Source organism: Hevea brasiliensis, chromosome 17 (genome assembly GCF_030052815.1).
Source record: "Hevea brasiliensis isolate MT/VB/25A 57/8 chromosome 17, ASM3005281v1, whole genome shotgun sequence".
NCBI classification, from domain to species: domain Eukaryota; kingdom Viridiplantae; phylum Streptophyta; class Magnoliopsida; order Malpighiales; family Euphorbiaceae; genus Hevea; species Hevea brasiliensis.
The window spans coordinates 35,649,236-35,793,414 of NC_079509.1; the positions used below are offsets into that span (position 1 = coordinate 35,649,236).

At 34.7% G+C, this 144,179-nt stretch overlaps 1 protein-coding gene across 2 annotated transcripts; it reads right to left on the minus strand.

The window, feature by feature from the left end:
* Nucleotides 1-26,903: 26,903 nt before the first annotated feature.
* On the minus strand, nucleotides 26,904-97,393 carry LOC110632417 (formin-like protein 13). Of its 2 annotated transcripts, XR_002490663.2 has the most exons (18): nucleotides 97,057-97,393; nucleotides 95,774-96,465; nucleotides 93,834-94,055; nucleotides 92,273-93,675; nucleotides 92,060-92,183; nucleotides 79,308-79,379; nucleotides 78,247-78,345; nucleotides 78,046-78,087; nucleotides 77,760-77,840; nucleotides 77,622-77,672; nucleotides 77,438-77,519; nucleotides 74,067-74,161; nucleotides 61,146-61,217; nucleotides 60,946-61,062; nucleotides 31,379-31,447; nucleotides 31,218-31,284; nucleotides 29,368-29,737; nucleotides 26,904-27,269 (listed from the first exon to the last, which is right to left on the minus strand). XR_002490663.2 is itself a non-coding variant. In XM_021780639.2 (17 exons), the coding sequence occupies exons 1-17, from the start codon at nucleotides 97,127-97,129 to the stop codon at nucleotides 29,562-29,564; spliced, it is 3,537 nt and encodes a 1,178-aa protein (XP_021636331.2). In that variant the 5' UTR covers nucleotides 97,130-97,393; the 3' UTR covers nucleotides 29,187-29,561. The 2 variants fall into 2 exon arrangements, 1 of the variants encoding a protein (XP_021636331.2); XM_021780639.2 differs by lacking the exon at nucleotides 26,904-27,269 and having other exon boundaries at nucleotides 29,187-29,737.
* Nucleotides 97,394-144,179: the final 46,786 nt, after the last annotated feature.

A 144,179-nucleotide genomic window follows, 5' to 3' on the forward strand; every position in this document is an offset into this window, starting at 1 on the left:
AACAATCCCCCATTTAGATAGTGAAAAACATAATCAACATGAATTAAGATTTATGCATACAGAAGGTGTCTTTTAACTCACCTGCAATTAGTATAAATATTTCAAAATCTCATCAAAATTATTAGTTATATTTAAATATTAAACCATAATTTCTATATTGACAAGATTAGAAATATCATACACATAAATCTTATTAACTTCTTTAACACATTCACTGTGAGTTTTAGCACTATATTATGGCCTTGTTTTATCTCCTGAATTCGTAAACACTTACCAAGTTTTATTATCCAAATTTTGAAAGGAGCGACACCACTTCTTGTGTTTATATAGGTGAAGTTTAAACAAAGTCACAATTATGGACTTCTTAGTTCTAAACCAAACCCACTATCTTCATTAAGAGCAATAAATACTCACCCTCTTTTATTTTCTTAAGCACTGCCTAATTTTTAGTGCTTACAAACTGTCACAAAATATAACTTGTTATTACCTTTTAAACCTTTAAAATTGCTGAGTAATAAGAAAGGTAAGGTTCCCATTACTAGTGACAAGTCAAAAAAATTTTAGACCCATCGCACATGTTGTGCTACTAATCATATCCCATAGAAGCACTTTGGTTAATGGGTCAGCAAGATTATTCTTTGATCTGATATAGACAATTGTGATGATACCATCAGAAATTAGTTGTCTAACATACTTATCTCTTAAAGCAATATGTCCAGATTTGCCATTATAAAGCTTGCTAAATGTTCTAGACATAATAGCTTCACTATCACAGTGCAAAGAGATTGCTAGCATCAGTTGTGGCCATAACTTTTTATCTAGCAATAAATTTCTCAGCCATTCTGCCTCTTTGCCTGTTATTGCTAAAGCAATAAATTCATATTCCATTGTGGAATGAGTAATACATGTCTGTTTCTTAGAAATCCATGAGATAGCTCCTCCGCCTAAAGTGACTATCCAACCAGATGTAGACTTATTATCATTAACACTGATTATCCAATTGATATCACTATAACCCTCAAGCATTGAAGGAAATTTATTGTAAAATAAGGCAAAAGACTTTGTCCTTTTAAGATAATCGAGAACTCTTCCAACAACTCTCTTTTATTTTCAAATCTTTGAGTCTAGATACTAAAACAAGTAATTCATCTACTTGATTCATAATAGGTTTACTTTCTGACATTTGAACCTCAAAAAACTTTATACTTAAAAATCTATCCATACCTTGTTTTTTATAAGTATACTTATTCTCTAAGGCCTGCCAAATTCATTGTGGAGATTTGATAGGTTGAGATAAATTATACAATTTGTCAGAAAGAGAATTCAAAATAAATCATCTACATCGAACTTCATCTTCTTCATGTTTCTTGTGAGATGCCAATTCAATAAGCAAAAATAATAATTTATCCTTTCAGCTAGTGAAATTGGTTCTATCATAATGCTCCAATTTGAAGGCATCAAGATTGACAATTTTGTTAAAGACAGAATCAGAAACACCAGTACTAGAAAGCCTCCATTGTTGAACAATTCCCCTAAGATTGTTAGAAAAAATAACAATAACAATAGGCTTCAATCTTGTAGTCACTCTCTTTAAGGGAATTATGCCCCCTTTATGTTGCTGTCGGATAGTTTGGGCAGATCCCTCCAGAATAACAAAGTCAAAACAGAATTCTAGATATCAATTCTAGAATTCTCCCAAGAACGAATTAAAAAATAATAATATTGATTATAAGTAGAAGTAAAGAGAAGAGATAGAAGATAAAGACTTAATAGATTTATGTTCAAAATTGCTATTTATAAAACATTTTCACCTCTTTGAATAGATACAACAGCTCACTTTGTATCTATTAGAATAATTACGTCTGTTCACTTGTACCTTTTAGAACAGATACAACAATTTACTTCGTATCTCTTTGAATAATTATATCTGTTCATTTATATCTTTTAGAACAGATACAATTATTGGCAATAAACAGTTCATTTTGATGCCTTTTGAAGAACAAACATAACTCTTTCAATATGTAATAACTTTTCCTAGTAATATAAATAGAGAGACATAAATTTAAATGTTTTCAATCTCTATACCTTAAATTAAAGACTAATCATTATCATTAAAATATAGTTCCTAATTTAACACATTATCATTTAAAAAATAAAATTTTTGTTTTCATTAAATTATAACGTTGTAAATTAGTATGGTTGGGCTATATTTTTCATTAATCCGCCAATGAAATACATTTTAATGCATATAAGAGTATTACATGAACACACCATTAATAATATTAGAAATATTTTAATGTTATAATACCTTTTCATAGTATTTTTGAAAAAAATTCAAATTTTTATAAAAGCATAAAACGACGGAATATTTTTACCCTTGATATTAATTAACTTACAAACATTAATTAACCCTAAAAAATTGCAAGAATAATTAATATTTGGTTTCTTTTATTAATTTTTCAATGATAATTTATAAATAATTAATCTGAAGTCAATGACATTTTTTTATAAGTTATTTTTTTTAATCACTTGATAAACTTGTAAACATCTTTTGTGATCAATTGTTTAAAATTATTATGTTATGTTTAATTAATCAACTAATTAACAGTTTTGTTGTTATATTTAGCTTATTATATAAAAAAGTACATTTTTATGCTCAAATTCTAATAGCTTTTCTTTTTAAAAATTAATGGAGGAAATTAATGATTTAGTTCTAGATTTAGAAAATTAAACTTTTTAAGAATCAAAGATTTTTTAAATATATTTATTATGAATAAAATCTAAAATAAATTAAACATAAAAGAATATCTACATTATAAAAATAGATCAACAAAATTAATGAATTTTAATTTAGTGCAGCATTGAAATCGAGTTATAAAATTTCAAATTCAAATTTTAGTTAGGGTTAATATAAAAAATTCGATGGATGATGTAAATTTATTGAAAAATCAATCAAATGAAATTTTAATTAGACTAGGAAATTGAAAAAAATTAAAAATAAAAATAGACTTTTTTTTAAGGTCAAATGTTATAAAAAATCTAAAACTTTACACGTTTTTATAATTGTAGTCAAAACTTTTTTTTTTTTATCAATTTTAGCTTAATTTAAAAATTGAGTATTTAATATGGTCCGATCAAAATTAGAGATTTAGAAACATTGATATAATAGCTAATGTGATAAAAATATTATTTTTTAATATGTTGTTACTGATATGATGACTGATGTGATAAAAATATTATTATTTTATATGTTGTTACTGCTGACGTGACATAATTTTAATAATTAAAAAAATTCAAAATTTTTTACTTTTATTAATTATGGTCAATTCTATAAGTTTATTTCATTTATAGTCAGTTGACTTATTTTTATCTAATTTGATAAAAAATGAATATTTTATTACTTAATACAATTGTCAAAAATGAATATTTATATTATTTAGTATAACAAAAAAAAAAAATATTCCTCTATCTCTGTAACACCCTTACTTGTATAGCCTGGTATATTTCACTGTTCCGATGATCGGAGTCGGTCCGGATAATTAAGGGGATTAGAACCACACTTAAGATAACTAGATAAGACATAAACACAAATAATTAGTAATTGTCAATTAGTTAAATATAAATAAGAAAAACAGAACATAAGAAGTTAAACGAGCCGATAGACACAGCGATGGGTGACCTTCTCGTGAACGACTGCGAAGTCGATTTAAACTCAAATTTCGAACAGTAAAATGTGATGCCGCGGTCCTTAGGACCATTACAAACACAGTGGAAAAGAAAAAATTATGAAAAAGAATTGTTAAGCCAGTCAAATAATTAGGTCAGGGATCCGGAAGAAATATTGAATTATTTGCAAACCGGGTAGAACCGGCGAGGGGCAATTTGGTCAATTGACCCCGAGATCGGACTCCTGACTTAACTGTCAAATAAAATCAGAGAAACGAAAATTTCGGAGCCGAGAAATTAATTAAAGAACCAAGGAAAAATAAATGGAAAAGAAAAAGAAAAGAAAAGCCTTTAATGACATCATGCCTACCTCATATTATGACATCATAAGTCCAATTTAATTTTTCATGCACATTTTGACCAAGTCAAGATCTATTATTAAAGATAAAATATGAAAATGCAAAAAAAAAAAAAAAAAAAAGTCAAATTTATCTTCTTCCCATTTTGGTTGCCGTCTCTCTCTCCCATATTCTCTCTCAAACCTCCATTGTCACCCCAAACTCCAAGCTTGAAATTGTTTCCTCTCTCCATAAATCTTTCCCTAAACTAGTAGAAAACCTTAATTTAAGTCATTATTTGGAGAGTGGACGGAAGAAAAACAAGAAGGAGAAGAAAGGAAGAAAGAATATCAAGCCTTGAAAAGCATCACATAAGGTTAGTGAGGTTCTTCCCATACCTCTCTTTACATGCATGTTTAAGCACTTCAAATAAGTTAGAAATTGTGTAAAATAAGATAAACATGGCATGTTAGGGAACTAGGGTAAATCCAACAACCATGGGATTTGAGTGGGGATGATATATTTAGTTTAATAGATGATGTATATAAGTGCAATGAAGATGTAAGAGTATGTTAAGATGTATTGAATCAATCAAATGTAACAATTAGTGTGAATTAGGGTTTTGCACTTAGAGTTTAGGAGACAAAATTTGGAGAAATGGTGAAATGATGTGTTTGACCTAGTTTGAAGTGAGAAATGATCATTTGTGACCAAATGAAGTGTGTTAGAAGTGTTTGAATTGAGGTTAAATTCAGATTCAATGTGGTCATGCTGCAGGCAGCAGGACCAAGGTCCCTTTGAGGGACCAAAACTGAAAATTTACAAGTCCAATTGGTATGAGATCAATTGGGAATGAAAATAGACACAAAATGACACAATTTTCATTTAGGAATCATGCCCCAAAAAGTGACTAAAACCTAGTGAACAAATTGACCAAATCCGAAAATTCTCAGTCTGACCTGTACAAACTGACCAAATGAATAGTATTTGTTCATTTGGCCATAACTTGGGCTAGGTAGGTCTAAATGACCTGAAATTTTACCAGTGGATAGTTGAGGTATATACCTAAAACTTTCATGAAGAACAGAAATCCAAATTATACCATTAACCAAGTCATTTGGCCACCCAAAATTAGTAACCTAAAACTGCCAGAACCAGAATTTGCCCAAAAATCTGGGTTAAGTCCAATCCGGCAGCCATGATTCAAATGGCTATAACTTGAGCTAAAAAACTCCAATTGGAGTGATCCAAAAAGGAGAATAAATTTAAGACAATAGAGAACATTTTCTATGAAGGAAGTTTTGCCAAATTCTAACAGAAAAATGACCAATAGAACAGTGCAACTTAAGATACCAAAACTGAAAATTTCCAAATTTGCCTAAAAGACTTAGAATTTGAGTAAACAATCGAAACCAACAAATTTAGTGCTCAAAATGTGGTATGTGAGTGAAGTTGGGATTCTCATACCTATTATGCCTTAGAAAGTCAACAAATTGACTTGAATAGTGTAGTGAATAGTAACCCCGAAACACAAATTTTAAAGAACGTCAAGTTTAGCACATTAGAGCTAGGTAAAAGTGAATTTAAATTTATTTTTGGATTTCTGCTAAGTTATGATACTGAAACACTGTGAAACTGTATGTTTCAGTGGAAAAGAACACCGAGAAAGAACCCGAGGAATCGAGTCAGGGCCAAGAGGCGACTCTCTTAAGGTTTGTGCACAACGTATAATTTTTGTAAATTACCTTCTGCATATTGTTTTGAAGAATTTTGAAATATTGAATTGTGACATTATTATGATGCTTTTGATTTAAATTGTTGAAATTTATTTGTGTATATTTGAAATGGCAATGTTAGAAAATTGTTAAGATAAGTTTTGAAACCACAGTGTTATGACCATATATTTGAACACCTCACTAGCATGATTAGTGGGGGTAATCAGTTTCGAATTTTGATTCCTTCTCTGGCTGAAGTGTTGAGGTGTGTGCCAGTAGAAGAAGAAATTGAATGGATATCCATATATTTGAGCTAGCTAGCCTTGTGATGTGACTTCTCCTTAGCCTTTGGCTATTGAGATTATATTTGTTTCGAATGGCATGATATAACTATGGGTTTTATGAAATGTGATTTGATACTTCGAAATAAAATTGTTTGGATTAAAATCTCATAATTCATGTTTTGTATCTAATTCTCATGTTCAGTCCCATTTTTGAAGAAATGTGATTTAAATTCTGCATAAAGATTATTTTAGTATGTTGTACACCACTGAGTCCTAGTACTCAGCGATAGCTGTTATTGCTGTCGCAGATATAGAGACTAGAAGAGCAGCAGAGTGAGCTGCTGAGGACAGAGGACCTAGCTGCTTGAAGTTATCAAGTATAATTTATACCCTGACTATAAATATTTATTTTGATGTATGTAATGCACGTAATTGTATGGACATGTAAAATTGGGCTTGAGCAGCTTGTACAAAGTTTGTAATAAAATTTAGTTTGAATTTCTTTTAATGTAAATTTTAGTATGATGTATATATAAATTGTTTATCTTTAATGAAATATGAATGAATGAAATTGATTGTCAGTATCTTGATGATTACTGAATTTTTGGAAATTGAGAAATGAGGATTGTTGAATTTTGAAACTTGAGAAATTGGTCGAGATTGATTGTGAATTTGAAGAAGTGGTTGAAATAAATAATTGGGAGTGCTTTTTTTTCAGGTATTTGAAGAACTGTTTTCTCAAAATACAGACGGCACTCTGCCGAAATTTTTATAAAATTTGCGGAAAAATAAAATAGGTAAAAAATTTTAACTAGTTTTTAACTTTAATTAAATGCTTTAATACCTATTAGAAAATGCTCACCACTTATCAAAAGTAAGAAAATTATTTTAAAATTCCTTGTAGGGTACTTAATGAGTTATCGGTAGATGAAGTTCGGTAGTTCATTAGGTATTCTATGGGATTATGTTATGCCTTACAGAGGGGTAAGGTGTGACATGTTTTAGTGGTATCAGAGCCAGGTTTTTGAAGTATGTTTTGACTTGAGAATTTGTGTCTTTTCTTTGTTAAGTACAACTGCTCAATGTCCATATTTGTTACATACAGTGCATTATATCATAAATATGAACTAACAGAGGGAAATCTCCATGTGTTACTTGTTCAGGAGATACCCTAACTTCAGATTGAAATGGAAGAAGGGGATCGCTCAGTCGAGCAATCTGTTGAAGCTGAGGCACAAGGGGAAGCCCCAGCTTTACAGAATGTCAGTGGATCTGTAGCACTAGCCCCATAAATGCCGCAGTTTTCTACACAGTTTGCACAGTAGATGGCTGCGATGTTTCAACAAATGGCTGGGGTTATGCCTGCTCAAGCTCCACCCCAGACACTTGTGGCACAACCACTGCCTCCAGCCAGACAGTATGATAAGTTATTGAAGTATGGGGCTATAGAATTTAAGGGTACAGTAGACCCGCTTGAGGCAGAGCAATGGCTTGAAAGAACGGACAGAGTGTTCAAGAAGCTGCACTGCCAAGATGAATTGAAGTTTGAATACTCTATGTCACTACTGCAAGGGGATGCGTATGATTGGTGGAAGACCATCCCCCACAGCTTGGCTGAACCACCAATACTGACCTGGGATGACTTCATCAGAGAATTCAGACAAAAATACATCCCAGACGCATATGTGGATCAAAAGTTGCAAGAATTTCTGAGTCTGAAGCAAGGGAGTAAATTAGTGGTAGAATATGAGAGGGAGTTCTTCCGCTTAAGCCATTATGCTGGGAGTCTCCTTTCTACCAGCAAGGAATGGTGCAAGAGATTTGAGACTGGTTTGAAGCCCAGTTTGAGAATGCAAGTAGTGGGATTCAGACACAGTAATTTTTCAGAACTAATGTCTCAAGTACTCGAGTTAGAAAGGATTGAATCAGAAGCGACTCCAACAAAAGAAAAATCAAAAAAAGTTGAAAAATCAGAGAAAGACAAAGGGGAAAAATCAGTTGAACAAAGTTCTGGTGGTACTTCTGGGAAGAGAAAGAAATTTGGTGGACCTAGCAGAGGTCGAGGTGGAAGATTTGGAAGGGGTCGATTCTCTGGACAGAGACCCCCTAGGTGCAGTTAGCTGATCGGCAGGGTTCATATCCCGCCTACTGTGAGACTTGTGGCAAGATTCATGGGGGGGAATGCTATTGGGCCACTGGAGCCTGCTTTAACTATGGAGGCAAGGGCCATTTAGCAAAAGACTGCATTAGTGCTCCTAAATATGGTCCAGCTCCTACGACTGCCGAATGATCTATTCAGAGTCCTGCCCCCAGAGGTTCACAATCAGTTGGCAAAGGAAGAGGTAGAGGTAGAGGCACTACTTCAGGCAGTCAGGGTACTGTTGGTCAGTCAGCACAAGGAAGTGCTTCAGCCATAGTTTATATGATGAGACAGCGAGAAGAGGCTGAGACTTCTGATGTTGTAGCTGGTACATTCTCTATCTCTAATCAAGAAGTATTTGTGTTGTTTGATCCGGGTTCAACCCACTCATATGTTAGTGCTAGCATAGTCAGTTCACTTGCTGTTCCATGTGTCCAAATGGGTTTTGAAGTGCTAGTAACTAGTCCATTAGGACAAGAGGTCTGGGTCAACAGAATCTATAGAGACTGTCCTTTGGTGATCCAAGGACATGTTTTTTTGTCAGATTTGATTGAAATGCCCTTCAGAGATTATGATATTATCTTGGGCATGGATTGGTTAGCTAGGCATCACGCCATGATTGACTGTAGACTGAAGACAGTCACTTTTGTTCTCCCTTTGTACGGTGATGTGGTAATACATGGGGAGAGTCATTTACTGCCATCAAACATCATTTCGGTTGCACTAGCCAGAAGGATGATCAGAAAGGGGTGTGAAGCATACTTGGCACATGTGATAGACACCCAAGTGGGGAGTCCAGCACTAAGGGACATCCCTACTATGTGACTTTTCGGATGTATTTCCTGATGAATTGCCAGGATTACCTCCAGAAAGAGAGGTGCAGTTTGAGATTGATGTTATGCCTGGTCTGGATCCAATTTTCATAACACCATATAGAATGGCACCTGCAGAATTGAAAGAATTGAAAGTGCAATTGCAAGAGTTGCTTGACAAGGGCTTTATCCGCCCCAGTGTGTCACCTTGGGGAGTGCCAGTGTTGTTTGTTAAGAAGAAAGATGGCACTCTCCGCTTATGTATTGATTCTCAGCAGTTGAATACGGTGACAATAAAGAATAGATATCCATTGCCCCACATTGATGACTTATTTGATCAGTTGAGGGGTGCAGTTGTGTTCTCCAAAATTAACCTGAGATCAGGTTATTAGCAGCTGAAAGTACAAGAGCAGAGTATTCCTAAAACTGCCTTTAGAACCCGCTATGGCCATTATGAGTTCTTGGTCATGCCATTCGGGTTAACTAATGCTCCGGCTGCTTTTATGGATCTGATGAACACTATCTTCAGACCATACCTCGACCAGTTTGTTATGGTATTCATAGATGATATATTGGTCTATTCGAGGAGTGCAGAAGAGCATGATAGACATTTGCAGATTGTACTACAGACTTTAAGGGAGAAACAGCTATACGTTAAATTGTCGAAGTGTAAATTTTGGCTAAAGGAAATATCTTTCTTGGGGCATGTAGTATCAGAAGAGGGCATCAAGGTAGATCAAAGTAAGATTGAAGCTATCCTTAATTGGAGGCCACCCAGAAATATCACAGAGATTTATAGTTTTTTGGGTTTAGCTGGATACTACCGTCGATTTGTAAAAGGATTCTCCATGTTGGCATCTCTACTGACCAAGCTGCTTAGGAAAGATATAAAATTTCAGTGGACAGATAAATGCCAGCAGAGTTTTGATGAATTGAAGAAATGTTTGACTGAAGCTTCAGTCCGAACTTTACCTACTCTGGGTAAAGAATATACAGTTTATAGTGATGCTTCTCACAATGGGTTAGGCTGTGTATTGATGCAAGATCGAAATGTCATTACCTATGCATCACGCCAGCTAAAACCGCATGAGAGGAATTATTCGACACATGATTTGGAGCTTGCAGCTATTATGTTTGCTCTTAAGATCTGGAGACACTATTTGTATGGGGAGAAATGCTACATCTACACAGATCATAAGAGTTTAAAGTATTTGGGCACCCAGAAAGAGTTGAATTTGAGACAGAGGAGATGGTTAGAGTTGATAAAAGACTATGATTGTCTAATAGATTATCAGCCAGAAAAAGCTAATGTTGTGGCTGACGCCTTAAGTCGCAAGACTATGGCAAGTCTATGGGTTACTCCTTTGTTTATGGTGCATGAGTTAAGATCATTGCATGTTAGCTTAGAAATTAATGATGATGGGCAGACAGTAGTTGCATGGCATGTACAGCCAGTGTTGATTGATCAGATTAGAATGGCTGCTCAAAATGACCAGAAGTATCAGAAATTATTAGAAGAAGTCTGGCAGGGCAAGAAATCAGAATTCTCGATCAGAGATGATGGTCTACTGCTACACCAGGGCAGAATGTGTGTTCCTAATGATGTTGATTTGAGGCAAATCATTTTGAAGGAAGCACATGAGTCTCCTTTTGCCATGCACCCTGGTGGCACAAAAATTTATAGAGGGCTGAAAGAGCATTACTGGTGGATGGGTATGAAAAGAGACGTGGTAGAGTTTGTTTCTAAATGCCTAACTTGTCAGCAAGTAAAGGCAGAGCATCAAGTACCCGCTGGGTTGTTACATCCACTACCAGTACCGGAATGGAAATGGGAGAGAATAACGATGGATTTTGTGATGGGACTTCCGAGGATACAGAAGAGTCATGATGCAGTTTGGGTCATTGTTGACAGACTGACTAAGTCTGCTCATTTTCTGCCAGTTCGGATGGACTACAGTTTAGAAAGATTAGCCAGGTTGTACAGTGATGAAATTGTGAGACTCCATGGAGTGCCAGTATCCATTGTATCAGACAGAGATCCTAGGTTCACTTCTAGATTCTGGGGTAGTTTTCAGAGAGCCCTAGGAACTAGATTGAACTTCAGTACTACATTCCACCCACAGACAGATGGCCAATCTGAGAGGGTAATTCAGATCTTGGAGGACATGCTACGGGCTTGTGTGATTGAGTTTGAGGGCAGTTGGGACACACACTTGCCTTTGATTGAGTTTGCTTACGACAACAGCTATCAATCAAGCATTGGGATGCCTCCATATGAAGCTTTGTATGGCAGAAAATGTAGAACCCCGTTGTGTTGGGATGGCGTGGGTGAAAGAAAGATGATTGGACGCGAAATTGTTCAGCAAACTGAGGAGAAGATCAGGGTGATCAGAGATTGACTTAAGACTGCATCAGACCATCAGAAGTCCTACCTTGATCTGAAGAGAAGGGATATTGAGTATGCAGTGGGTGAGAAAGTATTCCTCAAGGTTTCCCCTTGGAAGAGAATTATGAGATTTAGCAGAAAGGGGAAACTGAGTCTTCGTTTCATTGGGCCATATGAGGTTCTGGAAAGAGTGGGTCCTTTGGCATATCATTTGGAGCTACCTCCAGAGTTGGAGAAGATACATAATGTCTTTCATGTGTCTATGTTGAGGAGGTATCAATCAGACCCATCTCATACACTACCAATAGAAGAAATTGAAGTGAATCCAGACCTCACATATGAAGAAGAACCCATAGAGATTCTGGCTTATGAGGTGAAGCAGCTATGGAACAAGCAAATACTGTTAGTGAAAGTGTTGTGGAACCATCATTCGAACCAGGAGGCTACTTGGGAACGAGAGGAGGACATGAGGAGACAGCACCCACAGCTGTTCAGAGATTAATACCAGGTAAAATTTCGAGACGAAATTTATTTTTTTTTGGGGGGGGGGGGGGAATTGTAACACCCCTACTTGTATAGCCTGATATATTTCACTGTTCCGGTGACCGGAGTTGATCCAGACAATTAAGGGGATTAGAACTACACTTAAGACAACTAGATAAGCCATAAACACAAATAATTATTAATTTTCAATTAGTTAAATATAAATAAGAAAAACAGAACATAAAAAGTTAAATGAGCCAAGAGTCACAGCGATGGATGACCTTCTCAGGAATGACTGTGAAGTCGATTTAAACTCAAATTTCGAACCGTTAAATGTGATGCTGCTGTTCTTAGGACCATTACAAACACAGTGAAAAAGAGAAAATCACGAAAAAGAATTGTTAAGCCAGTCAAATAATTAGGTCAGGGATCCGGAAGAAATATTGAATTATTTGCAAACCGGGTCGAACCGGCGATGGGCAATTTGGTTAATTGACCCCGAGATCGGACTCCTGACTTAACTGTCAAATAAAATCAGAGAAACAAAAATTTCAGAGCCGAGAAATTAATTAAAGAACCAAGGAAAAATAAATGGAAAAGAAAAAGAAAAGAAAAGCCTTTAATGACATCATGCCTACCTCATATTATGACATCATAAGTCCAATTTAATTTTTCATACACATTTTGACCAAGTTAAGATCTATTATTAAAGATAAAATATGAAAATGAAAAAATAAAAAATAAAAGTCAAATTTATCTTCTTCCCATTTTGGTTGTCGTCTCTCTCTCCCAAATTCTCTCTCAAACCTCCATTGTCACCCCAAACTCCAAGCTTGAAATTGTTTCCTCTCTCCATAAATCTTTTCCTAAACTAGTAGAAAAGCTAATTTAAGTCATTATTTGGAGAGTGGACGGAAGAAAAACAAGAAGGAGAAGAAAGGAAGAAAGAATTTCAAGCCTTGAAAAGCATCACATAAGGTTAGTGAGGTTCTTCCCATACCTCTCTTTACATGCATGCTTAAGCACTTCAAATAAGTTAGAAATTGTGTAAAATAAGATAAACATGGCATGTTAGGGAACTAGGGTAAATCCGGAAACCATGGGATTTGAGTGGGGATGATATACTTAGTTTAATAGATGATGAATATAAGTGCAATGGAGATGTAAGAGTATGTTAAGATGTGTTGAATCAATCAAATGTAACAATTAGTGTGAATTAGGGTTTTGCACTTAGGGTTTATGAGACAAAATTTGGAGAAATGGTGAAATGATGTGTTTTGACCTAGTTTGAAGTGAGAAATGGTCATTTGTGATCAAATGAAGTGTGTTAGAAGTGTTTGAATTGAGGTTAAATTCGGATTCAATGTGGTCATGCTGTAGGAAGCAGGACCAAGGTCCCTTTGAGAGACCAAAACTGAAAATTTACAAGTCCAATTGGTATGAGACCAATTGAGAATGAAAATAGACACAAAATGACACAATTTTCATTTAGGAATCATGCCCAAAAAATGACTAAAACCTAGTGAACAAATTGACCAAATCCGAAAATTCTCAGTCTAACTTGTATAAACTGATCAAATGAACAGTGTTTGTTCATTTGGCCATAACTTGGGCTAGGTAGGTCTAAATGACCTGAAATTTTACCAGTAGACAGATGAGGTATAGACCTAAAACTTTTATGAAGAACACAAACCCAAATTATGTCATTAACCAAGTCATTTGGCCACCCAAAGTTGGTGACCTAAAACTGCCAGAACCAGAATTTGACCAGAAATCTGGGTTAAGTCCAATCCGGCAGCCATGATTCAAATAGCTATAACTTGAGCTACAAAACTCCAATTGGAGTGATCCAAAAAGAAGAATAAAGTTAAAACAATAGGAAACATTTTCTATGAAGGAAGTTTTGCCAAATTCTAACAGAAAAATGACCAATGGAACAGTGCAACTTAAGATACCAAAACTAAAAATTTGCAAATTTGCCTAAAAGACTTAGAATTTGAGTAAACAATAAAAACTAACAAATTTAGTGACCAAAATGTGGGATGTGAGTGAAGTTGGGATTTTCATACCGATTAAGCCTTAGAAAGTCAACAAATTGACTTGAATAGTGTAGTAAATAGTAACCCCGAAACACAAATTTTAAAGAACATCGAGTTTAGCACATTAGAGCTAGGTAAAAGTGAATTTAAATTTATTTTTAGATTTATGCTAAGTTATGATACTGAAACATTGTGAAACTGTGTATTTCAGTGGAAAAGAACACCGGGAAAAAACTCGAGAAATCGAGTCAAGGCCAAGAGGTGACTCGCTTAAGGTTTATGCACAACGTATAATTTTTGTAAATTATCTTCTGCATATTGTTTTGAAGCATTTGAAATATTGAATTGTGACATTATTATGATGCTTTTGATTTAAATTGTTGAAATTTATTTGTGTATATTTGAAATGGCAATGTTAGAAAATTGTTAAGATAAGTTTTGAAACTACAGTGTCATGACCATATATTTGAACACCTCACTAGCATGACTAATGGGGGTAATCAGTTTCGAATTTTGATTCCTTCTCTGGCTGAAGTGTTGAGGTGTGTGCCAGTAGAAGAAGAAATTGAATGGATATCCATATATTTGAGCTAGCTAGCCTTGTGATGTGACTTCTCCTTAGCCTCTGGCTATTGAGATTATATTTGTTTCGAATGGCATGATATAACTGTGGGTTTTATGAAATGTGATTTGATACTTCAAAATAAAATTGTTTGGATTAAAATCTCATAATTCATGTTTTGTATCTAATTCTCATGTTCAGTCCCATTTTTGAAGAAATGTGATTTAAATTCTGCATAAAAATTATTTTAGTATGTTGAGCACCACTGAGTCCTAGTACTCAGCGATAGCTGTTATTGCTGTCGCAAATATAGAGACTAGAAGAGCAGCAGAGTGAGCTGCTGAGGACAGAGGACCTAGCTGCTTGAAGTTATAGAGTATAATTTATACCCTGACTATAAATATTTATTTTGATGTATGTAATGCACGTAATTGTATGGACATGTAAAATTGGGCTTGAGCAGCATATACAAAGTTTGTAATAAAATTTAGTTTGAATTTCTTTTAATGTAAATTTTAGTATGATGTATATATAAATTGTTTATCTTTAATGAAATATGAATGAATGAAATTGATTGTCAGTATCTTGATGATTACTGAATTTTTGGAAATTGAGAAATGAGGATTGTTGAATTTTGAAACTTGAGAAATTGGTCGAGATTGATTGTGAATTTGAAGAAGTGGTTAAAATAAATAATTGGAAGTGTTTTTTTTCAGGTATTTGAAGAACTGTTTTCTCAAAATACTGACGGCACTCTACCGAAATTTTTATAAAATTTACGGAAAAATAAAATAGGCCAAAAATTTTAACTGGTTTTCAACTTTAATTAAATGCTTTAATACCTATTAGAAAATGCTCACCACTTATCAAAAGTAAGAAAATTGTTTTAAAATTCCTTGTAGGGTACTTAATGAGTTATCAGTAGGTGAAGTTCGGTAGTTCATTAGGTATTCTACGGGATCATGTTATGCCTTACAGAGGGGTAAGGTGTAACAATCTCTCTCCTTTTTCTTTTTTGGTATTTATGGAACTTATTTATGAAAATAGATAAATTTTTATTTATTTAAAATTAAAAATATCCCTCTATCCATCTCTCTCTCTCTCCTCCTACCCATTGTCATCAAATAATATGTATATATACATTCTCCACCAACCTTTTTCCTTTTAAATAATACCTCTCTCTGTCTCTCTCTAAAAAATATCCTTTATATATATGTGTGTGTGTGTGTGTGTGTGTGTGTATATATATATATATATATATGTATATCCCTCTCCCCCTCTTCCTCCCTCTCTTTCTAAGAAATATCCTTATACCTTTCTCTCTCTCTCTCTCTCTCTCTCTCTCTCTCTTCTCCTCCCATCCAATAATATATAGACATTCAACCATATATTTATTAATATTTACTATTATTGTTTGCTAAAATGATGAATATTGTTATTATTGACATATTTTACATGAATTTTTAATTTTTAAATAAATAAAAAATATGAGGGGAGAGAGAGGGGAAATTTTTTTTTTATCATACTAAGTAACATAAATATTCATTTTTACAATTTTATTAGGTAATAGAATATTACTTTTGTACCAAGTTAGATGAAAATTGTAATACCCTTAATTTTTAAATAATTATTTTATATGTAAATATAAATATTTTAGTCTAACATCTGGTGTTGTGGGTTTTACGTAGGTACTTTCGTTTTATGGCAATTCGGCTGTAACTCGGATCTATAATTTCGAGCCGAGCAGATAAGCTGCCGAAATTACTTCAGAACCGGATCAAAGTTATAAGCTACAGCACTATTTTCAGAAGCCCCAGACGTGTTTCAAGAATTACAATTAGCATAGGTAAACCCAAATTCTGGGTTTCTACAATTTTATAATGCTGGGTTTAGAATAAAATTCCATAAAATATTTGTGGGTAGTTAGAAAATTATAATTCCTTTTGTATTAGCTTAATAATATTGCTAATGACCGCGGGGCAAAATTTTACAATTTTTAGAGCTCATTTTGGTAGTTTTTACAAGAAGGGTTACTTGTAGGGAATAAATCATAAATTTTCAAAATTGTGACTGTTGACTGTTTTGATGGGCCCAGGAGGGGCCATGCGATGTGATTGAGATATGGTTGTGTGACTTGTGGATATAGAAGTGTATTTTTGAGCCCTTTTATAGGTTGGGTAGGTCCAAGGTATAGGAAAAACTCTGCCAGATTTTCGGCACAACTTAAGATGTCTTTGGTTCTTTTTAAGTTTATATTGAGTCAATTATATTAAATAAATATAATGTAATTGTCAGGTGAACCGGGACAGTCTTCCTTCTCCACCCAACCACCACATTGACCTCAGTTTACGTTTATGAGTAAAATATTGATTTTAATTATAATTTCAATATTATTATATGTTCAGGCATGCCCATGCATCACTTACAATATATATCTATGTAGTTAAACACTAAGCACATTTTATATTGCATTCTTAATTGATAATATGCTATGGATATTGTTTTATGGTAACTTGGAGTAGTGTGCGTGTATTGGCGTGCGTGTGATGTGTGGTATTGGATATAGACAGGACTGGCAGATGTGGCTGGAGCTTGACTCGTTGGGACTTGATCCTTTTATAGATAAGTTGGGGAAGGTATGGCTCAAGATGATATCGCTGGCCCCCGCATTTAGTCTATTAAGTGAAAGTTCGACTTGAGATGTACTCGCTGGTAGAGGTTGGATTAAGAGAGCTATATAGGGGATCAGCTCCCATATATGTACGGTTTGAATATTATGTGGGTGTATAAGTGCTCTAAATTACCCTTTTGTTGTTATGATGTGATTTGTATAAAAATTATAAAAGTGTTACATTCTACTTTTTAGGATGCACTAGCTTTAGATAGCTATAGAAATTATGCTTAAAATTGGTATTTTATTCTCTGAGTCGAACTTTGAATCCTGCTCACCTTATTTTTCCAGGATACAGGAGATTTCTTGTTGAGTTCTAACCTGCCTCTCTCCTTCGCAGGGTATCTATTAATATCTGTTAAGTTTTGTATAATTTTACTAACTTTTAGAACTCCGCATGTGTTAGAAGTACTTTATTTGATTTGGGTCTGTATTATAATTATCATGTTAGATCTATAAACCTATTAAATGCTTGTATGATCGGATTGGATGAGGGAGCTGAGCTCCCATTTGATTTTATGACAATATGAGTATGTGGAGGATAAGCTAAGCTCCCCAAGTTGGTATATATTGTGTTTATAGGTCAGGTGAGTCAAAAACTCCCCGTTGGGTGGTCTTAGTTATGGTCGGATTCTGTCGGGTTATTTTCTTGAAATTGGGCTCAATATGGGCCTTGAGATTGGGTTAAGAAATAGTTAGGCTTACTACGGGCCTTGAGAGCTTTAAGCTAGCCTAGATCCTAGTGCCGATCCGGCTTATAGGTTGAGCAGTGACAAAAATTACTCAATTTACTTTAAATGAAACAAATTTATAGAATTGACTATAATTCAAAAGTCGAAAGTTTTTGATTTTTTCACTATTAAGGTTATGCCACATCAGTAACAACATATAAAATAATAATATTTTTGTCACATCAGTAAGAACATAAAAGTTTCAACCACGTTAGCAATAACATATTAAAAAAATAATATTTTCCACGTTAGCTGTCACATTAGCGCTCCCAAATCCCCAATTTTGATTGGACCATAATAAATACTAAACTTTCAAATTAGGCCAAAATTGACAAAAAAAAAGTTTTTGCTATAATTGTAAAAACGCGTAAAGTTTTAGATTTTTTTTTTTTGAATATTAGGCTTTTTTTATCAAAAAATTAATTTCACCCAAATAAAGCGAGAGAGTACAATACTAAAAATCTAACTAAGGCAAATTCAAAATTTCAAATAAACTAGTTTCTAATCTATATACTTGTGCATAGCTTAAGGAAGTACACTCTATATATACACTTAGTGCGTACATAGCTTGAAGAAGAAAAATAAACTAGATTTATGATTAGTGAGCAACCTAAAATAGGCAAAAGAACCATGATAGAGCCGAGATTGAATGCAGATTTGATGAGATCATTGGTGAAGCTCAGAGGGAAGCACACATATGACTTGTTGTTCTTTCAATAGATTAGATCAAACTTTTGAGACCATATGCAAATTAGTGGTTTAAGCCACTTTAATGTTAAAGAATCATTGGTTATATGAAACTAACTTAGATGTCGAGTATCTTAACCAAAAAAAAAAAAAAGACTTGAATGTCAGGTAGATCGGTTCTAAACATTATAAGATTTGACTTTTCTTTACTTTTCAAGTACATAAGGTTAAAAAGGAAGTGATAGAGGAAAGCAAAAAAGTTCCATTGAAAGTGAAAAAGCACATGCTTTAAAAAACTAAAAAATAAGGGGAAAAAAGATGTCAATTGAAGAAAAAAAAGTTCATGAGGAGAAAGAAGAAAAGAAGGAGAAAAGAAGGAGAGCTTCGAACTTAAATCTATTCTATTTTGGGAGAGTTTTGGGAGAAAGAGAGAACTTCTTACTTCTATAAGAATATATGTTGATATAATTCTATATCAATGACCCATATACTTGACTCGGACAATTAATCAATTAGGCACCTATTACGTAAACCATATATATAGTTAGGCTTGGGCGTATGGTTAGTCCATATCTATTGTTATAATATTGCTTTTCTTGATTCCTGCTTATTCTTGAATTTTTCACTAATCTAAGCTTCAGAGTAGTTGTCTGGCCAATTAACCAGCTTTGTTTTGCATAAGATGATTATTCTACTAGTTTAATGTCTGCCCATTGGCCTTGTTCCTGACATGACCATTGTATACTGGGTAGACATACGGATGTCTAACTAGTATACTCCCGAATATCCAGTCTTTATAGTCTATCATAGGTTACTTGGGCACAGTTATGAGAAATAAAATTTTAAATTCAAACAAGTACATGAGAGAACCATTAATATAAATTATATAAGACTTGTAATACCCTAGGCAAATCCCACATCGGCAAAACACGGGAGAGATGCTGGGTTTATAAGTTGGTGGTTCATAACCCCTAGTGACTCGTTTTAAAACCGTGAGGACTTCAGTCCAGAGCGGACAATATCACTATTGGGCCGGGCCATTACATTTGTGGTATCAGAGCGGCTCCGCGTGCAACCTTGAGTGATGGTGGGGCAAACCTCAGCGAGGACGCTGAGTCCCATAAGGGGGGTGGATTGTAACACCCTAGGCAAATCCCACAACGGCAAAACACGGGAGAGATGCTGGGTTTATAAGTTGGTGGTTCGTAACCCCTAGTGACACGTTTTAAAATCGTGAGGGCTTCAGTCCAGAGCGGACTAGTGATATTGTCCGCTCTGGACTAAAGCCCTCACGGTTTTAAAACGCGTCACTAGGGGACCCAACATCTCTCCCGTGTTTTGCCGATGTTGTTCGCTAGTGATATTATCCGCTCTAGACTGAAGCCCTCACGATTTTAAAATGCGTCACTAGGGGTTACGAACCACCAACTTATAAACCCAGCATCTCTTCCGTGTTTTGCCGATGTGGGATTTGCCTTGGGTGTTACAATCCACCCCCCTTATGGGACTCAGCGTCCTCGCTGAGGTTTACCCCACCATCACTCAAGGTTGCACGCGAAGCGGCTCTGATATCACAAATGTAATGGCCCGGCCCACTAGTGATATTGTCCGCTCTGGACTGAAGCCCTCACAGTTTTAAAACGCATCACTAGGGGTTACGAACCACCAACTTATAAACCCAGCATCTCTCCCATGTTTTGCCGATGTGGGATTTGCCTAGGGTGTTACAAGACCGAATATAAATTACATGAATAAAAAGATCCTGATTAATTTAATTGCTTCCAAAGTGATAAACAAGTAAAAAGATTGTAAATTCATATAATTGTATATTACTTTATAAGGTTACACTTAAAATAATTATTTTAAATTGTTTAGTTATTTTTCTTTATTTATGCACCACTAAGCGTTATACTTAGCGCATTGGTTTTTCCATCGCGTAGGTACAGAAGACCCACCGTAGCAGCAGTAGAGCCTAGACAGGACTTGAGCAGATCTGCTACAGTGTAGATTGTCACCTCATCAGTTATTTTTGGTAGGGCTCATGTACATATTAGATTTTGTATTTTGGTATTGCATGTAATTAAATGATGTAAATAATTTTGGATTGTATATAAATTGTAAATATTATACTTGACTCTATATGAATGAAATGAGTTATTTTATTTTCTTGAAAATTATATGAGCATGATAAATGATATGATGAATGAATAGATAAAAAAAATATAAATTATTTTAACAGGCAACAGGAAATCCACCATGCACTAAAAGAACAAAAGAGACTCTACCCGAGTCTCCATAAAAAAATGAAACGGGATAAAGAAAAAAAAATTTCCATATGTAAGATAATATAATTAAATTACTATTGTACACGATAAGACAGGATAGGGTGCTCTGACACCGAATGTAGCACACCTTGCTCGGCTACACTGTAGACGGGTGAGGGGTGTTACACGATGTCGTAGAATAGTGCAACATGCAACCTACCGATTGAATAATTTATATGTTTTTCTATGTATTATTTTTTATATAAATGATTAATTTCATTTATACATAAATTTAATATATTAATTTGTACTTACTTTTATACTTTATTTCTAATTAATGAAATACCTTTCCTATTCTAAAAAAAAAAATTCTTACCTACATCAAATTATATAAATTAATTTATGTATTCACTTAATTAAAATTTAAAAATTATATTCTATAATAAAATTCATTATATTTTATAATAGAATTCATTATCATTTTAATAATATATTAATTATTAATTATGTAAATACATATCATGCTGTCATAGACATATGTTATCTGTTAATGATTATCTCTGTGGGCAGTACTATAATCTGTAGTCCCTAATTGGTATACCAATCGATCCAAGCTGTATAAAGGAATCTAGGTGTACTTTGGGCAGAATAGTATCTATAATTTCATTAATTCGTGTTATTTTTATGCTTAAGAATTTATTCTAATTCATTTCATCTCATATGCCTAGTTATTTTATGGACCTTTCTCAAGGTCTAGATTTAGTGTCTTCCATTCATTTAACCAATTGGCCAAGATGTGGCCACTATTTGGCTATACTTCCTTCATGGAAGTTGTCCCTTTATGTCTTGTCTTTTTTTTTTTTTTTTCCTTTTTGAATCATGTCATTTGAAGTTTTAGAACTTAAGTTATGGTCAAATAACTATAACTAATTCACTGTCTCTTTCTGGGTCCAGAATTAGGCAGATTCTGAAGTCTGTCTTGGTCTAATTAATTAAATATGTTACAGTCATTTTTAGGCCTAATATTCTTCATAAAAGTTATTACCCTATGTCTTATGGTTACTCAAAAATTTTAATTACAATTTTCCAAATTTTATAGAATTAGATATGGCCAAATCACTAGCCTGGACTCAGGTACCCTGTGTCCTCAGGGTCCAGGTTCAGGTCAGTAACTTTAACCTCTATTTTAGGGTTCTTATGTTCATAGTTTGAAGACCATGTCTAAAATTAAGTTGGAGCCCTGTTTCTTAGGGTTCCAGATCAATATGGCTCATTCTAATTGGAGTTTTCTAGTGGTAGATATGACTAAATAAGTGTTATGGGGTCAAATGGTCACTTAGGTAATTTCCAAAATTCATATACTGACTTAACCTAGTAAATTGACCAAGTTTCTTTGATTTCTAGGTTTTGGTCAAATCATCAATGTTGTAGATCTATGTCTTGTGGAAATTTTTCCACTGGTTTCATTGAATTTGGGTTTTTATAGACCAAGTTATGGCCATTTTGCCAAAACTGGTCGGATAGGCTTATGTCTAGAAAATTTTGGGGAGAATAGATTCTGGTCAGTTTGGTGACCTTATTTGGGCCAGCAATTCCTTTTGGTTAGAGGCATTTCTAGGCTTAGTGTTCTCAATGAGAGTTGTAGTCCTATGTCTAAGCTTTCCAATAGTATAAAATTTAGGTCATTTGGACCTGTCTAGAGGGAGTTATGGGTACTGTTCATTTGGTCATTTTTCTGGGTTCACAATATGGTCATTCGGATTTGGGCAGTAATTTGGTCAAGATTTTGACATAATTTGGGCATGGTGTCTTCATGAAAAATGAGCTATTTTGGGTTTAGTTTCACTTCCAATTAGCCTCATACCAATTGGAGTCACACAATTTCAGTTATGGTTCATTAAACATACTGAACTCATAGAGTCCCAAACCTGCAATGAAAAATGCACTCCCAATTTCAAATGTCTCCAACTCCCTTACTTCAATTGGCATACATAGTAATTCTAAAGATCATCAATTCATCTCAACAAGTCAAATTCCAACAATTGCACAAAATCCCCAATTTTCAATCAAAACCCTATTTCAAATTTGCCAAATCAACATACACCCATGAAAATCAAATTCTAACACATTAAACTTTATTAATCCACTTCTCTAACCAATTTAAAACCATCAAAACCATCAAATTCATCTTCTTTTTAGGGCTACCGAAAATCAAGTCTCCCTTTTCTCAAGATTTTCTTTTGATTTTCATGACATTTATACTTAGTTTAGCATGCTTCTTATACTTATAGAAGAAAGAATAGTAGTTAGAGCACTAACCTCTTTGGTGACTTGTTAAACTTCCCTTCTACCTCTTCTTATTACTATCAATAGCTTCCTTATGATGTGAAGAGAAATATTTGTGAAGACGAACTAGGGTTTTGAGGTGGAAAAGCTTAGGAAAATAAGCTTTGAAAGAAAAAAAAATGGAGGGAGTTTGGTGTGGGTGTTTCGGCCATGGGAGCTAAATGAAGAAGAAGACTTTGTTTTTAATTGATTTTTATTTCCTTTAAGTGTCTTCTTATCTTTTAGTGTAGGTTTATTCAATTCCTATTGGTTACAAATTTTAAATGATGTCATATGACATCATAAATATATGTTAATTATTTTTATATATTTTCTCTTCTTTTCCTATTTTCCATTACTTAATTCATAATTTAAACTTATTTTTTTATATTTTTAATCTCTTTTATTTTTAATTGACATTTAGGTCAAATTTCAACTCTGTGATTAAAATGATCAAAATGCCCTCAGTTATGCGTATCGGTCATTTTTTGTCTGTATCGATAATTAAATTTTTCTAAATTTCCTTTAGCATTTCTAATGTCATTTAGACCTCAATAACTATTTATTGGAGTCTCAAAAATTATTTTTCTAGGATTTCTCGTGGGTCTGGGGTTAACAACTGTCTTCACAGTTGCTTCCCCGTACAGTCACCCATTGCTGTGACCCAAGCTCATTTAACTCATTTGCTGTTCATTTCTTTTATTTTTTCTTGATTTTTCTTAATCTTTATTTAGTCAATTTATGCCTCCTCACTCTAGTTTGAGTATAGTTCCAGACATCCTAACTGTTCAAACAGACGTTAGTCGTCAGAACAATAGAATATACTGACTACCTAAAATGAGAGCGTTACACATTGTCTTTTTGCAAGTTCCATTAATAATATCTAAATTTAGATTTCCTATTACATGAATGATTTGTACTTTGAAAAAAACTTTTTTTTGAAAAAATAACTCATTTTTATAAAATAATAATTTAATTAAAAGAAAAAAACACAACAAAATCATATACTCAAGACTTATTAATAAAGACATATTGAATGATTTATTTACTCAATATCTATCACCGGTGATAGATCTAATAAGATATGCTCAAAATTCATTCTAAATAAAAATTTAAGAGTTATTAAAATAATATAAAAACATTTAAAAAATGAAAAAAAAAGGAAACAGATTACTATCAGTAAAAGCACTTACCAATTATATAAACCAGAGATAAAAAAAAAAATAGAGGAGTAAAAATTATGAAGAATATGAATTTCTAGAGAGAGGACAGGGCATGAGTAATTTATAAAAAAAAGAAAAAGAAAAAGAAAAAAGAGTAGAGAGAAAAGCGAAATAAGCAATCATTCAATAATACACAAAAAGCTTTAAGAGCAGCGCCCACTTTTTTTTTTTGGTTTTTTTTTGGGAAGAGCATGTGTCTGAAAGGAAAAAGAGAGCATGTGAAGCCAAATCCAAAAAGGGGTGCCCTCAGATAACGACGACAGCGTGAAGCGGTAGTAATAGTGAAGGTTCTTTCAACTTCCACCGACAAAAATTCCCCACCTCTAGTTCTTCTTCAGCCTGGGAAAACCGGCTAGAAGTTTCCCAACTTTTATAAGATTACCATTTAACTTTTAAAGAATGATAAAATTATAATTTAATTTTTTATTTCTAAAAAACAAATTAATTTTTATTTTTATTTTTATTAATAAAATAATTATTTAATTTAAATTTATTATTAATCAACTGTAATAGAAATAATTAACTCTAACTTAAGGAGTTAAATTATTATAAATACTATTACAAAATGATAAAATAATATATTAAATAAAAAATATTATTTTATAGAAAGATAACATATATCTTACAAAGAATCGAGAAATTACACTATAATTTTTATCATATTTTAGAGGTTAAAATAATGTCTTTTGATTATTTATTTTAAAAATATAAGGGTAAATTATAATTAATTTTTAAAATTTAACATAACTCACAAATTAATTTTTGGTGTAAATTTAATAATAATTTAATCTTTAAATTTTATTTTATTAATAATTTATTATTCACAATAGAAATAAAATATGAGGTATTAATATGCGAAATTTGTTAAATTTTATGAATTTAATTGTAATTTATTCAAAATAATAATAATAATAGACAGTGGGCATTGATAGCAACAAAATCGTGTAAACCACGATCCAATGCACCAAAGACGGGCCACACCCACTGCAGTCTGCACATTTGTAGATTCGATTTGTCTTCTATTTCAAATGAACTTCGTTTTGTTTGTTTCATTTGTTTTTCACTATGGTTAAAATTAATTTTACTAGCTCTAAATCACTATTTAATTAACCTAATCGTAAGTATTTTTATATATTTCATAAAGTTAAGATAATCTTGGTAAATACATTTTATTAAAGAATTTTTTTATATAATTAATTTTAATAAAATTTAAATTTGAAATTTTAAAATTTTAAAAATAACTTTAATATTATTAAATTAAAATTAATAAAAATGAGTTTAACAATTGGGAACACCGAATTATTCTCCACGAACACCAAAGTTTCTTGAAAAATGGAGGGCAAAAGTCAAATTTGTCATAGAAAATGAGGGGCAGATCACATTAACAGATGCGCAGCTACGACAGTTGACCCATGCTACCAAATTTTCATGTCTTATTGTCTATTAAATAAGAGATTTTTACCGTAGAGTAGATGAATATCACATGGGGATTGCAGTATCTGCCAACGCCAAACAACATAAATATATTGATGTTTTATTATCACATATGCCAAAAATTTTCTTAAATACTCGAGTAGTTCTATTAGTCTTTCTTTATTATTAAATAAAGAGAGAATAGGAAGGTCTTAAACTTAATTCTCTTTATTTTATTTATTCTAAGATTTTAAAGATTATTTATTTTTGTAATAAAAAAGAAAGATGACTGCATCTCATTGTTACCGGCTCATTGTGACTTCATAAAATTAAAAAAGAAAATCTAATATAAATTGTAAAAGGTTTTAAAATATAATATGATGCTTCATCCTTAATAAATTGATTTGGTAGAACAAATGTAATTGGCATGAGATCCGCATAATTTGATATAACTAGAAATAAACAGACAAAGGATTTAGTTGCAACTTGCTTGTTAATGTCAACCACTCGAGAATTAGGTTAACTTTGAAAGCATAGAAGGCGCATAAATTTAAAACAATATGTAAATTTTAAGATTTGTTAAAGAAAGCTACAGTTTTATAATCTAGCTCTCAATATTTCTCACTTTCCTGCATGCAAAAAATGGCCATACACAAGAAGGACTAGCCTTGAGAAGGTTGGGTGATGAGATTTTCTCATATGAAAGTCTTCGTTTATTTTACTAAAAATATTTTTCTAAAAATTATTTTTTACATTTTTTATTGTTTAAAATATTAAGAAAATGAATAAAAAAAATAATTTTCTAACTAAAAAAAAATTTATGTCATTTTCTTTGAAAATAATTTTCCCTTTTTAGGTAGTTATTTTTTAAATTTTGATAATCTTATTAAAATATAAAAACACTAATCTATAAATGATATAAACATATACTAATAATTTAACATTAAAATCAAATAATAAAAATAATTTTATGAAAAATATTTTTTTAAAAAATATTTTTTATTAAAATTTTTTCATAATGCATTTTATTTTCACCAAATAAACGAACCCATATTTTTTTGAGAGAAGAGTACTATTTTCATGCCTTTTAAGAGTATTCTATAATTTTTCATATTATATGATCAATTTGACCTCCTAAAGAAAAATATCAGGGAAAATCAAAAGTTTAGAAGTGAAAGCCAAGTGCAAGGAACTCAGAAAGAAACCAATTCAGGAGCTGGCTGCACCACCAAATTGGGAACTTTTAATATAACTTTAGATTAAGGCTTTATTTCTGCAAAACTACACAGTACACCCAAGAGAGGGGGAAAAGTAGAATTGCAGCATGACCTTCACCTATCATAACCATAAATAAAAACTTTTTGAAGGCATTTCAAGATGAAAGAAAAGAAAAATTATCAAAAGTTCAACAGCTCAAATGATATCCCTGAAATGCTAACCCCCAAAAACCATGTTTTCCTTGCTTTTGCCACTTCCTCCAAATAGTGCTTTGCAGCCACTTGCTGCGTGATCGCTTTCCACAGAGCCTCCCTTTAGCCCAAAGCAACGACAAAAAATCAGAGCAAGAAAAGCATATCTCTTTTGTGTATGACTTTATATTTGTTCTACATGCATCAAAGAAAAACTCAAGATGCCTCTTTGGGATAACTTTTTTTTTTTTTAATTATTTTCTTAAATCATATGGTGAGATGTTTGATATATAAAGTACAAGTACACTATATTTTTGAGTTTTTTTTTTACTTTATTATTTTCTTATTCCTGTAATATATGAGAGTTAACATACCCGAAATAGAATCATCCTAGGATGACCTTAACTAGTTACGTTGAGAAGATAATCTTTATAAATCATGACCATGCAATATCTCATCAAGTAATTAACGGCTCATGTTTATGTGATTGGAAGATTCTTAACAAAGTGAAAGGTAAATTCTATAAGACTGTAGTCAAATTAACTATTTCGATTGACCAATGTTGATAGCTATTTCATATGTTGATTGACCAATGTTGATAATTTTGCAATAGTTAACTGATAGAATCGTTTTATAACTATAAAATAAAAACATTTAATAAATACAATGATAAAAATAAATACTTTAATTTTTTTAAAAAAAATTAATTTATCAAAAATTAAAGGAATTGCTATTAGTTAAAAATATAATGAATAATTAATATTATAAATTACTAAAATTAAAATATATTGATGGCCTAATGTAAGTTTATTCAATCTATCTCAATCAAATTTTTTCAAAAAAATTATGAATAGTAAATTCAATAAAAATATAGATTAAATAAAACAAATGACATGATTTAATTTCTAATATCATGAAAGATTTTTTTTTTAATATGATTATTAAGAAATTATGAGAAGAAAACTACTAATTGATGAGAGAATTATATTATACTTTCTTTTGATGATACTATGCAATAATTTAAAATTTATAGAATAGAAATGAGTGATTGTGGATTCGTTATAAAATAAGTTTGATGGAGAATATAAGGCCAAGAGTCAATAGTGATTTGAATTTTTCCTTTTAGTAAGAGGGTTTATATTTTATTATTAGTATCATTCTTTCAATAAAGAATTTAGGTTAAGAGTAAAAATAATTATTAATTTTTTTTGAGAAATTATCATTAAACCCTTGAAAATTTTCAAAATTTCAGAGGAGCCCAATGCCTCCTTGCCCCGAGATGGCTCTATCACTAATATGAAGTGAATATTGGACATCTAAGATTAACATCTCCACAAGATGAGTAGTAAAAATATAGATATTAAGATAGACATCTAGTAATACGATAATGAATGACATTAGAAATGACCACATCTATCCAAGAATGCATATAGCAAGTATTGGAGATAAAATGAGAGAATAGTTTAAAATTATTTGGTCATGCACCACAAAAAGAATCAAATGTCTCAGAGTATGAAAATGTAATGAGTTAATAAGAAAAACGGTGAATAAGAGAAGGGAAATGTCTAAAATGACGTGGATAGAAGTATCAAAGGATTTGCAAGTTTTAGATATTAATGCAAACCTGATACCTAACAAAGTAGAACGAGGTAAAAGGATGCGTAAAAAGATTCATATAGTTGACCGCAACGAATGTAGCATTAAGGCTCAATTGTTGTCGTTCCTACTTATGTTTCGATGCAAATGCAATACGTTTGTCATTTAATGGTGGCCTTTGTTTTATAACAATGACGTGGAGGATTCAAATTACAAGCAACATAGCAGCATATGTCCAAAATTTAATTCAATGTAAAGGATACAATACTCTCTTCAACTATATCTAGTTATAAATTTCACCGTTAGAAGATATTTTTTCAAGTTTATTTTCTTATGTCAAGAGATACATACAATTAAAGAAAATTTGATGCATACAAGCAAATGTTCAAAATAAAATAGTTCATGTAAGGTAAGAAAATGAAACCCAGGAGAAAAGAAAAAATTAACGGGAAGAAAACCATCAAAATCCCCACTCATTTACATGAAGAGATTTATTAGATGGGTATTCTACAAGTTGCCTATCAAAGTTGATGATCATGCAATGCTCCAAAGAGAATAATATTATCATCTAAAAGACAGGTCATGTTGTTCAACAGAAACATAAAATGGGATTAGATGCTCACCTTTTAGAAGAACCAAATGCAACCATGAGGTAACTCCATATTTACATTTCAGGCTTAATCTATAAACCAAATACAGGTTCAACTACCAACATCAACAAGATCCTTATCTGCCCACCAACCCCATTCAGATGCCTGTGTCATGCTGCATTTCTTCCTAGAGGAGAAAAATGTCCATTCAATCTTCAAATGGTAAATTACTTGACACTGCCACTCTTAACTGTTGCACGGGACAAACTTTCAGACTCCTGTAAAACGCCTAGTTTTGACTTCTCATTTTCTGCTGACCTCTTCATTTCTATCTCAAGCTGCTTGCAGTTTTCCTCGTGGGCTTTGTTGAACAATCTCACAAAATTAAGCATGGTTGAAACAACTGCAGAATGATTTTATAACGTATAAGATAGCAAGCAAAAACACTGAAAACAACTGCACATGGTCAATTTTGAAAATTAGGAACTGTTTATTTAGCTATTTGGAACAAAACTGGTGAGCTCTAACATGAAGCAAAGCAGTTTGTTCTTTTTCAGTAAGCAAATCCAATAATGCACAATGTCAGGATCAGTAGAAAGATAATGTAGCTGTTTTAAGAAAGAGGCATCATGCACACATACGAACACACTAAAGTAAAATTAGTTAAAAAAAAAAAAATCCTACTATGATGTCTTAAGGATCAACATTCAACCTCTCATCACACTGCATCAATAATAATGGATTGCGCAAAAACACATACAAGAAGATTTGTGATGTATGCTGTGACCCATTAATTAAGCAAATGCATGTGTGCATGGATATACCTCTATAGATTGCATAATCTATCTTAATTGGATTTGATAGTAGACATAACAAGAGCACCAGATACGAGTTCATTCCACTCTTTCATCCTCTCCAATAATCTCTATAGAAAAAAAAAAAAAAAAAAAAAAAACCTCGCTTCCTTTGACATATACACTCTCACTGTCATGTCATACGCACAGAAAGCTCCAGGTCAATGAAGTAGCCATAAGTGAAGCCCATATCATCACCAAACTCGGCAAATGACTCTCCAACAACATAGAATTCTTCTTTGAACATTCATGTTTCAACTTCCTCTTTCACAACTTAGAATTGCATGGACATTAGAGAAGTTCAAACAGTTATTCCTTCCCACAAATTAATTTAAGCCCTTGAGGATTAATTGGATTACATCACTTTGGATTCCTTCAAACACTGCAGCAAAGATTGCCTAGCAGATAACAAATTTTTCTGAAGGATGGATGTTATGGATTAGTTGAGGTAACTCATGTTTAATGACACCAAACATATATATTGAACAAACGCTCTAGTATCTAGCTGCTTGGCTTGTTTTCGTGCTCCTGTCAACAATGGCATTAACAGTAGCACTAAAATCTCTCATCCCCATCAAACAACCCATCATTTGAAGCTGCTTTGACATTGAATTCCACAAAGACCACAGAACTTCACAATCAATTTTATTATAGTATCTGAACCTGTGATGGTCACTGCTCCCTGATCCACATGTCAATTTAAGGTTTTAGTGATAGAACATATATTTCACTTTGACTACAAAGTAAAATTTGTTACTTGGAAAATAGATGCCATTAACAGATGCCAAAGGGATTCAGAAGCCAAAACATCAAACGGAGGACTAGGTGCCTCCAAAGATTGAACTCCAGCAGATGCCTAAAGGACTAAATCATGAACACTATGTCCAGAAACATAATTGATAGCCAATTTCATATATAATCAAAGAATCATAATGATACCATAACAATTGTCATACAATAAGCTTCAGGTTTTCATGATTAACAACAGAAAGGTTAATAGCACAACAAATTGATGCAACGAACAAATACCTTGTTCAAAGGTACAACGTGCTGGATCTTCTCCAAAATAAAGAATCAATGCATCCACATTTCTACCCTGCAATAGCATCAATGCCCAGGAAAGGTATAGAATCATATGATGGACACTAGAAAAAAGTACTTATCACCCAAAGAAAAATAAAAAGACCTACCACTCCAGAGTACAAAGAAGCCAAAGACCTCACTTCAGCCTCAGCAAAACGAAGGAACTCCTTTAAAATCTGAACAATAGAATATAAAGAGAGGTACATATACATAAGTATGGAAACACCTACATTCATGCATTATATACACCCCACATGAGAGTGTGGGCACATGCACAATATTAGAACTTAACATGTATTTTTAGTAATTGAACTATTATCCAAAACTGGACATAAAAACCTTCATGATCATTGTTAAGAATTTAAGAATTAGAAGTAGAAGGAAGAAGGGAAGGAAGGGAAGAGAAAGAACTCGAAGGCCTACATCTTTTTCTTATCAATTCTGTAAAATAGAATGTTATGGAAAGTCAATCACTATGTTATGGAAAGTCAATCACTATATTATTTTTCTGTATATTTTGTATTCTGTATTCCTATTTAGGATTTCTTATTTAGGATTTCTTCCTAATTAGTAGAACACAATTATAGGAATCAATTGTATATATATACCCATGTACAGATTAATTGAAATCAATAAGAATCATCTCTTTCTACATGGTATCAGAGCAGGTCATCAATATAGGGTGACTATTTGTTCTCACTACCCAACTCAGGAGAGACCTTGGTCGCCGACCGGCCGTTTCAACCCCGATCAACATTGCCGGCGTCGTCTCAACCCCCTCATTCCACCACCGTGTCGTTGTTCGATCCAGTATAACCATTAAAGGACTTCTGAGGTTTGGCTCTCAGATCCTATTTCGGTATTTGCTTGATTTGTGATTTTGGGTTATTTTGCTGCTATAAGCACTTTGGATTAGCGTTTCGGTTAGTTTTCTTTGTCTCAACAAATGGCAGACAATAAGAATATTATTTCTGATGTGATTCCGGTGATGACTAAGATCACGGAACACAAACTTAATGGTTCGAATTACAGGAGTGGAGTAAGATCGTTAGGGTCTATTTGCGTAGCATTGATAAGGATGATCACCTTACTAAAGATCCACCCACCGATGATACACGACAAACTTGGCTAAGGGAGGATGCTCGATTGTTTTCGGCTGGCAATGAACACGATTCATAGTGAGGTAATTAGTTTAATTAATCACCGTGAATTTGTTAAGGAATTGATGGATTACTTAGATTTTCTCGTATTCGTAAAGGAATATCTCCGTATTTATGATGTTTGTAAGGCATTCTACCGTCTTGAGAAAGAGGATAAGTCTCTCACGGCTTATTTTATGGATTTTAAACGTATATGAGGAACTTAATGTATTGTTGCCTTTTAGTCCTCGATGTGAAAGTTCAGCAGCCCAACGGAGCAACCGGGTCATTATGAGTTTTCTTGCGTGCCTTCCTTGAGTATGAGATCGCTAAATCTCGATTCTCTCGATTCTGAGATTTCCTCTTTGCATGAAACGTTCACACGGGTCCTTCGCATGCAGAGTACTCAATCTTCACAACTCGTCAAGAGTGCTCTTATTAGCCGTAATCCAAATGGACAACAGGTAATAGAAGAGGAAGTAGAGGAGGAATTACAGCAAATGTATAATCACAGCGTAATGGAGAGGCTAGTTCTAATCAGGACTCAAGAGGAGTCATTTGTTATTATTGCCATGAGCCTGGCCATACAAAATATAATTGTCCGCAACTTCAGAGAAAAAATCGGCGAACACAGATGGCAAATATGGCAGCAGAGAATTCTGCAGTATCTTCCTCTGAGAAAACTATTTTGGTATCTGCAGAGGATTTTGCACAATTTTCCCAGTATCAGGCATCTCTAAAGCCTACCGTTTCCTGTCACACTACGATCACGAGTCAGTAAATCTACTACATGCCTTGTGTCTTCTTCATCCAAATGGGTTATTGATTCTGGCACGACAGATCACATGACAGGTAATTCTAGTCTTCTATCTGCTTTTCAGTCTAATCTCACTTCCTCTACTGTTACTTTAGCTGATGATTCTACTTCTTGTGTAATGGGTTCTGGAACTGCGAACCCGACTTCGTCAATTTCTTTGTCTTCTGTTTTGTGTCTACCAAAATTCTCTTTTAATCTACTTTCTGTTAGTAAACTTACTCGTACCTTAAATTGTTCTGTTTCCTTTTTTCCTGACCAATGTTTGTTTCAGGATCTTACGATGAAACAGATTATTGGTAGAGGACGCGAGTCAGGTGGTCTCTACATTCTGGAAAATCATGTACCGCGGTCGCTTGTTTGCTCCAGTACCTTAACACCTCTTGAAGCTCATTGTAGATTGGGTCATCCTTCTTTATCTACCATGAATAAGTTGTGTCCTCAATTTCAGTCTTTATCAAGACTAGAATGTGAGTCGTGTCGCTTGCAAAACATCATCGCTTGCCTTCGTGGTTCAGAGTGAATAAACGGGCTTCATCTCCTTTTGAGGTAGTTCATTCGATGTTTGGGGTCCTTGTTCATTACATTTAAAACCGGATTTCGTTATTTTGTTACTTTTGTTGATGATTACTCGTGTTACCCGTTATATTTAATGAAAAATCGCTCGAGTTGTTTTCTATATTTTTTGCCTTTTTTAATGTAATCAAAACTCAATTTAATATTTCTGTGCGCATATTAAAAAGTGACAATGCTAAAGAATACTTTTCAGCACAATTTCAGCCTTATATGACACAAAATGGCATTCTTCATCAGTCTTCCTGTGTGGAACCCCATCCCAAAATGGCGTGGCCGAAAGAAAAAATCGTCATCTTCTTGAGGTAACTCGTGCTCTTCTTTTCGATGAAAGTACCTAAACACTTTTGGGCGGATGCAGTTTCCACGGCATGTTTTTTTATCAATCGTATGCCGTCTTCTGTCCTTAATGGGAATATTCCTTATACTACTTTGTTTCCTACAAAATATTTGTTCCCTATTGAACCCCGTATTTTTTGTTGTACCTGTTTTGTGCGTGATGTTTGTCCACAAGTTACTAAATTGGATCCAAAATCTCTCAAATGTGTCTTCCTTAGGTACTCCTACCCAAAAAGGGTACCGTTGGTTCTCTCATACTCTTAATCGTTATCTTGTTTCTGCAGATGTCACATTTTTTGAGTCCACTCCATTTTTTCCTCCATCATCTGTGTATGAGAGTCAGGGGGAGGAGGATGATCTCTTAATATATACTGTCCAACCAGTGTCTAGTACTCTCCCACAGCCTGTTCCTTCTGTCTCTAGACCTACTCGACCTCCCGTTGTTCATGTTTATTCTAGGAGATTGGAGATTCCTGACTCAGATCCTCCACCAGCTACTTCGTTGGGAGATCCTGTACTCACACCGATCATGATTCCGATCTAGACTTACCCATTGCTCTTCGTAAAGGTAAACGCTCATGTACTTACCCTATCTCTTCTTTTGTTTCTTATAATCAATTGTCTTCTTGTTCTCGTGTTTTGTTACTTCTTTAGACTCACATTATCCCTAATACTGTTAATGAGGCAATGTCTCATCCTGGCTGGTGTGATGCTATGAAAGAGGAAATGGAGGCTTTAGATGCTAATGGTACATGGGAACTATTGCCTTTACCCACTGGTAAGAAAGTTATTGGTTGTAAATGGGTATATACAGTAAAGGTAAATCCTGATGGTTCTGTGGCTAGGTTAAAAGCACGCCTTGTAGCAAAAGGATATGCTCAGACATATGGGGTTGATTACTCTGATACTTTTTCTCCTATAGCTAAACTTACTTCTATTCGCTTGTTTATCTCTTTAGCAGCTACATATGATTGGCCCCTGCATCAATTGGATATCAAGAATGCTTTCCTTCATGGTGATCTTCAGGAGGAGGTGTATATGGAGCAACCACCTGGGTTTGTTGCTCAGGGGGAGTTGGGTAAAGTTTGTAGGCTTCGAAAGTCTCTTTATGGCTTGAAACAAAGTCCTAGGGCATGGTTTGGGAGATTCAGTGAAGCAGTACAGGAATTTGGTATGCAAAAGAGTAAGTGTGATCACTCAGTATTTTATAGGCAATCTGAGGCTGGTCTAATTCTCTTGGTAGTCCATGTGGATGACATTATCATCACTGGGAGTGACTCTGCAGGTATTTCATATCTTAAAACCTTCCTCCAAACTCAATTTCAAACCAAAGACTTGGGATTGTTAAAGTATTTCTTGGGTATCCAAGTTATGAGAAGTAAGAAGGGTATTTTATTGTCTCAAAGAAAATATGTCCTCGATCTATTGACAGAGACAGGAAAATTAGGTGCTAAGCCTTGTAGCGCACCAATGACTCCAACTTTACAACGGTTAGCAGGGGATAATGAGTTGTTTGAAGATCCAGAGAGATACAGGAGATTGGTAGGAAAATTGAACTACCTTACAGTCACTCGTCCTGACATTGCTTATGCCGTTAGTGTGGTAAGTCAGTTTATGTCTTCCCCAACTGTTGCTCATTGGGAAGCCTTGGAACAAATCTTGTGTTATCTGAAGGGCGCCCAGAAGAGGTTTGCTATATGGTAATCATGGGCATTTGAATGTTGAATGTTTTTCAGATGCCGACTGGGCTGGATCTAAGGTTGACAGGAGGTCAACTACTGGATATTGCGTTTTTATTGGAGGAAATTTGGTGTCTTGGAGAAGCAAGAAGCAGAGTGTAGTTTCTCGATCTAGTGCTGAATCCGAATATAGACCCATGGCACAATTAGTATGTGAGGTAATGTGGATACTTCAATTACTAGATGAGATAGGTTTTAAGACCTCCCTGCCTGTGAAATTGTGGTGTGATAATCAAGCTGCTCTTCATATTGCTTCTAATCCGGTGTTTCATGAGCGAACCAAACATATTGAGATTGATTGTCACTTTATTCGTGAAAAGATTCAACAACAGATCATCTCAACAGGACACATCAAAACTGGAGAGCAGTTAGGAGATATTTTCACAAAAGCTCTGAATGGAGCTAGGATTGACTACATTTGTAACAAGTTGGGCATGATTAACATCTATGCTCCAACTTGAGGGGGAGTGTTATGGAAAGTCAATCACTATGTTATGGAAAGTCAATCACTATATTATTTTTCTGTATATTTTGTATTCTGTATTCCTATTTAGGATTTCTTATTTAGGATTTCTTCCTAATTAGTAGAACACAATTATAGGAATCAATTGTATATATATATACCCATGTACATATTAATTAAAATCAATAAGAATCATCTCTTTCTACAATGGCAAAATTTACAGGCTTAAAACTTGGTTAGTTGCTAAAGGGTACACACAGATATATGGGCTTGATTACAGTGATACCTTCCCTTCAGTAGCCAAGATTGCATTTGTTCATCTTCTCATTTCCTTAACATTGGACCCCCTCACCAGTTAGACATTAAGAATGCTTTCTTACATGGTGAACTAGCCAAAGAAGTATACATGGATTATCCACTAGGATTTGTTGCTTAGGGGGAGTCTGAGTTGGTATGTCATTTTAAACGGTCTCTATATGGTCTTAAGTAGTCTTCTAGAGCATGGTTTGGTCAGTTTACTTCTGTGGTTAAATGGTTTGGAATGACTCAGAGTGAAACCAATCATTCAGTATTTTTCTGAAATGATCTTCATGGAAAATGCATTTGTTTTGTGGTCTATGTTAACGATATTTTCATCACAAGAAATGATCATGATGGAATTTCCCAACTCAAACAGCATTTGTTTAGTAACTGTTATGGAAAGTCAATCACTATATTATTTCTCTGTATATTCTGTATTCCTATTTAGGATTTCTTATTTATGATTTCTTCCTAATTAGTAGAACACAATTATAGGAATCAATTGTATATATATACCAATGTACTGATTAATTGAAATTAAGGAGAATCATCTCTTTCTACATGGTATCAGAGCAGGTTCATTAAGGAATCTAAATATGAAATTTCTTTCCCGTCTGTTTCTGGACTGAAACCCACTGTTACCCTAGGTCATTTATCTAGGGTGACTATTTGTTCTCACCACCCAGCTCAGGAGAGACCTTGGCTGCCGATTGGCCGTCCCCTCTAATCCAGTCGCTAGAATCCAAGCGCATGAGGCTCACGCGCCCAGCTCAGGTTCTTGTCGTTTCTTCACTCGCCAGCGAGTGGAGGCGCGTCCGCCGGCCGTTTCGACTCTGATCAGCATCACCGGCGTCGCCTCAACCCCCTCATTCCACCACTGTGTGCTGTTGCCTCATCCAGTACACCATTAAAGGACTTTTGAGGTTTGGCTCTCAGATCCTATTTTGATATTTGCTTGATTAGTAATTTTGGGTTATTTTGCGACTGTAAGCACTTTGGATTAGTGTTTCGGTTAGTTTTCTTTGTCTCAACAAATGGCAGACAATAAGAATGTTATTTATGATGTGATTCCAATAATGACTAAGATCACGAAACACAAACTTAATGGTTCGAATTACCTGGAGTGGAGTAAGACTGTTAGGGTTTATTTGCGTAGCATTGATAAAGATGATCACCTTACTAAAGACCCACCTACTGATGATACACGGCAAACTGGGCAAATGGAGGATGCTCGGCTGTTTTTGCAGCTTCAGAACTCGATTCACAGTGAGGTAATTAGTTTAATTAATCATTGTGAATTTGTTAAGGAATTGATGGATTACTTAGATTTTCTGTATTCTGGTAAAGGGAATATCTCTCATATTTTTTATGTTTGTAAGGCATTCTACTGAGCTGAGAAAGATGATAAGTCTCTCACAGCTTATTTTATGGATTTTAAATGGGTATATGAGAAACTAAATGTATTGTTACCTTTTAGTCCTGATGTGAAAGTTCAGCAGGCCCAACGGGAGCAACTGGCTGTTATGAGTTTTCTTGCAGGCCTTCCTTCAGAGTATGAGGCTATAAATCTCAGATTCGATCCAGTTCTGAGATTTCCTCTTTGCATGAAACGTTCACACGGGTCCTTCGTACAAAGAGTACTCAATCTTCACAGCATGCCAGTAGTGCTCTTATTAGCCATAATCCAAATGGACAACAGGGTAATAGAAGAGGAAGTAGAGGAGGAATTACAGGCAACAAAGGTAATCAGCGTAATGGGGAGGCTAGTTCTAATCAGGACTCAAGAGGAGTCATTTGTTATTATTGCCATGAGCCTGGCCATACAAAATATAATTGTCCGTAACTTCAGAGGAAAAATCAGCGATCACAGATGGCAAATATAGCAGCAGAGGATTCTACAGTATCTTTCTTTGAGAAAACTGTTTTGGTATCTGCAGAGGATTTTGCACAGTTTTCCCAGTATTAGGTATCTCTAAAGCCTACCAGTTCTCCTGTTACTGCGATCGCCGAGTCAGGTAAATCCACTACATGCCTTATGTCTTCCTCATCCAAATGGGTTATTGATTCTGGTGCGATAGATCACATGATAGGTAATTCTAGTCTTTTATTTGGTTTTCAGTCTAATCTCACTTCCTCTACTGTTACTTTAGCTGATGGTTCTACTTCTTGTGTCATGGGTTCTGGAACTGCGAACTCGACTTCGTCAAATTCTTTGTCATCTGTTTTGTGTCTACTAAAATTCTCTTTTAATCTACTTTCTGTTAGTAAACTTACTCGTACCTTAAATTATTCTATTTCCTTTTTTCCTAACCAGTGTTTATATCAGGATCTTACGACGAAGCAGATTATTGGTAGAGGACGTGAGTCAGGTGGACTCTACATCCTGAAAAATTATGTACCGCAGTCGCTTGTTTGCTCCAGTACCTTAACACCTCTTGAAGCTCATTGTAGATTGGGCCATCCTTCTTTGTCTACCATGAAGAAGCTGTGTCCTCAGTTTCAGTCTTTACCAGTACTAGAATGTGAGTCGTGTCAGTTTGCAAAACATCATCGTTTACCTTCTGTGCCTAGAGTCAATAAACGGGCTTCATCTCCTTTTGAGTTAGTTCATTCTGATGTTTGGGGTCCTTGTTCTGTTACTTCTAAAACTGAATTTCATTGTTTTGTTCTTTTGTTGATGATTACTCCTGTGTTATATGGTTATATTTAATGAAGAATCGTTTTGAATTGTTTTCTATCTTTTGTGCCTTTTGTAATGAAATCAAAACTCAATTTAATATTTCTGTGTCCATATTAAGAAGTGACAATGCCAAAGAATATCTTTCAGCACAATTTCAGTCTTATATGACACAAAATGGCATTCTTTATCAGTCTTCCTATGTTGATATCCCATCCCAAAATGGCGTGGCCGAAAGAAAAAATCGGCATCTTCTTGAGGTAACTCGTGCTCTTCTTTTTCATATGAAAGTTTCTAAACACTTTTGGGCTGATGCAGTTTCTACGGCATATTTTTTTATCAATCATATGCCATCTTCTGTCCTTAATGGGAATATTCCTTATATTGCTTTATTTCCTACAAAATCTTTGTTCCTTATTGAACCCCGTATTTTTAGTTGTACCTGTTTTGTGCGTGATGTTCGTCCACAGGTTACTAAATTAGATCCGAAATCTCTCAAATGTGTTTTCCTTGGGTACTCCCGGGTCCAAAAAAGGGTATCATTGTTTCTCTCCTACTCTTAATCGTTATCTTGTTTCTGCGGATGTCACATTTTTTGAGTCCACTCCATTTTTTCCTCAATCATCTGTGTATGAGAGTTAGGGGGAGGAGGATGATCTCTTAATATATACTGTCCAACCAATGTCTAGTCCTCTCCCACAGCCTGTTCCTTCTGTCTCTAGACCTACTCGACCTCCCGTTGTTCATGTTTATTCCAGGAGATTGGAGATTCCTTACTCAGATCCTCCACTAGCTACTTCGTTGGAAGATCCTGTACCTCATACTGATCATGATTCTGACATAGACTTACCCATTGCTCTTCGTAAAGGTAAGCGTTTATGCACTTACCCTATCTCTTCTTTTGTTTCTTATAATCAATTGTCTTCTTGTTCTCGGTGTTTTGTTACTTCTTTAGACTCTGTTCCTATCCCTAATACTGTTGGTGAGACATTGTCTCATCCTGACTTGTGTGCTGCTATGAAAGAGGAAATGGAGGCTTTAGATGCTAATGGTACATGGGAACTGTTGCCTTTGTCCACTGGTAAGAAAGCTATTGGTTGCAAATGGGTATTTACAGTAAAGGTAAATCTTGATGGTTCTGTGGCTAGGTTAAAAGCACGCCTTGTGGCAAAAGGATATACTCAGACATATAGGGTTGATTACTCTGAAACTTTTTCTCCTGTAGCTAAACTTCCTTTTGTTCGCTTGTTTATCTCTTTAGCAGCTACATATAATTGGCCCCTACACCAATTGGATATCAAGAATGCTTTCCTTCATGGTGATCTTCAGGAGGAGGTGTATATAGAGCAACCACCTGATTTTGTTGCTCAGGGGGAGTTGGGTAACGTTTGTAGGCTTCGGAAGTTTCTTTATGGCTTGAAACAAAGTCCTAGGGCCTGGTTTGGGAGATTCAGTGAAGCAGTACAGGAATTTGGTATGCAAAAGAGTAAGTGTGATTACTCAGTATTTTATAGGCAGTCTGAGACTGGTCTAATTCTCCTAGTAATCTATGTGGATGACATTGTCATTACTGGGAGTGACTCTGTAGGTATTCATCTCTTAAAACCATCCTCCAAACCCAGTTTCAGACCAAAGACTTGGGATTGTTAAAGTATTTCTTGGGTATTGAAGTTATGAGAAGTAAGAAGGGTATTTTCTTGTTTCAAAGAAAATATGTCCTCGATCTATTGACAGAGACAGGAAAATTAGATGCTAAGCCTTACAATGCACCAATGACTCCAAATTTACAACTATTAGCAGGGGATAGTGAGTTGTTTGAAGATCCAGAGAGATACAGGAGATTGGTAGGAAAATTGAATTACCTTACAGTCACTCGTCCTGACATTGCTTATGCCGTTAGTATGGTAAGTCAGTTTATGTCTTCCCCAACTGTTGCTCATTGGGAAGCCTTGGTACAAATCTTGTGTTATCTGAAGGGCGCTCTAGGAAGAGGTTTGTTATATCGTAATCATGGGCATTTGAATGTTAAATGTTTTTCAGCTGCTGACTAGGCTAGATCTAAGGTTGACAAGAGGTCAATTACTGGATATTGCGTTTTTTTTGGAGGAAATTTGGTGTCTTGGAGAAACAAGAAGCAGAGTGTAGTTTCTCGATCTAGTGCTAAATCGGAATACAAAGCCATGGCATAATTAGTATGTGAGGTAATGTGGATACTTCAATTACTAGATGAGAGGTTTTAAGACCTCCCTGCCTGCGAAATTGTAGTGTGATAATCAAGCTGCTCTCCATATTGCTTCTAATCCAGTGTTTCATGAGTGGACCAAACATATTGAGATTGATTGTCACTTTATTCGTGAAAAGATTCAACAACAGATCATCTCAACATGACACATCAAAACTGGAGAGCAGTTAGAAGATATTTTTACAAAAGCTCTGAATGGAGCTAGGATTGACTACATTTGTAACAAGTTGGGCATGATTAATATCTATACTTCAACTTGAGGGGGAGTGTTATGGAAAGTCAATCACTATATTATTTCTCTGTATATTCTGTATTCTGTATTCCTATTTAGGATTTCTTACTTAGGATTTCTTCCTAATTAGTAGAACACAATTATACGAATCAATTGTATATATATATCTATGTACAGATTAATTGAAATTAAGGAGAATCATCTCTTTCTATAGTAACTTTTAGACTAAGGACTTGGGGAAGTTGAAATATTTTTGAGAATAGAAGTAGAACAATCGAAGTCGGGTATTGTTATTTCTCAAAGGAAATATGCTTTGAATATATTTAAGGAGACTGAGACATTAGATTGTAGACATGTAGACATTCTCATGGACCCGAATGTTAAACTTGTTCTTGGATAGGGGGAGCCATTAGAAAATCCTGAAAGATATAGAAGACTAGTTGATAAACTCAACTATCTTACAATCACTTGACCGGACATTTTTTTTGCTGTGAGTGTGATTAGTCAATTTCTCCAGGCACCATACAGTAGCCATTGGGATGCAATTATTCATATTCTTAGGTACATCAAAGGAGCTCCAGGACAAGGTTTGTTATATGAAGATAAAGGTCACTCACAAATTATTGGATATTCAGATGCAGACTAGGCAGGTTCCCCATCAGATAAATGATTTACTTCGGGATATTATAAAATGATAGGTGGAAATTTAATATCCTAAAAAAGTAAAAAGTGGGGTGTAGTTGCCAGATTAGGGGCAGAAGTAGAATATCAGGCTATAGCATTAGCAACTTGTGAACTTATCTGGTTAAAACAACTCCTTCAAGAATTGAATTATGGGGAAGTTAAACAAATGTGTTATGGAAAGTCAATCATTATTTTATTTCTTTGTATATTCTGTATTCTGTATTCCTATTTAGGATTTCTTATTTAGGATTTCTTCCTAATTGGTAGAACACAATTATATGAATCAATTGTATATATATATATATATATATATCCATGTACAGATTAATTGAAATTAAGGAGAATCATCTCTTTCTACATGGTATCAGAGTAGGTCATCTATCTAGGGTGACTATTTGTTCTCACCACCCAGCTCAGGAGAGACCTTGGCCGCCGACCAGTCGTTTTGACTCCGATCAACATCGCCGGCGTCGCCTCAACCCCCTCATTCTACCACTGTGTGCATTTGCCTGATTCAGTATACCATTAAAGGACTTCTGAGGTTTGACTCTCAGATCCTATTTTGGTATTTGCTTGATTTGTGATTTTGGGTTATTTTGCTATTGTAAACACTTTAGATTATCATTTCGGTTAGTTTTCTTTGTCTCAACAAATGGCAGAAAATAATAATGTTATTTCTGATGTGATTCCGGTGATGACTAAGATCATGGAACACAAACTTAATGGTTCGAATTACTTGGAGTGGAGTAAGACTGTTAGAGTCTATTTGCGTAGCATTGATAAGGATGATCACCTTACTAAAGATCCACCTATGGATGATACACGACAAACTTGGCTAAGGGAGGATGCTCGGTTGTTTTTGCAGCTTTAGAACTCAATTCACAGTGAGGTAATTAGTTTAATTAATTGCTGTGAATTTATTAAGGAATTGATGGATTACTTAGATTTTCTGTATTCTGGTAAATGGAATATCCTCCGTATTTATGATGTTTGTAAGGCATTCTACCATGCTGAGAAAGAGGATAAGTCTCTCATGGCTTATTTTATGGATTTTAAATGGGTATATGAGGAACTTAATGTATTGTTACCTTTTAATCTTGATGTGAAAGTTCAGCAGGCCCAACGGGAGCAACTGGCTGTTATGAGTTTTATTGCAGGCCTCCCTTCAGAGTATGAGACTGCTAAATCTCAGATTCTCTACAGTTCTGAGATTTCCTCTTTGCATGAAACGTTTACACGGGTCTTTCGTACAGAGAGTATCCAATCTTCACAGTCTGCCAGTAGTGCTCTTATTAGCCGTAATCCAAATAATAGAAGAGGAAGTAGAGGAGGAATTACAGGCAACAGAAGTAATCAGCGTAATGGAGAGGCTAGTTCTAATCAGGACTCAAGAGGAGTCATTTGTTATTATTGCTATGAGCCTGGCCATACAAAATACAATTGTTTGCAACTTCAGAGGAAAAATCAGCGACCACAGGTGGCAAATATGGCAGCAGAGGATTCTACAATATCTTCCTCTGAGAAAACTATTTTGGTATCTGCAGAGGATTTTGCACAGTTTTTCTAGTATCAGGCATCTCTAAAGCCTACCAGTTCTCCTGTCACTGCGATCGCTGAGTCAGGTAAATCTACTATATGCCTTGTGTCTTCCTCATCCAAATGGGTTATTGATTCTGATGCGACAGATCACATGGCAGGTAATTCTAGTCTTCTATCTGCTTTTCAGTCTAATCTCACTTCCTCTACTGTTACTTTAGCTGATGGTTCTACTTCTTGTGTAATGAGTTCTGGAATTGCGAACCCGACTTCGTCAATTTCTTTGTCATCTGTTTTGTGTCTATCAAAATTCTCTTTCAATCTACTTTCTGTTAGTAAACTTACTCGTACCTTAAATTATTCTGTTTCCTTTTTTCCTGACCAGTGTTTGTTTCAGGATCTTACGACGAAACTGATTATTGGTAGAGAACGTGAGTCAGGTGGTCTCTACATTCTGAAAAATCATGTACCGCGGTCGATTGTTTGCTCCAGTACCTTAACACCTCTTGAAGCTCATTGTAGATTGGGTCATCCTTCTTCGTCAACCATGAAAAAGCTATGTCCTCAGTTTCAGTCTTTATCAGTACTAGAATGTGAGTCGTGTTAGTTTGCAAAATATCATCGTTTGCCTTCTGTGTCTAGAGTCAATAAACGGGCTTCATCCCCTTTTGAGTTAGTTCATTTTGATGTTTGGGGTCCTTGTTCTGTTACTTCTAAAACTAGATTTCGTTATTTTATTATTTTTGTTGATGATTACTCTCGTGTTACCTGGTTATATTTAATGAAGAATCATTTTGAGTTATTTTCTATCTTTTGTGCCTTTTGTAATGAAATCAAAACTCAATTTAATATTTCTGTGCGCATATTAAGAAGTGACAATGCCAAAGAATACTTTTCAGCACAATTTCAGTCTTATATGACACAAAATGACATTCTTCATCAGTCTTCCTGTGTGAATACCCCATCCCAAAATGGTGTGGTCGAAAGAAAAAATCGGCATCTTCTTGAGGTAACTCGTGCTTTTCTTTTTCAGATGAAAGTTCCTAAACACTTTTGGGCAGATGCAGTTTCTACGACATGTTTTTTGATCAATCGTATGCATCTTCTGTCCTTAATGGGGATATTCCTTATACTGCTTTGTTTCCTACAAAATCTTTATTCCCTGTTGAACCCCATATTTTTTGGTTGTACCTGTTTTGTGCGTGATGTTCGTCCACAGGTTACTAAATTGGATCCAAAGTCTCTCAAATGTATCTTCCTTGGGTACTCCCGGATGCAAAAAGGGTACCGTTGTTTCTCCTATTCTTAATCGTTATCTCGCTTCTGCAGATGTCACATTTTTTGAGTCCACTCCATTTTTTCCTCAATCATCTGTGTATGAGAGTCAGGGGGAGGAGGATGATCTCTTAATATATACTGTCCAACCAATGTCTAGTCCTCTCCAACAGCCTGTTCCTTCTGTCTCTAGACCTACTCGACCTCCCGTTGTTCATGTTTATTCCAGGAGATTGGAGATTCCTGACTCAGATCCTCCACCAGCTATTTCGTTGGGAGATCCTGTACCTCATACTAATCATGATTCTGATCAAGACTTATCCATTGCTCTTCGTAAAGGTAAACGTTCATGTACTTACCCTATCTCTTCTTTTGTTTCTTATAATCAATTGTCTTCTTGTTCTCGATGTTCTGTTACTTTTTTAGACTCTGTTCCTATCCCTAATACTGTTGGTGAGGCACTGTCTCATCCTGGCTGGTGTGCTGCTATGAAAGAGGAAATGGAGGCTTTAGATGCTAATGGTACATGGAAACTGTTGCCTTTGCCCATTGGTAAGAAAGCTATTGGTTGCAAATGGGTATTTACAGTAAAGGTAAATCCTGATGGTTCTGTGGCTAGGTTAAAAGCACGCCTTATAGCAAAAGAATATGCTCAGACATATGGGGTTGATTACTCTAACACCTTTTCTCCTGTAGCTAAACTTACTTCTGTTCGCTTGTTTATCTCTTTAGCAGCTACACATGATTGGCCCCTGCACCAATTAGATATCAAGAATACTTTTCTTCATGGTGATCTTCAAGAGGATGTGTATATGGAGCAACCACCTGGGTTTGTTGCTCAGGGGGAGTTGGGTAAAGTTTGTAGGCTTCGGAAGTCTCTTTATGGCTTGAAACAAAGTCCTAGGGCCTGGTTTGAGAGATTCAGTGAAGCAGTACAGGAATTTGGTATGCAAAAGAGTAAGTGTGATCACTCAGTATTTTATAGGCAATCTGAGGCTGATCTAATTCTCCTGGTAGTCTATGTGGATGACATTGTCATCACTAAGAGTGACTCTGCAAGTATTTCATCTCTTAAAACCTTCCTCCAAACCCAGTTTCGAACCAAAGACTTGGGATTGTTAAACTATTTCTTGGGTATTGAAGTTATGAGAAGTAAGAAGGGTATTTTCTTGTCTCAAAGAAAATATGTTCTCGATTTATTGACAGAGACATGAAAATTAGGTGCTAAGCCTTGTGGTGCACCAATGACTCCAAATTTACAACTTTTAGCAGGGGATAGTGAGTTGTTTGAAGATCCAGAGAGATACAGGAGATTGGTAGGAAAATTGAACTACCTTATAGTTACTCGTCCTGACATTGCTTATGCCGTTAGTGTGGTTGGTCAGTTTATGTCTTCCCCAACTATTGCTCATTGGGAAGCCTTGGGACAAATCTTGTGTTATCTAAAGGGCGCTCCAGGAAGAGGTTTGTTATATGGTAATCATGGGCATTTGAATGTTGAATGTTTTTCAGATGCTGACTGGGCTGGATTTAAGGTTGATAAGAGGTCAACTACTGGATATTGCGTTTTTGTTGGAGAAAATTTGGTATCTTGGAGAAGCAAGAAGCAGAATGTAGTTTCTTGATCTAGTGCTGAATCCGAATACAGAGCCATGGCACAATCAGTATGTGAGGTAATGTGGATACTTCAATTACTAGATGAGACAGGTTTTAAGACCTGCCTGCTTGCGAAATTGTGGTGTGATAATCAAGCTGCTCTCCATATTGCTTCTAATCCGATGTTTCATGAGCGGACCAAAAATATTGAGATTGATTGTCACTTTGTTCGTGAAAAGATTCAACAACAGATCATCTCAACAGGACACATCAAAATTAAAGAGCAGTTAGGAGATATTTTCACAAAAGATCTTAATGGAGCTAGGATTGACTACATTTGTAACAAGTTGGGCATGATTAACATCTATGCTCCAACTTGAGGAAGAGTGTTATGGAAAGTCAATCATTATTTTATTTCTTTGTATATTCTGTATTCTGTATTCGTATTTAGGATTTCTTATTTAGGATTTCTTCCTAATTAGTAGAACACAATTATAGGAATCAATTGTATATATATATCTATGTACAGATTAATTGAAATTAAGGAGAATCATCTCTTTCTACAAAATGAAATTGATATGTGACAATCATAGTGCCCTACATATCGCCTCTAATCTAATTTTCCACGAAAGAATTAAATATATAGAGGTGGATTGTCACTTTATCAGACAGAAGATCAAGTTTGGATGTATTGCACCGATTTTGTCAATTTAAATGATCAGTTGGCAGATGTCCTAACTAAATCTTTTAGAGATCCTCGAATTGGATACATTTGTAGCCAACTTAGAGCATATGACATGTACGCTCCAACTTAAGGGGGAGTATTGAGATATTTGCTCTAAATAGGCTAGATTTGTAGTGATTATGTGCATAATCATTGTACAGTAAACATGGCTATAATTAAGGGCTGTAATCTTTATTTCTTCCTTTTTAGTTTCTTGCACACAAGTATCTATACCCTAGTCAACTTGAAGGGAATAAAAAGCTCAACGATTCTCCAATTGTCTTCTTTTTCTATTCTTCTCTTCTTCTTTAATAGGTTAAGATCATTTCTTCTATTCATTCAAGCTAGAGGATTGCAGAGATATATTAATGGAGATAAGTTAAAACCAGAGACCACCAGTTCCACCTATAATCATTGGAAATTAGAACTATATGGTAATGTCTTGGCTCATTCATTCTATGCAACCTCAGATTAGCCTGCGGATATTTGTTGTTGAACAGTGCAGCTACCATTTGGAATGTGATTTCTCAAACCTGTTCTCAAGTGGGTAATGATTCATAGGTTTATGAGTTAAGGAATAAAGTTCATGGTACAACACAGGGTGAGATCACTGTTGCTCAATATTTTGCTGAGTTGAGTGGTTATGGGAAGAGTTGGATTAATATCAAGACTTTCAAGGTACATGTGTAAGTGATGCACTCAAATTTTAGAAATTGATTGAAAAAAGAGCGAACTCATGATTTTCTTGCTAGGCTAAACATAAAATATGACCAGATTTGGGTCCAGGTACATGGTAAGGATCCTTTAGCCTTCTTAAGGAAAACTTATTCTTATGTTCAACATGAGAAAAGCAAAAGAAGTTTCATGGTTCATGCTACACCTATTGACACTGTCTCTTAAAGAATAGTCATATAACTTTGGTCCATCAGACAAGGATTATTTGCACTGTTGTGGGAAATCTCGCCACACTAAGGAACATTGCTGGAAACTTTAGAAATTGGTTGAAAAAGAGTGAATTCACGATTTTCTTGTTGGGCTACACATAGATATGATCAGATTCAGGTCCAAGTACTTGGTAAGGATCCTTTACCGTTAAGGAAAACTTATTCTCATGTTCAACAAAAGGAAAGTAGAAGAAGTGTCATGGTTCATGCTACACCTATTAACACTCCCTCTAAAGAACAGTCACATAGCTTTAGTCCATCAGACAAGGACCATTTGCACAATGACTATTGTGGGAAATCTCGGCACATCAGGGAACATTGCTAGAAACTTCATGGCTATCCAACCAAAGGGCATGGAGGAAAAAGTATGTGCTCAAGAAGACCACAAGCAAATATATATGAGACAATGAAGTTTTCTAAGGATACAGCTACAATTGGAATTCTTTCCAATGAGGAAATGCAATCCCTAAGGCATTTGCTGTTACAGTTGCAATCTCAGTGTAACACAATTGGCTCTTTCAACTTTGTCCAAATCAGGTAATGCTTTCCTTGCCAATCTTGAAAAGAATTTTTTTGTTATAGACTTGGGAGCAAACAAACATATGATAGGCTCCTCAAATAAATTCACAACCTATTTACCATTTTCAGAAAAAAAAAAGTCGGCATTGCGAATGGATCCCTAGCCAATAGTTTAGGAAAAGGTTTTGTTAGATGCACTCCTACTTTGAATCTCACTTTAGTTTTACACATGCTTACCTTTCTTATTAGTCTCTTATAGTTAGCTCTATTACAAAAGTTCTTAACTGTAAAATCTCATTCTTCCCTACTCATTGTATATTTAAGAAACTAAAAATAGGAAAAACAATTGGCAGCAGTAGACTGCAAGATAGCCCATATCTGCTAGATGACTATGGCGGTTCCTTAAATCCTAGTACAAACCAAGTTTTGTTAGGACAATCTGTGAGTGCTGACCAAAGGATCTCTAGTGGCATAAGAGAATAGGACATCCTTCTTTTCAAACTTTAAAAAGGTTATATCCTATTTTGTGTAAGAAATGCAAGTTAGAATATCTAGTTTGTGATGCTTGTGAACTAACTAAACACACAAGACAATCTTATCCTGCAATAAATAATAAAGCCTCAGTTCCTTTCATAACTATTCACTCTGATGTGTGGGAACTCACCCAAACCGTCTTTATCTGGATATAGATGGTTCGTTACTTTCATTGATTATTACACTAGATTAACAAGGTTTACTTAATGAAAACAAATAATGAGGTGTTATATTATATTCAACAATTGTATAAAATGATTTGTACTCAATTTGATACTCAAGTAAAAATTCTAAAAACTAATAATGGTACATAATATATGAATGGAATGTTTTAGACTTACTTGGAGTCGCATGTTATTTTACACCAAACCAGTTGTGCTAACACTAGTGCGTAAAATGAGGTGTCTGAAAGGGAAAATAGACATCTACTTGAGATAGCTCGGGCTCTCATGTTTGGTATGAACCTTCATACATCTTACTGGAGAGATGTTTTGTTTGCAGCCTATCTAATTAATAGGATACCTCTTAGAACCCTAGATTTTAAAAGTACTTTGGAAGTTTTGTAGGGAAAAGACTCTTGTGTTGCTCCACCCAAAGTTTTTTGTTGTGTGTGCTTTGTTCATAAAACAAATGTGAAGAAACTAGAACCTTGAGCTCTTAAATATGTTTTTATAATATATTCTTGCACTAAAAAAAGGTATAAGTGATATCACCCACCTTCCAAAAAGTATTTCGTAAGCATGCATGCCACTTTCAGGGAATCTGAAATGTTTTTTTAGCCACCTCTTCAAGGGAGAATAAGAAGGAAGAGATGATTTTTCCTCCATCTTCTTTACTTTCAATGAAGGAAGAGTAATGATGTTCATGATGAATCACCTTAACATGTTCAAAACAGATCACCTCAACCTATAAAGAGATTAAATAGGTTGAATTTTAGAACTTACACTCGTCGAAATAGAATGGATGAGGTCATTGAGCATGATACTCCTAATTAATTAGAATTTCTGGATTCAGACCTTGGACATCTTGCGGCATGCAATAAGTCTCCTTCTATCCTTGTTAGTTCTAAACCTGATTCTGATCTTGACGTCCCTATTGCCCTAAGAAAAGGAGCTAGAGCTTGTACCAAGCACCCCATTTCTAATTTTATGTCTTATGACTCATTATATGCATCCTATAAAGCCTTTGTGTTGTCTATTTCTTCTATTTTTATCCCACAGGATTAGAAGGAAGTATATCTTAATTCTATATGGAAGCTTACTATAATTGAGGAGATGAAAGCTTTGGCAAAGAATGGGACATGGGATTTTGTTACTCTTCCTGTTAGAAAAAAACTAGTTGGATGAAGTGGGTGTTCACCATGAAACATAAAGCAGATGACTCAATTGAAAGATTCAAATCTAGATTGGTAGTGAAAGGATTCACATAGACATATGGGGCGGATTATCAGGAGACCATTGCCTCTGTTACAAAAATGAACACCATAAGGATTTTATTGTCATGTGCAGCAAATCTCGATTGTGATTTACAATAGTTCGATGTCAAAAATGCTTTTTAGCATGGACACTTAAAGGAAAAAGCGTATATGGAAATACGTCTAGGGTTTGATGATGAAAAAACAGAAGGGAAGTTTTACATATTGCTAAAGGCTTTGTATGGTCTAAAGCAATCTCCTAGGGCATGATTTGACACGTTCAACTAGGCTATAGTCTCCTTTGAGTTTTTTCAAAATAATGCTGATCACACTATTTATAAATATTATAAAGGTAGGGTCACATTACTTATTATTTATATATATGATGCAATTGTGACAAAAGATGATATAGTTGTGACAGAAGATGATAAGGAAGAAATTGTCAATCTGAAACAACGCCCAACACAGGAGTTTACGATTAAAAACTTGGGAAAACTGAGGTACTTTTTTGAAATAGAAGTTGCCAAATCAGATAAAATGACCTTTATTTCTCAGAGGAAGTATACAATGGATCTTCTAAAATAAACAAGTGCGTTGGGCTGTAAACCAATAGAGTATCCTATTGAGGCAAATCATAAATTACAAGTTGAAGTTGAGAGTGAATTTAGGGAGATATCAGAGATTAGTTGACAGATTGGTTTACCTTTTCCACACTAAACCAAATATAACCTATGCAATAAGTCTGCTGAGTCAATATATGCATGACCCTCGTGAATCTCATTTAGATGTGCTTCGTATTTTGAGATATCTGAAATCTGCCTCTGGAAAAAGGACTTCTCTTTTCAAAGCATGGACATCTTCAAATATAAAAAGGCCTTTACAGATGTAGATTGGACTGGATTTCCTGATAATAGGGAGGTTAACGACAGGCTATTGTATTTTTATTGGTGGTAACCTGGTCACTTAGAGAAGCAAGAAACATAATGTAACTGCTAGATCCAGTGTAAAGGATGAATATAGAGATATGGCTAAGGCGTCTATGAATTGTTGTGGTTACAGAAGTTAATAGAAGAACTGAAACTATTAGAAACAAACGGTTTATACTTGTTTCGTGATAACTGTTATGGAAAGTCAATCACTATGTTATGGAAAGTCAATCACTATATTATTTTTCTGTATATTTTGTATTCTGTATTCCTATTTAGGATTTCTTATTTAGGATTTCTTCCTAATTAGTAGAACACAATTATAGGAATCAATTGTATATATATACCTATGTACAGATTAATTGAAATCAATAAGAATCATCTCTTTCTACATGGTATCAGAGTAGGTCATCAATCTAGGGTGACTATTTGTTCTCACTATCCAGCTCAGGAGAGACCTTGGTCGCCGACCGGCCGTTTCAACCCCAATCAATATTGCCGGCGTCGTCTCAACCCCCTCATTCCACCACCGCAGTCTTTGTTGCACGATCCAAAGATAACCATTAAAGGACTTCGAGGTTTGGCTCTGATCCTATTTCGGTATTTGCTTGATTTGTGATTTTGGGTTATTTTGCTATAAGCACTTTGGATTAGCGTTTGGTTAGTTTTCTTTGTCTCAACAAATGGCGACAATAAGAATATTATTTCGATGTGATTAGGTGATGACTAAGATCACGGAACACAAACTTAATGGTTCGAATTACAGAGTGGAGTAAGACTGTAGGGGTCTATTTGCGTAGCATTGATAAGGATGATCACCTTACTAAAGATCCACCCACGATGATACACGACAAACTTGGCTAAGGGAGGATGCTCGATTGTTTTTGCGGCTTGAACTCGATTCATAGTGAGGTAATTAGTTTAATTAATCACCGTGGAATTTGTTAAGGAATTGATGGATTACTTAGATTTTCTCAGATTCGTAAAGGGAATATCTCCGTATTTATGATGTTTGTAAGGCATTCTACCGTCTTTGAGAAAGAGGATAAGTCTCTCACGGCTTATTTTATGGATTTTAAACGGGTATATGAGGATCTTAATGTATTGTTGCCTTTTAGTCACGATGTGAAAGTTCAAGAGCCCAACGGAGCAATCGGTCATATGAGTTTTCTTGCGCCTTCCTTGAGTATGAGATCGCTAAATCTCGATTCTCTCGATCGAGATTTCCTCTTTGCATGAAACGTTCACACGGTCCTTCAGACAGAGTACTCAATCTTCACAACTTCGTCAAGAGTGCTCTTATTAGCCGTAATCCAAATGGACAACGTGGTAATAGAAGAGGAAGTAGAGGAGGAATTACAGTGCAAATGTAGTAATCGCGTAATGGAGAGGCTAGTTCTAATCAGGACTCAAGAGGAGTCATTTGTTATTATTGCCATGAGTCTGGCCATACAAAATATAATTGTCCGCAACTTCAGAGAAAAAATCAGCGATCACAGATGGCAAATATGGCAGCAGAGAATTCTACAATCTCTTCCTCTGAGAAAACTATTTTGGTATCTGCAGAGGATTTTGCACAATTTTCCCAAAGATCGTGCATCTCTAAAGCTTACGGTTCCTCACATCGCGATCACGAGTCGTAAATCTACTACATGCCTTGTGTCTTCTTCATCCAAATGGGTTATTGATTCAGTGCGACAGATCACATGATGTAATTCTAGTCTTCTATCCGCTTCAGTCTAATCTCACTTCCTCATCTACTTTAGTGATGGTTCTACTTCTTGTGTCATGGGTTCAAATCGAACCCGACTTCACAATTTCTTTGTCTTCTGTTTTGTGTCTACCAAAATTCTCTTTTAATCTACTTTCTGTTAGTAAACTTACTCGTACCTTAAATTGTTCTGTTTCCTTTTTTCCTGACCAGTGTTTGTTTCAGGATCTTACGACGAAGCAGATTATTGGTAGAGGACGCGAGTCAGTTTGCAAAACATCATCGTTTGCCTTCTGTGTCTAGAGTGAATAAACGGGCTTCATCTCCTTTTGAGGTAGTTCATTCTGATGTTTGGGGTCCTTGTTCTGTTACATTTAAAACTGGATTTCGTTATTTTGTTACTTTTGTTGATGATTACTCTCGTGTTACCTGGTTATATTTAATGAAAAATCGTTCTGAGTTGTTTTCTATCTTTTGTGCCTTTTGTAATGAAATCAAAACTCAATTTAATATTTCTGTGCGCATATTAAAAAGTGACAATGCTAAAGAATACTTTTCAGCACAATTTCAGCCTTATATGACACAAAATGGCATTCTTCATCAGTCTTTCTGTGTGGAACCCCATCCCAAAATGGCGTGGTCGAAAGAAAAAATCGTCATCTTCTTGAGGTAACTCGTGCTCTTCTTTTTCAGATGAAAGTACCTAAACACTTTTGGGCGGATGCAGTTTCCACGGCATGTTTTTTTATCAATCGTATGCCGTCTTCTGTCCTTAATGGGAATATTCCTTATACTACTTTGTTTCCTACAAAATATTTGTTCCCTATTGAACCCCGTATTTTTTGTTGTACCTGTTTTGTGCGTGATGTTCGTCCACAAGTTACTAAATTGGATCCAAAATCTCTCAAATGTGTCTTCCTTGGGTACTCCCGGCTCCAAAAAGGGTACCGTTGTTTCTCTCATACTCTTAATCGTTATCTTGTTTCTGCAGATGTCACATTTTTTGAGTCCACTCCATTTTTTCCTCCATCATCTGTGTATGAGAGTCAGGGGGAGGAGGATGATCTCTTAATATATACTGTCCAACCAGTGTCTAGTACTCTCCCACAGCCTGTTCCTTCTGTCTCTAGACCTACTCGACCTCCCGTTGTTCATGTTTATTCTAGGAGATTGGAGATTCCTGACTCAGATCCTCCACCAGCTACTTCGTTGGGAGATCCTGTACCTCATACTGATCATGATTCTGATCTAGACTTACCCATTGCTCTTCGTAAAGGTAAACGTTCATGTACTTACCCTATCTCTTCTTTTGTTTCTTATAATCAATTGTCTTCTTGTTCTCGGTGTTTTGTTACTTCTTTAGACTCTGTTACTATCCCTAATACTGTTAATGAGGCACTGTCTCATCCTGGCTGGTGTGATGCTATGAAAGAGGAAATGGAGGCTTTAGATGCTAATGGTACATGGGAACTATTGCCTTTACCCACTGGTAAGAAAGTTATTGGTTGTAAATGGGTATATACAGTAAAGGTAAATCCTGATGGTTCTGTGGCTAGGTTAAAAGCACGCCTTGTAGCAAAAGGATATGCTCAGACATATGGGGTTGATTACTCTGATACTTTTTCTCCTGTAGCTAAACTTACTTCTATTCGCTTGTTTATCTCTTTAGCAGCTACATATGATTGGCCCCTGCATCAATTGGATATCAAGAATGCTTTCCTTCATGGTGATCTTCAGGAGGAGGTGTATATAGAGCAACCACCTGGGTTTGTTGCTCAGGGGGAGTTGGGTAAAGTTTGTAGGCTTCGAAAGTCTCTTTATGGCTTGAAACAAAGTCCTAGGGCATGGTTTGGGAGATTCAGTGAAGCAGTACAGGAATTTGGTATGCAAAAGTGTAAGTGTGATCACTCAGTATTTTATAGGCAATCTGAGGCTGGTCTAATTCTCTTGGTAGTCTATGTGGATGACATTGTCATCACTGGGAGTGACTCTGCAGGTATTTCATCTCTTAAAACCTTCCTCCAAACTCGCCTGGACCAAAGACTTGGGATTGTTAAAGTATTTCTTGGATATCGAAGTTATGAGAAGTAAGAAGGGTATTTTCTTGTCTCAAAGAAAATATGTCCTCGATCTATTGACAACTCAACTCAACTCAACTAAGCCTTTATCCCAAAAATTTGGGGTCGGCTATATGGATTCGCTTTTTCCACTCTGAACGATTTTGAGTTAAATCCTCAGAAATGTGTAATGCTTCTAAGTCATGCTGTACTACTCTCCTCCAAGTCAATTTAGGTCTACCCCTTTTTTTCTTTCTATCCTCTAGCCTAATGTGCTCTACTTGTCTAACTGGAGCCTCCGTATGTCTACGCTTCACATGACCAAACCACCTCAATCTCCCTTCTCTCAACTTATCTTCAATTGGCACCACTCCTACCTTTTCTCTAATACTTTCATTACGGACTTTATCTAGTCTAGTATGGCCACTCATCCACCTTAACATTCTCATCTCTGCAACTCTTATCTTAGATGCATACGACTCTTTCAGTGCCCAACACTCACTACCATATAGCATAGCCGGTCTTATGGTCATGCGGTAGAATTTTCCTTTTATTTTATTTTGAATCTTAAGATCACATAGAACTCCCGTGGCACGTCTCCACTTCAACCATCCGGCTTTAATCCTATGACTAACATCCTCCTCACATCCCCCATCTACTTGAAGGACTGAGCCTAGATATTTAAAGTGATTACTTTGGGACAGTGCCACTCCATTCAAACTAACTCCTTCCCTATCACCAGTTTGGCCTTCACTGAACTTGCAATGCATGTATTCTGTCTTCGTTCTACTTAACTTAAAACCCTTTGACTCTAGAGTACTTCTCCAAAGTTCTAGCTTCCTATTGACTCCTTCTCGTGTCTCATCTATCAGAACAATATCATCCGCAAACATCATGCACCAAGGAATACTCTCTTGTATATGTTTCGTCAGTTCATCTAAAACTAATGTAAAAAGGTAAGGGCTCATGGCTGATCCTTGGTGTAATCCAATTGAAATCGGAAAATCTCGTGTCCCCTCCCACTGTGCGCACAATAGTAGTTGCTCCTTCATACATATCTTTCAATACTTGTATGTACCTAATAGATACCCTCTTTTGTTCTAACGCATTCCATAAGACCTCTCTTGGAACACTATCATAAGCCTTCTCCAAATCAATAAAAACCATGTGTAGATCTTTCTTTCCATCTCTATATTTCTCCATCAAGCTTCTAATGAGAAAGATCGCTTCCTAGTTGAACGACCAGGCATGAAACCAAATTGATTGAGAGAGATAGAAGTATCATGACGTAGTCGATGCTCCACAACTCTCTCCCACAACCTCATAGTATGGCTCATGAGTTTAATTCCCCTATAGTTTGAGCAACTCTGTATGTCTCCCTTATTTTTAAAAATAGGTACTAAAATACTCTTCCTCCATTCATCAGGCATTTTCTTTGAGTTTAGAATCTTATTAAATAATTTAGTTAACCATGCCACTCCCATATCTCCCAAATACTTCCACACTTCAATTGGTATTTCATCGGGTCCACAGGCTTTACCTACTTTCATTCTCTTAAGTGCTTCCTTTACTTCTAAAGATCTAATCCTTCTAGTATAATTTACATTCTTTTCTATTGTTCTATAATCTATATTCACGCTATTTCCATTTTGACTATTATTAAAGAGATCATTAAAATAATTTCTCCATCTTTCTTTAATGTCCTCATCTTTCACCAACACTTTTCCTTCTTTATCCTTAATGCACCTAACTTGATTGAGATCTTGACATTTACTTTATCTACTCATTGCTAATATATAAATATCTTTCTCCCCTTATTTAGTTCCAAGTTTCTCATATAACTTTTCAAAGGCCTGTGCTCTTGCTTTACTAACTGCCTTTTTTTGTCTCTTTCTTTGCTATCTTGTACTGTTCATATGCCTCATTATTATCATATTTAGGTAATTTCTTCTACCATTCCCTTTTTCTCTTCACTGCCTTTTGTACTTCCTCATTTTACCACCATCTCTCTTTTGAGGGTGGTCCATATCCTTTAGACTCTCCAAGTACTTTTCTATCTACTTCTTTAATCTTTGATGCCATTTGTATCCACATATTATTGGCCTCCATATCCAGCTTCCATACTTCGGACTCGAGAAGCTCATTTTTGAACTTCACTTGCTTTACTCCTTTGAACTCCCATCACTTTGTTTGAGCTACACTATTTTTTATGACCTTACTTGAATTGTTTCTAAACTTGACATCCAAGACCACTAACCAATGTTGACTTGTTAGAGCCTCTCCTGGAATGACCTTGCAATCCTTGCATAGAGATGTATTTGTCTTCCTGGTTAAGAGAAAGTCGATTTGGCTTTTATGTTGCCCACTTTTGAAAGTCACTAAATGTGACTCTCTTTTTATAAAGTAGGTATTTGCTAGTATTAAGTCATATGCCATAGCAAAATCCAGGATGCTTTTTCCTCCTCATTTCGACTGCCAAAACCAAAACCTCCATGAACATTCTCATAACCTTGCCTATCACTTCCTACATGTCCATTCAAATCTCCACCAATGAAAACATTTTCTTCATTCGGTATGCTTTGCATTAAATCATCCATATCTTCCCAAAACCTTTGTTTACTCTCACTGTCTAGTCCTATTTGTGGGGCATAAGCACTAACTATATTTATTGTTTCTCTGTCTAGTACTAGCTTTACTAGTATAATTCTATCTCCTACTCTTTTCACAGCTACTACTGCGTCTTTCAATGTCCTGTCTATGATTATACCCACTCCGTTCTTGTTTCTCTCCTTTCCGGTAAACCACAATTTGTACCATGAATTACCCACTTCCTTACTTTTCTCTCCTACCCATTTAGTCTCCTGAATGCAAGCAATATTCACCCTTCTCCTTTCCAAGGTATCCACAAGCTCCATTAATTTTCCTGTAAGTGATCCAACATTCCAAGTACCAACCCTGATCCTCCTCCTATCCTGCTCCTTCCTAATTGGTCTCCTTCTATGATATCTTCTATTATTTTCTATGTCTATCTTGTGTTCTGTTCCACTATTTGTTCTATTATCTGTCCTATGGACTAACTTCTTTACCCACACCCGTCCATGATGTGGGAACCCTTGCTCACTTAACACCACACCCGGGCGCCGGCATGGCGCGTCGCTTTCGGTGAACGCCCTACACCCTTGCATATTTATCACTACACCCGGGCTCCGATGTAGCGCGTCGTTAGTAGAGGACGCCCCAACGTTTATATCATTTGAATCCATTGACAAAGACAGAAAAATTAGGTGCTAAGCCTTGTAGCGCACCAATGACTCCAACTTTACAACTGTTAGCAGGGGATAGTGAGTTGTTTGAAGATCCAGAGAGATACAGGAGATTGGTAGGAAAATTGAACTACCTTACAGTCACTCGTCCTGACATTGCTTATGCCGTTAGTGTGGTAAGTCAGTTTATGTCTTCCCCAACTGTTGCTCATTGGGAAGCCTTGGAACAAATCTTGTGTTATCTGAAGGGCGCTCCAGGAAGAGGTTTGCTATATGGTAATCATGGGCATTTGAATGTTGAATGTTTTTCAGATGCCGACTGGGCTGGATCTAAGGTTGACAGGAGGTCAACTACTGGATATTGCGTTTTTATTGGAGGAAATTTGGTATCTTGGAGAAGCAAGAAGGAGAGTGTAGTTTCTCGATCTAGTGCTGAATCCGAATACAGAGCCATGGCACAATCAGTATGTGAGGTAATGTGGATACTTCAATTACTAGATGAGACAGGTTTTAAGACCTCCCTGCCTGTGAAATTGTGGTGTGATAATCAAGCTGCTCTTCATATTGCTTCTAATCCGGTGTTTCATGAGCGAACCAAACATATTGAGATTGATTGTCACTTTATTCGTGAAAAGATTCAACAACAGATCATCTCAACAGGACACATCAAAACTGGAGAGCAGTTATGAGATATTTTCACAAAAGCTCTGAATGGAGCTAGGATTGACTACATTTGTAACAAGTTGTGCATGATTAACATCTATGCTCCAACTTGAGGGGGAGTGTTATGGAAAGTCAATCACTATGTTATGGAAAGTCAATCACTATATTATTTTTCTGTATATTTTGTATTCTGTATTCCTATTTAGGATTTCTTCCTAATTAGTAGAACACAATTATAGGAATCAATTGTATATATATACCCATGTACAGATTAATTGAAATCAATAAGAATCATCTCTTTCTACAACAACAAAACTGCTATTAGTTATGTACACAATCCAGTACAACGTGATCAGACCAAGCATATGGAAATTAACCGACACTTCACAAAGGAGAAAATTATAGATGGATCGTTGAGTGTCTCTCATGTGACATTTAAAGATCAGTTTGCTGTTATGTTCATTAAGGGATTAAGCAGCAAAATGTTTTATCCTCTAGTTTGCAAGTTGGACATTTGTAATATACATAAACCAACTTGAGGGGGAGTGTTAGAATCACGAGCCCTACATTAAATGGATTATTATTTCTTTCTTCTATGTGTATATTGTTTCCTATTTGTATTAGTTTCCAATGATTTAGGTATCCTTGTTAAGTTAGGATTCATGTGTTTAAGTAGGCATATGAACAAAGTCTTATATGCTTAAATATACAATTCTTCTATCAAAATCTGTTTCAATTCAACACAAAGAATTTTAATGCAATAAAATGCCTTTTATATGCCATAATTTTATTTAATGTCACATTTGTAGCATCCATATTAGCTCTAGTTTGGAGTTTCTTCTCATATCAGGTTAGATTAAATTTACCCACATCAATCTACTACAGAATCTGGAGTACATTAGAAAATCAGTAAGGTTAATTCTTTATCATATTAGATATATGTCTCATAAAAATAAAACTAACTTTATATTTGGTAGTCATATCATTATCCATCTTAATCAGCAGATTAAGATTATATTGTCATGCATTGGTAATGATACACATACAACAGCTAAGTTTTAATCCCAAACTAAATGGGGTCAGCTATATGTATCATTTTTTTGTCATTTTGCTTAGTTGAATAATATTTGTGATGATAACTACATAATATACTTGGCTATAATGTATGCATATTGCATTGTCAATGGAAGTGCATTCCTAAATTGCCTACTCTATTATTCTTCGATACAAGGCCAATTGTTAGTTGCTTGAAGGTGTATATATATATATATTGCATAAGACATAATTGTCAACTAATACGCTTAAAATACCTTACGAAAATTCTCTGATATAGGACCATCACTTTCAGAGGTTGAAAGTTCCTGTACAACCTTTTCTAATCCTTTGCTTACAGCTTGCATTTCCTCTGCCAAAAATTTAAGTTGTACCTAGATGAAAAACACACATTTCAGCCACAAGATACATAAATTTTCTTATTTTCTTAGAATAATGAAATAACAAATAATAATACCTTTGATGCAGGTTCCAAACTGGCAAGATCTTTTGAAAAATCTAGAAGTTCCGGTAATTTGTCAACAAGCACCTATAGTATGTCAATCAAAATAGCCATGATTTGCATACTTTTCTATGGATAAATACAAGAAATGTTGCCAGAAATATGACCTAAAACATAACATCTCAAAATTTTTATGCCTAAAGTTTCATATTCAATGAACCCAACTTTATAAAAAATGATAAGAAGCCAAGTCTTCTGCCTGCTTACGCTAGATAAAGACAATCATAAAGATGGCCTCACCAAAAGTAATAGTAAAAAACACAATGGAAGAGACAATCACCACTTTAAACTAGATAAGTAAATTAATAACATATCAAATCATCACATGAAACTTCACTATGTTATTATTTGAATTCTAAATTTCCAGACACCATTTGCATCTGTAGTGTAGTGCAGAAAGTAAAGCAAATCATATCTATGATGCTTCATTTTATATAATTAAAAAATGAGAAACTGAAACAAGACTCGTGTTCAACAATTCCCCACTCAGACTTGATATTAAGACCCTGGAAATTTTAAAAGTAGACATTTTCTTTTATTTAATGGACAGTGATATTAAATACAAGGATATCAAGAAGCTATAATAATTGTATGAAGAAATTTTCCAAAATATATGATGCATTTCCTTATATAATAAAATATGATATTTCCTAAAGTATTATAACATATGGTCGTTGAAAACCAGTTCTTAAATTATATGTATATAAATATTTAAACAAGGATTTATGATAAGCCAAAAAAAAGAGAGGAAGTAATCACATTCTGCTACTCGATTTGCCTTCATAAATTACTAAGGCCTCAACAATTTTTTTTTTCTAGGATCTTTTTTATAGGTTTTCTTTGTTTAAATCCATATTCTTCAATCATAGGATATTATTATTCTAAAAAGAAAAAAAATCACATTCTGCTTCCCCTTCCTTGTAATTCGTTTGAAGCCTTGCAGAAAAGGGGTAATGGAGTTATTGGTGTGATTATTGCACTACCAAAACTAGATCCTCATCTAATTCAAGGCCCAGATTTAACTACAAACCGTATGGTCATGTTGCTTGATTGCCCAGAATTTTCTATTTCTGGTTTACCCTATGGCTATTTCATAAAATTATCACTCATCATTCTTCATGACCAGTGTAAATGTGTGACTAGGGGGAGGGTTGTCCATTGTATGTGGCCTTCCCCATGCTTTTTGAGAGAGGCTATTTCCATAACTGGAACTCATAACTTTTGAATCACAAAGCGCCAACCTTAGTTGAGATCAATACAACAACAACTAAGGTTTAATCCCAAAATAGTTGAGATCGGTTATATGGATCCATTTTGCCATTCAACCCTATTTGAAATCAATTTCGCTTAAATATCCAAAAATTGTATCATTCTACTTCCCTTCGCATCATTTTAGATCTTCCTTTTTCCCTTCTCACTGCTTCCATCACTAATTTATCACACTTCTGTACTAGGAAATTCAATAATTTATGTCGAGTATGACTAAACTATCTTAATCAACCTTCACTTATAATATTCCAATGTGTACTACATGTACACTTTGGTGGATGTGCTCATTCCTATTCTTATCCATTGTTGTGTAACTAGACATATATTTTAACTGTCATATTCATCTTGTGGGTATATACCTTAGATGCCTAATATTCACTCCCATATAATATAGAGAGTCTAATTACAATTATATATAACTTGCCTTTCACTTTGTCAGGAATTAGCACACTTGTTGCATTCCTCATTTCATCATTATTGTTTTGATCTTGAGGTACATCACCATCTATTACTCTATTTTTCTAGATGATAGAACTTAAATACTTGAATTAATTATATTTTGATACTCAAAATTCATCCAATTGAACCTCACCTCCATTCTTTCTACAAGAACTAAAATTTGATAATTTGACCATATTGAATTGGTCAAAAATGGGAGAAAAAATGCTAATTAATTAATGGTTAATTAATTAGTTAATCAGTATTTAGAATACTAATTAATCAAGTATAATTTTCCTAATTAAAATTTAAGGCATGACAAATGTACTAATTGTAGTTAGAAAACTCATTTGGTCTTTGTATCAAAGGTTGATACTCGTCGTCTTAATTTTAATTAAAGGAAATTAACTTAAAGATAAAAAGGAGAAAGAAAAGATATTTGATTTTCTTCTTCTTCCTCCTCCTTGTGCCGTCCATCTTTCCTTTCAACAAGAAAATTTTCTTCTTTCTTTTTAGTTCAAAATTCAAGAGATTCAATTGTTGTTACTCTTGAATTTAATATTGAGAAAGTGTTTCTCACTACTTCCACTCATTTGTAACCAAAGAAAACCTAAGGATATTCCTCCCCATTCTTGGCCGAATCATTTGGAAGGAGATTCAAGAGGTTTTGCTTGGACAAAGGTGCTTTGAACAAAAGGCTTATGTGGACAAGCTATAGAGCCAACACTTGGTGGCTTCACTCCCCGGATTAGGTGGTTAGAATTTGATTCTGCGCCTATTGGGGTAAGAAATTCCCTAAACCGTAACTAGTAGGAATTTAGGGGTTTTGTTTCCTACGTAATTGTTTATGGCCAAAATGAAGTATTTTTGCAATAGTATAAAGTATTTATGTATATTGTATGAAACCTAGAGTTATAAAATTTGAAATTGCTAACCTTACACCTTAAGACTTATTAAGGTGTATTTTTCTTTTAATTGGCATCAGAGCCACCCTAATTTGTCATTAAGAATATTTAATCATGTCATATGATATGTGGAACAATTGTATGTTGCATGAGATGCAATTAGAAACAAAACAAAAATTCAAATGAAATTGTATTAATGTCATTCGGCCATGATGAGATTATGGTGGAAAAGACATTCGGCCAAAATTTGGATTTGGCTAAACAATTTTGTTTTGATGAATTTACTTGTTTAATGGTGTTTAACATGTATGAGATATAGTTTGGAACCATTAGAAACCAAGAAAAATCATGAATTTTGAGTGAAGCACCATCATGGCCAAGTTGGTGAGACCATTCGGCCAATGATGTAATCATTGCGTTTGATCAAGTTTTAAGACTTTTCTTAGTGATTAAAATGTTTAATTTAAGTCCCAAAATCAGTATAACATGATTGTGAATGAGATTTATGATTGGTAGATTTAATTTTGAATATGAGATATTTGAAATTAAAATGCATGTTTAAGTGTTGAATGTGTGGATATTAACATGAAGGATGATCATGGACTTTAGTAAACCAATGTGATTGTGTTCTTATTTATTTTTATGGGATTGTAATAGTCATTTTTAATTTTTTACAAGGGTTGTATCATAAAGTTATTGTGATAGCCTTAAGTTGTAATTTATTTATTTGAGCTTGTATGCTCATTCTATTGTAATTTTCACTTCGGTATGCCAAGGATAAATGTTGTAATTGGCTTGGTGGATTTCACAAGAAGATATGGAGTTCAATACATTGATGGAGATCAGTGGGAGTACAAGCTTCAAGACTTGAAGATTGTCAAAGCAAGCTGCAAATAGATGAATGATAAACTAGGATGCCCTTGAATTCAATCCTTATGGCTAGGGTTGAATTCAATCCTTATGGCTAGGGTTGAATTCCCGTAGAATAGTCCATGATCATGCCTATTACTTTTCCATTTTGATGAATATATGTATGAGATATGTATATTCATGATGTGTATGAGATATGCATGCAAAATGGTTAATGTGCAAAGTGAGACCGAATAGTAACTAGGTTGGCTAAGACAATCTTCCAATAAAATAATTAAGTTGGTAATGGTGTAATTTTGAAAATTGCATCATGGCCCTCCACTAAGGTAATTATTTAAGAAGTTTTAAACATTTACATTGTTGGTTATGGTTACATAGGAATGATGTATTTGGTTTAAGAAATCTTCTTAAAATAATTATTAAGCATGAGATGTTGTGAGTTTGGTTTAAGAAATCTTCTTAAAATAATTATTAAGCATGAGATGTTGTGAGTATGTAAATACTTTCGTGGCCAAGAATGGATATACCTGAGGTCATTAAGGTTCAAATTTGCATATTTGTTGACTGAGTGGGCTCAACTTAACTAATGCAAGATAAATCAAGAATGGATGTACTTGAGGTTTTGAGCATTAGGGGCCAAATAAATTGATTAAACCTCACATGAGATGTGATGAGTAAAGAGTTACTCACTTATGAATTGTTACGATTACAAGAATAGATGTACTTGAGGATGATTAACAATTTATAAGAATTCAATCACTCACTAGAAATCTACCTCAATTGGGATTTCCGTTCCCTACTTTGAAGTGTAGGATTTGCTAAATTAGTGGAAGGATCAATTTGATTAAAAAACCATAATCATTATGGTAAATATACTTGATACAATATGCTAATTGGAATCTTGTTATTTTTTGCAGTATAATATGATAAAATGAGCACACAACCACAACCATCTAACGTATTTGCAGGCATTCTTGACTATAACAGGCTAATTGGTCCAAACTTCTCGAATTGGTTAAGAAATCTGAGGATTGTCTTGAATTTAGAGCGTATAGGATACGTTCTAGATTCAAAGGTTCCTGGTCCTTTACCTGAAGGGGCCATACAGGAAGAAAAGGACACCTTGGATAGGTGGAAAGAGCACGACATGTGGGTTAGGTGCGATATGCTGGCTTCTAAGGCCAATGAGTTATAGAAGCAGCATGAAAAGATGCATAGTGCATCTGAGATCCTCGATCACCTACAAGAGTTATATGGTGAACACAGCTGAAATGCAAGATATGAGTTATCTAAGCAATTATTTCGGATGAGGATAACTGAGGGACAAAAAGTGGGAGCCCATGTTCATAAGATGATCAGATTGATAGAGCAGTTGAAAGCTCTTGATTTCACCATGAACTTCCAGCTTCAGACGAATTTGATCTTACAGTCTCTTCCTAAGTCATTTGTATTTTTTATCACAAATTTCCATATGACTAAATAGGAGTGCACCTTAACCGGTCTGCTTAATTTGCTGGTCATTGCCCAAAAGAATATACCTAGCAACAAGGGAAATGAGGTAGCTTTGGTTGCTTCTTCTTCTTTTGGAAAGTCCCAAAAGAAGAAAAGTAATAAGAAGAAGAAACCTTTTGTCCCGGTCCATCTAGCAAGATTGCCAAAAACCAGTCTAAGAAGAAATTTGAAGCTGTTCCTGACAAGAGAGTTTTTCCATTGTTAGAAAGAAGAGCATTGGAAGAGAAATTGTCCTGAGTATTTAGTGGCTCTAAAAGACAAGAAGGATAAACCTTCTGAAGGTATATCCATATCTTGTTATTTAGATTCAGATAATACTCACAGTTCATGTACAGTTTGGATTTTAAATACTAGTGCAAGTTTTCATATATTTTACTATGGAGGAACTAGCAAGCCATGAAAGCTTGGTTGTACAGGATGTTAGACTTAGAATTGGCAATGGAGCAACAGTTGCAGCCTTGGCCAAGGGGTCTAAATATTTGTATCTAAATGAACATGTTTTGTATTTGGATCATGTATGGTATGTACCTAACACTTTTAAGAACATCATTTTTGTATCTAGTTTGACTAGTAATGGATATGAATTTTGATTCATAGATGATGTTTGCAATATTTATTTTGGAAATAAAATTGTTGGCATAGGTAATTTATATGATGGTTTTTATTATTTGGATAATAATTACAAAACAGCTCCAAGCAATTAAATTGAGTTTAATGCCATCATTAAAATCAAATCAAGTCCAAAACATCTATGACACTTAAGATTAGGTCATATTGCAGAAGATAGGATTACAAAATCAGAGAAAATGGAGATTTTATCTTCGTTGGGTTCTGAACCAACTCCCAACTTATGATTCTTGCCTTTAAGGTAAAATGACTAGATCTCCCTTTGTTGGACAAGGGTTAAGAGCTGGGATATTTTGGAGCTAGTATACAATGATGTATATGGCCCATTTAAAGAAATGGCAAGAGGCGGTTATCACTACTTTATTACCTTTACTGATGATAAATCAAGGTATGAGTATTTATATTTGATGAAATACAAACATGAATCCTTTGAAAAGTTCAAAGAATTCAAATATGAAGTAGAGAAACAAACAGAAAAAGTATTAAAACTCTAAAATTAGATCGAGGAGGAGAATACTTGAGTACTGAATTTAATGACTTCTTAAAAGAACAAGGCATTGTTTCTCAATTGACTCCTCCAGAAACACCACAATTAAATGGTGTGTCTGAAAGGAGAAGTCGCACCCCATTAGATATGGTACATAGTATGATGAGCTATACAGATCTTCCTATCTCCCTATGGGAATATGCGCTTGAGACAACTTTATACATTCTTAACAGAGTCCCTTCCAAATCAGTCTCTTTCACCCCATATGAGATATGGCATGAAAGGCAACCAAGTCTTCCTAGTTCAAAATTCAAGAGATTCAATTGTTGTTACTCTTGAATTTGATCTTGAGAAAGTGTTTTTTACTACTTACACTTATTTGTAACCAAAGAAAACCTAAGGATATTCCTTCCCATTCTCGGCCGAATCATTTGGAAGGAGATTTAAGAGGTTTTGCTTAGACAAAGGTGCTTTGATCAAAGGGCTTGTGTGGACAAGCTAGAGAGCCAACACTTGGTGACTTCACTTCTCGGATTAGGTGGTTAGAATTTGATTCTACGCCTATTGGGGTAAGAAATTCCCTAAACCCTAACTAGTAGGAATTTAGGGGTTTTGTTTCCAAATGGCTAATTAGGCATGTTAGTAATTTTTTATGATCAAAACTAAGTGTTTTTGCAATAGTATAAAGTGTTTATACATGTTGTATGAAACCTATGATTATAAAATTTAAAATTGCTAACCTTGCACCTTAAGGCTTGTTAAAGTGCATTTTTCTTTCAGTTTCAGCATTCTGAGTCCATTTTGGCATTTGTTTTGGGCAGAAACAACTCCCAAAGGCCGTACATTCGAGTTTTTCAGTGAGGTATGCTTCTTCAAACGCAGGTTCATGTTATTAAATCACATCGAGAAATTAAAAAATGAAGCCAATTACTAGGAAGATGATATTGAAAAATTACAAGATGAAATTGATTTCTATAAGCTAATCTTGGTTATTGGATGAATAAATATTTTGGTTGAGATATCAAACAACATTTACAAGTCAAGGAAAAAGAACTTGAAACATGGAAGAAAGAACTTGCAATATCAAGCATGCTTAAAATGAAAGTAGACCTTTATGAGTTATCAAAGGTTGTTAAAAATATGAGGCAAGAATGAAAAGAGCAACTTGAATCCTAAAAGCAGCTTGCATATGAGAATTGAAGAACTAAAAAAGCAGTTTGAGTCTGAGCTTAAGGAATCCCAAACTTATTGAGCCTTCTCATGTGGAAATCTAAGATGATAAGACTAAATTGGAAAATTTTGAAGAACCTATTGTGAATGAGCATGAAAAGCTTGAAGAATTTATCCTAGTAAACAAAGAAAAACCATAGAAAATTTAATTGGGAACAAAGAAAGACAATGGAAATTGAAAATTTTTCAAATTCCCTTGTCCCTAATGAATTAAAGAGACTTTCAATTACTGTTCTGACTGATTTTATCTATTCCAATGCTACTAGAAATGTGAAGAAAAGAATGGAGTTCTATGTTTCAACCCTTTCGCCATTGTCCACAAAGATTAGGTTGCTTATTCTCTGAATTCAATTCCTAGTTCTTCTACACTTTAAGGCTCAAGGTCAAGTTTTATCCAACTATGATAGAATGATGCAGTATTGGAAGAGCATTAAACATAGGAATTATATTCATTGTAGAATTAGGAAGTTTAACGTTCTATTATTTAGGAATTCTATAATATAATTATTCCATTATGTTTATTATTATTTTCCTAGTTTAAGTTTGTCTAGAATTCTTAATTACTATTTGATTAAGGTTTCTTGTCTAAGAACTCCCAATCCTAGTAGTAATAGGACCAATTATTTTACTATAAATAAATGTGTTATCTAGGGAATTTTATAGATTTGATTATTATGATTATTATTGAGAATTAATGTGGTTTTTAGAATATGTTTCTCTAGAGAATTTGTTTCTCTTTCTTTGAATCTTGAGACTTTGTTTCTCTTGATTCTTGCACTCTGCTTGTTCTACATCACCTCCCCCCTCATACATGTCCTTAATAACATTTATATTATATATATACTCCATTCCTCTCTAACACCCATCAAAGAACTTCCTCCGATACTCTGTCATGTTTTTTCTAAGTCAACGAATACCATGTGGAGATTGTTATTTCTCTCCTTATAAATTTTCAGTAATCTTCCTAACAGAAAGACTTTGTTGTAGATCTACTAGGCATAAAACTAAACTCGTTCTTTGATACTGATGAAACTAACGTATTTGAGAGAAATTTTTGTATTTTTCATATGTTTCAATGACTTTGTACATACGCTTATTTGCATACAAGATTTTTACCTTTACAAGGAAAGCTAATTTAATGGAACTAATACAAATAGGAAACAAGATATACATAAGGAGAAAGAAATAATAATCCCTTTAATATAGGGATTGAGATTCCAACACTCTCCCTCAAGTTGATTCAGGTATATTACACATGCCCAACTTGAAAATTAAAGGATAAAATATTTTGCTGCTAAGTCCCTTGGTGAATATATCGGCTAACTGATCTTTAGAAGTCGCATGAGAGACACTCAATGATCCATCTACAATTTTCTCCTTTATGAAGTGTTGGTCAATTTTCATATGTTTGGTTCGATCATGGTGAACTGGATTATGGACAATACTGATAGCAGCTTTATTATCACAAAACAAGTATAAAATATTTGTTTCTGATAGTTTCAGTTTTTTCATTAACTTACATAACCACAACAATTCACATACACCTTGAGCCATGGCTCTACATTCGGCCTCTGCAATGGATCTAGCAGCCATACTTTATTTCTTACTTCTCCAAGTTACCACCAACAAAAGCACAATAACCCATTATTGACCTTCTATCATCAAGAGATTTAACCCAATTTGCACCTGTAAAAGCCTTTATTTGAAGATGTCCATGCTTTGAAAAAAGTCCTCTCCCAGTGGCAGATTTCAAATATCTTAGAATGCGAAAAATAGCTTCTAAATGAGATTCACGAGAATCATGCATATATTGACTTACTAGACTTACTGCAAAGTCTATATCTGGTCCAGTGTATAAAAGATAGATCAATCTGCCAACTAATTTCTGATATCTCCCTAAATCCACTGATTTCCCAACTCCAGCTTGCAATCTATGATTTGCCTCAATGGGAGATTTTGCTAGTTTACAGGCCAACATACCTGTTTCTTCCAAAAGATCTAATATGTACTTCCTCTGAGAAATAAAAATCCTTTTATCTGATTTGGCAACCTTTATCTTAAGAAAGTACCTCAATTTTCCCAAGCACTTAATTTCAAACTCCTATGCTAGACGTTGCTTCAGATTGGCAATTTCTTCCTCATCATCTCCTGTCACTACTATATCATCTATATAAATAATAAGTAATGTGATCTTACCTCTACAATGTTTTATAAATAAAGTATGATTAGCATTACTCTGACAAAAGCCAAAAGAGATCACAGCCTTGTTGAATCTGTCAAGCCATGCCTTAGGAGACTGCTTTAGGCCATACAAAGCCTTTTTCAATATACAAACCTTCCCTTGGGTTTTTTCATCATCAAATCCTAGAGGTATTTCCATAAATACTTCTTTCTCTAAGTCTCCATGCAAAAAAGTATTCTTGACATCGAACTGTTGTAAATTCTAATCAAGATTTACTACACAGGACAATAAAATCCTGATGGTGTTCATATTTGCAACAGGGGCAAAAGTCTCCTAATAATCTACCCCATATGTCTGTGTGAATCCCTTTTCTACCAATCTGGCTTTGTATCTCTGAATTGAGCCATCAGCTTTGTGCTTCACAGTGAACACCCACTTACATCCAAATGATTTTTTTCCATCAAGTACAGTAACAGGATCCCATGTCCCATTCTTTGCCAAAGTTTTCATCTCGTCAACCATAGCAGTCTTCCATTTTAGATCAAGACATACTTCCTTCCAACCTTGTGGTATAGAAACAGAAGAAAAAAACAAGACAAAGGCTCTATAGGAAGGAGACAAGAAGTCATAGAAAATAAAATTAGAAATAGGATGCTTAGTTCAAGTCCTAACTCTTTTTCTAAGAGCAATATGAACATCAAGATTATCAATAGCAAAATTCAAATAAAAAATAGAATCATGAAGTAAAGGAGACTCACCAAATTCTTCAGGAATTGATTCCAGGGATACTGGTTGATCAGGTGTATCAAGCTCAATGGTTGTATCTATTTTATTCCAACAAATATAGGTTCTCAAATTCAATCTATTTAATCTCCCTGAGTTTTGAGAAGGTGGTTAGTCCTAATTAGATGGCTCATTACTAAGATATGACCCAAGCCTAATAACCTGATTAGGAAAAAATACCTCTTCCTTTTCCTCCTTACACTCTCCCTGAAGAGGTGATTTGACAGGGAAATAAGACTCAGATTCTCTAAAGGTAATATCCATATTGACAAAATATTTCCTATTAGGAGGATGATAACATTTATAGCCCTTTAGAGTACCTGAATAACTTACAAACACACATTTAAGAGCTCTAGGTTCTAACTTTCCAACATTTATTTTGTGGACAAAAAAGACATTCAAAATTTTTGGAGGAATAATATAAAAATTATGGCCCTGTAAAACCTCTCAAGGGCTCTTAAAGTTCAATGTTCTTAGAGGCATTCTATTGATAAAATATATTGCAGCAAGAATTGCATCTTCCCAATAAGATGTAGGTAGATTCATAGTAAACATAAGAGATCAAGCCACATCCAATAAATGTCTATGTTTTCTTTCAGATACCCCATTTTATTCACTAGTCTTGACACAACTAGTTTGATGCACTATACCACTTAAATCCAAATAAGCACGAAAAACACCATTAACATGTTCTGTGACATTATCAGTTATTATTAACTTTAGCATCAAACTGTGTGCAAATCATTTTGCGAAACTGTTGAAAGCAAGAAAACACTTAACTTTTTTTTCTCATCAAATAAACCCAGGCCAGTCTAATGCAACAGTCAATAAAAGTGACAAACCATTTATATCCAGACAAAAAAAGTAGTTTAAGTAGGTCTCCATCATCAGAATGCATAGTCATAAAAGGGACCAAACTTCTATTATCTGTTAAAGGATAAGATTGTCTTGTGTGTTTAGCAAATTCACAAGTATCACAAACTAGTAATTCTGAGTCACAACTTCTAAATAAATTAAGATATAACCTTTTTAAAGAAAGAAAAGATAAATGTCCTAATCTCCTATGCCACTGGATAATCTCCTCATTAACACTCATAGTCTGTCCTAATAAAGCCTGGTTTGCTTCAAGATTTGAGAAACTACAACCATCATCTAAAAAATACAGACCATCTCGCAATCCACCACTACCAATTATGTTCCCTATTTTCAAATCCTAAAATATGCAATGAATAGGAAAAAAATTCAATTTTGCAATTAAGAGCTTGAGTAACGGAATTGACAGACAAAAGAATAATAAGAAAGCTAGGAACATGAAGAACTGAAGTAAGATGTATATTAGGAATGCATGTAACATAACCTGTACCAGAAATTATTGTTAAGGAGCCATTCGCTGGCTCCGCTATACGAACTTTTTCTTTTCCTGAGCATAGAGAATAGGTAGAAAATTAATTTGAAGAGCACGTCACATGTTTGTTTGCTTCAGAATCTATAACCCAACAAGATTTGTCAAGATTGGCAAGAAAAGCATTGCCTGTTTTAACAAAATTAGAAGAGTCAACAGAAGATTGAGATTCAAGCTGAGACAACAAACGCCTTAGGGATTGACCTTCTTTATTGGAAAAAATGCTAATATCATTTGTTCTTTCAGAGTAATCCACTATTTTAGACATATTCGCTTATAGTTAGATCAAGGACAACGGCTGTGTAGAAGTGCAACACACGAGGAACAGTTGAAAAAGTCGGAGGTCCATGTGCTGTGAATAGTGCCGATGAAAAGTACCCGTGAACGGTGCACATGAATAGTACTCATGACCAGTACTCGTGAATAATGCACGTAAATAGTACCAATCAACAATACTAAAGCCTACTCTAATGAATCGAAAGCTCTAATACCATGATGAAACTAATGTATTTAAGAGAAATTTCTATATTTTTCATTGACTTTGTACATATGCCTATTTATATACAAGATTCCTACTTTTACAAGGAAACCTAATCTAAGGTCTTTTTAGATGGGGTGAGGGAAGCGTAAGTAATGGAAGGGTAAAGGGAAGGAGGGTTATAATAAAAAAAAATCTCATATTTAAGAATGAGTGAATTAATGAAAAGGTAATGAGAGATAATGTATATTCTTTATGTTTTGGAAGAGGTGAAGGAGCTATAAATTTAAGGGGTGTATAAATAGAAATATTCATAACTCTCATCTCTCCCTCCTTACTCCTCCTTACACCCCAAATTGGGGTATAAAAAAAATTGAGATTGGAGAGGTAAAGGAGGCTAAGGCTTACCTTTACCCTCTATTAACTCACCTCTTCCCAAACAGAGGTAAAATAATTACTTGCCCCTCCTCACCTTTATTTACCCCTCTCTTTTATTTACCCCTTTCTCACCCTCATCCAAACAGACCCTTAATGGAATTAATACAAATAGGAAACAAGATATATATAAGGAGAAAGAATAATAATCCCTTTGATGTAGGGATTGAGATTCCAATAGATACCTTAGTAGTAAAAGTCAATGTCACAAAAAATCTTCACCAAACAAATTCACCAAGGATAAGTAAAAATTTATACCTTACAAAGATAATGCAGGAGAGTCATCTTGTTATTCCTTGCTCGTGTCTCAGTTAGTTTGAGAAGACTATCCAACCTAAATCCAATAGCGGAGCCTAAAAAAAATTGCAAATCAATAACAGAAAGAATTAATTGAGTTATCAATAGAAAGGAAAAGATAATACTACAAAATTAAAAAAATGTCAGCTACCATAACATAAAAATGTGAAAGGTATCAAGATATGGATACATAATTGAAAAAAGGCTAGGAAAAGATATCAAATAGAGATCCAGAAGCTGTGACAAAAAAGGCAAGGTTACCAATAAGAGAATCAAATTGGTTGTGTCATTGACTAAGTATGACTTGATAAGCCACCACTAGCATGAATTTGTTGACAAAATTAGCAACTTAACTTAAATAAAAAATAATAATAAAACAATAACTAAACTACGTAAGTGATTTATCAATATAGTATATGCCTAAAGGAACATTTTAATGAATAATAGCTATAAAGAGTTGATGGGTTGCTAAGAAAAGGTAAAAGAGAAACAAAAATGGTTGTTGCAAGAATTATTAGGCTAACACACCACTAGTGACATAGAGCATAACACCCATTGCAGATGTTTCGGCCAACATGGCACTATTTCCCTAAGATATAAAAATCACAGACAATGTGTTGGAAGATAAAGTTATTTGGCCCCCTTAAATCCTATTACCTAATGCTTGTTATGTTATGTAATTGCTGTATGTCAAACCTGTAAGGTTTATATGGAAAGTCTTAACATCTAGACTAGTAACATAAACATCACTTGGCATTATAATGCATCTCAAGTAAGCTCAAGAGAGGGCCAAGGGGCCAAGTAGTGCAAGCACAAAAAATGCAAAATGAGATTTAGATGTCATGGTACAGTATGGACAGTTTACAAGCATAAATTGTCTTATAGCTAATCATCACTATATGGGGAAAAAAAGGATAGTTTACAGCCAAATCGTCGTGATATAGCAAAACCCACAAGTTAGTCCTTGCTTTAAGTTTTGGTAATGATTGGGTCCTTACGTTTCAATTCCATTAAACAAATTGATGCGTCCCACATCGGTTCTGTAGGGAGGTCTTGGGTGTTATATATATGGGTTTGCAAACCTCCCTTTGTGAGCTAGCTTTTGAGGTGGAGTTAGGCAGGTTCATATTATTTGGTATCAGAGCCTCACTGTGTATGGGTCAGTGGGCCATGTACAAAGGTTCCCTAACATTCTTCGGGATAGATCAGGGTGAGCGAGTCATGACCCTGGTTGCTTCACGAGGATGTTCAGTCTAAAGGGGTCAGGAATGATGCGTTCTACATTGGTTCTGCAGGGAGGTCTTGGGTGTTTATATATATGGGTTTGCAAACCTCCCCTTGTGAGCTAGCTTTTGAGGTGGAGTTAGACAGGTTCATATCACAAATTGTTCCTTCTATGATGGCCAATTTGCCATTAGTCAATCTTTGAATCCATAGTATAACTAATAAAACCTTTTTTAATGGCAAAATTGCCCTTGGAAAGGCGAGAATGTCTTTCCTACTTTCCCTCCACATGTTACACTATTTTTGCATCTCCATCTATACGACTTAAAAAGGGGTATTGGATAAATTGTTGTTCTTAATACAAAACTTCTAGCTTTAGTGGTAAAAGTAGCCTATATTAGTTGCATTTCCTTTATGATTCTTTCATCTCTATTTTTTTCTACTATCATTGGTCTTTTGGCTCATTGAACAATTGATAGAAAGCTCGATGATTATCATATAAGAATAGAGATTTGAATAGTGCTATTTGTAAAAGCCTTATTCAAATTGGGCTCCAATGGCATATCATGTAAAAATCTGTATTAGGTGGCATATGAAGCCTCTGTCATTGTCAACTTCTTGTCTTCTTTATTTAGGTTTTAATTCGATGAAGGTATTGTTGTCTATTGATTTCATGGTATTTATGCAAATTTTCCATAGGCGTCTATAAAATGGCTGTCTTGGGCGTCTATAAAATGGCTGTCTTGTTTTATTTTTCATTTACTAGTTTTATTTTCTACTTTTTTTTTCTCTTTCATAAGAGGTTTTTTTTAAAAAAAAAATAGATAGAGAAATTCAAGTTCCAAGTGCACATCCACACGAAAGAGAAATTCCAAGTTCCAAGTGCATACCCACATCAATTTTCTTGTTTTTTGGCTGAAGAGATGGAGAATGTGAAAGCTTTGGTTGATTTGTGGGGACCAGTGCTATTGGGGCACAAGAAGCTTGTAGCAGAGAAGCTTGCTAAGGAGGAAGCAGAAAGGAAGGTAGGTGGGTTACAATCTAATATTTTCATTTTTCTTATTTTGTTTTACAGCCTGATAAGTTTGGGCAACAATCTGATATTTTTAGACTAACAGCAAATTCCTTCTGTTGTTAATGGAATTGAAATTTAAGAACCTATTGTTACCCAAACCTAAAACGGGGACTAATTTGTGAGTTTGGCTATACCTCAGGGACTTGGCTGTAAATTACTCAAAAAAAAAAAAAAAAAAGGGACAGAGCTAATAGTAACCTAAAATCCAATGGTGTTCATTAGGGATTTGTCTATAATGACCATAAACAGCTGCTCCAAGAGTGAGGCTTAGCTACCTTAATTACTGCAGAGTCGAAGGGAACAATTTATTTTGACTCTATTTTAGGTTCAGTTTATTTTTGGCCATGTGCAATTTCTCATTCATTCATTATATATATGAGATTACTTTCTACATCCTAGTGATAAGTGAAGGTATGGAGCAAAGAGCAACATGCTTAAACTTGCATTGTTCTTAACATCCATCACACAAAATGCCATTAACAATTATATAATCTACCTGATGAACAATGAAAAAATAGAATTAAACAGCAGCTCAACTTTTTATATTTTTTCAGGTTTGTCTATAATTTGTTAAAAGATAAAAGAGTATTGTTCCTTTAGGTATCTAGTCTGTAAGGGTTCAATAATGCTACTGATAACAATAATTATATTGAAATGATAATAATACTCATGATGTTTTAAAATAAAAATCAGGAATCATTCACTAAAAAACTCTTCCAGAAACTATAATAAAGTTATCAATGCATAAGTATAACTGGTTGTCTGCATTCATCACTAACTTAATAGTTTCACCATTTGCTAATGGTTGATGTTCTAAGAATGATACAAAGCACATGATTCATCACCCAAATTTTTTAGTAAAGGCAGTTATGTTCTTATAAATTTCCAGCACAAGGGTGGTGTCCTTAGAGGTCTTTAATGTAATATTTCATGTCAACCTTGGTTCCAGTTGGTAAGTACAACAGGATGACTTTGTAAATTGTGATGAACAAGATGACATCAACACACAGTACTAGCAAAAATTTTGACTTACCCCTAGCAGTTCCCTGGTTTAAAGCATTTCCTAATGAAAGAATAGTCTGCATGATTCTTTTCAATTTCACCGAATTCCTGATCTGAAAAGAGCATTGGAAGCATGACACAAATGTCTCGAAAACATGAACAATCACCAAAGATATGTTGCAAAAAAAAAAAAGGCATAATGCAGTATAACTTGCCTCTTCTGCAGTAGAATTCACCACATTCAGGATTTTTCTAAGGTCAGAAACCTAAATGGCAAATAAGAAAGGACAGATTTGTACTTAACACAAAACTGAGAATAATTAGCAAGCAGACAACTGAATTCATCTTCTAACCTGGGAATGAAACTGCATCTTAAATGAGAAGACTCTGAGCTTAGATTCTACTCTTGGTACTTGCATTAACTCTAAGAAAAACTGTCAAAAAGACCCATTCACATATTAATCAGGGGAAAAAAACACACACACACGCACACTTTTCTTAATACAACACACATGGCTGATCTTATTAAGTTGCATATTAATAACACTCTTTTCCACATGTAATTATTGGATTTCAATCAATAATTGCTCATATTTTTTGAAAAGACAAATGATCAAGTAGAAATATAACACTACAGACCTGTTCACATTTTCCTAACTTTTCCTTTTCTCCGGTGTAGCCCTAAACACAAAAATGTAAAACATGAAATAGATGAGAGTATCATTTTGATGCTACTGATTGTTGTATTGATCAGAGACCATAGGATAAATAGTGACCATTTTTAAGTTCAAAGCAAGAATTATATAGGATGGGGCACAATATTATCCAAAAATTATTCACCTTCAGTAGTTCCATCTCCTCTTTTGTTGGACAAAACTTTATGAGGTTCTCAACCTGATCTGCACTTAAAGTTGAATCCTCAAGAGCAAGCACTGAACTCTGTAAACTTACCATGGGTTAGGTTGAGGGTAATGAATACATTTCATCGTTAAGATGATGTAACCAAAGCCAGTAAATTGTAAAAAATTTGAGTAAAATCATTTCATGATCTGAGAAAAATGTTCTAGAGAAGTCCAGGAGATCATAACCTTCAGCTTAAGTGTCATGGAAATTATTTGTAGCATAAAAAGAATGAGACAGGAAAGGAAATATTCAATGCAAATCTCTGCTTGTGGGTATATTTCAGTGTTCTTTTTGTTTTCTTTCTTTTTTTTTTTTTTTCTAGTGGGGAAAAGAAGGAAGGGGGGGAGAAGGCAGGGGGGGGGGGGGGGTGGTGATGTGTTGTGGTGGGGAGGAGGGAGGAGGACTATGAGGACCAAAAACTAAAAAGTAGAAGGTACATAGTGATGAAGGAAATAATCACAAGCAAATGAAAATCTTCCTTAGTTAATCATAAGCAAACAGCTCATAGAGTTTTATAACCTTTGCTAGTGAACTAGTTGTAATTGATCAAACTCTAAAAAGGACAACTTAAATTAGAATCAAATACTCAATAACTTATGCAAGATCCATAATTTTCTTTCTTTTCTTTTTTTTTTGGAAAAACCAAAAAAAGATGTGACTACAATAGTTAGTGGCATATGGTTGGTGTTAGGATAGGAATGTAAACACTGTGATTGAGATTAAATCCCTACAATCAAGGGATTTCTAGATTAGGATAATTGTATAGTTTTCATTATCAGATTTGTTGAAACTATATATATTCCACACAGGCTTGAGGGAATAATCAAGCTATTTTTCTCCAACTTCTCTATCTCTGCAAGTCTCTATAGTTTGAAATAAGGAAAGTGAAATTGTAGATTCATTAAGTTCAAAATGGTGTATAATCTATAGCAGTAATTTTGGGGGGGAAAAAAAGCCAACCCTATATTAAAAAGCTCTAAGTGGTGAATTAAGCTTACCATTAATTCATTTAGTGGCACTTTCACCTTTGAAAGCATGATTTCACAATTATATGCTCGTCTATGATCAATCTGCAACAAGAGAATATTAATAAACAAAGAAAACACAAAATACAAACATACAAATGATAGACCTCACTGTCACTGTCACATTATACAAAGTATAATAAACATACTAGCCTACAGAAGTAATCAACTTACTCAGAAATTTACAAAATTCTAATGCAAAAATGTTAATAATTTAATGGATGAAGATAGCATCAACATGCTTCAGATCTATCCTATATATCAAACTTGATTCTAATCCATCTGAGAGAAGCAAAGGAATCAATCATAGGAGATACTTTAACAAGAAAAACAAAGAGGGTTTCTTAATTAATCAACCTAATAGCTTTGTATGTCAAAGTTGTGATATATATGAACTTGAGCAAATATTTCTTTTTTCCCAATATCCTTTCTTACTCCACAATGACTTATCTTGACTATAGTTTCTTCGGCAAAGAAAGATTTAAACTGAACAGTGCCAAGTCTCAGCAATACCACTTCTATAGGTGCAGAAACAAACCCAGTGAAAAACAATCATGGATAACTTGAAACTTTGATGATGCCTAACTCCTTGGTGGTGTGTACTTGCTGGAATACGTTAAAATCCCTACACAATAGGGATTATTATTATTCTTTCCTCTCTTTTCTATATTTTCTTCCTTGTTTGTATATGTTTCCTATTGTAATAGCTTCCTTATTAGTTAGAATCTTGGTGCATAGATAGGAATATGTGTAAAGTCATTATACAAACTAAAATATACAGAAAATTTCTCCAAATTTGTTTGTTCCAATATGGTATTGGAGCCTTGCCAGTTTTTTCAAGGCTTTGGTTACAGATCTAAGTTTTATGGTTTCTAAGGGTTAAGCTTATAGAAGGGAGATGTTTGACACAGCCTGCTTTAGGAGGAAGCCTAGCCGCCGATCGACCTGCCATTAGAAATCCAGCCCCATCCGGCGAAAGCATGTGGTCCCGTGCGTCGTCACAGCCCTTCACTCTTATCCCATGCACCTATGCATGGAACCGTGGACTGGTTTTCTGGCACTGTTTCCCGGCCGTTCCTTTTCTAGCAACCTACCTCATGTCTTGTGCCTCTGACCTGCACCTGTTGCTACCCTGGTTTGCCTTTTTACTTCCTGACAGTAATTGTTTGGTTCCCAAAGGCTACTGCTAGTTGTTTGTTCTTCTATTTTTTGAGCCCTGACTAACAGGAAAAAAACAATAGCTGAAGGGAAGGTAGGCTTCATTAATGAAAACCACTCTTTACAAGTAAGTCCTATAAAGCTTGATGGGACTAATCATCTAGTATGGTCCAGATCTTATTTGCTGTTCATCCAAGCTAGAGGATTGTAGGGGTATATTACTGTAGATAATTAGAAACTACAGTTCTACCAACAATCAATGAGAATTCGAAAACTTACTTATGATATCCTGGCTCATTAACTCTATGCAACCCCATATTGCTCATGGGTTTTTACTGTTAAATAGTGCATCCTCTATTATGATACATAGATTTATGATCTACATAATAGGTTCACACTACAAAGCAAGGTAAAATCTGTGGCGGAGCCATGTTGTGGCCAAGGGGGGCATTGGGCCCCCTGAAATTTTGAAAATTTTCAAGTATCTATTGGTAATTTAAAAAAAAAAAATTTTTTTCTACTCTTATATTAAATTTTAATGAGTATGGGACCTTCAATGTTTTAAAAACTTTAAGGAGTTTAATAGTAATTTTATAAAAAAAAAAGCTCTAAATTCTTTATTAAAAGAATGATACTAACAGTGAAATATAATTCCTCTTACTGAAAAAAAAATCCAAATCAATTTTGTCTCTTAGCCCTATATTCTTCATCAATTTTATTTTATTATTTTTCTTATCTAACCAATCCACAATCACAAATTTCTATTCTTTAAAATTTAAATTATTCAATTAAAATTATTAGTAGTTTTCTTATTGTAATCTCATTACTACTTTGGAATTTTTTTTTTCTTGCTAAAATGTCTACATATTCAGGTTAGGAAAAAAAATTTCATAATATTAGAAGTTAAACTATGTCATTTATTTTATTTAATCTATAATATTAATTGAGTTCGCTTTTTATAATTAAAAAAAAACAGATTTCAGATTAATTGGACAAATTTTTTAATATTAGGCCATCAAAATATTTTAAGTTTAGCAATTCATGATATTAATCATTCAGTATATTTTTGAACTAATAGCAATTCCATTTAATTTTTAGCAAATCAATTTTTTAAAAAAAATTAAAGCACTTATTTTTGTTATTATATTTATTAAATGTTTTTGTTTTATAGTTATGAAATGATTCTATTGGTTAACTATACAGAATTATCATCATTAGTTAATCAATCTCTTCAATCAACACTTAAGCAAGTGATTAATAAACAAATTTTATATTTTAACTGGACCCCCTAAGCTAAATTCCTGGCTCCGTCATTGGGTGAAATGACCATTGCATGGTACTAGGTTTAGTTGAGTACATGTTGAGAATCCCTAATATATCTCTAAAATATCTTTCTATAGCTAGATTATTTCAAACGCATGTATATCCCTAATTTTTCTTTTGCAATTATTCTCCTATATTTTCTCTATTCTGCTGTAATTTCTCTCCTATAATTTCTCTCTTTCTAGTTTTATTTCTTTCTATTCTTTTTCCTAATTCATAGGGATTTAGTTGACTTCTTTGTAACTATAAATGTACCAATTACCTATGTTGAAAATATATGAAAAATTTCACTTTCACATGGTATTAGAGCCCAGTTAGCCTAGGCAGTATTCTGTTCAGCATTTATTGCTGACTTTATTGTTGGCCTTTATTTTCAAATTTCAGTCTTCATCACTGTTATCTCTACTGGGCTTTGATTAGCCTTCACTGCCTATCAAAATTCTTTATCTTTTTTTTTTTCTTGAATTTACCACTGTATTAATTTCAGCCAATCTTAATTCTTCACAAAGATGTTAGAAATCTCTGAGAATGTAGTCATCAATCAAACTGCATCATCACTTGAGTCTTCCTCAAATGGAGAACTTCAAAGTATGAGCCTGACTTATCAACTTGATGGAAAAAATTACCTTCAGTGGTCACAGATTGTGAAAACATTTCTCAAGGAAAAAGGGAAGATGAGCCATCTAGATGGAATTGGTCCGAGCGCTGGCGATTCCAACTTTGATGCATGGGATGTAGAAGATTCAATGATAATGTCCTGGTTATGGAACTCAATGCAACTTGAGATTAGTAGGAATCTAATATTCCTTCCTACTGCCCAAGAAATTTGGGAGACAGTCCGCAAAACATATTCAAAGGTGCAGGATGCAGCACTGATTTATGAAAGCAAAACCAAGATTTCTACTACTAAACAAGGTACCCTCTCGATTATTGAATATTACAATTTGATGAAGGGGTTATGGCTGGAACTAGATCATTACCAAGATATTAAGATGAAATGCAGTGGTGATACTAGGACTCTTCTAAATATTTTGGAAAGAGATCATATATTTGAGTTTCTTACAGGACTGAATGTTGAATTTGATCAAGTACGGATTCAGATTCTTGGTAAGGAGAAGTGCCACCTTTGAGTGAGGTATTCTCAATAGCACGTGGAGAAAAAAGCCGCAGAATAGTGATGCTAAAATCCCAGCAATCCGAGGGATCAGCCATGGTCTCAAAGAAACTTGTAGATAGAGGAAACAAGTTTAACAGTTTGGAACAAGGACTGGGTGACAGAAGTGATAAAAAACAAGGCAAGTAACCTGCTCGTGATGATTTATGGTGTACTTACTGTAAGAAACCTCGCCATACCAAGGAGAATTGTTTTAAGCTGCATGGGAAGGCACAAGTTCTCAAGAGGAATGGCGGATTTAAAGGGAATCAGCAAGGCAGCTTGGAGAATTTCACAAACCAAGAAGGACCTACACAGAATCTCAATGGTGATGAATTCAAAAAGTTCAACAAAGAAGAGATTGAGAAGATAAGGAATTTCATTGGAACACTCGATAAGTCATCTAATTCTTGCTCCCTAGATCAATCTAGTAGGTGCTTCATCTTGAAAACTTTTAATGCCTGTAACTTAAATCCATCTAACTCCTAGACCATCGATTCAGGAGCCACAGATCACATGACACCTATCCCTAACAAATTTGAGTCTTATAAATCTAGTCCTGGAAATAAGAAAATAACTGTTGCTGATGGCTCTTCCATTATTATTGCTGGTCACGGCAATATCAACCTCACACCTTCCATTTCATTGCAAAATGTGCTGCATGTTCCAAGGCTGTCCACAAATCTTATTTCCATTTAACAGCTCACAAAATATTTGAATTGTTGCATTACCTTTTTTGATAGGCATTGTATTTTTTAGGACAAAGTTTCGAGGAAGATGATTGGATCTGCCAAGTTTCGGGGAAGATGATTCGATCTGCTAGGCAGGAGAATGGACTCTACTACCTTGAAGAAATGAGCAGCACAATGGACCAAGGACCTCAGTTAAGCTTCTCTTACTTGTCCCAATGTGCTTCCCCAAACACTACTGAAATTTGGCTCCAGCATTTTCGTCTTCAGCATCCACCTTTTAGTTTACTTAGTAGCATGTTTCCTTCGCTTTTTAAAACAGTGGAAGTTAATAAATTTCATTGTGACATTTGTGAGTCTGCTAAACAACACCGTGTCTCTTTTCCATTGAATAATACAAGATCTCTTCAACCACTTTCTTTAATACACACAGATGTTTGGGGTCCTTCTAGAACTCCCAATGTCACTGGAGCTAAATGGTTTGTCTCTTTTATTGATGACCGCACTAGGACTACTTGGTTATATCTTATGAGAGAAAAATCAAAAGTAAGCCAAATTCTACCTATCTTCCATAGAATGATTAAAACTCAATTTGGGGTATCTATTAAAAGGATTAGATCAGATAATGCTAAGGATTATTTTAACCAAACCCTTGCTACTTTTTTCCAACAAGAAGGGATCATCCATGAATCTTCATGTGTTAACACACCCCAGCAAAATGGGGTAGCTGAGCGAAAATATAGACACCTCTTAAATGTTACTCGCACACTTCTCTTTCAATCAAATGTTCCCAAATTTTTCTGGGGAGAAGCAACCTTAACTGAAACCTACCTCATTAACCGTATGCCCTCTAAGGTTCTTTGGGATAAGAGTCCAGTTCAAGCCTTAGCTGGTTTTTACCCTGAGTTGAATGTTTTCAATTGTTTATCACCTCAAGTATTCGGTTGTGTCTCTTATGTCCATGTCCATAAGTCACACAGAAACAAATTAGATCCTAGAACCCTCAAATGTCCTTTTATAGGATACTCCAATACCCAAAAAGGGTACAAGTGTTATCATCCCTCCTCTCGGAGAATTTTTGTCTGCATGTATGTTACTTTTCATGAAATAGAATTTTTCTTTCCAGTTCAACATTTCTATCTTCAGGGGGAGAGTGGCAGAGAAAATAAGGAAGAATTGAGTTTTTCAGAGCTGCAGTCATCATTCCTGCCACCTATTTCAGGTGAATCTTCTCCCAATATTGCCCTAATTGAACCTGAAATGAGTCCACCTAATTCAAGTCAAAGCTCTCCCAAATCAGCCCACTTTGAACCTGAAATAACTTCACCTAATTCAAGTTGGTCGTCTTCCAATTCAACCAAATTTGAACCTAAACCATGTCCTTCCAAAGCTGTCCAATTTGAACCTGAAAATTCTTCCAATTCTGTCCAGCCAGAATTAGTTAACACCATCCAGAATAGTGCACAACCCCTACCAGGTCCAAGTCCACTTGAACTGCTGCATTATTCAAGGAAGAAAAGGTCAACTTCAGAACCAAAGCAGGTACATGACTTTGAACCGAAATCAGGTACTGATTTTTCTCTTCCTTCTCCTTGTGATCAAACTGATTTTGAGGACCTAGATTTACCAATTGCTTTGCGAAAAGGGACTAGAAAATGCAAAAAACAGCCACTATATCCCATCTCCCAATTTGTATCTTTTCAAAAAATTTCTCCACAACATAAAAGCTTTCTTACCACTACTAATTCTACTCCTATTCCTAGAACAGTTCAAGAGGCATTAAAAAATGAGAAATGGGTGCAAGCTATGAAAGAAGAAATGGGTGCCCTACAAAAGAATGAAACATGGGAGGTAGTGAATAGGTCAAAAGAAAAAAAAAACAGTGGGGTGCAAATGGATCTATACTTTGAAATATAGGGCTGATGGGTCATTAGAGAGGTATAAGGCTAAGTTAGTAGCCAAAGGATATACTTAAACTTATGGGGCAGATTACCTAGAAACTTTTGCACCAGTTGCAAAAATGAATACAGTTCGAGTACTTTTATCTCTTGCTGCTATGTTTGATTGGCCTTTGCAATAATTTGATGTAAAAAATGCTTTCTTGCATGGGGATTTAAAGGAAGAGGTTTTTATGGAACCACCTCCTTGGTTTGATGGGAGTATTGGAGCAGATAAGGTGTGCAAATTAAAAAAGGCTTTTTATGGATTAAAACAGTCTCCTAGAGCATGTTTGGAAGGTTTGCAAAAGCTATGTTAAAGAAGAAATATGAACAAACTCAGGGTGATCATACATTGTTCATCAAACATTCAAAAGGAGGAAAAGTTATAACCCTTTTGGTATATGTTGATGATATCATCATCATTGGGAATGATCCAATAGAGAGGGAGTATCTTAAAGAGCATTTGGCTAGGGAATTTGAGATAAAAGAGCTTGGGAAATTGAAATACTTTTTAGGCATTGAAGTTGCTTATTCAAAGACAGGAATTTTCCTATCTCAAAGGAAATACGTCCTCGATCCTCTTAAAGAAACAGAGACACTTAGTTGCAGGGCAGCTAGCACTCCAATTGACTCGAATCATAGGATTAGAGGAAAAGAAGGTGGCAGTGTCATTGCCAAAGGGAGATATCAGCGACTTGTTGGGAGATTAATTTATCTCTCTCCTACAAGACCGGATAGAGCATATGCTATGAGTGTGGTGAGTCAATTTATGAATGTCCCAAGAGAAGAGCATTTACAAGCTGTCCATAGAATCTTATTTTATTTGAAAAAGGAATTTTGTTTAAAAAGGGAAAAGAGATGACTTTAGAGGCCTATACGGATGCAGATTATGCAGGGTCATTGGTTGATAGTAGATCAACATCAGGTTATTACACGTTCTTAGGAGGAAATTTAGTGACATGGAGAAGTAAAAAACAAAATGTTGTGGCTAGATCTAGCGCTGAATCAGAATTTAGAGCAACAGCTCATGGGATTTGTGAATTATTATGGCTGAAGATTTTTCTGGATGATCTCAAGATTAAGAGAGAGGGGACTATGAAGCTTTATTGTCACAATCAATCAGCAATTAGCATGGCTCATAACCCAGTTCAGCATGATCGAAGCAAACGTGTGGAGATAGACAAACATTTCACAAAGGGAAAGCTCAAAAATGGTCTCATTAGCACTCCTTATATGCCAACAGAGAAACAACTAGCTGATGTTCTAACAAAAGGGCTACCCACAGTAAAATTTTAGAACATCACAAGCAAGTTGGGAATGGAAGATATTTATTCACCAACTTGAGGGGAGTGTTGAGAATCCCTAATATATCTCTAAAATATCTCTCTGTAGTTAGATTATTTCAAAAGCATGTATATCCCCAATTTTTCTCTTATAATTATTCTCTCGTATTTTCTGTATTCTGATGTAATTTCTCTCTTATAATTTCTCTCTTTCTAGTTTTGTTTCTTTCTATTCTTTTTCTTAATTCATAGGGATTTAGTTGACTTCTTTGTGACTATAAATGTACCAATTACTTATGTTGAAAATATATGAAAGATTTCACTTTCACAGTACACCATGGCAGGAACTGAACTATTATCAAGATTTTCAACGTACATGTACTAGTGATGCTGTTAAGTTCTAGAAATTAATTGAGAATAAGCAGATCTATGATTTTTCTTGCTGGACTAAATAAAGAATATAACCAAATTCAGGTCCAAGTACTTGGTAAGGATCTTTTACCCTCCTTAAGGCAAACTTTTATTTTCAATAAGAAGAAAACACAAGAAGGGTTGTGGTTCCCACTACACCCATTGATATGTCAAAACTTGTTGCTATTGCCTCCAAAGAACAATCACTCAGCTCTAGTCCATCAAACAAGAATCATTTGCACTGTGACTATTGTGAGAATCTCACCACACGAAAAAACATTACTGGAAACTCCATGACCGCCATACCAAGGGGCATGGAGAAAAAAGAGGGGGCTCAATAAGACTACAAGCTAATGTGTCTAAGACAGTGGATTTTTCTGAAGATACTACTACAACTGGAATTTTTTACAATAAGGAAGTCCAATTCCAAAACGTTGGCTATCACAACTAGAATCACAATCCACTACGGTTGCCCCTTTCAACTTTGTCAAATCAGGTAATGCTATTATTGCCAATCTTGAAAAAACTTTTTGGGTTATAGATTTTGGAGTAAACAAACACATGATAGGCTATTCAAACAAAGTCACAACATATTTACCATAACTAGGAAAAGAAATAGTCCGCATAGCAGATGAATCCCTAACTAGTATCTTAGGAATAGTTTATATTAAATGTACCCCTACTTGTGAATCTCAACTCAATTTTGCATGTACCTGGCTTTCTTATTAACCTCTTATTTGTTAGCTCCATCACAAAAGCTCTAAATTGTAAAATCTCATTTTTCCCTACTCATTGTATATTTCAAGAACTGAAAATAGAGAAAATGATTTGTAGTGATAGACTACAACATGGCCTATATTTGGTGGATGACTGTGGGGGTTCCTCAAATCCTAGTACAAACCAAGCTTTGTTAGGACAATCAGTGAGCGCTGACCAAGGGATTTTTTAATGGCATAAGAGATCAGGGCACCCTTCTTTTCAAACTTTAGAGAGATCATATCTCGTTTTGTTTAGAAAATGCAAAATAGAACTTTTAGTTTGTAATGCTTGTGAACCGGCTAAACACACGAGAATCATATCCTTCAATAGATAATAAAACCTTAATTCCTTTCATGACTATTCACTCTGATGTATGGAGGCCTACCCAATCTGTGTCTTTATTTGGATATAGATGATTTTTTACTTTCATTGATTGTTGCATTAGGTTAACTTGGGTTTACTTGATGAAAACAAGAATGAGATGTTTTCCTATTTTCAACAATTCCATAAAATGATATGTATCCAATTTGATGCTCAAATGAAAATTTTAAGAAGCGATAATCATACAGAATATATGAATGGAATATTTCAAGCTTATTTGAAGTCGCATGAAATTTAACATCAAACCAATTGTGTTAATACTAATTCACAAAATGGGATGTCTGAACGGAAGAATAAACATTTACTTGAGGTTGCTAGAGCTCTCTTGTTTACTATGAATCTATCTACATCTTACTGGGGGGATGTTGTTCTGTCTGCATCATATTTGATTAATAGGATGCCTCTTAGAACCCTAGATTTTAAAAGTCCTTTAAAAGTTTTAAAGGGAAAAAACTCCTATACTATTCCACCTAAGATCTTTATTTGTGTGTGCTTAGTTCATAAGATAAATACCGGGAAATTAGAACCTTGGGCTCTTTAATGTGTTTTTGTAAGATATTCTGGTACTAAAAAAGGGTATAAATATTATCATCCACCTTCTAGAAAATACTTTGTGAGCATAAATGTCACTTTTAGGGAATCTGAACCTTATTTTCAGACCCCTCTTCAGTGGCGGCATAAGAAGAAAGAGGTGATTCTTCCTTCATCTTTTTTCCTTCCAATTCTTCAAGTGGAGGTTAATGAGAATCAGGATCAATTACCTTAGGTTCAGGTTCAGGAAAAATAACCTTAGCCAATACATAGATTTAATAGGTTGGATTTGAGAACTTACACTCATAAAAAAAGAACAGATGAGGTCATTAAGCATGATACTTTTGATCAATCCGAATTCGGGAATTTAGATCCTGAATATCATGAGGTACGTAATGAGTTCCCTTCTAATACTAATTATGTTCTCAATGTTCCTATTGCTCTAAGAAAAGAAGTCAGATTGTACCAACTATCCTATATCTAACTTTGTGTCCTATGATTCGTTATTCCCATCCTATAGAGCCTTTGTCTTGTTTGTTTCTTCTGTTTCTATCCCACAAAATTGGAAGGAAGCTTACCATGATTCAAAATTGAAGACTGCTATGGCTGATGAGATGAAAGCCTTGGAAAAAAAGGGACATGGGATCTAGCTACTCTCCCTATTGGGAAAAAGCCAGTTGGAAGCAAGTGAGTGTTTAATATGAAGCATAGGGCGTATGGTTCAATTGAGAGATAAAAAGCCAGATTGGTGGCAAAGGGTTTCACACAGACATATGGGGTGTATTATTAGGAAACCTCTACTCTTGTTACAAAGATGAACACCATCAGGATTATGTGTCATGTGCAGCAGACCTTGAATGGAATTTATAGCAGTTTGATATCAAAAATGTCTTTCTACATGAAGCCTAGAGGAAGAGGTATATATGAAAATACCTCCAAAATTCGATGATAAGAAATTCAGAGGGAAGGTTTGTAGATTGAAAAAGGCTTTGTATGGCCTGAAGCAATCCTAGGGTATAGTTTGACAAATTCAACAAGGCTATAATTTCATTTGGATTTTGTTAGAGAAATGTTGATCACACTCTATTTATAAAAACATTGTAGAGGTAAGATTACATTACTTATTGTTTATATGGATGATACAGTCATGACAAGAGATGACAAGAAAGAAATTACCCACCTAAAAGAATGTGGCACAAGAATTTGAGATTAAAGACCTAGGCAAGCTGAGGTACTTTCTGTTAATAGAGGTCGCTAGATCAAATAAGGAGATCTTTATCTCTCGGAGAAAGTGTTTATTGGACCTCCTAGAAGAAACATGGATACTAGGTTGTGAACTAGCAGAATCTCCTATTGAAGCAAATCATAGATGACAAGCTGGAATTAGGGAATCAGTGGATTTAGGAAGATATTTGAGGTTAGTTGGCAGATTGATTTATCTTTCATACATTAGACCCAACATAACTTATGTAGTGAGTATGGTGAATCAATATATGCATAACCCTCGTGAATCTCATTTAGAAGCTATTTTTTATATTTTGAGATATCTGAAATTTGCCCCTAAAGAAGGACTTTTTTTTGCAAAGCATGGACACCTTCAAATAAGGGCCTTTACAGATGCAGATTGCACTAGCTCTCTTGATGATAGGAGATCAATAACAGGTTATTGTACTTTTGTTAGTGGTAACCTGGTCACATGAAGAAGTGAAAAGCAAAATGTGACAGCTAGATCAATACAAAAGTTGAATTGAGAGCCATGGCTCAAAGCGCTTGTGAATTGTTATAGTCACAAAAGTTGATGGAAGAGTGCAAGCTGTCAGAAATAAATGAGTTATACTTGTACTGTGATAACAAAACTTCTATCAGTATAGTTCAAAATCTAGTACAACATAATTGGACCAAACATATACATCGAGATTGACAGACACTTCATAAAGGAGAAAATAGTAAAAGGATTGTTGAATATCTCTCATATGGCTTTAAAAGATCAGTTGACTGACGTGTTCACCAAAGGATTAAGCGTTCTCTAGTTTATACGTTGGACATGTGTGATAAACATGAATCAACCTGAGGGGGAGTGTTGAAATACGTTAAAATCCCTATACAATAAGGATTATTATTCTTTCCTCCTTTTTCTATATTTTCTTTCTTGTTTGTATATGTTTTCTATTATAATAGCTTCCTTGTTAGTTAGAATCTTTGTGTATAAATAGGAATATGTGTAAAGTCATTATACATACTGAAATATATAGAAAATTTCTCCAAATTTATTTGTTCCAACAATACTGACACCATAGGTAATACAAGAGGTAATAGCTTTCCATTATACTTGGATTGAGACAGGAGTCCATATATGTTGTGTAAGTCACAAAAGAGTCCAAAAAGGGGAAAGTTGCTGAGTTATTGCATTAAAGGATCATGGAGGGTTAAACAACTAGTTAAAGACACCAATCTCCAAACACAAATATTTGAATAGCGAATTGTTAAGCATGTCTTTAGCACTTCTATCCAACAGCTAACTTTTTTGATGGATGGTGAAATAAAATAAGGGGTAGTGAGTGACATTGTATCTTCATTTTATTTTTGTTGTTTGAATGGGTTAATTATAAGTGAAACTCAGGGCCGTTTATACGACAAACCTTTTTTAATCTCTTACAATGAATTTCTTTTTCACCCAAAAAACATAAAATTAGGTTTGTGTAAAACCCCCAAAACTGAAAAAAAAAAATGATCAACAAACACCATGTGAAATTATGAGTAACATAAAAAAGAAAGAAAGAAATCATTTAAGTTCATTTAAGTTCTTGTATAATAATCTTAAAAATTACTTTTAACGTTTAATTAAAGTGTGTTGCCAATCAGCCAATCAAGATGTTACTCATCTTGTATTATAACTAATATAAGGAGGTAGGTTATAGAAACCACAAAGCATCAAGTAAATGACTAAAACAATAGATATAGAATGACTTGCAAAAATGAAAATCCTAATGATGTACTAGTAGTAAGAATAAAACATAGATATACAAAAATTTCAAACAACAAAAACAAATGATGAAAATTATGCATTGAATCAACTAGGGATTAAATAAAAGATTACCAATTGCACTTTATCAACTTTAGGTCCCCGTGAGCTACGCATACTTGACTTCCTCCCATGATCTAAATTTGGTGTTGATGCTGAAAAGAGACTCTCAAGCTCTGACATGTCAATCTCTGGAGCCCTAGGGGCAATTACACAAATGTATAAGACAAAAGAAAAATATAAGCATATTGCAATAGATACTATAAACTCTTTTTCAATTGCACCTACTTGGAGGCTTCACCAGATTTTTGTGCCTCTGCCCATAAGCTTCCTTGAACAGCTCTTGTTAACTTCAACCAATGCAATGGCTTTAGCTTTTTGGTTTGATAGCTCTTTGAACTTATAGTACGAGATAAGCGTCCCTTGGTGCTGGAAGGAGAACTGAATGGTGGAGCAGGAGTTGGTGGTGCAGGAGATGGAGATTCATTACTACCCATCTTTAAAATACCTTTACCAAAAGGAAGGGGAGGAGGGGGTGTAGAAACAGCATGAGAAGAATTGGATGAAAAAGTGGATGAAGGTGGTGGTGGTGGTGGTGGCGGCTGCGGCGGTATTAGAGTTGAAATAGTCAGATTGGTTGCTTGCCTTGAATGAAGAGGAAGGGGTGGGGGTGGAGGAGGTCCAGCTCTAATAGCACCATTCTCCTTCAAAGGTGGAGTTGGAGGAGGTGGTGGTGTTGGAGGAGGAGGTGGTGGTGTTGAGGCTCCCGCTTTAATGGCGGGCTTATCTCTCGAAGGTGGCACTGAAGGAGGTGTTGGTATTCCTAAAGGAGGAGTGGGAGGCAGTGGTGAAGTTACAAGAGTATCACAACCAAGTTGGGGAGTGCTTGATGACAACTGATCTTTGCCCCTTAAAAAAGTTTCAGTCCTCTTGGTAAATGAGGGATCTATTGATTTTGAAGCAGAAATACGATGAGGAGGTGTTGATGAAGTTGGAAGAGTTTTTGAGGCATTGGAATTCGTGATAGTTCGCAATGGAGGTATTGACGGTGAAACAAAAACACTTGAAGGTTTCACAGGTTCAATTCCATCTGGAAGTGACAAGGTTTGATTTGAGGCATCCTTAGATATTTTCTTATGAGTGATATCAGCTCTTTCAAATGAGGCATCAACATGTGATGTAGTTTTAGCGTGAGAATCTAACGGTAACTGAGATGGTTGTTGACACGTAAGATCAGATTGACTGGCAAGTTGAAGGCCAACTTGAATGTCTTTGTGCTTATCCTCCTCAATCGCATGAGCATGTGGAGAGGATTTTGGTGAGTGTAGAAACTCAATCTTTTGTGTTGAGAACATGGAGCTCTCCATTCCACTATTCAAGGTCATGCGTTTCTTTCTCTCCTGATGCTTTTTAGGACTTGTTTCCAATCTATAAGGGCTTCGAGGACTTTGAGGGCTAAGTTGTACACCATATACCAAATCAGTGTCAAAGTTTTCTTGGACAACATTTGATGCACTAATTTGTTGAAGCACATTACGTGCAACATCTGCCTTGGAATCTAACCAATCAACAGAGCTAAAGATCTCACGAACTTTAGCAAATGCTTCCATTGGTAGACCTTCTTTCTCCTCAAACCCAGAGAAATCTACTGCAGCAACTGAATTAGTAGCATCCACCTCTGAGAAAAGAATCTTCACCCAAATAATAGACTTCATGTTAGAAGAAAGAATGCACACACACACAAAAACACAAAAAAGAAAAAAAAAGGAAGAAGAAGAAGAAGAAGAAGAAGAAGAAGAAGAAGCACCACAAACGGCCATGTGAAATTACATGTGGCCAAGAATTATACCTCTGCTCTGAAGTTCTTTGGAAATTGAACCTTAGCATCCCACAAAGTATCAATTTCGTCACGGTTAAGTATCAAGATGTTTGACCTAATAAAAGCAGTGTTAAACACAGCTCGAAACATCATTTGTTCATGCTCCATGTCATCATCCAAACTGATACACTCAAGCACAACATCACCTTGGATATGGCAATTGATGTCAATTTTAACTAGTTCGCATTCTGTCTGCAATAAAATGGGAAGGGATTCAAAAATCACATATTTTAAGGCAAGAAAAAATTTATTGGAACTTTATGGAAGAAAATATGCCAAAGAGAAAAGTTTACTAATGAGGAAAAGTGACTTCTGAATAGAGAAATATATTGATGCATTAAGAAAAAAAAAAAAACAAAACCTCTCTAACAACTTTGAAATTGCAAGAACAAGATAAAGTGTGGAAAATTAAGCTCGTTGTTAACTAAAATCCCTCGTAGAAATTAATTTGGACATCCTTCTATTACTTTCTCTCATATAGAGGCGCTCTTGGCTTCACCTTCCAACTACAAACATAAGGATATAGTTTAAGTTAACCACAACCATATTTTGGCTTCATATTTCCAATTGTTAAAGTCACACTCAGTTAGATATTCTAAACCTAAAATAACCACAATGACAATCAAGATCATGTATAGTATCCCAAAGTATAGTTGATGTAGAAGAGAGAAAAATTAAATTGCTTGGAAAAATCTCATAGGCACGTTGCAGAATCTAAATAAAAAAATAGTAATGTTGAAGCTCAAAGAAATAGTTTAGGAGAGTGATTATGACAAGCAGATGGTTAACAATCTAAATTTATTCAATTATGATAAAATTAATTTGATAAAAAAAAAGCTTTAAATTGAAATCTTATCATAATATTCTAGAATTCTTTCTATGTTGGAGAGAAGAGGAAGGCAACTTGAAGTTGAAAAGAAAGCTAATGTGGGCATACTCCACTTGTATTGGTGCTTATGAAATGGAAACTCTTTTGTAAATTAACCTTGCATACAATCATAATTGCATTTAGTAAGTAAAATTTAGGCTAAACTCAATCATTTCAAACTATACATGATAATTGCAGAATTAAAAAAACATATATATCTCTCCAAACTTTTTAATGATTAACCTTACTTATAACATATAATTTATGAGTTTTTATAGTCTGTATAGAATAAAACTAGAAATATTTCAACATGATTTATTCTGTTCAATCAAAATAGCATAGGATTATAAATGTATAAACTGCAAATTAAAGTCAATAGTTTTAAATTATATATGTATATTAAATATTTAAATTCCTTACAACTCAAAAAATCCATGACTATTATCAAAGTAAAGTAAGAATTGTAATATTAGTTTTAATTAATATTAATCATGATAACATTATTTTTCACACATTAAAATAACATTAAAAATTCACACAAGACACATGACCATAATTTTATCAATATTTGTTTATAGTTTTCACTTTGCACTTGAATAATTTTTTAATTTCACCAATAGCAATTCTCCCTCCTGAAAATATAGTTTTGCACTTACACACACACACACACATCTTGGCTAGTCCTGATTATGGAGTATTTTTTCTAATTGCAAGTTTATCTTGTTCCGACTTGTAAAAGGAAAACTCATATTTTATCCTTCACAGTGAAAATGCAAGTAAGTCTCCATGTGCATAGGCACAACAATGAAACACGTAAAATTATTGTGTGGTATTCTTCTCCTTATCTGTGATGATTATTTTAACATGCGCATGAGTGTGCTGCATGGTCATTTTTGAACAGAGACAAATGTTACAATCTAAAAAACAAGCACAAGTTAGATGGGCAAAAATAAGAATGCGTCTAAATGCCAGCAAGAATAGTGAAGACTGCAAATAAAAAGGAGAGTAAATAAAAAATAAAATTAAGAGAATATGAAATAACCTGCTTATAAGCCCGGGCACTTTTGCCTTTCCTAGGAGTTGAGCACATAATATTGGTAGTTTCCTCTGAAATATCATGTCCATATAATCGAAAAACTGGACGACAACCCCCCTCTCCATCAAAATTAGGAATAAATCTTAGAATAACACAATCCAATGTAAGACATCTGTCCAATGGAGGCCATTCTGAAGCCACATTCCTCCTTGAAACATATTGTAGATACCTCAATTGAGAAGGGATAGGATTCAGTGGTGACAGTAAGTGCAAAAGCTCCCTAGGAGCCTGTCTGTAAATCATGTCAAGAGTCTTCTGTTCTACACTGTACTGCTTCCTATAAATCAATAGTGCTGCCAGCATAAAAGCCAAAACTGGCCAGCCACCCCGCTCACAATGCATTAGAAGCAGATTCTGTTGCCCAAGTGAGAGCCAACTTTCACCTGATCTTAGAAAATGGTGGATCACCTCCATTTTGAGCAATGGGCAACCTTCATATTGCCGAGGGTAATCCATGATGGTCATATCATATTCAGACAGGATGTCAGCAAACTGGCTTTGTCTCTTTCCCTCACGGAAATTGAACACCAAGAATGAAGAATCAGGGAAGTGTTCTTTAAGTTGACCAACTATTCCACCCATATAGCTTTTATAATTTTCTTCTTGCCAAGCATCGGTGGTAAAGCAGTAATCAAAGACTATATTTGCACAGAATGCAGGTTGTTAGTCATGAAATTAAAGCATTAATTGCAAAATGTTAACCAAATGAAAGGAACCCAGTTCCTGTTCTGATAACGCTGTGCCAACAAAACATTTTATAGTTTAAAAGATGCTACCCCAATTCATGGTACAGAAAATTCAGCTTTAGTAAAGTTCTCTACACATGTCATTACAAAAAAAAGAATAGTACATGCCCAACAAAAATCATGATATTCCTTTAGATTTCACAGTTATGGTAGGACCATCACAGCCTATTATTATGACTGGAAAAAAGAACCCCAATACCGATCCTAATCCTATTTATTCAAGGCAACATACCCCAGCAATTCAATTGTTGAAACATCTCCAACTAAATTTTATCACATTAAATCCCCTTCGTTTATGTTTCATTTCAATACAATAGGCTGCAATAACTGAGTTTAAACAATTCAATTCAATTATATACTTCTTCATCATCAGCAGTAATACAAAACCATATTATGCGAATTCAAAATTTGCAATCCATTTTAAAAAAAAATTAAGAGAGAGAGAGAGAGAGAGAGAGAGAGAGAGAGAGAGAGAGAACGCACCATAAACACGCTCACAGATCTCGAGCAAACCATCAGGAGGCTTCCTGTAGAACAATTTACGAAACAATGCCATCTCCGATTCAAATTCAATCAGCACCTTCCGAAATTATTCAAGCAGAAACTGTTTTGTGACGATTTTTTGGTTTTTGTTGTATCTCTGTGTTTGTGTTAAGAGTTTAAACTTGGCTTTCGGGTAAAGAAAGCCAACAGAACGATCGATCGATTGATTGGGTCTGTTGAATTTGTTCGTTGGCTGTGTGTCAGCTGCTGTGATTTCATTTTTATTGTTTTCTGTGTTACCAACCGACGTAGCTTGGTGCGGTGGCGGGTTTTTTATGACGTGGATGCCATTAACGGATAACGGCATATGTGTCGGTTTATAAGTAAGGGTATTTTGGTACTTTTGTTTGTATTGGGAAGATTATAATATACGAGAGAGATATATGGATAAAGCACCACGTTTTCTCCACTGGGTCATGGGTTTTCTTTTCAATTAAATATTTCGGTTACCAAAATCCACAATTTATTTTTTATTAATTTTATAAAATTTAAATTATCAAATATATATCTACTTAACAAAATGATCTATATTAATTAATATAATTTTTATATTAAAATTTTATAAAAAATAATTTTTCTATTTCTAGATTCTCTAGAGATTCTTTAAAAAAATCATTTACAAGAACAATTAAATTAAATTTTTATATAATCATATTATTTTTAAATTATTTTTATTTTTTAAATAATTTTTTTAAATTAAAAAAAAAATAAATTCTTCTATGTAGTTTCCAAATATTTTCAAATATGAAAATTAATAAAAATAAATAAATTCTCATATTAATTTCCAAATAGACTATAATAAAATTGTCAAAATAAGATAAAACAATTTAATTATAATATTTTTTATAATTAACTATGACTAAAATTTTAATTTGGGATCTCATAATCTTTAAAGTAACTCTAAATGATTGAATTAAAAATTATTTTTACTTAATTATAATATTTAATTAATAATTAATTATACATCAATAACATGAAGTTTTATTCAATCCACGTTTTCTAATATTGCTTAACCCAATATATAAAAGCTCAATTTTAAAAAATATTTATAAAAATGTTATTTAATTTAATAATAATATTTCAAAAATACCACATAACTTATTGATATTAATATAGTTTAAAAAATAATAAAAATAATCTATTAATTAAACTTATTTTAAAATTTAAAATTACATACTATATATCTTTATGCCATTTCTTATTTAAAATTATATCAATTATTATTAAAAAGATAAAATATTATATTGTTGCATGGATATTTAAAGTAAATAATTAATAATCATTTAATAAATCAAAATTTAATTTGATTTCGAAAGATATGTAATTATTTGAAAATTTTAATATAATTTAAAATTACATTTATATAATTAAGTAATAATTTTACTATTAATAAAATTTTATTTATGATTTTAAAAATATAAAATATAAAAAATAATTATTAAATTCGGTTACTAAAATAAAATATAAATAATTCCTAAAATGTTCAGGCAAAAAGATTTTAACTTAATTTTTATAAAAATTCTTTTAAATTCTTTATTAAAAAGTCTCAAATTTAAATTTGGTTAATGGAATTAGGAATCTATATGATGGAAAAAAGCTTCCCATTATATATTTCATTCCATATATTAAAAAATGAATGATCTCATGATTTTAACATGATATAAACTATATAATAAAATTGTTATTAATTCTCATCATTAAAAATACATATGTATTCTTACCATATTAAGAAATGAGAAAATATAGCTAAAATGAAAATTTCATACACAAAATAACCTTCTCATACTTCTTTCATTTTAATTAGTAAACATGATGACAAAATTCTTTACATTGCTAAGATTTTTCATATATAGCCTTGAAAAAGATAAATATTAAACGTAATCATTCAATTTATGAGTGTTTTCATAAAAATTATTAAATTTTAATTTTTTTTATAGAATTCTCTAAACTTCAATTTTATTTCATAAAAATCATTGTTATTAAAAATTAAAGATTTCTATATTAATTTATTGACCCGTTAACTATTTTACAAATAAAATTATCTTATTTTATTATTTTCTTAAAAAAATAAGATGCATGAAATGCATCCAGTTACCCCTTCCTTTTCTCTATTTTTTCTTCATCAGTAACTATTAGTTAGATAATTTTATTTATAAAATAATTAACAGACCAGCAGACTAATTTAAAAACCTTTCATTTTATATTACAGTAATTTTTATGAAATTAAATTAAAATTTAATAAATTTTATAAAAAAAAAAATTTGATAATTTTTGTGGAAACACTAATAAAATTGAGCGAGGTATGTGATAGTTACCTTTACGAAAAGTTAGTTGTGAAGCTAAGCCATTGAAAAATGCATGTTGGTGGAAGGGCCACTCTCTTTCATTTTTGTTGCTTTCATAATCTCGCAAATTAATATGGTCCACAAGTGGATGTCTATTTTTTTCCTTCTTTGTTTTTAATGGTTTCCGCCTCAACCTTAATTTATAGAATTCTATTAACCAAATGTCCATATTTCTCCGTCCATCTTGGTAATATTTATGTCCCATACTATTTTTCTTAGAAGTGATGGATGGGTTTAATAATAAATACAAGATGTTTTATATTTAAATAAAAAAATATTACCCATACTAATTGATGTGATTATTAATAATTTTAATTTTAATATATAAAAATAATATAATATCTTAAATTTTTATTAATTATTTTATATTTTATTGTTATTACTTTTATGTTTTAAATTTTTTAATAAAATTTTTATAATAAAAAAAATTAAAATTTATCTATAAATAATATAGATATAAATATATGTAATAAGTGTAAATATGTGTAATAATCATTTAAATCATAAAAATTAAAATTTAACAATAATAATAATACTTAAAAGAAAAATAAAAGAGAATTAAATTTAGTATAAAAATATAATAATTACAAAATAAGGTAAACTATTTATAGAGAATGCATTTGATAATATAATAAAGAATAACATGTGACAATAATTAAACATGTCAGTCTCATGAAAATATCTACTTATTTTATATGTATATATATATATAGATTTAAAAAATCAATGTCAAATGTAATGTTTAAACTTACTTTTTTTAGTGTGCTTTATTTACGATTTGGGGTTTTTTTTTAAATTACTTTTATTATTCAAAAATTTTAAAAATATAAGTCATTAACTTTTTATTTAGTTAAATTAATAATTTTTCATTTTAAAATTTTTAGAACGATGCATTCAATATAAGCTCTTATACGAGGACGAGCTTAATGATTATTAGATTAAATATTTAAATTGAGATTTGTGTCAAATTAATTAATATATGTAAAATAATTATATAAATTTAGATATAAATATTAATTTAACGATTATTTAATTCATTTTTATATGATGATAAACTTATAATAGTTATACTTTTTTATAATATTGACTTATTAAATTTTTTATTTAATTAAATAAATAAAAATTATTAATATTTTAAACTTTAAATAAATTTTTTTTAAGGAGGTCAAATATAAAGGCCCATTAAACATACTCTCAATTAAAATTTAAATTTTAAGAGAGCGATGGCCATCGCCAGCATTCACTTAGGTCAATCATTGCTTTTTAGTCATATATATATATATACCATTTAATAAATATTATATTTTATAAAAATTTATCTTTAACCAATTTGGAAAAAAAAAATTTAATATAATATGTAAACTTTATATTACTTAACTATATATACATTACTAATTAAAGCTAATGTTCTTTTTTTTTTTTTTTAAACCATATAAGATAGAGAGAAGAAATTATTTAAGGGAGATAATTAAACTCCTTTTATTTTGCTCATCAATTATTATCCACTTCATTGCCATTTTTAAAATTAAAAGAAAAAAAAATCATAATGCACACCGTTAAATCAATAATCTAGTGTCCAAACTACTATCTCTTAATCAATTATTGATAATTCTCTCTTATTTAAAAATTACTCGTCTTCTTGTGTTATATGCGAATTATTATAAAAATTATAATAATAAATTATTTAATAGATTTATTAATAAAAAGATTAATTATAAATTAATGATTTGTAAGAATAAAAATTTAATTTTATTTATCTCATATTTTAATAAATATATATTATTAATACTAAATATAAAATATAATCAGGAATAAAACATAAATATTTTCATTAAATTTATGAAGTATAAATTATGTATATTAAAATAATAATAATAAAAAAAATGTTTAGATTTATAAGATAGTAAAATACTATCACAAATAATAGCTGAGATGAGAAAATAGAATCCCTGTAAATCTCCATCTTGAGGTAGTAGGGGATATTCTATAGTCTATTAAACAGGAATAGAGATTATGCAGTGAATGTTTAATTACTATTCCCTAAGTTCCTCCTTAGTTTCTTATTGCTCAAGACAAGAGTGTCACATCCTACCTCTCTGTAAGGCATAACATGATCCCGTAGTATACCTAATGAATTATCAACTTCGTCTACTGATAACCTATTAAATACACTACAAGGGATTTTAAAATTTTTTTTACTTCTTTTTACAGTGGTGAGCACTATTTACAGGTGTTAAAAAATTTTTTGAACTGAAGTGAAACAGCTAACACATTTAAATTATTAGTAATTTTTGTAAAAATTTTGGCGGATTGCATCTGTATTTTGAATAAAACAGTTCTTCAAAGACCTATAAAAAGCACTTTAAATATATTTTTCAATCTCAAACTCTAACATTTAATCAATACAATATGTTTCTCAACTCAAATCCACAATAATTTTTTAATATTTTCAAAGGCTGAGATAAAAGAAATATATTACAAATTTTACAAGCCAAAATAATTCACAACTTATTTTACAACTTCAATGTACAATTTTAATTTACAACTGCTCAAAACCAAGAACACTATATACATACAGTGAACATACATTACAATACAAAATGCAGAATATGGTATACTTATTATACCCGATGATCTCTCACTGAAGCACTAACAGCCTAGTCTGCTGCCCTGTCAGTCTGTCTACCTGCAACAGCAATAAAAAGCTATCGCTGAGCCATTATCTCAGTGATGCACAACATTAACCAAATACAACTTTAAAACACAAATCATAAGTCATATAAATAGTGGATACTTAAAACCATAGTTAAATTCAAAGACAATGAATGTCATAAAAAATTTAAACTCCATTTCACAATATCACAATAAATCTCAATAAATCAAAACATGGTTAAATTCAAAAGACAGTGAATGTCAATAAGAATTTAAACTTCATTTCACAATCTCACAATACATATCAATAAATCACACACAGCTTAATCATGTTCCAAAGTTCAATTCGTCCCAAAAGCCGATGGCTAATGAGGAATTCAATTCGTCCCAAAAGCTGATGGCTAATGAGGAATAACATATCTAGCTAGCAAAAATATAAGTACTCATTCTATTCGTTCTCAATAGGCACATACCTCAACACTTCAGTCAGAGAGGGAATTCAATTCATCCCACTAGACAAGCTAGCGAGGAATTCAATCAATATACATGATAGCTGTGGTTTCAAACCATTTACAATGCTTTTCAATCAATAAGTATCCATCAAATATCATTCAAACAATTTTCCACAGTTTCAAACTATTTACAATGTTTTTCAAGCAATAAGTATCCATTCAAACACATTTCCACAATTTAAAACAATAATATACAAATAGTCATAATTTATTTCAATTGAAAAATTCAAAAGAAATAACTGTTGTACACAAACCTCTGATAACTGTCTCTTGGCTCTGACTCGGTATTTCCTTCCCCTTCTCTGAGTCTTTGCTAACTGAGAAACACAATTTGAAGTGTTTCAGTACTCATTTAAACTGTCTCTAACGACAATGCTTAATAATTAACTTATTGAATTCTATTATTTCCTTAGTCAACCTAAGATGTTGACCCTCGATGCAGTCTAGGTGAATTAGGTTTTAATGTTACCAACATGTCATATTTGTAGCCTTTTAGGGTTGGTACATGTTACCCAATTCATTTCCATATATATTGCGTTTTATTACAATTTGTCAGATTCCGATATATCAATTTGACCTAGCCGAATGACCTAGTTCCCTCGGTTTTCTGATTTCAATCAAAACTACAAACTTGTAGATCTATGTCTTATTGCACATGGGGTAAAATTTCAGGTCATTCTGAGTTATGTAGACCGAGTTATGGTCATTTTACTATTGCTGGTCAGAATGTACCAAAATTGGTCACTTTAGGTCACTTTTGGTTCAGCCAGTTTTTGGACCCGAACTTGTGCAAGCTATTTGACTTGCTTATGGTCATTTCTGGGCTTTGGTGTCTTCATAAGACTTGTAGATATATGTCTCAACTATTCATGGTAAAAATTTCAGGTCAATTGGACCTGTTTTGAGTGAGTTATGGCCAAAAAACTAACTGCTGCCAAAATAGTCAATTTTCAGGCCTTAAATGCACTAATCCGGATTTGGTCATTTTTCAAGTCACCTTCCAAGCAGAATTTTGATAAGCTTCCTTCATGAAAGTTGGCACTTTTTGTGCCTAGTTTCATCTCTAATTGATCTCATACCAATTGGAGCCACACACTTAAGGTTCTAAGCCAAAATACACAGTGCCCTATTGCACATTGTTCATCACTCATCAAAGCACACATTTAACATTACCAAGTTACACATTCATGCCAATTCTGGTTTGTACCATAACCTAAAAACATTTTACTTCACATTGTTGGTCATTTTTCCAGCTTATAATCACACTTAATATGCACCTTATAGTACTGAATTTACCAAGTCCAAATTACACACATTTAACTACATAATATTGCTCATTTACATGTCCAAACTCACACTCTTATACACATATACATGCTGCCATAACAAGTACCATAATTCAACAATAATATTCCATAAACCAAACCATAAAGCAACATATTTTGGTCCACACTTCACATTGCCGAATTGTAATCTTCTTCGATTAGCTTTCCAAGCTTCCAAAGTCAAGTGTACATTCACATTTACTTAGTATACATCACCCAATTTATTCCTATACACATAAACACTTCATTAACACTTTAATCTACCATTTACATGCAAGGATAAAATGTTCTTATGGAGTTTCCATGGCTGCCAAAAGTATACATCTCCCTTAAAACATCAAACTCCAAAAATCTTTCCATAATTCAATTACCCATAACATCCAGACAAACTTTAATGAAGCAAGCATAAAAAATACCTACTTACCACTTTGGAAACTTTTCAAAACCTTGAATAAACTTGATCTTCTTGCTGCCTATCTACTGCCCAAGTGGTGTAGAGCAATTTTAGTGAAGGGAGCTTGAGGTTTCCATGGTTCGATCATGCTTGCATGAAGCTTTAAGGTGGATGGCAATGGAGGTTCTTCTCTCTTCCATTTTCGGCTAGATTTTTAGAGGTTGAAGAAAGTGAATTTCTGCTGTCCAAAATGAAGATTAACAGTCCACTTTAGGTGTTAGTGGACCACTAAGTGGAGATTTAAGTATTTAATATTCTAAAGATTTCAAATTCCACATTTAACTCCCAATTTTTGCTATTTAAACTATGTACCACCAATTTAGTTTTTCATGACATTTTTCATGTGTAATATCATGTATTTTTAATGGACATTTAGGTCAAAAGACAACTCGGAGTGTCAAATGACCACAATGCCCCTGTTCGGGTTGCATTCCCGATTTTTCGGTAACACCGGATTTTGTCATTTTCTCGATTTCTCACTTTTCTTTATACTAATTAATTAATTTTTCTTTGATATTTCTAATGGTATTTATACTTCAATAGACATTTATTTAAGTCCTAAAAATATTTTCTAGGGTTTTCCGCAGTCCAGGGCTAGTCAACGATCAACGCCGCAACTTCCCGGTCTGGTCACCTATCGTTAGGGTTCTCGGCTCGTTTAACTTGGTTACATTTCATTGCTATTATTTTTCCTTTGTTTTTCTTGTATTTTCTTTTCTTGTATTTCATTATTTTATGTCTCCTCACTCATATCTAAGTGTAGTTCTAGGCATCCTAGCTGTCCGGACAACACTGGTCACTGGAACAGTAGAACGCACTACCAAACTTAGGGGTGTTACAACCCCCCCTTAAAATAAATTTCATCTCAAAATTTTACCTAGCATCAGTCTCTGAACAGCTGTGGGTGTTGTCTCCTCATATCCTCTTCACGCTCCCAAGTAGCTTCCTCGCCTGAATGATGGTTCCACAGCACTTTAACCAGGTGTATTTGTTTATTTCATAGCTGCTTCACCTCATATGCCAGAATTTCTATGGGTTCTTCCTCATATGAGAGGTCTGGATTTACCTCAATTTCTTCAACTGATAGTACATGAGATGGGTCAGATCTGTACCTCCTTAACATGGACACATGAAAGACACTGTGTATCCTTTCTAGCTCTGGAGGTAATGCCAACCGATATGCCAAAGGACCCACTCTTTCCAGAACCTCATATGGTCTGATGACTCAGTTTCCCCTTTCTGCCAAATCTCATAATCCTCTTCCAAGGAGAAACTTTGAGGAATACCTTATCACCCACTGCATATTCAATATCTCTTTTCTTCAGATCAACGTAGGACTTGTGACGGTCTGATGCAGCCTTGAGTCGATCTCTGATCAATTTAATCTTTTCCTCTGTCTGCTGAAAAATTTCTGGCCCAATCATTTTCCTTTCACCAACTTCATCCTAACATAAGTGAGTTCTGCACTTTCTGCCATACAAAGCTTCATATGGAGGCATCCCAATGCTTGATTGGTAGCTATTGTTATAAGAAAACTCAATCAAAGGCAAGTGTGTATCCCAACTACCTACAAACTCAATCACACAAGCCCGTAGCATATCCTCCAATATCTAAATTACCCTTTCAGACTGGCCATCTGTCTGTGGATGGAATGCTGTGCTGAAGTTCAATCTAGTCCCAGGGCTCTTTGTAGACTACCCCAGAATCTAGAAGTGAACCTAGGATCTCTATCAGATACAATCGATACTGGCACTCCATGCAGTTTTACAATTTTATATATATACAATCTGGCCAATCTTTCCAGGCTATAGTTCATCTGGACTGGCAAAAATGGAGCAGACTTGGTCAGTCTATCAACTATAACCCATACTGCATCATGACTATTCTTTGTCCTCCGAAGTCCCGTAATAAAATCCATAGTTATCCGTTCCCATTTCCACTCTGGTACTGGCAAAGGATGTAACAAACCAGCTGGAACTTGATGTTCTGCCTTTACTTGCTGACAAGTTAGGCATTTGGAAACAAATTCAGCTATGTCTCTCTTCATACCTATCCACCAGTAATGCTCTTTCAGCCCTCTGTACATTTTAGTTCTACCAGGATGCATAGCAAAAGGAGACTCATGTGCTTCCTTCATAATGATCTGTCTCAATTCAACATCATTAGGAATGCATATTCTGCCCTGATGTAGCAATAAACCATCATCTATCACAGAGAATTCAAGTTTCTTGCCCTGCTGGACTTCTTTCAGTAGCTTCTGATATTTATCATCCTTTTGAGCTGCTATTCTGATCTGATCAATCAACATTGGCTGTACATGCCATGCAACTACTGTTTGTCCCTCATCATCAATCTCTAAACCGCATGTCAGGCTTTCAACTCATGTACCATGGACAAAGGAGAAACTTTGAGACTTGCCATAGTCTTGCGACTTAAGGCGTCAGCTACCACATTGGCTTTCCCTAGCTGATAGTCTATTAAGTAGTCATAGTCTTTAATCAGTTCTAACAATCTCCTTTGCCTCAAATTCAATTCCTTCTATGTGCCCAAATACTTCAAGCTCTTATGATATGTGTAAATGTAATATTTCTCTCCATACAAATAGTGTCTCCAGATCTTTAGAGCAAAAACAATAGCTACTAGCTCCAAGTTATGTGTTGGATAGTTCCTCTCATGCGGTTTCAGCTGGCATGATGCATAAGCAATGACATCTCAATCTTGCATCAGTATACAGCCTAACCCATTGTGAGAAGCATCACTATAAACTGTGTATTCTTTACCCGGTGTAGGTAAAGTAAGGACTGGAGCTTCAGTCAAACACTTCTTCAACTCATCAAAACTCTGCTGACATTTATCTGTCCATTGAAATTTTACATCTTTTTGAAGCAGCTTGGTTAGTGGAAAAGATAACATAGAAAACCCTTTCACAAATCGACCGTAATATCCAGCTAAACCCAGAAAACTGCGAATTTCTGTGATATTCCTGGGCGGCTTCCAATTAAGGATAGCTTCTAACTTGTTGGAATCTACCTTGATCCCTTCAGCTGACACAACATGTCCCAAAAAGAAGATTTCTTTCAGCCAAAATTCACATTTTGACAATTTGGCGTATAGTTGTTTCTCCCTTAGAGTATGCAGTACAATCCGCAGATGTCTGTCATGCTCCTCTGTATTCCTCGAATATATCAAAATGTCATCAATAAACACCACCACAAATTGGTCGAGATATGGTCTGAAGATAGTGTTCATCAGATCCATAAAAGCAGCTGGAGCATTTGTTAACCCGAATGGCATTACCAGAAACTCATAGTGGCCATATCGAGTTCTGAAAGCAGTCTTTGGAATACTCTGCTCTTGCACCTTCAACTGATAATAACCAGATCGCAAATCAATTTTGGAAAATACAGCTGCACCCTTCAATTGATAAAAAAGATCATCAATGCGAAGCAATGGATATCTGTTCTTTATTGTCACCTTATTCAACTGTCGGTAGTCAATACATAAGTGAAGAGTGCCATCCTTCTTCTTAACAAACAATACTGGTGCTCCCCAAGGTGACACACTAGGGCGGATAAAGCCCTTTTCAAGTAGTTCTTGCAACTGTATCTTCAATTCCTTCAACTCTGCTGGTGCCATTCTGTATGGTGTTATGGAGATTGGATCCACACTAGGCATAACATTTATTTGAAACTGCACCTCTCTTCCTGAAGGTAATCCTGACAATTCATCAGGAAACACATCTAGAAAGTCATATACTCTAGGGATGTCCCTCAATGCTGGACTCCCCACTTGGGTGTCTACCACATGTGCCAAGTATGCTTCACACCCCTTTCTGATCATTTTTCTGGCTAGTGCAGTCGAAATGATGTTTGATGGCAATAACTGCCTCTCCCCATGTATTAACACTTCACTGTACTAAGGAAGACCAAAAGTGACTATCTTCAGTCTACAGTCAATCATGGCGTGATGCCTGGCTAACCAATCCATGCCCAAGATGATATCATAATCTCTGAAGGGCATTTCAATGAGATCAGACAAAAAAGTGTGTCCTTGGATCACCAAAGGACAATCTCTATACATTCTATTAACCCTGACCTCTTGTCCTAGCAGACTTGTTACTAGCACCTCAAAGTCCATTTTTTTACATGGAATAACAATGCAATCAATGATGCTAGCACTCACATAAGAATGGGTAGAACCCGGATCAAATAACACAAACACATCTTGATTAAAGGTTGAGAAGGTACTAGCCACAACATCGGATGTCTCGGCCTCTTCTCTCTGTCTCATTGCATAGACTCTGACTGGAGCACTGTCTTGCTCTGATTGTTTTGCTATGCCTTGGCTGCCTGCTGGGCTACCTCTACCCCTGCCTCTATCTCTGCTGGGTGGTTGTGAACCTCTGGTGACAGGGCTCTGAACTGACCATTCTGCAGTAGTAGGAGGTGGTCCAACTCTGCGAGTACTGGTGCAGTCTTTGGCAAAGTGTCCTGTGCCTCCATAGTTATAACAGGCTCCAATAGCCTTGTAGCATATCCCACCATGATTTCTTCCACAAGTTTCACATTGGCGGGGAGGGTAGGAACCTCTGGTACTCTGCTGACCAGATAGAGGAGGTTTCTGTCCTGAATATCTTCCCCTACCGGACTTCTTACCACCTCTGCCATGTCCCCCATGGTTCTTCCTCTTTCCAGTAAGACCACTGGAACTCTGTTCTACTGACTTTCCCTCTTTTTCTGTCTTCTCTGATTTCTTTTTCTCTGGGGTCGCTTCAGATTCAATTCTTTCTAACTATAGTGCTTGAGAAATAAGCTCAGAGAAGTTGTTATGTTTGAATTCGACCACTTGTAATCTGATACTGGGTTTCAAGCCGGTTTCAAACCTCTTACATCTCTCCCTGCTGGTAGCAAGTAGACTTGCTGCATAATGGCTCAGGCGGGAAAATTCCCTTTCATATTCAGCCATTGATCTACTCCCCTATTTCAGACTTAGGAACTCTTGTAGCTTCTAGTCCACATAAGCATCAGGGACATATTTTTGTCTGAACTCCCTGAGAAAATCATTCCATGTTAGCACTGCAGGTTCTACCAGACTGTGGGGAATGGTTTTCCACCAGTCATATGCATCCCCCTGTAGCAGAGATACTAAATATTCAAACCTAAGCTCCTCTGTTCAATGTAGTTTCTTGAATACCCTATCCATTCTCTCTAACCACTGTTCTGCCTCTAGAGGATCTACTGTTGCCTTGAACTCAGTAGCCCCATATTTCATTAATTTGTCATACTGCCTAGCAGAAGACTGTGGTTGTACCACTGGTGTCTGTAGTGGGACTTAAGTAGGCATATTACCAGCCATTTGTTAAAACATTGCAGCCATCTGCTGAGGGAACTGAGCAGGAAACTATGGTACTGAGGGGGCTGGTGCTGCTGATCCACTGACATTGTGTAGGGCTGGGGCATCCCCTTGCACCTCAGCCTCTATTTATTGATCGACCAAACGATCACCCTCTTCCATAGTCAATGCGAGGATCTTAAACCTCCTGAACAATAACACAAGGAGATTTCCTCTCGTTAGTGCATATTTATAATGTAATGTACTGTATGTATCAAACAATGACATTGAGCAGTTGTACTATGAAGAAAGACTATTCAAATTACAGGTGAAAACAGAATTTAAAAACCAGCTTTGATACCACTTAAACATGACACACCCTACTCCTCTGTAAGGCATAACATGATCCCGTAGTATACCTAATGAATTACCAACTTCGTCTACTGATAACCCATTAAATACACTATAAGGGATTTTAAAACTTTTCTTACTTCTTTTTATAGTGGTGAGCACTAGTTACAGGTGTTAAAAATTTTTTTGAACCGAAGTGAAACAGCTAACACATTTGAATTATTAGTAATTTCAGTAAAAATTTTGGCGGAGTGCCATCTGTATTTTGAATAAAACAGTTCTTCAAAAACCTGTAAAAATCACTTCAAATATATTTTTCAATCTCAAACTCCAACATTTAATCAATACAATATATTTCTCAACTCAAATCCACAATAATTTTTCAATATTTCCAAAGGCTGAGATAAAAGAAATATATTACAAATTTTACAAGCCAAAATAATTCATAACTTATTTTATAACTTCAATGTATAATTTTAATTTACAACTGCTCAAAACCAAGAACACTATATACATACAGTGAACATACATTACAATACAAAATGCAGAATATGGTATACTTATTATATCCGATGATCTCTCACTGAAGCACTAGCAGCCTAGTCTGCTGCTGTCACACCCTACTCCTCGTAAGATGTAACATGTTCCCGTAGTACACCTAATGAATTACCGTACTTCACCTACCGATAACCCATTAAATATACTACAAGGGATTTTAAAACAATTCTCGTTCATTTTGGAATTGGTGGGTAAATTTTTTTTCAAATTTTAAAAACCTTCATTTAGAGTCCAAACATAAATCAAATTTTTGGATATTTAAAATTTCCACAATTTTTACAAAAATTTCGGCAGAGTGCCGTCTGTATTTTGAGAAAACAGTTCTTCTAAACCTGAAAATAGAAACACTCCCAATATATTTCTAAATCACAACTCCATTTGCAACCACCAAACTTCAAATCAACAGCAATAGCAACATTTCAATTCAAAATCCAAATTTTAAATCAAGAATTAATATCTCAAAACATTTTATAACTCATACACATTGCATTTTAAATCATTGATTTACAATCATAAGTTAATTTACAGATGCAAAATCTCAAAAATAATATTATTATAATTTTATCTGTACAACTGCTCAAATTACAGAGATACATATGCATACTATCATATTTACATCAAACTAAACTACCAGGGTATAGACAAATACCCGTACAAAAATTCTTCAATTTTGCTCCTCTCTAATCAGAGCAACTTGCTCATTGTTATGTCCTTTTCTCTATCTCATGACAGAAGTTAAAGCTATTCTTGAGTATATAAATTGTGACACCCTTACCCGACTACAGTGAGCAAGTTATGCCACTCAAGGTGTCTGAGCACTCTATTTTATCTCGATTTCATTACGCTTCTTGATTTATTTATTCAAAACTTTATTGAAGATTTAGGCTATTTTTACTTTTATCAAAATCTAACTAAATTGGAAATTTCAAAATTTTAACGATAATCCGACAAAGTGTCTACTGTAATTTGACTAACAGCTTCTTCCAACTCGCCAAAGACAATTTCAATATATACTCAATTCCTCAAACTTAATAGTCTCAAAATTTTCAAACATAATGTATCTCAATACAAGATCCAGATTTCTGAAATCTCATTAGATTTTCAATATCTCAATATTCACAAGTATAATCTCATTATAACTTAAATTCAATTCACATACTAAAATACTTACTTTGAATAGCTTCCATAATTTATAGGTTAATTACATGAGTTTATTTTGTACAAGATATACAAATAATTTACAATGTGCTAGGAATGAACAATATACATAACATGTATAAAATGAGCCCTATCTACATGCATTCGAGAGGTGACAATCTTGAACTCTTCTCGACACTTCGCAGATCCGACTCCAAAAATCTCAATGATACCATCGGTTTTACCTTTCAGACTGCGCTAGGAAGCAATTCCATCGCGCTCAAGCATTTCTGCTTAGTGGTGCAATAATATAACCAGAAATAATATATACAAGTAAAGAAAGAAATAAATGATAATTCAGATACTCAAGAATCAATTTAATTTGGTATGGTATTTCTAGTATCAACGATCTTATATACTAGTTTGTTCCTCTTTGGAAGTGCTTAGTTTATAACTTTTCAGAATACTAGCAGTATATAATTTATTCTATCCGTATTGTATTTCAAGTCTGCATTTGCTCGCAATTTATATTTTTGTTATGTTTCTTTTGCTAATCTCTTTTGCTTATTCATTCAATACTTAATTTAATTGTAATCGATTTTCATTATACTTAACTTAACTTAATCGTCGAATTGAATAATACTTTAATTGATCGCCCAAGTAACCTATACTAGATGACTAGATCGATAACGGGTCATTGGCATCGACACCGCACGCCTCGGCCGTTATACCATGGGACGCAGTAACGCCAACCACGTATGCAATCAGATGGCTAAAAGCTATGATATCACATAATTGGCATAAAAGCCATGAATACGGGCATAAAAGCCATGAATACGCATAAAGCCATGAATACAGCATAAAGCCTTTCGCGATCGCTAAAACAATACCCTATTGGCATGCCAAACTATCCAAACCAATCTTGTTAGGTATATTAGGGCATTTGATATTTTAAAATGTTAATATATTGTGCTTTATGACTTCATTTTTTTTCATGATAAATTTCAATCATAATTCATACATTCATTTGATCATTTATATGATCACAATTCACATCAATTATTCTTTTATACCATTGTACTCAAAATACTTCTCCTCTTTACAATAATGAGAACTAATGTCTCATTCATACATTAATACGGTTTATTTGTCCATTCATTATGTTATTCATATTGATCACAATTCTAAACAATGGTTCACATGTACCATTGTATTCAAAACATTTTTCCTTTCTCATTTATACATTCAAGAATCTACTTATGTAATTAATTACAAATTTTATATTTCAAGTTGAGTTTCTAATATTTTATGAATTCCATTTGTGATGGGCATATATGCCCTAACTATCTATTCACATCAATTAGGTGACTTATTTTTCATGTTTCAAGTAATCCATGAATATTTCATGGATTTCAAATTTATGGCCTAAATTTCTTTTTAACAATTTTGACTATGATGCATAGTCCATATTTGTCATACAATTCTAAGCATTTAAGCTTAGAATTGGTTCTAGGTCTTCATCTTAATTTACTAATCATTTTGATTACTATTCACCTTACTAGTCAACCAAAATGTTGACCTTTTTATACTTAATGAATATATTAATTCTTATTACACCAAGATCCCACATTTTGAGTTTTACATTTTCTAGTATTAATTGCCAATTGCAATTTAAAGTCCCCTAGATGCATTTCTAATTTCAAATTTTGAATTTCAAGTTTTGGTGTCACTATTCATTTCATTAGTCAACTAAAATGTTGACTTTTGCATAAACAATAGGTACATTGGTTTTAATACTCCCAACATACCACATTTTGTATTCAAAACTTGTTGGTTTTGGTCATTTTCTCAAAGCTTAGGTCATTTTGGCAAAATTGCCAATTTTTGGTTTTGGTGTCACTATTCACCTCATTGGTCAACAAAAATGTTGAATTTTGGATAGAAAATAGGTGTATTGGTCTTAACACCTCAAACATACGACATTTTGTATTTCAAACTTGTTGGTATTGGTTGCCAATGCCATTTTTAAGCTTAATGCTAATTGAGCAAAATTTTCGGTTTTCATGCTTCATCTTTACTGTTCCATTTGTTATTTTTACAGTGGGAATTTGAGGAAATGGTAAACATGAAAGTTGTTCCTTATTTTGTCTAGTTGAATTTACTTTTTTGAATCACTCCATTTGGAGTTTTGTAGCTCAAGTTATGGCCAAAATAAGTTTACTGTTCACGCAATCGCTCATGCTGAGATTTTGGGTCTGGCAGATTTTTGGTCCAAATTTGGTCAGTAATTTGATCAAGTTAAGTTCATAATTTGGTCTAACTTTCTTCATATGAAATGTTCTACTATGCCTTAGGTTTTCATCGGTTCAAGAATCGCCTAAATCCGAGTTTTCTAGAGAGAGTTATAGCCATCCAAACATTACTGCTCAAATGAAAATCTGCAGAGTTGCAGGTTTGAACAAAGAATCGTGACTGCCATTTGTGTTAGGTTCTGGTCATAATTTGGGGTAGGTTTCTTCATGAAAGTTGTTTGTCTATGTCTTAACTTGTTTCTGTAAAAATTTCAGGTCAATTGACCAAATCTACAGTGAGTTATGGACAAAATGAACAGTTACTATTCATTTGGTCATTTCTGCAGGGGCTGTTGCAGGGTGTCCGGATTGGGGCCAAGTTTTGGTCCACTTGCTTTGGTCTTTTGGGCATGGTTTCTTCAGCAAAAATGTGTCATTATAAGCCTAGTTTCATGTCCAATTGGCCAAACACCAATTGGACCTACACAGCCAAAGTTATGGCAGTGCAAGTGGACTGAATTTTCAGTCCCTCTGCTGCACTAACAAGGCAGCCTACACATTCACTTGGCTATACTATTTTTCAGTCCAATTCATGGTCAACATACCTAAAATGGTCACTAATTGACCCTTATAATGTTCTTTCACAATTCCATAAGCTAAATCTAAGTTTCACTTCTCAAAACCCTAATGTCCAATTTAAATTATCCATAAACCTCAATTAGCACACTAATTCAACATCCATGCATATTCATACCTTAAACATCATTTCTATCCATTCTAAATTCATTAAAACAATCAACCTCATCCTTCCTTAGGTCTGCCAAAAATTAAAGATGCCCTAACACATATAACTTACTTCAAACTCTTACAATTTCTTAACTTAAAATGATGCTTTAACAAGGATTAAAGGAGTGAGAGTGAAAGGATAGCACTAACCTCACTTTAACCTCTTGTAGGGCAGATTTCTTCAAGCTAAAACTTCACTTTCCTTCCTTTTCTAGGCTGCCAAACACTCTCCCAAGATGAGTGGACAAGTTTTAATGAAAGGGGTTTAGGGTTTAGTAGTGGAAACAAGGGAGAAATGAAGCTTTTTGGTTAAACATCAATGGAGGGAGAAGAGGGAGAGGTTTAAAACGTTTTGAAGAAGAAGAAGGAAGCTGGTATTTTAATTCCTTTGTCCTTGTTTATCTCTTTTTATTAGTTAGTAAATTGGTTGTTTAATTGTCATTGGTGGATGCTTTTAAATGACATCACCTTATGTCATAAATAAGCCTTTTTTTTCTCATTTTCTTTTCTTTTCTTCTCTACTTCTTTTCAATTTAATTTTTAGTAATATTTATTCATATTTTATGTCATATTAATTATTTACTCAACTGGACAAGTTGGCCAAAAATCACCTCTGAAGGCGAAATGACCAAAATGCCCTCTGTTTGGCTTAACGGGTCAAAATTTTCTGTACCGATTGAAAAATTTTTCTAAATATTTTCTTGGCATTCTAATGCCATAGGAACCTCAATGACCCTTTTCTGGAGTCCCAAAAATTATTTTATAAATTTTTCTCCGGGTCTAGAGCTCCTCGTTGCGAGAACCGCAACTTACCTCTGGGTTACCCATCGCTTGGGCACCGGCTCATTTGACTTAGTTGTATTTTATTTCTAAAATTTTTACTAAATTTTTCTTATTAATATTTGAGTTAATTATAGTTCCTGACTTTAGTTTAAATATTTTTCCGGACGTTCTAGCTGTCCGGACCGACACCGGTCACCGGAACAGTAGACTGTGCGGAATTGCTACCGGGAGGATGTTACATAAATACTCAGTGGTGCACAATAAAGCATAAAATGCATAATATAAACATTTATGAACAAATCATCATTCAAAAATCTCATAATCGCATTTCACATTTTTTTTTTCTCAAATCACATTTATAACAAATCATAATTTACAAAGCTTAATATAGCACAACTTGATCAAACAATTTAATAAATATAGAGTTGCCAAACAATAACACAACTTAGGACATGACACAAAATTTTCCAAACATGTCGTGTGTACATTACGATAAGGCATACTCAACCCACTAATCGAAATCAATGAGGGAGGTGGCTAGCTAGCTAATGAGTACTCATCCAAACTCGCCCCTCAGACTGGAAAGCTAAAGAGGGAGGAATATAATCAAATATTAAACTCACCCCACAAGTGGAGAAGGAACATATTAATATTGTCATGCCAAGTGTGAATTAAAAACAATTTAAATCAAGTTATTTAAATATTTTATACAATTCACAATTCATATTTCATTCTAAATTTTCATATACAAAGTAGGCAACACATTATTTTTCAAATAATATTTTCAAAGCTATAACAATCAAAATTATTCACAACATTTATTTCAAGAATTGTCAAGTAGAAACAAAGAATTTTAAGTTTATTGTACACAAACCTGACGTGAGTCGTCTCTAGGCCTTGACTCAGTCCCTTATACCTTTCGGGTCTTTTTCAGCTGAAACACAAAATTTATAGTGTTTCAGTATCTTATTTCACAATAAATCTAATAATTAATTCATAAATACTTAATTCTAGCCCAAATATGCTTAAACTAATATTCTTGGAAATTTTCATTTTGGAGTTACTATTCATGGTACTATCAAGTCAATTTGTTGACTTTCTAAGGCTTAATAGGTATGAGAATTCCAACTTCACCCACATACCACATTTTGGTCACTAAATTTGTTGGTTTTAGTTGTTTATTCAAATTCTAAGTCTTTTAGGCAAATTTGAAAATTTTCAGTTTTGGTGTCTAAAGTTGCACTGCTCCATTGGTCATCTTGCTGTTGGAATTTAGCAAAACTTTCTTCATAGAAAATGTTCCCTATTGTCTTAAGTTTACTCTCCTTTTTAAATCACTCTAATTGGAGTTTTGTAGCTTAAGTTATAGCCATTTGAACCATGGCTGCTGGATTGGACTTAACCCAGATTTCTGGGCAAATTTTGGTTCTGGCAATTTTAGGTCACCAACTTTGGGTGGCCAAATGACTTGGTTAATGGAATAATCTGGATTTTTGTTCCTCATGAAAGTTTTAGGTCTATATCTCATCTGTCCACTGGTAAAATTTCAAGTCATTTAGACCTGCCTAGCTCAAGTTATGGCTAAATGAACAAACACTGTTCATTTGGTCAGTTTGTACAGGGCAGACTAAGATTTTTCAAGTTTGGTCAATTTGTTCACTAGGTTTTAGTCACTTTTTGGACATGCTTCCTAAATGAAAATTGTGTCATTTAGTGTCTATTTTCATTCCCAATTGGTATCATACCAATTGGACTTGTAAAATTTCATATTTGGTCCTCAGTAACTTGGTCATGCTGCCAGCAGCATGACCACACTCAATCCGAATTTGGCCTTTACTCCAACCATTCCAACACACTTCATTTGGTCACCATTGACCATTTCTCACTTCAAATTAGGTCAAAGACATCATTTACTCATTTCTCACATTACAAACTTATGCCTAGTAACCCTAGTTAGCCAAAATTTCAGTTTGGTCCTTCAAAAATCAGTTTCATTTCATTTCTTTAGTTTCTAAGTTACTTTAAGCTACAACACAACTAATAAATCTCAAGTTTTCAAATTAGGGTGCTTACCTCAACTTTGATATTCAATCTTCAATTTTTCTCCTCTTTTCTTCTTTTTTTCTTGCTAAATTTCTTTCTCAAGGGAAGGAAATAAGGTTTTATGGAGTGATTGGGGAAGAACTTAGGGTTTAATGGGGAATTTAAAAGCTTGAAACAAGCTTTAATGGAGTTTCATTTATGGTGATATGAGGGAGAGGAGAGTGAGGCAGCAACACATGAGGAAGAAGGACTTTTATTTATTTATTTTTCTTTTCTTTTCCTTCTTTTATGTCTTAGGAAGACCATAATTCAATTTAATTTAATTTATTAATTATAATCTTTATGGCATCATGCATGATGTCATGCATGATGTCATTTCCCTACACCTTTTTCATTTTCTCTTTTTTTTTTCTATTAGTTCTTTAATTTAATTTCTGACTTTGAAATTTTCTTTTCTCCGATTTTATTTGACAGTTAGGTCAGGAGTTAGCTCTCAGGGTCAATTGACCAAATTGCCCTCGCTTGCTCAACCTTGCAATTAATTCAATATTTCTTCCGCTCTCGACCTAATTATTTGACTGACTTAACAATTCATTTTTGTGATTTTCTCTTTTCCACTGTATTTGTAAGGGTCCTAAGAACCGCAGCGTCATATTTTACAGTTCGAAATTTAAGTTTAAATCGACTTCGTAGTCGTTCCCGAGAAGGTCACCCATCGCTGTGACTCTCGGCTCGTTTAACTTCTTCTGTTCTGTTTTTCTTATTTATACTTAACTAATTGACAATTACTAATTATTTGTGTTTATGGCTTATTTAGTTTTCTTAAGTGTGGTTCTAATTCTCTTAATTGTCCAAACCGACTCGGGTCACTAGAACAGTGAAATATACCAGGCTATACAAGTAGGGGTGTTACAGCTGCCCTGTCAGTCTGTCTACTTGCGACAGCAATGAAAAGCTATTGCTGAGCCATTGTCTTAGTGGTGCACAACATTAACTAAATACAACTTTAAAACACAAATCATAAGTCATATTGTAACACCCTAGGCAAATCCCACATCGGCAAAACACGGGAGAGATGCTGGGTTTATAAGTTGGTGGTTCGTAACCCCTAGTGACACGTTTTAAAACCGTGAGGGCTTCGGTCCAGAGCAGACAATATCACTAGAGGGCCGGGCCATTACATTTATGGTATCAGAGCCGCTCCGCGTGCAACCTTGAGCGATGGTGGGGCAAACCTCAGCGAGGACGCTGAGTCCCATAAGGGGGGTGGATTGTAACACCCTAGGCAAATCCCACATTGGCAAAACACGGGAGAGATGCTGGGTTTATAAGTTGGTGGTTCGTAACCCCTAGTGACGCGTTTTAAAACCGTGAGGGCTTCGGTCCAGAGCGGACAATATCACTAGAGGGCTGGGCCGTTACACATATAAATAGTGGATACTTAAAATCATAGTTAAATTCAAAGACAATGAATGTCATAAAAAATTTAAACTCCATTTCACAATATCACAATAAATCTCAATAAATCAAAACATGGTTAAATTCAAAAGACAGTGAATGTCAATAAGAATTTAAACTCCATTTCACAATCTCACAATACATATCAATAAATCACACACAGCTTAATCATGTTCCAAAGTTCAATTCGTCCCAAAAGCCGATGGCTAATGAGGAATTCAATTCGTCCCAAAAGCTGATGGCTAATGAGGAATAACATAGCTAGCTAGCAAAAATATGAGTACTCATTTTATTCGTCCTCAACAGGCACACACCTCAACACTTCAGTCAGAGAGGGAATTCAATTCGTCCCACTAGACAAGCTAGCGAGGAATTCAATCAATATACATGATAGCTGTGGTTTCAAACCATTTACAATGCTTTTCAATCAATAAGTATCCATCAAATATCATTCAAACAATTTTTCACAGTTTCAAACCATTTACAATGCTTTTCAAGCAATAAGTATCCATTCAAACACATTTTCACAATTTAAAACAATAATATACAAATAGTCATAATTTATTTCAATTGAAAAATTCAAAAGAAATAACTGTTGTGCACAAACCTCTGATAACTATCTCTTGGCTCTGACTTAGTGTTTCCTTCCCCTTCTCTGAGTCTTTGCTAACTGAGAAACATAATTTGAAGTGTTTCAGTACTCATTTAAACTGTCTCTAACAATAATGCTTAATAATTAACTTATTGAATTCTATTATTTCCTTAGTCAACCTAAGATGTTAACCCTTGATGTAGTCTAGGTCAATTAGGTTTTAATGTTACCAACATGTCACATTTGTAGCCTTTTAGGGTTGGTACATGTTACGCAATTCATTTCCATGTATATTGCGTTTTATTGCAATTTGTCGGATTCTGGTATACCAATTTGACCTAGCTGGATGACCTAGTTCTCTCAGTTTTCAGGTTTCGGTCAAAACTACAAACTTGTAGATCTATGTCTTATTGCAAGCAGAGAAAAATTTCAGGTCATTCTAAGTTATGTAGGCCAAGTTATGGTCATTTTACTATTGCTGATCAGAATGTACCAAAATTGGTCACTTTAGGTCATTTTAGGTCACTTTAGGTTCGGCCAGTTTTTGGACCCAAACTTGTGCAAGCTATTTGACTTACTTATGGTCATTTTTGGGCTTTGGTATCTTCATAAGAATTGTAGATATATGTCTCAATTATTCATGGTAAAAATTTCAGGTCAATTGGACCTATTTTGAGTGAGTTATGGCCAAAATACTAACTGCTGCCCAAATTGTCAATTTTTAGGCCTTAAATGCACTAATCTAGATTTGGTCATTTTTCAAGTTACCTTCCAAGCAGAATTTTGGTAAGCTTCCTTCATGAAAGTTGGCACTTTTTGTTCCTAGTTTCACCTCCAATTGGTCTCCTACCAATTGGAGCCATACACTTAAGGTTCTAAGCCAAAATACACACTGCCCTATTACACATTGTTCATCACTCATCAAAGGACACATTTAACATTACAAAGTTACACATTCATGCTAATTCTGGTTTGTACCTTAACCTAAACACATTTTACTTCACATTGTTGGTCATTTTGGTAGCTTATAATTACACTCAATATGCACCTTATAGTACAGAATTTACCAAGTCCAAATTGCACACAATTTAACTACATAATATTACTCATTTACATGTCCAAACTCACACTCTTATACACATATACATGCTGCCATAACAAGTACCATAATTGAACAATAATATTCCATAAACCAAACCATAAAGCAACATATTTTGGTCCACACTTCATATTGCCGAATTGTAATCTTCTTCAATTAGCTTTCCAAGCTTCCAAAGTCAAGTGTACATTCACATATACTTAATATACATCACCCAATTTATTCTTACACACATAAACACTTCATCAACACTTTAATCTACCATTTACATGCAAGGATAAACTGTTCTTATGGAGTTTCCATGGCTGCCAAAAATATACATCTTCCTTAAAACATCAAACTCCAAAAATCTTTCCACAATTCAACTACCCATAACATCCACACAAACTTTAATGAAGCAAGCATAAAAAATACCTGCTTACCACTTTGGAAACTCTTCAAAACCTTGACTAAACTTGATCTTCTTACTGCCTATCTACTGCCCAAGTGGTGTAGAGCAATTTTAGTAAAGGGAGCTTGAGGTTTCCATGGTTGGATCATGCTTGCATGAAGCTTCAAGGTGGATGGCAATGGAGGTTCTTCTCTCTTCCATTTTTAGCTGGATTTTGAGAGGTTGAGGAAAGTGAATTTCTGCTATCCAAAATGAAGATTAATGTTCCACTTTAGGTGTTAGTGGACCACTAAGTGGAGATTTAATTATTTAATATTCTAAAGATTTCAAATTCCACATTTAACTCTCAATTTTTGCTATTTAAACTATGTACCACCAATTTAATTTTTCATGATATTTTTCAAGCGTAATATCATGTATTTTTAATGGACATTTAGGTCAAAAGACAACTCGGGGTGTCAAATGACCACAATGCCCCTGTTCAGGTTGCATTCCCGATTTTTCGGTAACACCGGGTTTTGTCGTTTTCTTGATTTCTCACTTTTGTTTGTACTAATTAATTAATTTTTCTTTGATATTTCTAATAGTATTTATACTTCAATAGACATTTATTTAAGTCCTAAAAATATTTTCTAGGGTTCCCCGCATCTGTATTAGTCAACGGTCCAAGCCGCAACTTTCTCAAAAGTGGCCACCCATCGCTAGGGTTCTCGGCTCATTTAACTTGGTTACATTTCATTGCTATTATTTTTCCTTTATTTTTCTTGTATTTTCTTTTCTTGTATTTCATTATTTTATGTCTCCTCACTCATATCTAAGTGTAGATCTAGGCATCCTAGCTGTTTGGTTGTACTGGTCATAGGAACAGTAGAACGTACTACCAAACTTAGGGGTGTTACAAAGAGTATACTCCAAGTAAAGGAGAGGATAAAGATAGAAGTTAGCATAGATAAATCATAGAATATGTATGTGTGTGTATATATATATATATAAGAAGTGCAATAGGGAGAGATAAAATAGTTGAATCAAATGCAGTAGGAAAGATAACCTGAATGTCAGTAGAAGTACTAGTTAGAGTGGTTAGAGCAACAATTCTAAGTAACATTAAGGTGTTAATGACATAATTGAGACAGTGAAGGGATATAAATTTTCTAACATGACAGTCAGGTCAAAAAGGAGAACAAAGCTAAAGAATAGGATAATTAAAGTTCGAATTTGGGTAAGATAAAAGGAGTTGGCTAAAGAACAAACAGAAAGGCCCAAATTAGGATAAGATTAGGAAAAGTAGAGTCAAGATACAAAGGAGGCAAATGCAGTTCCCGGAAAGGTAAGCGAGATAAATAGAAAAGTAAGGATAAAGTGCTTAGGAAAAGATAAAATCGTGAGGTCCGTTGGGCCAAAGCGGATAATACTATCTAGTTCCAAGAAGGGCATTACAATATGGTATGGAACAATATAGATGAGATTAGCATGGCCCCTACGCAAGGAGGATATTAGGAAAAACGTTTGCCAAGGTATGGAACCCAAAAGTGCGTAATCGAGTAGGTCATAATTGATGCAAGTTAGGAGTGAATCTAGAGCAAGATCTAGATTAGAATTTGTCTATTTTCTGTACCCAATGTAGAATAAGGGGGCAATGAGATAAAAACCCATTAGGTTATTAATAGTATGAGGAAAGTTAAGTGAGGTATGCAACTAAAGTAGGTTGTAGCTATAGGGTATGTTGTGGTAACTTGAATTATCTTAGCAGATAAAGAAGTGAAGTCCGTAGGTAGTAAGTTGAATAAAATTCAACCTAATGGATCCGAATATGCCTGATGAGAGAAAGCAATGAGGGATAATAGCACAAAGTTTTGACATTAGAATTCAAAATGGTGAGACCTAGAGTTTGTAATTGGAGTAGACAGGTATTTTCAGCGTGACCAACAGGATAATTATGTAAGAAAACATGAATAATAGTATGATAATATGTAGTAGAACGCTAGTAAAGGTCAAGATAGGACATGATAAATATAGATGTTACTCACAACTTATTAGAAAGTACATGAATTAGAGGAGTGATTGTTGATAAGATTAGAGTAGATCTGAAAGAATCTGTTAGTGCTTTATCTTCCATAATATAACTAAGTATAAGGAGCATTAGACAAATAATTATAAGTATAGAGGACAAATGGAGAATAAAAAGGGATTGTAAGTTCTAAGATGATATGTTAGATGGAACAACAGTACAACAAAGGGTAGGTACAAGTGATATCTTATAATAAAGCACAAGAATTACAAAGAAAGGTTGAAATTGAAAAGGAAGACTAAGGGGTATGAGCTGAACATTGTTTAGCAAACAATGGTGTACGATAAATTGTAGGAGAAGATTTCTCCTTCTTTTCAAATTAGCTTGTTTTTCAGTTCTAGGAGATTGTGTTAAGAAGGGAGGCTGTGTCAAGTTGAACAATTAATTGAGAATTTGATGGGCACTAGTATGTACACAATCTCCTGAGGCAAAAATGATGGTAAGTGCATACGTAATGTCAAGAATGAAGGAGGATTAAGAGATGTGGCTATATCAAGGAGAAGGAATGTGTAAGGTATCTTGTCAGGGATTGTGATAGAACATAGATGGAACTTATAGGTTTAAGGATACTTATCTAACCCTGAAGAGCAATATCCTACAAAGGATAGTAGGGAACGATAATATTTTAATGGACATGTTAGGAAGGAGGTACAGGAAGAATCATCTATGGTTGATTGCCTGAGTTCCATAATATGAGTTGTAGGTTAGTGCTATTGTCTGATACTATATGCTGTATGTGTCAGTGGAAACAAATCCCAGAGTTAAAATTTTAAAAGTAATGGAGTTAGCAATCAAGTTAGGACTAAGCAATAATAAAAAGGTTACAGTTAACACTGATGGGATGGATAATTTCAAAGGAAAAAGCACAAGGTGAGAAAAGATAAAAATGAATGATATGAGAGGGACACTAAGGGATGTTTAGGGCAAGTTATGGTAAAATGGTAGGTTAAAGGAGCAGTAGAGCCTCGATCTAAGTACCAATGTGTCAGGAAGTACGTTAGTAAAAAGTTTCAAGCAGAGGTCAAGGAACTCCTTTCTTAGGAAGGACGAGGATATGATAAGTCGTGTTGATTGGGAGGCTCGAGAATACACAAACTTTTGTCATGTCAGAAGAGAGACCCAGTTCACTTTCCAATATCGATAGATGATGTAAGGAATGTTTGGCATTTGGATGAAACTCTGCATAGTTGATTACCTATGAGATAGGTAGGAGTTAGTATAAAGATCTTATTAGTGGCATGAAGCAAGAGGGAAGTTCACAATGTCATGGAATTGAGAAGTACAGGTGCTTTTAGCATGAAGAAAAGTCCTACTAAAGTCCCAATAGCCAAATAAGACCAATAATGATCTTGGGTAAAGAAGCGCGTGCAAAGGTAGTTATTTTAGAAGGGCGCTTCATGAGACATTGTAAAACAAGTAGTATGAGTCACATCTTTACGCCACATGGATTGGTAATAGAAGGGAACTAAGACTAGTATTTCTATATACCATATAAGAGCGTAGTGGAAGCATAAAGGGCACTAGAGATATCAGAAAAAGATCAATGAGTACTCAGATGTAATGGCTTAGTTTCAGATGAAGGATGGTAGCTAGCTGAAAGTGTTATGCACTAATTGCAAGAGCAATTCATTATTAGGTGTAGAAATTAGCAATTTAAAATTTTTCCTTAACCTAGGGTTTCATGCATCATGGAATCCCATTAAGCTATTGAAAAACACATCATTTAATCATACTAAATCATGCTTTAAATGCTAATCAAGCCTAATTGCCATTAGAAAATAATTTCCCCAAATTATACAAAACTAGGGTTTTAGAGATAAACTCACCCTTGAGATGTAGAATCAATTATTCCCACCAAATCCAGATAGTGAAGACTATCAATTGCTAGTCCTCTAGCTTGTCCACACAAGCACTTGATCAAAGCTCCTTGATCAACTAAGAAACTCTTCCCTGTTCTTCAAATGGGGCGGCTAAGAAGAAGAAAGGAAGAGTATGTTGTGTTTTAAGATATTTCTGATTAGAAATAAGGAGAAACAATTTCTCAGGGCTTGATTTAAGAGCAGTAACACTTAGTGCTCTTGAATTTGATTTCAAGGATGACGATGAAACTTGAGAAAGGGAAGGGAGAAGATGGCCGGCTCACTTGGGAAGAAGAAGACTAACTTAATTTTCTTCTTATCCCTTAGATAAATATCTCAATTTCTTATTTAATACAAGTTAATAAATGGTGACTTCTAATTGGTTAATCAAAAGTTTTGTCCTAATCTCACTGGTCCATTTGTCAATACTTAGTATTAATCAAGAAATTAAAATTTAATTAATCATCATTAATCATGCCATTTAATTAATTAATCGATCATTAATTAATTCAATTTCTCCCAAAGTTGATAAGTCAAACTTAGTCCAAGTAAGTATTTGACCAAGTCAATATGGTCAAAATTCTTACTTTGACAAGTCAAATTTCATTTCCTCTTTAATTTAATTTCCAAGTTCATATTTAAACATTTTAAATATTAACTTGAATACTTGCAAGAGTGAATTTAATTTTAAGTCATGCTAGAGACTTTGCAATCTAATTGCAAACTAAAATTTATTAATTCAATTAATTAATTAAACTCTTTAATTAATTAATTAAATTAATTATGCTTTGATAAATTGCTCTTATGTGTGTGACTTACTAGGTTCATTATTAATTAGCAATGAGAATAATATTAACTCTTTAATATTATCGGAATCGTTCCAAACTCAAAATGAAATTATAATTTCATTCAAGTTCTCATAAGCCATAGTTGACATCTAGCATAATGAGCTATGACTACCCAATTAGTTATAAATTATTTCTCCAATTCATGAATCTTGATCATACGTACCATACACTAGAATCTCTCCGTTACAAAGACCCAATTCTAGCTGGAGTCATGGTTTATATCAAACTCTAATAGCATCGAATCTTATGTTCTCTTTTAATTCCAATTTATGACTAGTTAGACTTTCTTATTAAAAACTATTTTCTGGCTAAGTCTATCTGTCTTGGCTAGGAACTTAAATCATCAAGAACAATTAAATGAACATAGGACTTTATCTCTATTTCCTTAGGTAATCTGATCCCATCTTGACTAATGTTTGCTGGTTTTACAACCACCACAAGTGTACTGGATCACTAACAAGTAATAAAGTGATGAGTAGAGCATCGTTTCCATAAAGATCGTGTTGAGTACCAAACTATAGTGATTTTAATTATCTAGATGATCGAATTGTAGAGAAATAATGATTATATCTAAATCAAAAGAAATAAAATCTAAGTAATTAACTAAAATAAAATATTAATGGATAAAGGCATTCTAGAATTAGGGATTCACACTTCAATCAATTATAGAATCAATCTGGTTCATTCAATAAATGGGAGATTATTACTTTGATGGAAATTAATCCTAAGTTATCTTAAGACCTCTCTCAAGGCACTCAATGTGTATTTTAATTAACATAAACCCTACTTTCTTGGTGATTAAATTAATTAAAACCCTTTAAGATCTTTGATTAATATTGAAACTCCACAAAAGTCATCAGCCTATCTCTAGGTCATATTTTCTAGGTTTAAAATCTTAATTTTCTAATATTAATCTTCACCTTTAAGTCCTTCAATTAATATATGTAATCAATACTAAGTGGGTACCAACACATAGCATGCATTAAGATCACAAGAGATTGAATCAAATAATAAAATACCCAATGTATTAAATAAAATCAAAGCAGATCCATAATAAAATTGAGTGCTACAGGTAACCCTAGAATAAAGAACCTACTCACCCATGGTGAGTTTTACAATTAAGTTTATAAATAGATAAAGAGAACTCACCCATGGTGAGTTTTACAATCAAGTTTATAAAAAGATAAAGAGAAGACATGAGAAGAAAATAGAGTGAAAAAACCCAGAAAGAGAGTTGCAGCCTTGAACTTTTGGAACTTCGGCTAAAAATCCCTTAGAGAAATCTTACAGATCTTATTTTCTCCCTTGCCTCTCTTGAGGTTGATGTGCCTCCTTGAATGTAAATCGGCTCTTGAATGTTAATTCTCCTCCTCCCCTCAATTATTGACTTGTTATATTTATATCTGGTGTAAAAACCCTAATTTCAGAGTCCTAGAAGAATTAGAAGTCCATCCGGGTGAGGTTGGAACGAAGAAAAGTCGCATCAGAATTGCTGACAGGGTACTTTACACGGCCCGTGTAGTGTTACACGCCCTTGCCCTGTGTAACTTTCTACCACTCTTGTTTTTCAAGTTTTCTTTGTCCAGAAGGTTGCACGGGGTCCAGGAAGTTACACAGTCTGTGTAATGTTTTTGGCACTGTATTCTTCACGTTTTGACTTCCAAATCTCTTCCAAACTCGTCTTTGATTCTAGAACCACATAAAAACACCTAATAAAATATAAAAAAATCAATTAATTGAGTTGGATTAACATGTTTTCTAAAATAATAATGAAAACATATAAAAATAAACATAAAAGGATACTAAATGCTAATAAAATTTAATGCATGTTAACCTTAAATATCTATATAATTTGATGTAATTAAATACCCTCAAACTCAAACCTTTGCTTGTCCTCAAGCAAATTAAAACTTTATAAAAACTCATTGGGGTACTTAGAAATATAATAGAAAACTTAACTTGCACATAATTAGAAACTCTTCAACCTTCTTACTAATTCTCACTTTCAAGGCATAGGGACCTCAATAGTTACCTGCTAGAACCTCACCCCCTTTATGGTGCTTCAAATAACTATTCCTCTATACAAGGCCATTAATAAGTCACAAATAACCTGTTTTATAAGGATAGACTTTAGAAATACTTACTTTCCTAAATTTGCCTCTATTGCGGATAATTGTGATGAAGTGACTAAATTCCAACTCCATAGGCATATCTCAATTTTCTATCTCCACTAATGTAGCATACACTTTTCAAAAGATCAAAAGGTCTCTAAAAGGGTTGTAATGGGGCTAAAGGGATAATGACTTGGTTGCCAATGAAAGGTTTTTAGGGAATGCAAATATGAGGATAGCATGTATGCATAAAATACCAAGTATGTTAAGTTTATTCTACTGATTTTGTATGGAGAAAAGGGGCTTTTGATTTTTTTATAGTGCCAAGTATGCTTTCATGATACTTATCTTGGGACTTCTTCTCTCTCTCTCCTTTTTTTTTTTTTTTTTTTTTTCCTTTTTTTTATGTCCCTTTTGTCCTCTCCTCCAAACTCATTACTTTTGCTGGGTTAGAAAGGCAAATTTTTCTTTGATTTCAATTGCACACTTGCACTCTTTCTTGAGTTCTACATCCTCTCTCCATTTTTTTTTTTTGCACTTAATATACTTTTTACTTATACATTTAGCTTCCTCAAGAGGATAGGATAGGTGTTTGGGTTAGGGGCTAGGTAAATAATGTAGGTAAGCAATAAATTCTAAGGGATAGATATAGATTTCAAATTGGCTACAAGGGATATATATTTTAATTAGGGGTGGCTAAGGCTTAGTGAGGCTATATCAAAGAATGCCTTAATCATCTCTTCATCAAGCATATGCTAGGATTTCGCTTGATAGGTCCAAGAGACATGTTCTAGAGTCACGAGGCATTTTTAGGTTTGCTTGTATTTTAAAAATTTTCTCCTAATTTTGCAAGTTCAATGTGACAGATTAATGGCTATGAATGGGTTTAACTAGTTTAACTCAATTTAGGTGATTTAGCTTTTCACAAACAATATATTGAAGCCTTTTTGCCTATCCAGTTACATTCATTCCTCTTTCCCAGAGAGTCCAATCATTAGTTCATCAAAGTTTTAGTTATAATTCTAAGTTAAAAGCTTTTTGAAAAAGTCCAGAATTTTCAAAATTTGTAAAATTTGTCAAAAATTTTCTGGATTTTTGACACACAAATATAATATAGACATAATAAGGTGATGAAATGCAATATATGAATGCAATGCATGAAATGCACCCCCAAACTCAAATTTGACATTGTCCTCAATGTCATCAAGATATCATAAACAGGTCAAGAGCAACATCATAAATGTAATAACAAGGAAAAGCTAATGGATATAGAACACTCCCCCTTGAAGTGTGCCTTCTCTTGAATATTTGTGAGTTTGATCTCCATTGCTCCTCTTAAGTGCTTCTTGAACCTACAAAGTGAACAAATATCGAAATTAAGTTTGGGAGGGTGATAAATAAAAGAAATAATAAAAAAAATGCAAAGATTAAATTTAAAACTTGGGTTGCCTCCCAAGAAGCATTAATTTAAGGTCATTAACTTGACCCCTTTTGGAATTACTGATCAAAAAGTGGTTTTCGCCCATAATAGTTGTCATGTAACACCACATATGGGTCTTGATTTGTGGTACCCTTTGGAATAAGATTGCACATAGCAATAACAACACATGGTTTAGAGTTATCTGCTTGGGAAGAGGACTGTTTTAGATCATGGAGGACATGTGATGATGTAGGAGGTGTCCATGATAGAAAAGGGACTTCTGGTGTTGTATATGTAAGCATCATTAATGAACTTAAATTGATAGTCTCATCAATTTCTTCATCCACCACCTTTATCTCTGATTTGTCTTCATGGAAACACTCTTCCAATGATCCCCCAACTATAAAGGAGTTGTGTCACACCCTACTCCTCTGTAAGATGTAATATGATCCCGTAGTACACCTAATGAATTACCGTGATTTCGCTACCTAGAACCCATTAAATATACTATAAAGGATTTTAAATTAATTTTCGTAAAATGTAAATCATCGATTAAAATCTGGTGTTATAAAAATTTTTCAAAATTTCGGCAAAGTGCCGGCTGTATTTTAAGAAAATAGTTCCTCAAACCTAAAAAGGAAAACACTCCCAATATGTTTTTCAAATACAACTCTAATAAACTTCATTTCATCTCATAATTCAATCTCAATAATTAAATCAATTCATTTTCAAACCAACCTCATCATAAAAGAAACATTTCATTGATTACAAGACTCAAAATTTAATATTATAAAACTATATTAGTAAATGAAATCTCAAATTTACATTTAATTACATACCAAAATATTTTATAAGAGTTCTTATACAACTGCTCAAATAATTTACATACATATTATTACATACATGCATCAAAACCTATGTACATGGGTATACCTATGATATACCTGGAGCTGATCTGAAAGTGTCTTCAAGGTGCAGCTACAGAAATTTTCACTCAGTTGTTCTATCCTTACTTTCACCTGCGACAGCATACAAAGCTATCGCTGAGTGGTGAACTCAGTGGTGCACAACTATAACTTAAAATATAATACAATATACCTTAGCAAAATTACAGAAAATAATTTAGAAATCTGGATACTCATCAAATTCCAAAAATGAAAATATTCATTGCCAATAATATAAATCATTTTTATAAAATGACTTTGATCACGGAATTCAATTTATCAAATCACACTAAACATTTAAGGTAATTCCAACAATTTATGGAAATAAAGATTAATTTCAATAAAATCAATTATGCATAAATTACATTTGAAATCAAAATTCTTTACTATTTAAAAATCATTTTTTATCTCACTAACTATGCAAGACTAATCCGAAAGGGCCATCTTCGAGGTGATTCTAACTCCATATGGTTGGGGACGTCGAATCATCGTGCACAGTACACAACACAATAATGAAACTTTCGAAAGGGCCAGAACAAAAAATTTAAATCTAACCTCTAATCAGAGGAGAATCTAAGCTCGTAACGTACCATGGTAATCAAAACAAAGCTAACTCCATTGTCTCCTCAACAAATGAGAGAGATGGGTAATAATCTAGTCAAGCATCTATAGTGAGATATAAAACAATATCATCAATCTCTTTGTCCTTTTTGTGAGCATAAATCACAATACAAGTCAATTAAAAGTCAATTCCAATATCTAATAATTTTTATGCTCATCACCATTCAAAACATAAATTTGTATTTTTTTATGCAAATTGCCCATCACAATTCAAAACATATTCTACCATAATTTTCCAAAACATAATTTATTCAATCCCCAATAATGCTTAATACTTGTTGAAATACCATTTCACAAAGCTAAATTCATACATACTATAACAATTTCAATACTCATTGAATTAAATCCAATACTTGATAAACATAATCCATACGGAAAATACGTCATTTAATCATATAAAATTTTCAGAACAAAACCAATTAAAAACTAGTTGTGCACAAACCTCTGATGAGTCGCCTCTTGGCCTTGACTCAGTGGTCTTTTCCCTTTCCAGTGTCTGTTCTAACCAAACACATAATTTGAAGTGTTACAGTACTCATTTAAATTGTTTCTAATAATAAGGTTCAATAATTAAATTTTATTAATATTATTCTTTTCATTAGTCAACCTATAATGTTGACCTTAATGCACACTAGGTGAATTAGTTTTAATGTCACTAATATGTTTCATTTTTCATTCCTCACATGTTGACATATGTTGCCAATTTCATTTCAAAGCTTATTGCATTTTATTGCAATTATTTAGATTTCATGGCCAATGTTTACTATCTATTGGACCAAGCTTCAGTGTAAATTTAGTAGATTTCTTCATTAAATTGTTTCTCATTGTATCTTCTTTAATTTCCTTTTGAATCACTCCATTTGAGTTAGATAGCTTAAGTTATGGTCAATTAACCATAACTAGGTCAAATCTAAATTTTAGTTTTCTTTTTAGGCATTTTCGGTTCTGAATTTACTAATTTATTTGGACTGTTTGTAATCACATTGAGGTCTAGCATTCTTCATAAGTATTGTTGCTCTATGTCTTAGGAACAACCAGAAATTTTGCTTATCATTTTCCAAGTCTTATAGAATTCTTTATAGATAAATTGTTAACTTGGACTCAAAGGTCTTGTATTGGCATGGTCCTTAATTAGGTCAATGGCTTTGACCTTAAATTCTGACCTTATACATTTATAATTTGAGGAAGTTGTCTAAAAAAAAGTTTTAGGCCTCTTTCTTAGCTTTCCAGATCGGTATAGCTCATTTAAATTGGACACTTCTTGTGGGAGATATGCCTATTTGAATTTTCTGGACTTAATGGTTAATTGTACCAATTCCAGATTTAGTGTGCCAACTTAATCAAGTTAATTTACCTAGTTCCCTTAATTTCTGGGTTTTGGTCAAATTATCAATATTGTAGATCTATGTCTTATTGAAACTTTGACACTGATTTCATGTCATTTGGAGTTCTATGGACCAAGTTATGGTCTTTTTACTATTTCTGGTCAAGTTGCACTTATATTGCAAAGTTTAGGTCATTTTTAGGTCAAAGTTAATTAGGCCAGTTTTTGTAACCCAACTTTGGTAATCATTTTGACTTGGTAATTGGCATTCTGGGCTTGGTGGTCTCACCAAAGTTGTAGCCCTATGTCTAAGCTTTCTAACAGTATAAATTTTAGGTCATGTGGACTTGTTTTGGGTGAGTTATGGCCAAAAGACTGATCAAATTCTGGGTTCACATTTTAGGCAATCCGGATTTGGTCACTTTTTAGGTCATTTTCTAGGCAGAATTTTGGCATGACCTCCACATGAAAATTAGTCTATTATAGGTCCTATTTCACCTCCAATTGGCCTCCTACCAATTGGGATCACACATTTTCATTTATAACCTAAAATGTATACTGTTTTTAATAAACATAACCTGCATTGTAACTTTGCACTTCTAATGGACATTATTCACATTATAATTTGGTCAATTGTCCAACAACAACCCAATGTGACCAATATCCAACAATAACTCAATTTGATCAAGTGTCCAGCAATATACATTTACTCAATCCAATTAGGTTAATTTTCCAACCAATCATACAATTTTCAAGTAACCAAATCAAAACTCTAATTCAACTAATCAAAATCAACAATACCCATGACATCAATTGCTAGTACATGAAATTAGCTTAATGAACTTCCCAAACAGTAATTTACATATAAGAATTAAACAATCTTCTATACCTTTCATGGCTGCCCAATTCAACATTGCACAATCCTTTAAAATCTACTTCAAAATTCTAACTCTAAACATCAATTCCCCACTTACACATAACATCATAACCTAATTAACTTCATTACCCACCAATTACATGTAAAAAGAAATCAAGCTCCTTCAATATGAATGGCTGCAAAAAATAGTGCACATCATTAACTCCTCAAATCCTTCAAATTTCTTGACCATTTAACATTTTTCAACCTCCATACATGCTTTAATGAAGCAAGGAAAGGAAAATGACACTTACCTCTTTTTGAAGCTTGTTAAATATTCTTCAAATCATTCCCTTTTTACTCCCAATATGCTGCATAAGGTGTATAAATAACTTTTAATGAAGGAACCTTGAAGATTTCATGGCTTGATCTTGGTGGATGAGAGCTTGAAGCTTTGACCATCCATGGAGTTTCCCTTTGGAATTGAATTCGGCTTAAAGATGAAATGAAGAAGAAGAAGTGGCTGAAGTGGGAATGCTGTCCACTTAATGAATATACAAATCCTTAGTGCTCCACTAAGGTGGATTAAATGTTTAATAATCCAAAATTTCCCTTAATTGTAAGTATGCCCTAAATTCCTCACTATTTACATTTTATGTCAAATTTTCTATTTTTATGACATTTTTAAAATTTAATACTACTAATTTTTCATGGACATTTAGGTCAAAAGTCAACTCTAGGTATTAATTGACCAAAATGCCTCTCTTCGGGTTGTATTTTGAATTTTTCGGAACTACCAATTAATTCCTTGACCATCCGATTTCTTTAATTTTCGTTTTTCTTTGTACTAATTAATTAAATTTTCTTTGACATTTTCTAAGTCAATTATACCTCAATAGATGTTTATTTAAGTCTTAAAAATATTTCTCAGGGTTCCCCGCGGCCCTGGGCTAGTCAACGGTCCTCGCCGCAACTTCCCAGTGCGGTCACTCATCGCTACAGTGCCGGCTCGTTTAACTTACTTTCATTTCGTCTCTTTTATTTTTTCTTAATTTTTCTTGTATTTTCTTTTTATTTATTTCATCATTTTATGCCTATTTATTATCACTGAAGTATAGCTCCAAACATCCTAACTCTTCCGGACTGACATTAGGTCACCGGAGCAGCAGAATGTACGAACTACATAAAATGAGATTGTTACAATTCTTTCCCTCTAAATAAAAAATTTCGTCCTTGTCGACACCATATTTCGGCCGATCCCTGAAATCAATAAACTTTGAAGCCGATCCCCTGCACTGAGTCTCCCTCTGCCAGCCAATCACATTTCCGATCTCTCCTCAAGGAATCGAATCAATGCTAAGTCCCCATATCATTTAAAGCCTCACCGATCTCTCAAACCAATTGTCAAGTCCCCTGTCCAGTCAATTATATTTCCGATCTTTCTTGTCAAATGAGATTGAACCAACACTAGACCTTCGTGCTACCAGTCTTATTGCCGATCTCTCTTTTTAAAAAGTTTGGGAATAATAAAGTTAAGGTTCCGATCCGGTTTAATGATGATTCCGATCTTAAGTGTTCAAGTCAAATTTCCAATTTTAATCAAGTCCCGTTTAGCGTTGGTTCCCAGCTGATTTCATGCTTATAGTGTTTTCCGACCTCTTACACTTAGATTAATAATCACTTTTAGTTGTTGTTCTAATATGCTCAGACAATCAAGTGCTTATGCAACTTAGAGACTTTCCGATCACATCCAATCATTGAACAAAAGGGGAACTTTCATTTCATTTCAACTTAGAGGCCTTTGAAGGCTACTAGGATCCGCCACGAGTTCGGGTGAACTTGGGCGATGCACACTTGGTGAAATTTTAGAACTTCCTTGAAGAAGTCATCAAGAGGGAACCGCAGCCCGGCTTTTAATTGCTCTTCGTACACCATGATCATATCATTCTCTTCAAAGAAGTGATCAGCTTGAAGATCACCGTGACACTTAATGAGCTTGTATGAATCGGGCTGAATATTATACTCTTAGCTGAACAACTGAAGGTCGGCATCTTGAAGAATTGATGGCAGCTCGTCCATGGGGAGGTTTTCTCTCCCTGAAGAATGTGTTTGCCTCGAAGGTGCCGCTTGACCACGGGTCGAAACGGAGGTCCTAGGAGGTTCAGGCCGCCGCTTGGCCCGACCACCTCTACCTCATTGGACGACCACGGGATCTAAATGGAAGGGGGGCTTGCCGCTCTCTGACCCTCGGCGCCGCTCATTTTCAAAGGAAACAGAAAATTTAAGCTAAAAGAAAGATCAAAACCCTTACCGGAGCTTGATCGGTGTCGAAAGAACTTGAAAAATCAAGAGAATTTTGGAATCGCTCGCAGGATGCTGAAAATGACATAAGAGAGCAACTGGCTGACCCATTCCCTATTTATACCCGTCTGAGCATTTAATGCTCACACTGTTCCAAGCGGTGCATCGGTTAGCGGGATTCGCCAGCCCTTTCCTGACACGTCTCACGAATATTCCAGAAATTCCATGATAAGGAGAGATCGGTTAGTTAGAGATAAGTGAATTAAGGCGAATGTTTGGAAGTATGGATCGATCAAGGGCTATTCAGCTAGGAACCGAATCGGATAAACACATCAGAGATCGAAAAATAATCAATGCAATAATAATAAAAATGATAGTTGTCAAAATAAAATTTTATTGCCGAAAGGTCAGATTACATCATTTGGGTGATCTCTAGAGATCGGATTACATTAAAAGTCGGATTACATCATAAGGGCGATCTTTAGAGATCGGTGGAACATCCTATCTAATAAAGGCCTATGTCAAAACCTAGTCTCGTGGCTGAATCAAAAGATTTGTCCGCCATAGACAAATGGATAGATATACAGCTCAGATGGGTTGATTTTGACTCTCATGAGGATGGAGAGTCATCTCCACTGTCATCGACTAGAACTAAGCTGTAGTCGGGTCGCCCAATGTGGTGAGGAGCCAAATGAACTTTAAGGGGCAGTCACCGATGTTAAAGGGAATATTAGCAGTCTTCTCGCCCGAAATCAGTTGGCCGACTATATCGGTCAAACGATTCGAGATCGACACGATCGAGGTCCTCGATCCAGGTCGGCAAATTAGTCTGGTTCTCTCACTGTCATCAAATAGAGTTATCGTAATTCTCCGATCACCGGGATCATAAGTTTTCAGTCGAGGAATCAAAAGGACAATAGGAAAAAGATCAAAAGCAACTATCATGGCCGGGATTATTGCCGGAGCAGTTAGAATAGGAAATGTGAGAAGGAAGAGGAGAAAACCAAATGCGGAGGGGTTTCCCGTTAAAGGTATATATATATATAGGGAAAGTCTGAGCATTTATTGCAAGTAGGAAACGAAGCGGATGCCTCGGGAATCGAAGGAATGAATGCTTTGACTGAATCAGACCGGATAAAGGGGAAGATCGGAGTAGGAGAGGTCGGAAGAGGGGAGCCAGGCATGAGAGATCGGAAAAGGATCGTGTTAGAAAGATTGGAAGGGAGGGGAGGTCGGAAAACAAAGAGAATAAGACAACTGCAGCTAAATGTCATCATAATCAGAGCCGAGGTAATTAAAGCGTTGCAAACAAAATCTCCACCGCACGCCTCAGAATCGCCCACATTACTGACAGGTGCCAGAGTAGTCATGACAGCGCTATGCATCCCAATCTCCACCGTTGATCTTACTTGTAAGGACGAACCCGGGGCCCTTGGATCAAAGAAGAAGATGACAAGACCGGTGCCTTTTATTCCCAGCCCTCGGATCGCCCTAGACAAGAAAATTTGAGCCGTCAGATTAGAAGGAAAAAAAGGACAAAAATTTCTGAAAAGGATCTCAGCCATTCATTCTGATTCTCTTTAATACCCAAGCGTCAGATCATGTCCTTCAAAATCCAAACCTTCCATCTCCCTCAAAATAAATCTTGACCCTTCATGGGGAGCACCCGGTCCCTATAAATACCTGCATGAAAACTGTTCAAGGGAGGACGAAAAAAAGGTGGTGACTATAGCGAAAGGACTCTGAAACATAATTCAGTTCGTTACTTTGCTATTTTTAAGCTTTCATAAGAAAAACTTTAGAAACCAGTTCAAGTATTTTCTTGCAAAGGGATTTTTGAATACTGAAACTCTCCATTTTTAGTTCGTTCATTATCCTGTGATACTCTTACTTTCAGTTCTTTGTTATCTTTATTTCCACTCTCGTGATCCAAGCTCAACTCGATTATTATTTTGACCTGACTGCATTTTAGTGAAGTATCCTTCATTTCAAGGCGAACCTTAGCCCTGCCATCACCGCAAATTCTATTACGCTTTGTGATTCCGTAGTTAGTTCAATAGATTCACTCCCTACAAGTGAGTGCTTATATCGCTTTATCAAGTGCTCATTTTTATTTTACGATTTCCTTTGTTTTTATGTTTGTAATTTTCACTAAGTTTATATTATGTTAAAAACGCCAAGAAGGTTATTCTTGAGTTTACTTCTTTGTTAATCACCATTCTTTTGTTAATCTTTGTTACTTCTAAATGCAAGTGTTCTAGTCCCAGTAGCGTATAAGTAGTTGGATAAAATGTAGGTAATCAGATCTTAAGAGTTTCTTTAAAATAATAAAAGGTCCAATAATAAGTCAGAAAATAGTAAAGTTAAATCACTAGACTAACACGTAAGATGATTGGGTAAGACGTCATAAGGCTAATAAAACCAAATCTCAGATAAGCAAATGGAACAGATCGGGTATCGCCTGTCAAAAGGTACTGGTAAGGCGATCACATAGGGGGTCGGTAAAATTCAGTCTGGTATCCCCTGTCTAAGTCATGAGGTATCAATGAGTTAAAAGAAACCTCACTCGGGTCCCGGCATCGCCGGATGCCGTAACCTTAATCTTAGGCTCTTATGATGTGTAGCTGTAATCAAATTTTAAGAGGTCGGAAAAATCCTTATCCGACTCCCATTCAAGTAAAAGAGATCGGAGGAGAGTTCTTATCCGATTCTCAATCCAAAAAACTTTAATAAATATCTAAAAAAGATCGGAGGAGAGTTCTTATCCGATTCTCCATCCAAAATTCTAATAAATATCTAAAAGAGATCGGAGGAGAGTTCTTATCCGATTCTCAATCCAAAAATTTCAATAAATATTCAAAAGAGATCGGAGGAGAGTTCTTATCCGATTCTCACTAAAAAATTTCTCCTAAATATCTAAAAGGGATCGGAGGAGAGTTCTTATTCGATCTCCAATCGAAATTATAATCTAAAAGAGATCGGAGGAGAGTTCTTATCCGATTCTCAAATCGAATTCTAACAAATATGCAAAGTAATCCCATAAACGAAAACCGCAACACAACACCAATTCACTAAGGTTGTCTCATTTACTTATGTATCTGGGTAATCCGAATTAGTGAAAAATCAAATATTCCTTGTTATGAAAAGGATTAACATTTCCATTCGAACCCCCCTAACTATCGATTCTAATTTATAAAGGACGTAAGGTTAAATCTGCTCACCCTTATTGAGGGACGAGGTGGGGTGCCTAACACCTTCCCCACTCGTTTACGAACCCCGAACCTAGAATCTCTGTATTTGAAGTGGTTTCATTTTAATATGCATTTCACAAATGGTTTTCTTTAATTTCCCTCAAAATTAAAGTGGCGACTCCTCACTCTTTCCCACTTCGGTGAGGGTTCGTCCAGGCGACCACAAAACACCTTGCGACAGCTTGGCGACTCCACTGGGGACTTTAATTTTTCCTTCAACCCCGGCCAGAGATCCAAAAGCAGATTTAATTTTATGCACCTATAAACTAGAATTATAGTTAGATAGGTTCAATTTATGAAATTCGAAAACCTTAATCTATTGATGTTTGTTATTTCCACTAATCGCTTTGTTTATTTTTGTTTTATATCCTACAACATTTTTCGTCTAAAAAAGGGAAAAGAAAAAAACTCCCCTATATTGGGAAGAGGTAAAGGTGTCCCTTCACACACTGAACACTCACACGATGTCCTCACACACTTCAGCCCTATACCCGGGCTTTCTTACCCTTTTAAGAAGTAGGAGGGAGTCATGTAGCGGTATCCGTGGGTTTTACCCCGTTAGTATCCGTGAAGGCTTCTGCTCAAATTGAAACTTGTTCTATTCACTGTGATACCCGTGGAATTCTCTCGTCGGTATCATGGTGATAGAATGAGGCTCTACTGTTTACAGTAGGGGCAATTTGGGAACCTGTGGCCTTTAGAAAATTAGATCTTGAGCTTAAACTATCACGATAGCTGGAAGCCATAGCAGGCTACCTTATAAGATAGAACTATCCAATTAGGTAGCACCTAGCCGGTACTAGGACTCTCCTTATTTTAGGACAAAAGGGGCATACTTACTCTTACCCTATTCTGCTTGTGTTTTATTTAGTTCTTATTTTTGAGGGTAATCTTGAATCATACTGTTAAGAAAACCTACACACTTTCCTACTTTGATAAGTGTGTAGGTGTCACTCTGCCAACAGTATAATTCAAAACTACCTGAATTTATCCTGCTAACAAGTCTTTCCTGCAGGCATCACCAAAATAAAGTTTGTAAAAGGATAAGCATCATTTTTAACATGGTATCCTCGAGTCAGTCAGCAGAAGAAGTTCTTAGACCAGAACAGAATGCTAAACCATGGCCCGAACCGCCTCATAGTTCAGTGCCCTCACAAAGTGATACTAGTTTATTACCTCCATTGGACCTGAGCAAAATTGAGGTTAGAATGAACAGTCTCGAGGGTCTGGCTAATAGTTGGAAGTCATTTCCCGATCAGGTCAAAGCACGATTTGAGAAGAAATATGGGAGGATTGCAACCTTGATACGAGTCAAAGTCCAAGTCCCGGCATTAAAGGCCATGCTGTCAGTTTGGAATCCTAAGTATGGGGTGTTCTCTTTCAACGATATCGATACTGCTCCCACTATGGAAGAATATTAGGCATTGCTAGAAATTCCTTATGCGGCGCAGAATCAGATTTACCTACACCTCGAGCATAGGCAGACCTGGAAACGGTTCGCACATATGATGGGGATTCCACCGAAAGAAGCAAAGGCTAGGGAAACTGTCAAAGGGAACACGCATGGATGGTATTGGACTTATCTTAAGAAGTGGTTGGATCAATACATCTAAAATGAGCAGTGGGATCAAGCTTCATTGACGCTTGCTTTAGGGATCTACGGCTTGATCTTGTTCCCTGGACCTTCGGGAATTATAACCTGCAATGTTGTAGAGATGTTCTGTGCAGTAGAATAATAGAAGGTCAATCCAGTACCGGTAATTCTTGCCGAGACTTTCTTAACCCTTAATTATTACAGACAATAAGGCAAGGGATCCATTAAATGCTCTTCTCAATTGTTGCACCTCTGGATCATCAGTCATATGTGTCCTGTGGAGACGAAGGGGTTAACTTGGTACCAGCCTCTCATCGAGAAGATGACCAGATTAGTAATCAGCCCAAAGGATGAGCCGCAGTGGCAAGAACGGATTTTGAGCTTCAACAGCCATGACTACTGTTGGAGGAAATTATGGACGTCGGGTCAATCCATCTTGGTCAGCACGGGAGGTAATCAATCAGTGTCCCTAATCGGAGTGACTGGGTACACAAGTTACACTCCGGCATTAGTAATGAGACAATTCGACTCAACACAGTTCAGAATCAACATTGAAGAATACCACCAAGGTCATTTCTACCATGAGCTCAATGATGAGGAAGGATTGAAAATCGCTCGCAGAGCCTGGGAAAACATCACTATGATGGAAAGGTCGCCTAAAGGTCCGAGTGCCACAGGCGATTATCTTAAATGGAGGGCTGACAGGAATCAAGAACACTTATCCACAGATCCAACCAAATTCGAAGGCAGTAACCCTCGCCAAAACGTCCTTTCAAAAGAAGCTGGTGATCGTTTGGCCGACTCCCTACAAAAGGCAAACACCGAAAACTCGCAACTGCAAGAACAAATAAAACAGTTGGAGGACCAATAGCAAACCCTCAAAAGAAAAGTAAGAAGGCTCAGGGAAGAGGCAAGGACCGAAAAGATGGGGTTCGAAGAGCAAGAGACACGATGGGAAAAGGAAAAAAGCTCTCCAAGTCAGAATAAAAGAAGTAAAAGTACGTAATAGCAAGCTTCAGGAGAAAATGAAATACTGTGAGAGATACTCATGAAGAGTATAAATAAGAAAGCAAAAGGAAGAAGCTTGAACTGAAGGAACAAGCACTGCTTATCAATGATATTCTGAAGGAATGTGCTAAAGAAAGAAAAGAAAAAGAAAGACAAGCCACTCTCTATCAAGAGCTGAAAGAGAATGTTGACTAGCTGGAGAGAATGATAGCACAGGGGAAACAAGAACTCCTACCTAAATCCGAGTATGCCCTGAAAACGTTCGACCCCGCCAGACAAGAAGAAAGGCTCTATGAATATCTCAGGAAATGTCATTATATTATAAAGAACCTCCCTGAGCCTAGGCCAATATAAAGAATGCTGTGTATGAATTATTCAGTTAATGGAATAACTTTTGGGCCATTGTTTAGCAAAATTGTGAATGAATAGTATAACCCCCGTAGGAATCCCCTCGCTAGGGTTATGCGAAAAATTAGATGTGCCATATGGACAGGTACCATAAACGCGCATTTAATCCAGTCATTCACTGTCGGACTATCGAACGATGTCATGATAAAATTGATGCAATCATTCTTCTGCAGATTTCATTTTGGCTCCCAAATGCCACTGTATCCTTTGTCCGAACCAGGACCTTTAATTTTTTTTTTACGAAATTCAAAATTCATTAAAAACTTTTTTTCAACTTCCTACAGAAAATCAACATTGCTTCAAACAAAGCAAGCCTGACCAGACACGTAGTTCAACCCAAACGAGTGTACTTAACAAGATCACGAACAAAGAAAATAATGGAAGACCAGGAACAAGTCCAAAACCTACAAGGATAGGTTTCCAAATTGAAAGACCAAGTCTCGGAGCTCATGAGACTAATGAGGGAAATGTCCCATAATAAGCCTGCTTCAGACCCTAACTTACCACTATCTCGCCCACCTCCTACAACGGTTGATTCTCACCATGCTTCAACCTCTTTCACTTTCCAGCCATCGATCTCGGATCCAACAATCACTGTCAATCCGGCCCCACTGAATAATGAACCACCTTTCTCCTATTATCTGGCTATCTCGAATACCGAACCATACCCTTCAGTCCAGGTCCCTCTAATTCATTCCGTCCCTCATTTCCCAACTGGGGGATTACCTCTTGCAGTGGAAGGAGAAAATAAGACGAGAGAAAATGAGAAGCTCTCCGCTCTAGAAGAGAGACTAAGAGCAATAGAGGGACTGAACATGTATGGTTCAGTTGATGTGGCATCGCTGAGATTGGTGTCTGATGTGGTGGTGCCACCAAAGTTTAAGGTCCCGGACTTCGACAAATACACTGGGAATTCAGACCCTCGCATTCACTTGGCCACTTATATTGCCAAGATGTCCGCCCTAACAGAGGACGATCGACTCTTGGTTCACTTTTTTCACAGGAGTCTCTCCGGGGTTCCCTGAGATGGTGTATTCAGTTGGACAGGAGCAAATTGCACTCCTGGAAAGATTTGGTAGATTCTTTCCTGAAGCAATACAAGTTCAACTGCGATGTGGCCCCCACAAGGAGAGATCTCCAAAACTTGGTGCAGAGGGATAGGGAAAGCTTCAAAGAGTATGCCCAGAGATGGAGAGAGAAAGCGGCAGAAGTATATCCTCCAGTGACTGACAACGAACTATGCTCCTTGTTCATTGAGACATTGAAGGCTCCTTACTTCAATCTGATGATCGAAAATACCTTTAATAGCTTCTCAGACATCATCCAAGCTGGTAAGAGAATAGAAGCTAACTTCAGAATGGGACGATTGCAGGAGTTGACTGAGAATCCTGCGAAGAAAACTGCCAGTTTTGGCAAAAAGAAAGAGGGTGATGTGCATGCCATCACCCGACAGAACGCACAATCTTCATTACCTCCAAATAATTACCTGCCATATCCTCCCCCTCATGGACAAACCATTGCAAACATTCCACCCCCTTTCCCAAATTATCCTCACCCACGCCCACAGTATCCACCACCGACAACTTACCAGCCTAGACCTCCTCCACAACCCGCTCAACCCAGATCACCCCAAAATAACCCAAGACCCCAAAGAAACCCTGATCCACCTCTCCCCCTCCCACTCAGCGAGATATACTGATACCTCGTCGGTATAAACCAAATAGTGCCGATTCCCCTTGACCCAATTCAGCCGCCATACCCCAGGTGGTATGATGCCACTGCCCAATGTGAGTATCATGGAGGGGCACAAAGGCATTCAACTGATAATTGCGGAGCACTCAGGGGAAGGGTGCATGCCCTAATCAGGAATGGGTAGTTGAAGATTGAAGGGAATGGTTCTCTCCCCAATGTTATCTCAAACCCATTGCTCAATCATGGTGCGGGCAATAGTGCAAATATGATAGAGTTGGAAGGAGAAGGGTCAACCTTGGAAGTGGATCAACTAATTCCTCATTTTGGGGAAATTTTGACAATGGTAGTAAGGGAAGGTTACCTCCACCTCCAAATAACAGAACCTGAAGATAGGACGGGATGCCCCTATCATGGTAGGGCAGCTAACCACGAGCTGTAAAATTGTGAAGAGTTTAAGCAAGAGGTTTAGAACTTACTGTCCCTCAAAGTTCTGAGATGCCAGGCAAAGTCAAAAATGGAGGGCGGAGTAAATACAGCCCGACTCGGCCAAAACGCCTCTACCCCTAATCACAGAATCACTTTTTCACCCCCAGTATCATCACCACCAGTAACAATCATACGAGCCCCGCCTCAGTTCCCTGTCACAAACA

What these genes read in the sequence shown, in the direction of transcription:
- LOC110632417 (XM_021780639.2), bottom strand. Translation starts at nt 97,129, where the DNA reads ATGGCATTGTTTCGTAAATTGTTCTACAGGAAGCCTCCTGATGGTTTG. An exon ending in AAGTTGATAAAGTGCAATTG is followed by an intron (nt 79,380 to 92,059) that starts GTAATCTTTTAT and finishes CTCTTGTTGCAG; the next exon opens with ATTGATCATAGACGAGCATA. An exon ending in TATCAGAGAATTTTCGTAAG is followed by an intron (nt 31,448 to 60,945) that starts GTATTTTAAGCG and finishes TCTATTGTTCAG; the next exon opens with ATTTTAAAGGAGTTCCTTCG.